At 39.9% G+C, this 144,179-nt stretch overlaps 2 protein-coding genes and 1 long non-coding RNA gene across 17 annotated transcripts in view; 1 reads left to right on the plus strand and 2 right to left on the minus strand.

Moving 5' to 3' along the window:
• Positions 1-2,293: 2,293 nt before the first annotated feature.
• Positions 2,294-78,783, minus strand: TRMT9B (tRNA methyltransferase 9B (putative)). 14 transcript variants are annotated; one of them, XR_005216032.1, is made up of 9 exons: positions 77,788-78,480; positions 72,951-73,094; positions 53,840-53,921; positions 43,665-43,799; positions 37,256-37,435; positions 19,895-20,146; positions 14,551-14,724; positions 9,132-10,215; positions 2,294-4,503 (listed from the first exon to the last, which is right to left on the minus strand). XR_005216032.1 is itself a non-coding variant. In XM_037831271.1 (9 exons), exons 6-9 carry the CDS (start codon positions 20,046-20,048, stop codon positions 4,469-4,471), a joined length of 1,116 nt encoding a protein of 371 aa, XP_037687199.1. In that variant the 5' UTR covers positions 20,049-20,146; positions 37,256-37,435; positions 43,665-43,799; positions 53,840-53,921; positions 72,951-73,094; positions 77,788-78,485; the 3' UTR covers positions 2,294-4,468. The 14 variants fall into 14 exon arrangements, 13 of the variants coding, with proteins under 13 accessions (XP_037687199.1, XP_037687189.1, XP_037687191.1 ...); XM_037831271.1 differs by having other exon boundaries at positions 9,463-10,215; positions 77,788-78,485; XM_037831261.1 differs by adding an exon at positions 44,079-44,186 and having other exon boundaries at positions 2,294-10,215; positions 77,788-78,479.
• Positions 74,204-81,433, plus strand: LOC119530634 (translation initiation factor IF-2-like). Its single transcript, XM_037831529.1, has 4 exons — positions 74,204-74,368; positions 77,771-77,965; positions 78,113-78,796; positions 80,815-81,433. Exons 1-3 carry the CDS (start codon positions 74,204-74,206, stop codon positions 78,713-78,715), a joined length of 963 nt encoding a protein of 320 aa, XP_037687457.1. The 3' UTR covers positions 78,716-78,796; positions 80,815-81,433.
• A 31,245-nt stretch (positions 81,434-112,678) lies between these two features.
• LOC119528969 overlaps positions 112,679-144,179 on the minus strand; it is a 61,915-nt gene continuing 30,414 nt past the window's right edge. Inside the window, exons 1-3 of one of the 2 annotated variants that reach the window (XR_005215792.1) lie at positions 133,691-133,808; positions 114,351-114,413; positions 112,679-112,712 (exon numbers count right to left, since the gene is read on the minus strand). This is a non-coding gene — a long non-coding RNA (uncharacterized LOC119528969). Of the gene's footprint in view, positions 112,713-114,350; positions 114,414-133,690; positions 133,809-144,179 lie in introns of those variants that run through there. The other variant, XR_005215793.1, reaches the window with a different exon arrangement.

Consider the following 144,179-nt stretch of genomic DNA (forward strand, 5'->3'; position numbering starts at 1 on the left):
GAGACTCCCCCAGAGTCCCTTCCCACTGACTCAGTTCTAATCCAGTCCAGTTTTTTTCCTCCTCCTGTTATCTTTGCCAAACTGCACATCTGATATTTAAAAATTGTTAGAACCCCCCAAATCTCAACAATTGAGAGCCGGAAGTGTTCCCGTATGACATTCACAGCTGAAGATCATTATATAGATCATTGGTCATCTCTGAACCTATTAATAATCCCAAAAGATTTGCCGCCTTCATTTTCCTTCCACAGATTATATTTCTTATATGCCTTCACTCTAGTATAATTCTATTTTGTTACCACTAAACTACTTCTAAATCTGAACTAGTATGGATCAGGAGAAGTAACCACTTGCTTTGATGGACTCCTCTTCTCTCTGCAACCCGATTTGTCTGAATCGCCACCTAGTTGTCATCTTGTTAGCTACCAGGTGTTTGAAAAGCCAGTTAATAGCAGGTGGGTTCAGCTGCATTGAGCATGACTTCAAGAGCTCGGCGACGGATTTTTTTTTGTCCAGGAGAGGGCAACCTAGCTCCACATTTCCTTTGTGGACCGCGACCCACCAGCTTTTGGGGGCTCATTGTGGGGCATCCCATCCTCCAGGCAGCCAGGAGTGAACTTGGGGGCCTCTTTTCCTCTTTCTCCACTCCTTGGCTCTCCAGTCGAATTAGTTCATTCTACCCTAGCTCTGGCTGTATCTTAGCTTTCATTTCTGAACCTATTGTCCCTGTTCCTCATCTCCTAGACCCCTGCTGTAGTCTCCCTCTACCCCTTTACCACCCCGTCCTTACTCTGCTCCAGAATAATCTTTCTAAAGAATCTGCCCCCCACCACCCACCCCCAAACTTCAAAGGCTCTCTAGCGCTATATGGTAAAGTCCAAATTCCTCAGTGTGGCTTTCAAGGCCCTTGAGAGTTCAGCTGCAACCCACTGCTCCACATTTCTCTGCCTTTTACAGCTCTTGACAAAACCCACCTTCTCGTGAAGAATTCATGCGTATAAGCCCGAGTGCAAAACTGACCGCCTTTGCTTTCCAGGGAGTGACATGACCTTGGCAAGTAGTCCACCCTCTTTAAGCCCCACTTTCCACATCCATAGAGCTCAGTAATACCTACCCGAGGGTTGGCACAGGTATCGCATGGAACCATGAATGTGCGAGTGCCTGGCACATGGTGCCACATGATAAACTGTGCAGTCATCATTGTCACAGATTGTTGTCGTCATCGATTTACTCCCATCTTCTCTGCCTCTCTGCCATTGTTCAAATTCCCTGCAGCCTCATGTCCCCTCCTCTGTGATAACCCTCCTCTCCCGCTGTGTTCCTGTGGTTCTCTGTACCTTCCTCTGGGCACCCCTCATACATAAGCTCTTGGTTCACCCACATTATCCACCCACTCCCGATGGGCCCTTCCGCTAAGCTGAGGTGCTGAGAGACCCCCCAAAGTGAAAGAGGCAGATAGGGTCCCCACCCCCATGACACGTATACTCTGGTAGAGAAAGGATTTGCTAATAAAATAAATGTGTGCTGAATTGCAAAAGAGCAATTACATGGGCCCTGGAGTCATAGACAGGGAGCATAACCTCGGTCTGGTCTGGGATAGGGGTGAAGCACCAAAGGGCTGCCTGAGACAGGCACGTGTCTGCTGAGATGCAAATATGAGTGAGGAGCAGAGGAATGTTCCAGGAAGAGACACCTGGGTGTATCTCATCCATTCTGCTCGTTTTCAATTCTCCAGGACCAGGGATTGTATCATAGTCCCAAAAAATCTCCAACAGGGCCTAGAAAGTACCTCGCAGGTGGGAATTATTCAGAAATTGTTCAACACAAAATACAATTCACCCCTGGGGGTCTTAGAGAAGGATGACAGGGGACTTAGACCCCTGTATGCAAGAGGGGAGTTTTTCCTGAGGAGGAGCTCCAAATGCAGGAAATCAATGGCCTGGGGACCTGGCCCTCTACAACCAGCTGATCCCAGGAACTGAATTCCATCAACCTAGAGCTGGGACTCTCCTTAAAATGCTGGAGGCAGACTGGGAGTTGGTGGTGGGTGGGAGAGCTCCTCCATCACTCGTTTAGAGTTGGCCCCACAAAATGGCTTGTTCCTGGAGGCAAGGGCATTGTGTGTGTGTGTGTGTGTGTGTGTGTGAACACTCAATAGAGACTGGAGCAGAAAGAATCAACCTCCCCCTTTGTTTTTATAAATTGGGGCGAAACAAGGGAACAAATCTTGGAATGGTGCCAGGAAGTTTTTAATTACCAACGGTGAATACAGTAATGCTGAAAAGTACTCATATCACAAAGGGCTGTAAATGGGGAAGAAGATCAGGATAGAGGAGTGGGATTGGAGTGACTGCTCCGGAGATGGGACCCGAGCTGGGGGTCGCAGGGTGGCCAAGATCTGGATGGATGCAAAGGGCAGTCACAGCCTCGGGGGTACAAGCAACGGGCTGCCGGGGGAAGCAGCGCAGGGGCAGTGAGATCTGAGCAAGTCGCTCTTTTGAGTCCTCACGTGCGAATGGCAGCCTCAGAGTCCATGACTGCTGAAGTCTCCAGCAGCTCGAGCATTTGGTGGTTTTCTGCAGGCCAAAACCGTGCACCTGTGCACCTTTCTGGAAATTACCTAGGATTGGGGTGAGGAGTGCAGTGTTTGGTAAAAGTTTGAATTTGATGGTTTCCCTCTGATTTCAACCACTGAGAAAACTGTAAACTAAAAACCTGTTATGCATACAGTTTTTAAGTGGAATTTATGTTTACAGACTTCAAAAAGTGAAGATAGTAGAGGAGTGAAGAAGCGAGCGCCGCCGAAGACAATAACTAGCAGTGTTTTTATACTGAGAGAGATTTCTGCCAAACATCAAACTACTTCTGATTCTTGTGAAAAAATTCATAGAGAAGATGTTTCATTTCTACTTTTATCATTAGTACTTTTCATTTATGTCTCTCAAGCAACCACCGTCAGGGGCAAACAGCACTCCGGGAGATGTAGTGGCTCCCGCTTCCAGGGAATGGGGTGTGGGTCAAAGTTCCACGAGGCCAGGGGCTCCATTTGCTGCTAGAAGGTGTCCCCTTGAGGCTGTGTTAGAGTCACAGCTGTGCTGGGTGCAAACCCTGCCCCCTTCTTCCAACTCCCCCCACTGATAATGATCTGACAACCTGCAGACGAGTAAGTCAGTAACCGGAACATGCACTTACATATTCCAAGTGACACAAAAAATGATGTTCCTTCAAGACTAGTGCCAGATTTTCACAACACACCCATTTTTGGATTGTCTAATACATCTTTATTAATCTTAAAATATGTCTTTTCTAGTTAATAACATTTTTTATTAACCCATTAAAGAATCCATCATTAAATACTTAACTTGGTTTCTGTTAGACAAAGATAATAGAATTCAAATACAAACTTACTCAGTAGTTTGGAATGAATTAAACAGAATGCAATGCATTTCATGAGCATACAAATTATGCTGTTTTTAATAATACTTATTACAAAAAGTTCCTGAATGTTGTTGTTAATGCAAATAGAATATCTTCAAATTAGTACAACAGTCCAGATAGTTTACATCAATTTGTGCTTTTGAAACTATTGCTAGCTTCCTCTGAGAGGAGCTATAGTAAGTTTATATTGTATAAATAAAGAGATTTTGCACTTTGATATATGGAACACACATGTCAACAACACCAGAAGAGTCACAGCAACATTTAACAATTATCTTTAAATTTCCCTGAAACAAAAAATCTGTACAACAAAATACATTTCTACAGCAATTGCTAATTTAATGTTTTCACAGGTGCACAAGAGAGCTGGTTTCCCTTGGTCACTAATGAGAGCCAACACTAGCTCTCATTACATATATATATTACATATATATATATATTTACATTCATACACATTTAAGAAGGTACCTAAAGAAAATGGGACAACTTTCACCTACATATTTAAAAGTGTCCCCAAATTTCATTTGGGTCTGCATTAGTGAGTCTTAAGCACTGTCTCTGTTCTGTGTTAATAAAGAGAGTGGAAAGCAAACCTTGACTGATGGATCCTTGCACATAAGTTAATAGAAAATCTAATGTGAGTGATATGATGAGCTCATCAGAGAAATGCCTGTTATTCAACCAAATTCCTGACTGAGTGAACACAAATGCAATTGTAACTCTTTCCAGGAATTCAGTATTCAGTTATACTGGCTACAATTTACCTGTCGTGACCCACAGTCTTTTTCTATGTGGGGGTAATATTCAGAGAAAAATAAATCCTCCATCTGGAGAAAACATACCATTCCATGTGGATTAATTAATCATGAATTGGGTTGGGGTAAATTTTTTCCAGCCCCTATTGAAGGAACAACAAAGTATGTATTTATTTGCTATGGAGGATCCAATGTGACAATCACCTCTCCCAAGTGGTCCAGCAGATTGGTGGGATAGAGTAAATGCTAGCACTCATTCCTCCCAGATCATGTGATTACTCGTGCGCAGTCAGTTGGGAAGGATCTGCTCCTAGAGGGGACAGAACACGTGGTATAACTGAAATGATTCATGTCCTCATTAACAGGTGGCAAACTGTGGGACCCCTGGTGCTTCAAAAATAGGACAATTCACAGTGTCTTCTTTTCCATCAGTTCTCTTAGATTCCTGTGCTTCTGCTCTATTTGCATATAATTTCAATACTTGGTTGGTGAGACTTCTTTTTAAATGTTCCCCCTCCATGTGGGTAGGTAACTGAGACTGCAAATATAGGGTTTATAATTTCAGAACAACAGTTATTTTGATTTAAGATTTGGATGAGAGTTGAGGATTTGGGGTTCCTCCTTAATATCCTTAGGCTCCTGTGGTTTTTCCATCTGTTGGATGGGTGTGTGATAACACTTATCTCATATGCCCCTTGATGGAACAAAACCTGTTTATGCATTTTTCTTTGGAGAGGGATAACAATGAGGGCATTTAAAAATTACCAAGTATATATCTAGGCTATGTGACAATTACTTGCCATTATGTAGTTTCTAATGAAAGTGTTATTTAAAATAGCAGATTGCAGAACACACACACACAGGTGACTTTATTTGCAAGAAATGGGGCTGAAAAATAATTTAAACTCAAATTATTGAAGGGCCTGAATGTCATGCTAAGGAGTTTGCATTTTATTCTACAGGACAATATTTTCCGAAATATGTTCCACAGAATACTTGTGCTAGAATTAATATTTCTAGGGCAAGTTCAGTTAAAGTAAATCCAGGTTTACTTCAGGGTAGACATATGCTAATATGTATTGTGATTCTCCAAAAGGGGGTTTTGCATATTAAGTTTTTCAAACTAAACAACATAACTTGGCAATAGGTACACCCCAAATATGAAAAATGTTTCTCCAGCTTGGCCCTTTAAAGTCAGTTAATTCTAATATTTTGTATACAATTAACACACCCAATATTCATTGCCTTATACTGTATTTCATACCTAGTCAGGCTCAGTAAATGAAGGGAACAAATGAAATATCTGAATAGTCCTCAATTTTCTTACCAATAAAATGGGAAAATAGTAACACAATTTTTAAAGAATTGAGGAGTTGGAGAAAAAGGAACACAGCATTTTGTGACCCAGAATTATATTTTTATTCAAACCAAATTGAAATGAACTTATAAATGAAAATATAAATTAAAAAGATGGGGGGTGGGATATGTAAAGGATAACTAGCCAATTATCATCTACCAGTGTAATCATTGGTTAGCCTCGCTAATGCTCCACTGTAAAGGAGAGAAGCACATTTATTCTGAAAGATTGTTACAACCTGCCTACGTGCGACCGCGGCCTGGTGGGAGGGAGTGTGGTGCTTGGTTAAGTAGACAGGGTTGGAGCCATACTGCTTAGGTTTGCATATCAGCTCTGTCCCTTACTCGATATGTTGTCTTGGGCAATTTGATGTCTTTCTGCCTCAATTTTCCTCATCTGCAAAATGGGGACAATAATCAGTCTTACCTCAGAGGGCTGTGGTGAGGATTACAAATAATAATATTAGCTATTAAGAAAAGTTAGTTACTATTATTAATATATTTACATATTAAGAGACAGCAGCTCAAGCCTGCCCTAATTTATTCTTTCTAGCCTGCAGCCGTTCAGATGGTGTTAGTTCCCACTTCTCCCTCTCTCCCTAACTGCGCCCTCACAGAGCATTTTTAAGAAGTTTCCTCCCCTATCAATTTCAACAAATATGGGTCAACGCTCTGTTTGCTTCCAAAAAGATTTATATATTTTAAAAATTCCATCAGTGCTTATTCTTTTCTGTGGCATTAATATGCAAGTGCATTAGTGTTTCTAGCTGATTTATATTTAGATGATTTTCTCTCTGGAATATTCCTAATTTTTGCCTATTCAGTTGCTGGTCAGTTGAAATAAGAAGAATCCTTGATATCTAGAATTTGGAAGGAAATGAAAGGGCCAACTTAGAAACAAGAATTACATATTGTCCTGAACAGGGATGTGTGATAGGAACTGAGGACCAAGCCAGTATGATAGCCCAAGATATTTGTGCAGATGGTTTGCTATTAACTATGACATGCTAGTGTCATTTCATCACTATATCAACAATTTTAAAAATAGTAATTTAAATGGGTCACTTGCCTGTACTCCAGGGTCATTTTGATTGCATCCTTTGTAACTTTAACGGTTAACGCACTTTCCCCCAAATCATCTCACTGCTTGCATGGAATTCCTCAAATCCCATGACTGTGAGGCATCAGTAAATCAGGGAAGGATTTTAAGGACCCTCAAATAATCCCCCAAGCCCTCCTCTCTATTTCAGACAGCGGGACCCTGAACTGATGCTAGAAGGAACTAAAAAAGACCCTGTTTGATCCAGTAATCACAGTGGAGTTTAAGTTCTAAAATTACTTAAGAAAGATCAGTACAATCTATAATCAAGCAAACTGAGGTTGACTGAACACTCACAAATAACCTGGGTGAGTTTATATTCACTATTGAACACCATCCTAAAGAAGGATGAGATTTTTAAATATCAAGATATTTGCACTCATTTTGCATGTCAATGGCTTTTTAAAAAAAAATCTAAAGGCAGAAGTTAATTTTAAGGGTGTTTTCACATTAATGTATCTTAAGAGAGGCTGTCAACCACAGAGTTAAATATTTGCATACAGAATGACGCCTGGATGTATAGAATTCTTGCATTCAGCAGATAAAGAACAAAAGTCCACTATTATCAGTGGTGTTTTATTTACAGTCCTGAAAAATTATAAAGTATTTTTCTCCCAAGAACCATCCTAGATAACCTTTGTATACGAAGTGGGGTATGTGTGTGTATAAGAGGTTGTTCATACAATCCAGCTGAAAAACTATTCTGGCACAGTCTAAGAAACTGAATTTCACGTAAGGACCCTTAAATGGTAGGCCACCACCAGAAGGAGATGACTTCAAATGCAGATTTCTAGTATTAAGGCTGAGTTGAAAGATACATGTGACAACAAGCTGCAGGGGAAGGAAAAATCCAGCCATAGTAAAAAGGCCATCAAGCCTTAATTGTAAGAACATTTTCTACTCTGACAATCTTTCCTTTCCACCAAGAAAATCACTTGTACTCAAAGTTTAATGTCCCAATTTAAGAAATGGAAAGCACACTAAATTAATTTTTAATTTATATTCCACTTCCATGTCATTTCTCATTATTCCTCTAATGACGATGCAATTTATTTTGAAACCAAGAGAATTCTCAACAGTAATAATTTTCAGATACACATTTAAAATAATCTCGTATGTTGCTTTCAAAGTAGCATCGTTATTTTAAGTTTGAGCACAATCACTGAAGGAGAACAAGACAAAACAAATTAAATTTGTACTATTTCAGTTAAATTCTGTAGAAAAATAATACAAGAATTAGGTTGACTTTAAAAGGAATGTAGTGGTTCATAAACTGAAAAGGCTCTTGTAAACTATCAATTTTCTCCTTATTAAAGCTATCTGAGACCATATTCATGGTTTGGCTTATTTCTGTGTCCAGTTCTCTGGTCCTGTCTTAATTTTTTCTGAGTCTCAGGACCCATGACACAGATTTAAACAGACCCATGGCTAAATCTAAATAGATGCAGTGACTGCACAATGCGCCCAATTTATCCATTCGTCAATAAAGGAGCAGAAATTCAACCTCTAATTAATAGGAGTTGATTCTGCCTAAATCCCTAATAAAATATGGCTGCTTTGTATAAAATAAATGCTTGGGTACTATTTTTTTTTTAATACAACAACAAATCCCATTCACACTTTCATCAAGGCCAAATCCTGGACCTTAACAATCTATCAATCCTCAGAGTCTAGAGCAAACAGTGTCTCAACCAGGTCCTCATTTTATAAATATCCCTTTAATTCATAAGAGAAACATCATTGCAGATGAACACTCCTCATTAGTTGATCTTGGTCATGGCTTCACCAGATGTTCATGCTTCTAATAAGGCTGGAAAACACACCACTTGGATACTAGCGACAACTCCAAAAGCCCAAATACCCCACTCTCTACGTGCTCACAGTGACTTTAAAAGCCTCCAAGCAACACTGAAAACCTTATTATTTACTTATCTTGAAGCATGGTTGTTTGGTGTACAGAAAAGGCCTTGTGACCCTTCTTGGATTATTGTCTCCCTCCAGGCTCTCACTTTTCTAAAGACTTTAAGTAGAAGCAAAGTCTTGGCAGCAAAATAATTGATCACATGGTCCAATTAGCATCTGTGCAATGAAACAGGTTTACCTGTTATCTTGCACAGAGATCTAAATGATAACCTGAGAAGCAGAAATTACTCCTTTACTTTATAAAAAGGCTGTATTTTAAAGGTATATTTAAGAACAGGATCTTTTAAAACCAATGTACAATACTGGAAAACAATATATTCTTATAAGAACTTCATCTTTTGACACGGAATAAATCCAAACCATACTAAAGAATTTTATATTGCTTCTTCAGATCTCTTGAAAGTGTCTAACACAAATACCCTTTACCTAACACTTTTGGTGTCAGGCATTGTGCTTACACAAAGAATAAAAAGGTAATCAGTTTGTAGTCTCTACAGACCAAAACATAAATGGATTAGAAAATAATAAAACTGGGTGCAAGTTTGGGTAATCAGACAAACCTAGAGAAGAAGACATAGTTCATCTTCTGGAGGAGTTGTCTGAATGCATCCAATCAATCCTAATTTTCCTTTTTCTCTGCAATTATACACCAGTTACCATGATCATTCCCAGAACTCAGAATATGGAGCTCTGACACATTCTCCTGCAGCAGGCCAGTGAGCTCTCCTTCCCGAAATACATGGTAGTAGCGCATAAAAGCTCTGGAATCCAAATTGTCCATAGGTTGTTCTTCAACAGGAATTGTGTCATCTGGGATGGAATCTATGGATTCCACTGCAGAGAGCCTTCTCAATATTTTACTACCCGAAGATTTACCTTCTTCCAAATTACCTGCATCCACATAATTCTCATTGTTCTTGGTGTCATCCAGAAAACTGCCATCCCCATTTCTTCTAATTTCTTCATGATGATCTCCATTTAAATGCTCCAGCGTGCCTGGTGCTCTCAGCCACTCCAAGTTTTTCCGGGAAGAAATTTCCACAAACACTTCCTCATCTAAATTTTGCTCTTTTGTTGAAAATGGCTCTTGGTGACCTAAATCTAAACTAGAGTGTCTGGAAGGCTGGACTGATATGGGGCTGTTGGCCCAACCTTCTGTGTCTTTCAAGGGTCTCACCCTTTCGATTTGCTTCCTCAAAGTTGATTCATCCAAAGATCTGGAGGAAAACCAGGAACGAAACGATTTTCCCAGTGTGTTATAGAATCCATCTTCTTCCTCACCTTCCTTAGAAACGTTCACACAACAGGTCCTAGCCATATAGTGGTCCATGCTGTGCAATCGTTTGGAGTCACATCTCTCCTTAAAACAGACAGAACAGCTACAGCCAGAGCAAGGGGGATGGCAGGGGTGGCTTGTTTCTGTCTGTGCACCCTGCCTCTTTCCCGCGGATGGCCTGGATTCTAAGAAGAGCTGGGAACATAAGGCCCTGTTCCATGGAACAAGCACATCTTGCTTCTCAAAATGGCGGTTCTTTTGTTCCATAGCCCAAACATAAATCATCAGCTGGCCTCCAGGAGCTAAGACCCTGGCCATTTCTTTTATTGCTCGGATTCTCCTTTGTTTTGTAGAAAAATGATGTATGACTGAAAAAGAAGAAACCAGATCTCAATGTACATACAGACAAGTAAATGTGCACTTTCATGCACTGGTATTTTCTGTGTAATAGTGATGAAACTTTGACATATAGTAAAAATCTCCTTATTTCCTACATGGCAGGGCAGACGGTAGAAAGAACACAGGCCTGGCTTCAGGGAAGATATAATTTTCATCTTTGGCCCCTCTAGTATTAGACAGGTAACGGGCAAATTATATAATTTCTGTAGATTTTAAGTTTCTTCATCTATAAATAAAATCCTAGAATAAATAATCCATAAGACCTCTTCCAGTTCCAAAATCCTATGACTCTTGTTAACCAGGAGGATAACAAGCATGAATTAATAAAATTTTAAAGTGGTCACTAAATTAGAGACATGTTCCCTGGTAGAATTCTAGGCAATAATTCATTGTTTTATTTAAAAAAATTGGAAATTCTAAAGTACCAAGGGATTAACACCACTAATCAGTGTTAATAAAATTAATAATGCAATAGAAATAGAGAAAAGTACTAGTTTCTTTCTGCTTAGATGATGCAAAGATAAGCCAGCCCAACACGAGTTCAAAAGATTGCTTGCAATTTTTTTAAAAATTTAATATCATACAAAATGGTTGCATATATTTTTAAAATCATCATTTTAACTTCCAATCCTTGTAAACTCAAAGTGAGAATCAAGCAGAACTGCTTTTATCTAGTCTCAAGGATGTTATTTGGCATATATTTTTTATCCAACAATATAGAAAGGGCTAGTCTGTAAGCTTTTAGGAGAGTTTGATCAAAGAATGGTGTCGAGAAAACACATCAAATTATTTTTCCACACACAGACCTACTAGGAATCTTGAGTAGGACATTAGTTCCAAGCAAGACCTGAACACTCCCACTTGGACATGAGCAGTGAGGGTAGAGAGAGAGGGTGAAAGTTCCTCTAACCCTCCTCATGATCAGAGGTTAGTAGTGGTTTTAAGGCAAATTACTTTCTATGGTTTTCCTGTCACCGAGAGATATTAAACATCTAAAATGAGATTATTATACAGACAAATCTGTCCAAGGAAGTTCATTCAATAGGCATACGTTGTGTTGCTACCAATCAGTTTTCATTCCTGTCAGTAGCAGACAAACCTTGGTATTTTTTACTCTACCATGCACCAGTGAAAGAAAGCTAGTGGTATAAGGTTAAAATACGTCCACTGATATATTTCACCTTAGATCTAGTTTTAACAGGCCTTGTGATTTCTGGCCAATCACCTAGGCTTCAGACTATTTCTTTTTTTTAATTTTTTTTCCTGCTCCCAAAGAAAGAACCCTTTATGATGGTTAATTTGAAAGCATTCCTTTCAAGATGCAGGGTCACTGAGCTAAAAGGAGGCAAAAGGCAACAGAACTGAGAAAGGCTTAACACATACTAATGTTCAGGCCTGTGTGTGTCTCCTCAGGGCCACTCATATCTCCATAATTTGAACATGATTCTCTTTAGACCTTCATATGGATGTGTTTTCCAAGTATTCACTTTTAGGGATCATAAAAGAAAAGTAAACCCCACCATTAAAACAGCATTATTTTAACACAACAGTCTCTTTTCAGTACACTCTTAGGTCTTCAAAATTTTAGGATTCTATTGGGCTTCCCAAGTTTGTTTGCTTTTTTTAAGGAAGAAAGTTTTTATATTCATTTATTTATTAAACATGTGTTACATGTGAATCTGTCTCCAGTAAATTAAAATGCCATAATTCTACCCAGAAAATATCTGAATTTCTTTTTATATTATTATAGTTATATTTAACAGTTACTAAGTGACAACTTTGAAACCAAATAACCAAATGTTTTTGGAAAAAAAAAAGTAAGAATTTACAAATATTTCTTTATTACAAATGAAATGTATTATGCTTGCATATACATACATGTTTTTATTAAGAAATATGTAAATGTAACTGTTAACAGGACTTGATATATTTCTTTGTATTGTCAGTATCAGGAAACTGTTGAATTTTTAAAGGATAAAAAAATTCCTCATTTGTTTAGAAATTATAGTCACAAATTAAAGGCAAAATATAACTTGATGTATGGCACCTATAGCAATGTTTTCCTGCTGACAGCCCAGAAAAATGAGTAGGTTGAATTCAAATTATTGGATTCCAAAACCAGATGGGAAGTTACACAAAATCATCTTTAAAGTCCTGTTATATCTTGATATTTTATGATACGTTATTTAACTTTTCAAGTGTGTATGTCTTGCCTCTCCATCTATAAACATGCCTCAGTCAGAATCTATGAGTTTAGCATAAAGCAGGGTTTCTCTTTGCCAGCACCATTGAAATTTCGGGCAGAGAATAAACATAATTCTTTCTTGGGGAGCGCCCACCTACTAGCTGACCGTAGCACCTTCTTATCCAGTTGTGACAACCAAAAATGTCTCCAGACACTGCCGAATGTTCCCTAGAGGGTAACATTATCTAAGGCTGAGAACCACTGGCATAAAGCATGCAGTTGATAGACACTATTTTAATATGCTGCCAAATAGTCGTCAAATTTTTGTCAGACTATTCTAAAAGTAGAAGCAGTGCTTCTTTTTCATACCTATCAGTAAAACATGAGGAATATATGATTAGGTATGATGCTTACCCCTCACATTATTATTAAGGGATGTAGAAAAGCCAAAAATATGTTTCTTTACGTTAAGATAAACAGGAAGTGCTGACACACAGAATTCTAAATAGGGAAGTATATACAGGTGGACTCAAGAGAGACAGGCTACTGAAATCTCTTGTAATATAGAAAATTAACTGATAATTACCACGTTACACTAATTTACAGTTACAGTTCATAAAAGCATATGCTATTTTCCCATTTAAGGAAGCATTTTTAGATGGTCACCAAGTCTGCTCCCTTTCCTGCAGGCAAAGGCATGAGACTTCAACTGAATGTGGGGAAGGACGTAAGGGAGGGCAGTTGTGTACTTCCTAGAAGGACGAGGGTGGGTCCTTATCCACGTGCCCCTCACGGTGGCCTGGAGGTAGACAGACTCATGGACCCTGGAACCAATGGGCGCAAAAGGGCAGTAGAGAATACGCTTCTTCAACCTCTCTCTGATTTCTCGTTCCTTAGGGAGAATGACCAAACCAAAACCGTTCTTTCCATTAAGGGCTCAAAGTATGGTGTAGTGTTGCAAAGTTCAAAGAGATCCTTCTCTCAGTGCTTTCAACAAACATGGACCTAACACTCTCAACTGCAAAGAAGCAGGGCTGCCATAAGCAGGTTTCCATGGCTACCACCACCTGCCAGTCCTGACCGGGTGGTTCCAAGTTTATGGGATCCAGGCCTGCATCCACTCACGATGCAAAGGTACAGACCTCATTTAATGCTGAATAAATCGACCTCTCATCTCTTCTCTTCCAGGAGAAGAGGATGCAGTCCTCTTCAGTATTTTTGTCATGAATAGCATCCAGTTTGAGAAAGGGTCACCTTACTTTAATAAAGCTTGTTACATTCAAATAGATTGCTTTTTTAAAAAGTGTGATAGAGCAGATAATTTGCTTTGTAAAAGATTTTTCACATTGCCCTAGGATTCTCTTAAAAAGCAGTTTCCCTGGCATATTTAAATGGGATTCACATACTAGGTTTCAGGAATACATGGATTGGGCAAAATGAGCTTTACCTGTGTATATTTCTGGCATGAATTTGTGCTGTTTCCTTTCATTTTTGGCCTGTGTGCTTTATTTAGCACACTTGGGAGAACATGAGGAACACATTCCCTAGATTCATGAACAAACTCTGGCAGTAAGAGAGCAGAGTGGCACGATCAAAGCAACACAAAACAGGGCCAGGTGTGGCCCATCTTCTCTGGTGACTTGAGAACCAGCGAGTGGCAGATCAGATGACACAGTCTTCTAGGGCACACACAGTGTGTTAATACTTCATGTCTCTGTTAATACAGGGCACTCTGTGGCCTGACAAAGATAACAGGGCTCCTGAAAATCGACTGCACTTTGGAAGAATCTGGCTTTGTTTCAATGTAACAAAGTACCATGTTCAATGAGAAAAACACCTCTAATACTTTCTTACTCATAAGTACAAGAAATTGGAATGAATCATCCACAAGGATGATAATAACACTGGGAAGGTTTAACTAGTTAAAACAATCACATATTATCACCAGTGCATTTGTGATTAGTCAAATATTTCAACCCACTGAAAGATTTTGAATAATTAGGGAAAATGAATGACATAGATGTTTCTACAGAGAATGGATGCTGAGTCGTGAGAGTGGCCTCAACCATGTAACATTATGCTCATGGCGAAGAGGGAATGTGTGTCCGGGCTGCCTTACCTCCTATGGAGATGATGGCATCGAAGCCCTGATCCCTAAAGGGGAGATTAAGGTTGTCACATACCATGACCTCACATCCTCTATTCCGGGCGATCTCTACCAATGACCCACAGTAGTCACAGCCCAGGGTCTGTACCTGGCTGTTCACCTTAAGATACTTTCCAGTCCCACAACCTGAAAGAGAAATACCTGTGTTACACGCCAGTCTTAATGGGAAGTGGGAAAATGTCAGCAAGTCTGTCTTATAAAAGGAATGTGAATAACTTTATATTAACCAACCAAGACAGAATATGACAAGACATGAAGACATTCACAGAAGAAAAAGAAAAGCCTTCAGGGAACACTTACATGTTTTCATATAGAAGAGAAGAGGGAAAAGGATTGGAAAAAAGAAATATTTATTGAACATTTAATGAGGCAAGGGCTGCAGGGCTTAATACACTGCATGAAGCATGGTCAACACTGGCCCACGGCAAGAGATAATAGTTCCTTAGTGTCCCAGGGACAGCGCAGTCTCCTTATGTAAGTAATTTTCATGTATGTACTTCATTATGTATGTATATATGTCACAGCATTTATTCTAGAGTCCTCTCTCCAGACATTCTTGCCACTTGCTGGCAAGTAAACCAAATGATTGTCAACAACTTTTCAATGATACAAACAAAATCATTTGCACAATTAAATATGCATTTTAGTTTTTAATTTTAATTTGAATGAAAAATAATTTTTAACAACTTTTTATCCAATCTCTTTGTCAGTGCTAGGTTTTAAGTGATTTATATTGGCTCAATATGCAACTCTGACATTCACTTTTCAGTGGCAGAGACCTAAATAACTCAAGATTTACACAGCCCAAAGATTTAGATCAATCAGATCTTACTGATATTAATCATGAAGAAGGTAATAACACGAATGAATAACCATCGTTAATCAGTATTCTATGACCAAGCAGGTAATGTTATATACTAGCACAGACATTTCATCTAATTCCTTTCTAGAAATATTTAAATATATCAATTACAACTCATATTTATGCTTATAGGTTTTAGCTAATGTGTTTTTCTGCCTGAAAAAATATCTACAGCTATTCAAAGATGATTAGCTTACACTTCTGAAATATATCATGATACTCTTTAATAATTCCTTCTTAATAGATACTTTTCAAAATTATTCAAGACAATAAAAACATAGTTATGATTCATTGGTGCCAGCTGAGGCAGTGGAGAATATATGAGCAAAAAATATTTCCATCCATCCATTGTTATGGAAATCTTATTTCCACTGTTAATGTAAATGATTGGACCCTAGAAACATTTTATATCTTATGGCCAATATTCCTAATGATGTGTATGAGAAAAAGTATCCACTATTTGAAGGCAATTATGGGGAAAATATAATTCACAAAATATTTTCAAGTTGGAATCCTGTATATTTCAAAGATGATGGTCTTTGATTATTAAGGAAAATAATCCTGCAAATTTGTTTGCTTTTTTATTGTCTGTGGGGACACATTTAGAGAAATGAAAGGGAAAATTACCTTGAAGACACCAACAAAAACAGGTTCATAGATCATTAGAGCTAGAAGGAACTGTGCAGGGAGCATCTGGTAATAATGAGGAAACTGAGGTCTTTTTAAATGCAAACAGCTCTTGGAATGTTTCAAGTGACTCTGGTATCCTTGATTTATCCCATTTCATTTCTAATGGCATTCATTTTTAAGGATAATAGTGGAACTCCCAAATATGAGGTAATTATCCATTTTCTAAGTGCATATACTGTGATGCTAAAAAGGGGAAGATTTTATCTTAATGAGGAAATCAAGAGTATTGCCAAGCCTGGTTGCCCCATTATCTTAAATGTGCAAAAGGTAAATCTGAACATTTATGACACTGCAGCAAGCTCCAATACACAACAACATGCTCCTTTATAGAATCTCATTAAGTGATAACCTTGCATTGTACTAAAGCAAGATAAAAAATGTGCCTACATGCTTATAGTTTCCTCAGTTTTGTATTCTGCACCACACTATGACTTAGGAAGAAAACAGGTAACTTCCGGGATTCAATGAAATGCTTTGGCCCATGGTGAACAGCTCTTTGTTGAAAAGACCTTAATTAATCTGAATGTTCCCTCTGGTGTGTGCAGAAACAAGTGCATTTTTTTAAAAAACTGGGAGTTCCTTAGTAAGACAAACTGAAAAAGAATTCTCTTTTCCTATGGGAAATAGAAGACTATAACCTATTTGTTTCCTACTTATATACATTTCTTGGGGTCAGTGGTGAGGAAACATATTTTATTCTGCAGGCACAGTACCTGCTGTAAATTTTTATTGCCTCAAGGAGAGAATGACAATTAGAATTATTTACTGAATTAAATCTGATTGCAGAGACTGAGAATAAATATATTAAGAGTTAAGAGGCAAACTGAATCTTAATTATTGAAAAGTTCATTTTTATCATATATACCAATAAAATCATCAGTACTATTAGGACAACTGCTTCTGATTTTCAGTAAAAAGTAAATAAGTTTTGCTTAAAAAAAGTATCTAGCTCTGGACCTTCTCCTACTTTCTAAACTGATCCAAGCAAAGATCTCAAACCACAGAACACCATCCATGCACCATCTAATCAACTCCATGTTTACTGGCCTATTCCAAATAAAATACTGGCATCATTTCCCTGGATACAGTATTTCCTGATAGTACTTTGGCATTTCGGCTGTCTTTGAGTTCTTTTCATTTGGGCTGTAGTTCCTGCTTCTTTAATCCCTGATACTTGCCCTCAAGATTTAATTCCTTCCATGGGCCATTGTCTCACACCACAGCAAATCAGCTTGATTGGGGACAGGAGTAATAAAGTTAATAAACTTTTAGTTAGCTAAAAGTTATACCACAAAAATGGTAAAGCTGCCAGGGGATTTCCCGGTGGGCAATTGAAACGTGATTAATTCTGGATGGCTTTTACCCTATACAAAGTTTATTCATAATTAATTATAACTAATTATAAATTACTAACCTAATAACCAAATTAACCACCACAACAAACAGTTGATGATTTTACTGAAGCATAAAATCTAGAAAGAAAAATAAAACATTTTATTTGGAAAAAGTTATAATAACATACTTTCTTTCCTTCTACTAATCCTTTTGGGCTTCTCTCTTCTGTTTCCACCAATTTCTTCCTTAACTTCAATTTATTTTAAAAATAAATCTTAAGAAATCTATTCATTTATTGAATAGTAAAGACTGTAAATAGTACAAAATTCAAAGGACAAATGGGTAACAAAATATTTAGTACAGCTGTAATTGCAGATTTGCACAGAAGTACTTGAAAGATATCTGTACCATAATTTGTAGGAGCAAAATATAGCAAACAATATATATATCCATTAGTAAGTCACTATTAGCATAGAATATTACGCAGCTTTTAACAGTAGGCAGCTCAATAAAGAGAATAAAGAATAATCTTCACAATATATTAAAAGTAACAAAAGTTAGGTGTATAACTTTGAATGGCATACCACCATTTTGTGTGTAATTGTAAAAGGGAAGTACACCCATACATACATAGATGCAAATATGATTATATTTACATAAAATAGCTCTAGCAGATTACATAGGAAGCTAAGAGCATCAGCTGCCCCTGGTGTGGATTAGTTGGCACTGGGGGACTGAGATGGGAGGACATTTTTCACTATACACCCTTTTGCACCTTTGTTACAGAAATACGTAAGTTGATTACCTATCCAAACATTTTAAGCAATCTGTATCCCCGCTTTTTTTCAACTATTTGTTAATATCCTTTCACCATTTTTCCATTGGGCTATTGGTCTTTTCAAGACTGAAAAATGCCTTGTAGATTAAGAAAATTATCCATTTTTCTATCAGATATGGTGCAGATATTTCAACTTTGTTTTTGGTCCTTTCACCTTGTTTATACATTTGTCTGGATTTTTGCCTTGCAGATTTTTAAAATTTTGTATGGTCAAAGTCACTGATATTTTCTTTAATGATTTCTGAGACTATTAAAAAATAATTTGGTTGTCTTCTAGTCCTTTAATGATTTCATTTTCTTATACATAAATCTTTGCTTCCTTTGAAATTATTTTGGTGTAAGATGTGAGAATGCAGCTATCTTATTTTATCTTTCTTTTACATATAGCTATGTTATAGTCCCCAAACCATTTGTTGAATAATCCATCTATCCCCCACTGATTTGAAGATTCTGGCACTTTGCTTAGACAATTGGTGGTAAAGGTTCCAAATTCATTGCTTCTTCTGAAAACAGATTTATTTCTTTAAAGTTGACATAATAGAGATATTTTTCAAAGACCCTTGACTTCTAGGTGCTATGTACCCTTCCTTACATTCCACATCGCTTACATTAACTTTTTTTTTTTCTATTTTTAAAAATTAAAGTAGTTGTAGACTCACAGAAAAATCATGCACAAAATACAGAGTTCCCAGGAAGCACCCAATTATTAACACCTTGTTGCATTAGTGTGGTACATTTGTTACAATTCATGAAGAAACATTTTTATCATTGCCACACTAACTTTAACAAGCCAGAAGCCCTGGGCACCTGTCTGCTTCTCTTAACAATATTTAGTGACTGTCAAACTAGGTGGAATTTGTAACTACAGATTATACACTCTCATAGGTGCATTGGCATGCAATTGCTAGAAAGCGGTTTAAATGGGCGTGACTCAAGTGGGAATGCTAGCACCTCTTAAACCTTAGTCCTGGGTCTGCTGGGCTGTGGTTTACCATTTCTCAATTCAGAAAGATACTGAGCCCAAGTCCTCCAGCCAAATCAGTGGTTACAACGAAGATATGATCAATCATGAAGTTACGACCTAATTTCAAAAAAGGCCTACAGAATGGGTAGGGGAAAGGACCTATGAAGTTAGTTTTAGTTACAGGACTTCTTCTCTCCTATATTCCCACAATTCTGGCTCTTCTGTAGAAAGCATGAGATCCACTCAAGGTGAACCACCAGCACAAAACACTGCATTTACAAGTGTGAATTTCTCTGAGTTTAAAATGGTCTATGTCACCAGCAATCATTTCCATCCTGACCTGATCTACTCCATCAAGGTCAGGTCAGTTGTGGTGGAGGGTGTGTGCATAGTCTCTGAAAAGATTGCCACTCTCTAAATGTCGCTTTGAGGATGTTTGCTACTTGCCAACTCAACCATATGAATTTCTGCTAGAAAGTGAATATTCTACACCCTGATGCTCCAAGGACACAATTTCAGGCTTCTTGGGAGAGCTGAAATGAAAAATGAATCTGAAAGGAGAGGCACAGGCAATACACCCCACACCACATGCACCCCTCTGGGTTACCTATGTCGGCGATAAGGCTGCCAGGCTTCTGCTCCTGGAGGAACTGGCGCACGCGGCGCCAGGCTTTGCTCTGCAGGTCGCTGAAGTAGGGCGCGGTGCTCTCATAAACGGCATGCACATGCTGCTTCTCCAGTTGCGCGGCTTCATGGTCCATCCTGGGGAAAACAGGGCCAACCCAAGGAATTCAGGTCACCATCTGCACTGGAGGCGGCCGAAGGAGGATGCAGAATTTCTCACACTGGGAACCTACAACTGCAAAAGGTGTGCTGTTCTTAACACTTTTTCTGAGTTGCAAAGAATATGACCTTCACTGTAACCTCACCATAGTTACCAAAGACTAGCAGAGGCATGGTTTGTAATCTACCAAATAATTTTCAGACAATAATGGTTTTGGAATCAACCAATCACTGCAAGTTCTTGGTCAAGGTCAATTCTTAATTTTGGAAGCATATCGAAAATTCTAACCAAATAGTTTGCTCTAGATCAGAAGGTTCTATCTGATGCTAAATAGATTTGAAAATTTCATAACAGGTAGCTCACCACTCCATTCCAATCACCAAGCTCCATCAAGTCTACGTTTTCAAAGCCTTTAATTCCAACCATTTCTCCACCTCCCTCCTGCCTCTGTTTTTAATAAAGACGCTCATTTCTTACCTGAATTACTTCAACAGCCTGACAATAGGTTTTCTGGCCCTTGAGTTCCTTTCCCTCAATCATGTGTTAACTATTTTCTAAAACATAAATCTAATTGTGTTGTTTATCTTGGACTTCAAAGGCATTTTGCAGCTTGTCTGATCAAGTTCAGCTAGCTTAGGGATAGCACGCCAGGTCCTTTATCATCTGGCCTCTTGGCTTTAACCTCTTAAGGGCTATTTGTCTTTGTCCTTCACCACTTTGGATAAGCCTGTAATACTCAGTGACCCAGTTTCTCAGTGGAGTCACCCTCTCTTTTTTTTTTTTTTTTTCTGTCACCCAGACAATTCAGAAAGAAGTGGGAAAAGTACCAGAGAGGCTCCTTGCTGTTTCCTGCTGAGTCCTTTAATTGCTCTCTTGTGGTAGATGGGTGGGGGGCATCCCAGGGGAGTGGTCAGGGGCTCAGGGTGTGGCTTTTCACCAATGAATCGGAAAGTATTTTTAATCATTTGGCCCTGCAGCCATTTCAGTGCTGCCCCCCCCCCCATGTGCTCCATACTGCAAGCCAAGCACACCTCTATGTGCTCAGGTCTTGTAATCGTCTATTTAGACATTTGTCTCTCGCACTGGCTGGAAGCTCCTTGAGAGAAGAGACTTGACTTATTTAATGCTGAATTCCCAGCGCTCATCACATAGCAGACCCACAATAAATAAACACACAAACACAGCCAGAATGGAATCGAATTCCAAGTACAGAGGGTAGCATTTGCTTCAGTAGGGAGGGCGTAATTCTTTCAATCCTGGAGAGTGTGGGAAGGGGGACTGAAATGGAGGGGACCCTAACTGCACAAACATGCAGACGGGAGTGTGTGAGAGAAGAGATTACCCCTGGAAAGCCTGTGTGTACCAACCCTGGGATGCAGGAAGCACTTGGTTGAGACATGCCTGCCAAGTTATTCCACATAAAGTAACCATTTTTTTTCCCTTGATATTTTCAGTAAGTATCCTCTGGAGACATTCTCACATGTATCCACTAGTTTTAGCCTCCATTGATGATTCTTGCCTGAAACAATCATTATTACAACTATCATCAAATGATGATTTTTCTAATTTCATCAATCCATCTACATGTATTACTTGGAATTCTACTTCAAGGAAGAGCTTTTCAGGATTTATTCTTAGGAAAGCAAATGAGGAATATGTTGTTCTTAATCATTATGGACCTGTGCCCACAGCCCCGGCAAAAAATACCAGCAAACTCTAACAGAGTGCAACTGTAATTTGTGAGATCTGACAAAATTGCCACCCAAATTGAAACAGCTTATATTGCACCCTCAACCAGAATTTACAAAGTAAACATATGGCTGGCTATAACTGCCCACACACTAGAAAAACCCAACACTGAGTGCCTTTCTTTTTCATCAAAATCTCAGTAGACTTAAGTCTATTTATATTTTTTTTCACTCCAGGAATCAATTGGGCAATGTAATTCAGAGCACCCTAGAAAAAAGAAATTCTATTTTATGGCACTTGCAAATGTGAAAGTTACTGGCAATTGACAAAAACTCTATTCCTTCCAATCTGCATTAAAGAAATGGCTCCAGTTTCAAACTCAGAATTTGTAGCATTCAAACAAGTGAGAGATACGAATTCATTTTATTTTTATTGTATCTTACAGTTAAGTTTATATGCTGTAGAATACACAGCAGACCATGAAAAATGATTTGTAGAGCTGCCGCTCTGCAATATCACATTTTTTGAAATGGTGAATTTAAATTCCATGAAATACATTTCATGTGAATTTTATGTATATAATCCAATTCCTCGTGAATTTGATAGTATGATTAAGCTGATAAGATTAACACTAAAATAAGAGCTCAAGTTTTTAGGTGAAGCAAGGAAGACAGGTTTTGGTTTAGCTGGGCTTCCTAAACTACATGCTGTCAAATTCTAGACCCGCAAAATGATAAAGAGGTCAGTCGTCAAAATCTCATATTGTATCCCTCCTTTGAGATATAGATCATCTCAAAATGGACATCAGCATGCTATAGGTTTTGAGAAATCCTGTAGAAAAGAATCTGGCTTGATTTTTTTATCTGTTTTTTTTTTTTTTTCTCAGAATTACTGGGCCTATAATACTCTTTCCTTTCTTTAAACGCATCTCAGGGAAACAATATTCTGCAAAAGACACTTTGGGAAATGTTAATTTAATGATTTCCAATTCAAGAATGTTCCCCAAACAAAGGAAGTGTTTTCTCTGAGTATCCTTCCTTATTAGTGTAATTTTAATGAAGAATATTATCGAAGAAGCATAATTCATGTACTTCAACTTCTAATATGGCCTATCAAATTCATCATTTTTACTAGAAAGTCAGCAGGAAGTATCATCACTGCCTATCATGGCCAATCAGAGAGAATATGCTTCTCTGAGTGCTCTCCCACCTACAGCTGACTGGACCGGAGCTGAAAACTAGCCCATGAGGGGGGCTGACCCAACTGTGAGACAAGAATAGACAGATGATGGCAGACGATTGATTGACTGTGGTCATTTGGAGTCCATGTTAAGGAGTCCATTTTTAGTCATGCATTCATGCATGAATTAAGAGAAAGTTCTTCTGCAAAATGAAGGCAGCTGCAGTGAATCAGGGTGAGATGTGTTCTTTCATAAGAGACAATGGAGAGAGGTGGAGAGTGGGGGGTGCCTTGGTGAATGACCTTCTCATTCTAGTCCCTATGAACTCACTCAGCTCTAGGAAGCCTGTTCATTTTATAGGACTAGCCTTGGGTCATTTCCTAATCTTGAATCTCAATGACATTCTCTGTTCTAGCTCCCAAAACATACTTCACCTGTACTCACTTCTGTTCCTTGTACCTACATCTTTCCTAAGACAGGCAAAACTGCTCTTTTTTTTCTTAAAGAACATTTTGAAATGATTGTTTGATACTTCCGTGCTGGTTTGGATTTATTATGTCCCTTCCAAAGCCAGGTTTTCACCCAATCTTGTGGTATATTTGGAGGGTTGTTTCCATGGAGATGTGACTCACCCAACTGTAGGTGATACTTTTGATTAGATTATTTCCATGGAGGTGTGACCCCACCCATCAGCCTGGGTCTTGATTGGTATACTGGAGTCTTTTAAAAGAGCCAGCCCAGACCCAGACACTTGCTGATGCTTTGAGATGTTGGCTCCGAGTTTGCTCCAGAGACGCTAAGAGAAGGCAATACACTCCAGAGCAGCTGAGAGAGACTTTTGGAAAGATCCTTGGGAGCAGATGCTTAGAGATGCTTGGAAATGTTTGGAGATGCTAGCCCACAGACATTTTGGAGCAAGTCATTTTGAAACCAGAATCCCAGAGCAAAGGATCAGCGGATGTAGCCACATGCCTTCCCAGCTGACAGAGGTGTTCCAGATGCCATTGGCTCTTCTTCAGTGAAGGTATCCTCTTGTCGATGCCTTAATTTGGACATTTTCATGGTCTTTGAACTGTACATTTGTAGCCAAATAAATCCCTTTTATAAAAGCTAATCCATTTCTGGTATTTTGCACAAAGGCAGCATTAGCAAACCAGAACAACCAAATAACTAGGGTTCAAGGATGCTGACATATAACATGGCTGCTATATCTTTTATTGCTACTATTTGAATAGTCTGTAAAATTTACAGTGTAATCTTGAAACAAAAATTAAAATCTAAGGCTAACAATCAAAAAAATGGTAAATATGATTGCAAAAATATAAATAAAACTGTTTGAGAAGGAACAACTATCTTTACCTAAAGAAAAGTCAAAGAAGGCACAGAAGAGGTGACCCCTGGACATGAAATCCTCTCCTCTCTCATCTCTTCTCTTGTCCCACAAACTCTGCCTGCCCTCCTCATCTCAGCAGTTGACACCACTTTACCCTAGGTCTCAGAGACTAATATTCAGAACCGCCGTGCTGTTTCCTCCTTTTTATATTGCCCTATCTGACCTATCATTTGCAAATCCTTCCTGTTTTTACTCCAAAAATGGCTCTTCTGTGGTTCCATCCCTGTTCACTCCCACAGTCACCACACTGCTCATTCTTCAGGGGTCAATTATAATGGGACCTTTTCTTTCCTTTTTTCCTCTCCAAATAACATTTTGTTTAAATTAAAATTTTTTTATGACTACAAAAGTTAAACATGGCAAAAATAAAGGGACCAAATTCTGAACCATGCTTGGCAGGGCTTGTGGTGCAGGGAGAGAAGTGACTAAAAAGGAGAATGAGGAAACTTCTCAGGGTGGTGGAAATATTCGACATGTTGATTGCGGCTGTGGTTTCACAACTTTGTCAAAACACTTCAAAAGTAAGCCTAAAAAGGGTGAAAGTTTACTAAAAATAAATAATGTCTCCGTCAAGATCTCTAAGGGTCTAGTCTGAGATTTTATCCTGCTCACAAAATAATGGGTTAACCTGCCACAGTTTCATGAATGCTGGAAGAAGACACAAGACTCCTGGCTCAGAGACAAGGAACTTTATTACTCATGGGGTAGCAGACAGCATGAATTTCAGGTTTGCGTTTCTTCCTTTTGCCTCCAAGTCTGTGGACATGATACATGGTGGGTTTGCATCATAGCTGGGGAACCCCAAGTAGGAGACCTCCAATCTGTCTCACGTTTGCCCTGGGGTTGAGAAATTGTCTTTATTATCCTGGACAAAAAAACAAAAAAACAAAAAAACCTGTCCTCTGCCCCAAGGGAGACATGGTCTCTATTTTTCAAGGCTGTTTGTCATACAAATATCCTTGGAAAGACAGTCCAGGACAAAAGCTGATACAAGACACTAAGAAATGTGAGCACACATGGAGAATTCTCTCTCCACAAACTCAGTAAACCTGACAAGAGGGAGAGAGGGAGGGAGGGGGAAAAGAGGGAGAGGGAAAAGAGAGAGAGAGAGAGAGAGAGAAAGCTGATAATGAATGACAAGAAAATAGAGCATTGATCAGAGGAAGTAACTAGTTTAAATGCCATAAGCCCAAAACATGATTGGTGAATGAAGGTCCAGGTGGCTGATGCTCCTTCTTGCTACATGATGAGGGAAGGGGAAATAATTTGTAAAGATAAGCAGAAGTCCTATAAAATAACATACTGAAAATTAAAAGAATTAATTTGGATTTCATTTTAAGTGCAATGGAAAGTGGTTTTCAATTGGGGAGGGGGCAACGTGATTGGATTTACAATTGTAAAGCAACCATTTTAGGTATAGCTAACTCTAAGTACACTACAGTAGCTATTGCTTTTATTCATCAAACCAAGGTCACCATTTCCCTTCTGATAAATTGTTTCTTGCCCTCTCTAGGTGGACATGTGACCCGGGCCTGGCCAATCATAGGATCTCATCTCCCTGGATATAGTGATTGGTTCAGTGGTGGACCAATCAGAGTCCTCTGAGATTCCTCAGTGCCAGTGACAGAAGAAGTGGCCTTTCCTCTGGCAACACAGAGCTGGAAAGACATAAAGGTCAGACTACCAGCAGCCATCCTTTCTGCCTCCTGGAAAACATCTGTCTTCAGGCAGAAGAAAATGAAGACAGGCAAAGCAAGCAGACGAGGGACCAGTAGAAAAGGTTCCTAGCAGTGTAGAGCCCTGATACCAGTCCCTGTGGCTTTGGCTTCTGCAATCCTTTGAGCCGCTACTCATCCTTCTCGACTCAGTAAGTTAATAAATTCCCCCTTTTTACTTAAGCTTGTTGGGTTTATGACCTTCCATCATGAGTCCTCTCTAACTCAGCGGTACTTCTTACACCAAGCATTTTTGCTTTGTTTTGTTTCTAGCCTTTTTTTACTTGCAGAATGGTAGAGAGGAGAGAAAGTGATAGAAACCACCGGGAGAGTCGAGTGGGCTCATCAGCACAAAAGCTTTGCATGTGCTTCCCGTGGACAGAGGAACAAGGGAAGGACATCAGCCATTCCTGCTACAAGCTGATTAGGTATCACAAATGCTTGGCTTTCCTATTTTGGGGCAAGTGATTAGGATAGCACTTCTCCACTCACTTGAATTCAGGCAGAGCAATGTGACTTGCTTTGGCCATTAAATGTGATCAGAGAACACATGATATACTCCTGGGTGGAAGCTTTATAAACCAAGTGTGCTGGTTTGGACATATTATGTCCCCCACAAAACACCATGATCTTTAATCCAATCTTGTGGGATATTGGGATTTGGTTGTTTCCATGGAGATGTGACCCATCCAACTGTGGGTGATGCCTTTGATTAGATTATTTCCATGGAGCTGTGGCCCCGCCCATTCAGGGTGGGTCTTGATTAGTTTACTGGAGCCCTGTACGAGCTCAGACAGAAGGAGTTCAGTGCTGCAGCTTAGAGAGACATTTTAGAGACGGCTGTTGAAAGCAGACTTTTGCTGACACTTTGGAGATACTAGCCCAGAGTTTGCTCTGGAGAAGTGAAGAGAGGACAAAACTCTCCAAGAGCAACAATTTGAAGAATGCACATGAGCTGAGAGGAGCTGGAACACCATCCAGGATCAGCAGACAGCAGCCACATGCCTGTGCCTTCCCAGATGACAGAGGTTTTCCAGAGGCCAATAGCCTTTCTCCAGTGAAGGTATACTCATGTTTATGCCTTGACTGTAGAACTGTAGATTTGAAACCTAATAAACCCCCTTCATAAAAGCCAATCCATTTCTGGTATTTTGCATAATGGCAGCATTAGCAAACCGGAACAGCAGGGCATGGCCTTCCCAGTTCTCTTTTCCTTGTTCCTGCCTAGGTTAAGGTAGAGTCTCCAACAGCCCAGCTTGCTGAGTGACTACTCTCGGTGGACAGATAGCATAGCTGAGAAATAAACATTGCTGCTTTAAATTTAGAAAGAGGTAATAGATAGCTCATTATAAAAAATCTTGATAGTGAAAAAGTAAAAACTCTCAATCATCTCTCTCTACAAAGAAACCTTATTACTATGTGAGTTTCTCCTATTTTTTCTTCATAAATATTTATAATTTTCTCTCTCTTATATAGTATGGCAATATTCAGATAAAACTGGAAATACTTTTGTAAATCCCCCTCCTCTGTAAACTTAATTTAATATTGTGAGCCGAGGAGCAACTTTTGCTTGATGCTTTCTCTAAACTACTCAAGTAAATATAATCTCCTTAATCCCCTGAATTTTGCAAAGTACTATATTGGTTTAAGTACTGCTAGATTCTTAATTTCTTAAGAAAAAATAACATTTCATATACATTTTGTTTAGCCTATAGTTTCTATCTAGACAGGTCACAGAAGAGGCTATCAAGATGGGTAGGAAACATGTGAAAAGGAGCTTGTTTTAGTTTTCCTGGATGCAGAAGCAAATAGCATGCAATGGGTTGGTTGAAACAGTGGGAAATTCTTAGCTCATGGTTTTGAAGCTAAGAGAAAGTCCAAATCAAAGTGTCATCGAGACGATGCTTTCTTCCTGAAGACCGGCATTCTGGGGCTGGCTGCCAGTAATCCTTGAACCCGGGCTCTGGCACACGGCAATGCACGTGGCAGCCTCTCCTGGCCTCTCCCTTCTCTTCTGGGTTCTGATGAATTCCAGCTTCTTCCTTCCCATGGCATTCTCTCTGCGTGTCTGAATTTCATTCTCTTACAAAAGACTCCAGTAACGTGATTAGGACCCATCCTGATTGGGCTGAACCACACCTTAACTGAAATAACCGCATCCAAAAGTCCTACTTACACTGGGTTCACACCCGCAGGAATGGATTAAGTTTAAGAACATATTTTTCTGGGGTACATACAGCTCCAAAACATCACAGTGCTCCATTTCATTAGTACCAGAGAACTGCAAACTAAAACCACAGTGAGATCTCACCACCTACCAAAAAAAAAAAAAAAAAAAAAAAAAAGAAAAGAAAATGGCTAAAATGGAAAAGACAGAAAATACTAAGTGGTGGTGAGGAAGGACACGGAGCAACCAGAATTCTAATGCACTGCTGGCAGAAGTGTAAATTGTTTCAACCAGTTTGCAAAACTGTTTGGCACTAATGACTAAAGCTAAATACGTACTTATCCAATGCAGCAATTTCACGCTATGGTATATATGCAATGGAAATGCACATATATGTTCACCAAAAGACATATTCTAGAATGTCCATAGCAGCATTCTTCAAAATTGCACAAACCAAGAAACCTTTCATATTCCTATCATTAGCTGAATGGTCAAATAAATTTATATAATGGAATACTATAGAGTAATGAGAATGAAGAATTTGCAACTACATGCAACAATGGATCAATAGCATAAATAAAATGTTAATCAAAAGGAGACACAAAAGAACACACTGTATTATTCCATTTATATAAAACACAAAAAAAGAGGTAAAATTAATTTGGTAGAAGTGGGATAGTAGGTACCTTTGGGAACAGGAAGTAACTGGAAAGGAGCAAGGACTGGGTCTGGGGTGTTTCTTGATCTAGTTTCTGATTACGTGTGATCTTTTTTGTGGAAATTCATCTAGCTATACACTTACGACATACGCATTTTTCTTTATATATATTTCAGTAAAAAGTTAAATAAAAGTCTTTGCTTTCTGACTATTGTCTTGCTATGTATTTTTAAACAATTTAAAACTTAAAGTTGCACCCCTTTCTCAGCTGCATTCTGACATTTCCATGGAGTAATGAATGGGTCCAGTGGATGTCTTCTGGTGGACACCCAGAAACTACAGAGCATTAGGTTCAAAGATTAGTTGGGTTATTATTTCAAGGTTGTATCCTCCTTAAATAAAATTCATGATATATATAAACATTGTTGAGGGAGTGTTTTTGTTTCGTTTTTTGCCAACAGGAGATGCCATTTATTTACACCAGCAGCCATGGGGGCAGGAGGGAAAACACATGTTCTGGTTTGCTAACGTTGCTGTTTTGCAAAATACCAGAAATGATTGGCTTTTATAAAGGCAGTTTATTTGGTTACAAACTTATAGTCTTAAGGCCATAATAGTGTCCAAGCTAAGGCATCAGCAATAGTGTACCTTCACTGAAGAATGGCCAGTGGCATCCGGAAAACCTCTGTTAGGTGGGAAGGCATGTGGCTGGTGTCTGCTTGCTCCCAGGTTGTGTTTCAAAATGGCATTCTCCAAAATGTCAGTGTCAGCTTTCAATGGCCGTCTTCAAAATGTCTGTCTCAGCCACAGCAGCAAGCTCCTTCTGTCTGAGCTTATATAGTGCTCCAGTGAACTAAACAAGGCCCATGCTGAATGGGTGGGGCCACACCTCCATGGAAATTATCTGAACAGAGTTATCACCCACAGTTGGGTGGATCACATCTCCATGGAAGCAACCTAATCCAAAGGTTCTAACTTAATCAACACTAATATGTCTACCCCAACAAGACTGCATCAAAGAACATGGCTTTTTCTGGGGGACATAATGTATACAAACCAGTACAACACAGCATTTACAAAGTTAGCTACCTGCAAAGGATGGATTACATATAGAAAAATAAAAATCTCAAGACCACTGGACAGTGTGAGCCCCACCCACCTACCCAGTGCAGCCCCGAAGGAACAAAAAGCCATCGGCCATGAAATTAGTACAGAACCACCCCCACCCCCCAAACACACACACTTGCTCAGACACATGGTAGGACACAGTCTGGACAACACCTAGCTGGGGTGGGAAGGATGGGAATTGAAACCCACACAGCCTGTAGTTAGAGGGAGTGGAGTGGAGAGCTCCTAGCCGCCGTTTAACTACATCCTGTTCAACTATATGGTAGCAGGGAGGGGTTGGTGGTGGGGGTACTCTCTCTCCAAAAGGAAAAGGCTTTGTTCCCTCAGGATCCCTGCAGGGCCAAGCCCACCACTTACCCAGCCTGGGCAGGGCGCTTTGCCCTAAGGGTGGACCAAGGAACAATGGGGAAGTGCATGTGGGCAAACCAGTTCCCAACCTACTTCCCACCACTTCTCTGCCAACCAGAAAGGGGAAAGGGAGAGACCAGAGGGAAAGGGGTGAATTAGGGCCTGAGTTGAAGCTGCTTCAGAAGGGAGAGTCGCCAGTGGCCTTTCATTTAGGGGGGTGTTTAACTCAGAAGAAATCTAACTGAGGAAATGTATACGTTAGATGAGCTAATGTCTAATTTCAGATTACCCAGAAACCAATGAAGAACTGAATCCATTTACTCTCAGTAAAGATGTTATCTCAGTTAGGCCACAGTTAAGTGACTCCTTGGTCTGCTGAGAGAAAGGAAACTCATCTTATCTAATTTGGATCTGTGTGCTTATTGGACAATGAATATCTTTACCTAATAATTCAAAGTGAAATAAAGGGTGAATTACATCAGCTGTAGCCTGCAAGTGGCAGAATTATAGTGATTACTAATCTCAATAAACAAATGGAAACAGAAACTGTCAAAGGACCCGGGATGTACGTTACATTATCCTCAGCCTGGAACAGCATCTACTTCCTGCTCTTACTTCACCTTCATTCTTTAACTACTTTACTGGTTTATTGTCATCATTATTCACAACAGCAATTCTCAGTCCTCTGGTACCTTATTAGACCTTATTGATGTTTCCTGATTTTTTACTCCTGTGTTGATCAATTGTAATTCTTATCCATTTGTTTATGTGGCAACCTACGGGTGTCTTTAGTGGAAAAACATGCTGAGGTTATCACTGAATAAAACCTTCTCGATCAATTTTACAATATTTAGAAACCTTAGAACCTAAGGCGACAGCAGTTTGGGGCCTAATTGATCTCTGGACAGTTAATCTTCTGAAACACACATACACTTAATGTAAGACAAAGTATTTTCAATAAAGAAAAAAAAGGGGGGGAAAGAAAGGAGCCCAAAATAATGAGTAGCTTTGTGCCTCTAATTAATAAAAGCTTTTATTTATTTATTTATATTTTTTTAAGGAGAAAGATGGAATGACAAGGAGAGGGAGAAAGGAACTAGGGGAAAAGAAAAGGAGGAGAAGAAAAGAGAAAATGAATATATATTGCATGATTATCATGTGCTCCATATAGGTAATGCAAAAGCAGCCAGACCAGGGAGTGGAAAAAAGAGACAAAGATTTAAGAGCTATGATTTAATAAGGCTGAAGAATAGAGAGAAGGAAAGAAGAGGCAAAAATATATAATTTTGTATCTGTTATTAATTATATATATATATATATTCCAATTAGGGCTCCAAACTAGAATTATGCATTCCAATATCAATTTTTAAATAATTTATTATCTATTATTCAATCACTAACAGAAATTAGATTTTGGCAACTTCTAATCATAGCTGAAATTTCCTTTAATCTTTGTCTTAAGAAAATAAAATCCAAATTAAGAGTTGATTTCTAATGCCAAAGACAATTAAAAACTCTTGCTCTAGAGGTCTAGAATTATAATATGTTGGAGTTTAATATATTACATTAAAGCTACTGATGTTCATTTCCAGTGTAATAAAAAGGTTTTAGAAAAGGAAATTGTTGGACAGCCCTGCCTGTGTGTAAAATCACAAATCTTAACATCTTGAAATGACTGCATGAAAATGTGTAATAAAATAATGACAGAAATACATAAATAATAGAGGGGGTAAGGGGTATGCAATGGTTTGGGTATTCTTTTTAATTTTAATTTTAATTTTTTTCTTTATTTTGGAGTAATGGAAATGTTCTAAAATTGATTGTGGCAATGAGTGCAAGACTATATGATGATACTGTGAGACACTGATTCTATACTTTGGATGGATTATATAGTATGTGAATATATTGAAATAAAATTGCATTTAAAAAATGACTGCATGAGAGATTGGGAACTTTACTGTAGAACTCAGCTTAGAAACATAGACAGGAAAGGAAGGATTTCTATGAAAATTGCATTGCCATGTAACTTTTAATTTTTTAAATTTCTTTGCTCATAGTTTAAACTGCACTTGTAAGAAGTAGCAGTTCAAGGATTGCTCAAAGGTGGGCAAGCCATTGCATTTACTAAAGTCCCATTATCCTGCTTTTCAAGGAAAGCAGCAAACTTTAAAATTCTAACACAGTTAAGACATAAATCAAGTGACTTCAGTTCACTGAATGTGTTTGATGAGTTGACGACTACAAGAGGAAGGAGGGGAGAAAGGGAGAGAAAGGACACACTGTTTCTGTGAGAGTAGACATAGGGACAATGCGAAGTGATAAACGTGTTGCTGGAAGTAATTTCTGGTGAATGTCAGTATTTTTTTTTTTAAACAATAAGACATCAGTTTGAAAGGAATAGAGGGACTACCAAAGAGTAGTGCAAAATGCCTTTGGAGACTGTGATGTTTTGAAGCCAAATGTACCCCAGAAAAGATCATGCTCTTTTAGTCCATTCCTGTGCATGTAGACCTATTGTGAGTGGGACCTTTTGATTAGGTTATTGCACTTGATGCATGTCCCAGGGTGGGTCTTAATCCTCTTACTGGAGTCCTTTATAAGAGGATAAAAAGACAGAGAGGAGACACAGAAAAAAAGCCCCAGAGAATCTGAGAGAGACACACACAGAAAACAGAGAGGGAGCCCCTGAAGCCAGAAGCTAAAAGCAATGAAACCTGGGAAAGAAGGAGCAGCAGAAGCTGGCCATGTGCCTTCCCATGTGCAGAGACATCCTAGATGCCAGCAGCCTGTCTTCAGAGACCATGTACCATCTTGTTCATGCCTTGAGTTACACATTTTCACAGCCTAAGAACTGCAAAATTGTAAGTTAATAAATCCCCATTGTAAAAGCCAATCAATTTCCGGTATATTGCATTTTGTCAGCTTTAACAAACTGAAAAAAGAGACCTAAGGTTTTGGCACATATCTGATCTCTCCCCAGGCCTGATCCCCTGCATTTATGACCATTATTAGCAACCCCAGATATTTTAGAAACAAAATGCTTTTTAAAAACTTTTGCTTTTCCTCTCTTGCTTCAGAGAACTATGCCTTTCTTGGACACCAACGGATGGTGCTGAGGCCTGCCAGTCATGATTGACAGGGGTGGCACATGATCCAATCCAGGACAAGCTCTCTCTCCCCTGGAAGTTGATTCTTGAGTGGAGATAAACAAGGAAAAGAGGTGGGTGGAGCCAACCACCAACAGCACAACCCTAAAAAGAAGGTGTCCATTCTCACCTTTACTGAGGTTTGGTTTGTCAGCTCTTCCTTCTATCCAACTACATAGTATACTCCCAACAGATCCCTACCTTTTTTGCTTAAGAGTTCATTTTAATGTTTGCAGCCAAATTCATTTACTTATTCAGACCCAACTAGCTCTTCATGAACACAGCGTGCACCTTGGGTGTGCTGTGGTAGAAGAGATGCACTGTGGCAACAGAGAATCCAACAGGGCTCACTACGAATGGATGAAAGGACTCTCATTGGAGTCCTCTGGCAACAGAATATAATTAGATGGTGTTCTGGTTTGCTAATGCTGCTGGGATGCAAAATACCAGAGATGGATTGGCTTTTATAAATGAAAGGACTCTCATTGGAGTCCTCCAGCAATAGAATATAATTAGATGGTGTTCTGGTTTGCTAATGCTGCTGGGATGCAAAATACCAGAGATGGATTGGCTTTTATAAAGGGGGTTTCACTGGTTACACAGTTACAGTCTTAAGGCTATAAAGAGTCCCAAGTAAGGCATCAACAATTGGGTACCTTCACTGGAGAAAGGCCAATGGTGTCCGAAAAACCTCTGTTAGCTGGGAAGGCATGTGGCTGGTGTCTTCTTGCTCCCAGGTCGATTTCAAAATGGTGTTCTCCAAAATGTCAGTGTCAGCTTCCAATGGCAGTCTTCAAAATGTGTCTCTCAGCTGCAGTTAGCAGTGAGCTCCTTCTGTCTGAGCTTTTATAGGGCTCTAGTGAATTATTCAAGGCTCACACTGAATGGCAGGGCCACACCTCCATGGAAATTATCTAATCAGTCACCACCTACAGTTGGGTGGGTCACAGCTCCATGAAAACAACCTAATCAGAAGGTTCCAATCTAATCAACACTAATATGTGTGCCTTCACAAGACTGCATTAAAGAATATGGCTTTTTCTGGGAGACATAATATATGCAAACCAGCACAGATGGTGTCTTAGTTTCCCAGATGCTAAAACAAATACTATACAATGAGTTGGCTTAAACAACAGGACTATTGGCTCATGGTTTTGAGGCTGGGAGAAGAGCAAAACTGAGGTGGCAGCAGGGTGATGCTTTCTCCCCAAAGGCTATGGCATTCTGGGACTGGCTGCTGGTCATCGCTGGGTCCTTGGCTTTTCCATCACATGGCAATTCACATGGTGGCATCTTCTCCTTTCTCTTTCAGGTTCACTTACAGCTTCTGCTCCTCCATGTGGTTTTCTCTCTCTCCGAATTTCATTCTGCTTACATAGGACTGCAGTAATCCAGATTAAAGCCCAACCTTGGAGTTGGCCACACCTTAAATAAAATTAACATCTTCAAAAGGTCCTATTTCCAATGGGTTCACACCCACTGGAATGGATTCGGATTATGTTTTTTTCCTAGGTACATAATTCAGCCTACCATAGATGACAATGTCATATTGGAACCTCCTATTAGCAATGCTAGCTTAAGAGATCAGAATTGTAACAGCACCACCATATTGGCCAACCTAACATCTGAGATATTCTTAAAACATTTTAGGTAATGTCTCTGTTTCCTCCCCATCCTCCACCTCTGCCATCTCTACCCATAACGCTGGGAGTTTGCAACACTCTGTTTTCCATTAATATTCACTTGCTGGATATTCACTTGCTACATACACACTCCTCTAATAAAAGGCAACTGCACAGATCACACATTATATGTAATATTCCCGGATTGCTGGCTGTAGCTCATCATTTTTCCCTCCATGAATCCGAGAAAAGCAGATTAGAACCTCTATGCCATGCCAATGCCATATTAATCTTCCCATGTCCCTTTGATTATACCCTTTCCCTGTTGAAAACCCTCAACAGACTTCTACTACCTGCGAGATAAAGCTTGCGCTCCTCAGTGTGCCATTCAAAACCCCCACAAGCTGGGCCCTGCCTATCCTTCCAGTCTTATTTTCTGCAACTACTGTTACTTGAACTCTCAACTCCACCCCAAGTAATCTACTCCCCTTTCCCTGAGAGGGCTGTGTATGGGTCCTCATTTTAGGACTTTGCTGAAGCCAGTAGGTTGTTCTCTCCCAGCTGAAATGCTCCTCTACCACCTGCCCTGTCCAAAGTCTCACCTAGCATTCAAAGTCTAGCAAAGTTTCTTCCTCCTCCAAAAAGTCTCCATGGATAACTACATGGTACTTCTGTACATCGTGAACTTTTTGTCTTCAACACTTGTAGGCCGTTTCTCCTGACACCACCTCTGTATTAGTCAAGGTTCTCTATGGAAACAGAACCAGCAGGAAATATCCATAAATATGAGATTTTATAAAAGTGTCTCATGCAACTGTGGGGATGCACGGGTCCAAATTCCGCAGGGCAGGCAGCAAGCTGGCAACTCCAATGAAGGTCTTCAATGAATTCTCCAGGAGAGGCTGGCTGGCTGAAGAAGTGAAAGTTCTCTCTTCGCCCTTAAAAGTCTTCAACTGATTGAATTAAATCCAACTGATTGCATTCTCTCATTGTGGAAGACACGCCCTTAGTTGACTGTAGATGTAGTTAGCTACAAATGCAATCAAATGACTGGTGATTTAATAAACCAGCCATGAAATGTCCTTGCAGTAACAGTTAGGCCAGTGCTTGCCTGACTAGACACCTGGGCACCATCACCTGGCCAAGGTGACACATAAACCCAACCATCACAACCCCAAATGCTCAACTCAGTATATGTTCCCAAGCAGATTATAAACTCCTGGAGGGCAGGAACCAAAATTTTATCTTTCTTAACATATCTCATAGCATCTAGAATACTGTGGAACAAAGAACAGTCACTCAATATTTAACTGTAGAACCAGAGAATCCATGAGCCCTTTCCTTGGCTCCCATTGGAAGACAATAATATTTTACTCCAGACAAAGTTGTCCTGAAGGCCTTGGACATCATCAATCTGCAGCCATGTGGCTGGCTGGTAGGGACCGAGAGGAAAGCAGGGCTCAGTCTGAGCTCTCCTAGATTAATTATGTATTTAAGGGATTCATTACTTAGCAAAAATCTATAAAATTTCCTCTTTTATAGATATACCCTAGGCATGCAATAATCCCATTTTTAAACTAAAAACAAAACATTGTAAATAGCTCTCCTATTGTAAATGCTACAGAAAACAGTGTTAATGAAGGCAGCATAAAACTCTGCTTTAAATATCAGAAACACACTCAAAACTGAAACTCTAAAGTGAAAATACAAGTTGGTCAGACAGTTAACAATTTTTCCCTCTATTTTTAAAAGACAATTATAAAATACATAGCTTTTTACTTTTACCTTTTTAATACATAATATTTCAAACTTAACTTCTACTTAGTATTTTCAAGTGGAGATCTTATACTATAAACTTTTATATGATAAAAATGATAATTGAACATATTAAATTCTAGAAATGCATTTTGCTCTCTAAAAATTAGTGATTGCATTCTTGTAATTTTTACTTCCCCTGCACAACCATTTTCAAATCCTTTTTCCACCTAGTGTGACAGTAAACTCCAACTTACTTTATGTCACATTGCCATAAATTTCAAATTATAGGAATTGGGGCTAATTAGGTTTACTCAATATACACATTGCCTCCCCAAAACCTTGTAAGATTTGAATTGCAGTAATAGCTGAAAGCCACCAACCTGAGTCATCTTGTGATTACAGGAAAATTACTTCTTGTCTTTATGAATCATAGCAATTTCCACCTCAGAGAGTGACAGTCGTTCCTCATGACTTTCTCAATGTGTAATGTAAATGAAAAATAGTAGGAGTGCAATCAAATAGTGAAGTCCTTCACATGAGGAATCACTTTGTGTAAGCGTCTGGAGGAAGAATAGGACCCATCAGGAAAAAAAAACACAACAAATATTTAATGAATATTATTTTTACATAAAAATATTGAACCTGCTACAAGGCAGGATGACCTCTTGACTGATGCATAAATTATCCGGCGAAGTAGGGATTAGAAACAACGGTTAATATGCGGAGTGGGTGCCAGAATTATTAGAACAGTTTATAAATCAATTCCCAAGATTTCTGTAAAACATACAGTACTGTCTTCCAAAATTAAATTGAACAATTTCATCTTGGTCCTGGAAAAATTACAAGCATCGAGAGTCCACTCTGAATCCAGCAGCTTAATTAAATGTATACTAACTATTTAAAACAATATTATCCAATGTTATTAAATTATTCCAGTACAATTTGACTGCTCTTGTATTAATACATGTTGTCAGCTACTTTCATGTCACTTTGACAAGAACTTCTGGTTGTTCTTCATTGTTCACGTGTTAATTTTTCTTTTTCATGAGAAAGTGGGTCTGTCATAAAACCCATCAAGAAGTTCTTAGCAAAATAACGCACCTTGTACGCCAACCAGCACCTTGCTGGTAAATGAGGTCCTGGGAGAATCCTGGGGTGGAGCAGAATCTCATCCCATAATATCTCTAGGCCTGAGTCCTCATTTGCAAATGAGGCAACTGGGCCTGAATCTAGGTCACAGTTCTCAAACATTCCCTGCATGTCCATATCCTTTATGTGCACACCTCACTGACAAAAATTGTGCCTCTTGTCACCTACAATGATTCTCAGGAAGGGGAGGTGGGGGAGGGGTATGATGGCCTCCCCTACGTTCTCCCTGCTCCCCACCCCACCCTAATCTTGGTCCCTGTTTCAGAATCACTGATTTGGGTGTGCAAGTTTCCCTCGGTCTTCTGAATTTGCATACACATGTTAACCTCAGTCATTTCTCAGGCCTGTGCAGGGATATGATCTGTGTCACTGAGAGCCACAGAAGTTTCCTCTTACAGGAAAACAGTTTCAGAAGGAAGATTGAAAGTGCTGCTGATCAGAGGATCTCATCTTTCTTCATGAGGATGAAGTTTGTTTGCTGAGCTCCCAGGATGGTCCTGAAACTCAAGCTCTCCACTTGGATTTACCCCTCCGGGCCCTGGCCCAGGTACACCCACCATCAACGGCAAAATTGGCTGCTTATTCACCTTTCTCTCAGGTAGTAGTGGCTTAGTGCATCAGCCCCTCTGAGAAACTATTTACTTGCTAACAGAAGTCTTCAATGCCTTAGTCAGTAAGAGTAACTAATGAGGAAGAATTTTAAATAGCATAGAAGGCGTATGTGAACTACTTGGGGTGGGGGTGGGGGCAGGGAGGATTTTTTTATATGTCCAAATCACACCCCCAAAACATCTATACATATAACTGACTTTCCTTAATTTTACCGAATCATGATCCAAATTTGCCTCTGCCTAAAATGTAGGAATCCTAGGATCTTCTCTAAGTTGCTGGGCAAATAGAAAATAGGGGAGTATCTATCTGAAAAAAAAAAATTGAATTCAGATGAATCCTTTTAATATATCAGCCATATGTATATCTCTTGAGTACTTAGTATTGAAAGAAATGCATTTTTTCTCCCCTTCTTGAATAACTGGAAAGCCATCTTCTAGGGTAAAGGTTACTAATTCAAACCTTATGAAAGTTTGGGGTCAGCCAGGTTAGCCATTGTGTGTGTTTTCCTGGGAAAGGGTCAGCACCTTAAACCAGGACTCAGGGGCAAAGACAAGCTTCTGGGAGAAAAAATAATTTCCATATTAAATTAGAAATCTACATTTATCCATTCAACAAATTTTAACTGAATCCATAGTATGTGTCAGGCACTAGGGATAGATATAAAACAGCCCCGCCCCCTACCCTCCCAACCAGAGACTTAGAATTTAACAAGGGAAACTTACAAAGAACGAAGAAATTAAAATATGGTAGAGCCTTTACCTTGGAAGGGATATATCCTGAGAGCTTCTGAATCCCCAAATTCACGTCTAGCCTTATTTAATTCTAGTAAGTACATAAAATATATATTATTAACACCATTACAGATGACCTTTAGGTCACTCCCAAATATTGAAAACCACTAACGCCAAGGTTCCATATGGGCTGTGCTGAGTGACGTCATCAACGTGTGCGCATGCGCTAGAGGAGCGCACAGGGACGGCCAACAGCCTGCGGTAGGGAGGGGCAGCAAAGGCTCCCGCAAGGGCTGGCATCTAAGCTTAAGTTTAAAAGGTGAACGATCGGACAAGTAAAGGGGGAATGAGTGATTCCAGGCATAGAAAGCAGCATATGCAAAAGCAAAAAGAAGACCGATTACAATATCTTTGATGAACTTCAAGTAAATTAGTAACAACAATAGCAAGATACATATGTGCATGCACACACACACACGCACACATACACACAGACATTATTTACTATCTACCAGGCCCTGTGGTATGCATTTAACATATATTAACCCATTTAATCCTCTCAATAACTACATGAAATAGAAATTACTATTTCCTCCATTTTATGGATAAGAAAACAGAGGCACAGGGAACATAAGAGACTTTCTGAAGGTTACAGAGCTAGTAGGTGGCAGAGCCAGCAATCAAGCCCAGGAAGTTTGACTTCAGCATCCACAGTCTTAGCCAGACACCTGGTGGGAAGGAAGGAGGGACAAGAGGGGCCGAAGGACAGGAGGTGATATAAGAGGCTGGAAGAGTAGGTAGGAGTCAGATCACATAGGGTTTAGCTTAGCATTCTAAGGAACTGGGCTTATCAAAAAGATAATGGGGAACCATTGAGTTATTTCAAAAACTGAAGTGACAAAATTAGAACTAAGTTTTAAAAATCTCTGGCCGCTGTGTAGGCTAGCACTGACTGCGCCGGGTCCACCATGAACACAGAGAAGGAGCCTAGTTCAACACTTTGGGAAAAGGGTGAAATTAAGGATGGTTAGGAGAGGACATTATACAAGATATATCAAAGAGAAAGAATCAAATCAATAGGACTTGGTGATTGATGAAGTTAGGGTAAAGAGCATCCTGATAATGAAGCAGTGATAATAATAAGGCTGATACAGTAAGATGGACCACTACCATCCTAAAATAAAGTGGAAGGGAAAATGAAATGTAAACAAAAGTAAACTTTGAAGTTCTGAGAAATACTTCCTTTGGAATGCATGTGAATACACCCAAAAGTTACTTCAGATCCATGAACCTGCAGGAAATGGGATATAAGAAGGAAGAGATGTTGGCATCCAATTTTGAAATGCCATAGTGATCAGTGACACATTATATTTTGTATTATGGTTATTTTGTATTATGTACACATTGTATTTTGTATTATAGTATCAATTAGTTATGTCATTTTCATTACTTATGTTCTGTAATTGATTGTAGATAATTTCCAGATAGGGGCAATGTATCTTAATGTATATCTTATCTTTGCTTGGCACAGCAATTTACACAATGCTCAATAAATGTCTTCTGTATAAATATTTGAAGAAAGGAATAGACAAATAAGAAAGATGGCATGATGGTTAAGTTCATGTGTCAATTTGGCCAGGTTATGGTGTCCAGTTGTTTGGTCAACCAAGCACTGGTCTGATTGTTACTGAGGATATTTCGTGGACTTAAATCATCAGCAAGTTGATTGCATCTATGGCTGATTGCATCTACAGTTAACTGAGAAGACTGCCTTCAACAATGAGAGACGTTTCATCTGATCAGTTGAAGGTTTTAAAAGGAGAAGTTATGACTTCAGCAGTCAGAAGAGAGAATTTCCATCTCTACTTCAGCCAACCAGTTCTCCTGGGGAGTTCAGCAAGGACCTTCACCAGAGTTCCCAGTTTATAGCCGGCTCCACAGAATATGGACTCACCCATCCCCACAGTCATATGAGGCAATTCTTATAAAATCTCCTAATATTTATAGTTATCTCCTGTTGACTCGGTTTCATAGTGAACCCTGACTAATACAGATTTTGGTACCAGGAGAGTGGGGTGCTGCTGTTGCAAATATGAAAAATGTGGAAATGACTTTGGAATTGGGTAATGGCTAGAGGCTGCAAGAATTGTGAGCAGCTTGACAGAAAATGCCTAGATTGCTTTGAAGAGATTGTTGGTAGAAATATGGATGCTGAAGTACTTCCATTGAGGCCTCAGAAGAAAATGATGAACTGTGCAACTGGAAACTGGAGGAAAGGCAATCCTTGTTTTAAAGCGGCAGAAAACTTGGCAAAATTGAGTTCTGATGTCAGATGGAAGGCAGAATTTGAGAGAGATGAACTTGGATATTTGGCTGAGGAGATTTCCAAGATAAATGTGGAGAATGTAGCCTGATTTCTCCTTGCAGCTTAGAGTAAAATGTGAGAGGAAAGCGATAAGCTGAGAACTGAACTCCTGAGCACAAAGAAACCAGAAACTGATGGTTTGGAAAATTCTGAGCTTATGGAAAATGAGTTCCCAGAGAATAGTGCTCCATGCAGGGTTTAACTGAACATGGAGCCAGTCACCAGTCAAGATTGGAGGTGCAGTTATCCAGGAAGGATCTGTGGAAAGTTCTTTTGTCTGACGGTTGGGACCTCTGTGTACTACATGCAAAACTGGCAAATTTTTTGTGAGATCTCATGAATGGAACCCAGAAGGGAAGGAAGAGACCAGGAGATGCTGCCATGTGTCTTGTCATGTGGCAGAGAAGCCAATGATCACCGGCAGCCGGTCTTTGGGAAGAAAGCGTCCCCTTGATGAGGCTGTGATTTGAATATCTTCCTGGCCTCAAAACTATATGCGAATAACTTCCTATTGTTTAAGCCAACCCATTTCATGGTATTTGCTAGAGCAGCCTAAGAAACTAAAACAGATGGCGAGTGGGTAGAAGGTACTGCCTTTCACCATGAGAAGGAATACAGAGGAGGTATAGGGTTCAGGCTCAGACATAATGTTTTTGTGCTATATGAAGGACAACAAAGTAAGATGGATAAAAAGCTCAGGAGATTAGGCTGGATAAGAGATCATTTGAAAATCATCATTCTCCAAAGACACAGTAGTTAGGTCATGTGAGCGGATTAAATCAAAAGAGATTGTACAGAGTAAGGAAGGCAATGAAGTTGAACGCCAAGGATCACCAACATTTAACTCCAATAAATATTAGTATTAGAGGAAAGGCTAACCATGTGCTATTACAGTACTGTCATAATTAAATTTAATTCAAGATACACTGAGCACCTGCTATGCAACAAATCCTAAACAGCTGCTTTGGTAACTATGAGACGAGTAAAGGATGGGTGGAAGCTAGTCTAAAGAAGCTACAGGCTAATACAAAAGTAAGGCAGACAGCAGCTGAAATTAGGGAGCAAGCATATGATCTATTGATAAAAATGAAAAGCATAGATAGAAAACAATATTAGCTTTTGCAATTTGGAGTGACACTTGACTCTGAGTGTAACTCCCTGTAAATAATTAGGCAAGTGAAAGAGGGTTCCAATATTCCCCACTTGCCACAGAACTCACCAAAGAGATTACAGAGTAAACGGCAGAAAAAGCAACAAATGGCATTTCTAATTGAAATCCTATGAGCTGAGCAGACTCAGGGATTCAAAACAGTGAAATATGCAGCACTGGGAGAAGATCTTCATAATCCCAACAGGGCTATAAGGTTACTCCTGAGTAAACATAGGATGAAAGAAAGTGGACAAAATGAGGGGAAAATATTTTAAGGGAAAGAGATCAAATATTCCCAAGAATACTTTGTTTTTCTTGAAAATTGTCAAGGATCACTGTATCTAAACTTCATTTAGGAGTAGAATATTATCGGGTAAGGGGTTTGTATGTGTGTGGGCAGGGGGGGTGGTGGTTACAGGAGGAAAATACAGAAAGTGGGAAAAACGAAGAGGAAGCATAATATTGGTTATGACATCTGTTATCAATGCTTGTTCCTGACATGACTAGACCATATTCACTGTGACTATATTACAATTCATTTTTATTTTGAGACTAGAGAATGCCAGAAAAGAACAAGAAAATCAAATATATGATTTTTTAAAAAAAAGAAAGAAAATATAACACCCAGCTACCCCCAGGCTTTTGCTATTGGGGTCAATTTAACAAATTGACTGGGTTAAGATAAAAGTACTAGGATTCTCGGAATAGCAGCTTGGAAGAAAATTGTTCTGATATCAGGAAAGTCATTACCAGGGGAGAAGCAGAATATATCAACCTCTTACCTCTCAGGAAAGAAGGTTTGACAGGATGGGTCTTGATGAATTCCAAAGTTATTTTACTGGCAGAAGACTGACCAAGAAAGAGCTTTTATATGAAGACAGTGGTAGTCAACTATAAAACAGTCATGTGATGATTTTCTAAGGATTGAATTAAAGGGGGAAATATGAGGATGAATTATGTACGTGTACTTTATAAAATACATTTATAACATGATTGACCCACAATAGGTATCCATGGGGTTATTATACACATAAATAAGTAAAATCTGATTATGTATTTGAGGTTCAGGAAGGTGCATACAAAGTTCAGTGAGATCTGGACTGTTGAGTATTGTATGCTGCAGTTCCCACCTCCATCTCATTCTTCTCTGTGTCTCCTCAACATCCCCCTTGCCTCAGCATTGATTAGGCTCTTACCTGGCCCAGGAGCTCCCAGTCTTGTGAATTTCACAGAACATCAAAATTTCAAAGGGACATTAGGAGAACCAGCAGGACCAGCTGATTTTTTTTATTTGAAGGATAGGACTCAAAAAAAAAAAAAAAACAAAAAAAAAAACCTATTATTTAGCACCATCAAACTGCAGAAATGAATAGACAACTTAACCCCCACAAAAGATGGAAGGCCATAATTTCCAACTAAAGGAAAGTCCTTTCAAATTGAATAAAATTTAGCTTCATGGAAAACTTTCTCAACCATCTTTAATATTCTCATTTCACTAGAATTTGGTGAAAACACTGCCACAAACTTACACTGGAATAAGGAATCGAGCTTAGGGGACTAGATTAATATAATGGTCTCCAAACCAACCATAGTTCCCACCTTCACAATTCTGTGCCCTGGAATTCATCCTCCACCTTTCCTTCATACTGGTGTCGTGCTTCCACTGTGTTGCACTTACAAAGTCCAATCGCCTTCGCATATCACGTAAAGCCCTCCCTCCCCAGCCCAGCCTCCAGCCTCTTCCTTTGGGATGTTCCACCCCCATTCCATGCCTTAGGCTCCACCAGTGCTGCTCAAAGGAGGCAGTCGGCAAACTGTGTGTTATTAATTCTCAGCAACATAAGAACTCTGCACCAGAATGTAAATCCATGCACTGCTTCTTTTATCCAGAAACTTTTACTGGGATCAAAGATGAGAGCTTCAGCTTAGTGACTCAGTTGATTCACATTCTGACACAAGCTCCTCATCTAGTACCACGTTCTACCTTCAAGATGTGCGATTCTCTGAAAGCTTGAGACATTCGATGTCTACATGCTTTTCACTCATCTGTTCCCTTTGCCTGGAATTTTCTTTCTCCTTTAGACCACCTGACAAACATGGTTACCTTTGAAGGCTCAGCTTTTGTCTAATTATCTATGAAGCCTTTTCTGCCCCCCAAGCAGAGTTCACCATTGCTCCCTTGTACCTCCACAGTATCATCAGATACACTTCAGTACTAAGGGGAGCCAATGTTTGGTTCATTTTGGCTGCCTAAACATCCAACCATATCTTCTATTAGGGACACCCTACAGAGGCAGGGCCTTCCCTGTCACAACAGACACTGGAGCAGGGAGATGGGTCTGCTCCCTGTCCCCTGGTGGGGAGGGCCTGGTCATATGACCTGGACTCAGTCAATCAGAAACTCTCACCCCAGAACCCAAGTCAAGTCATTCAGAGGCAAAGAGACTGTGATGGTTGGTGTCCAGCAGTGACCACAACCCAAGACAATGGCAGCCAAGTCCCAGGCATACCATTCCTACTGAAGGGCAGTCCTTCCCCTTTCTGCTCTCCTCCTTCTCAGGCTGTCTTGGCTTTTGCCCATTTTCTAGCTGAGGCTTTCTTGTTTCTGTGGAACCCCCAAAGTATTGCAGAAAATATTTTTCTCTGCTTAAGATGGTCAGAGTTCACACCTGTTACTTGCAATTAAGAACTCTGACTAATTAAAAAAAAAAGTACTGGTAGTTGTTGAAGTCCACAGTCATTCAGAGAACCATGAAGATTCTGAGATTGAATATTGTGATGGTTAGGTTCACATGTCAGTTTGACCAGGTGATGGTGCCCAGGTGTCTGGTCAAGCAAGCACTGGCCTAACCGTTACTGCAAGGACATTTGTAGCTGGTTAATAAACCAGAAGGCTGGTTTATTAAATCTTCAGTCAATTGACTGCACCTGTGACTGATTATATCAATGAAGGGCGTGTCTTCCGCAATGAGAGAATTCAATCAGCTGGATTTAATCCAATTGTAACAGTGACTTTTTAAATATGATCTTAAAACTATAAGCAAGCAAGAAATTGTAAAGTAGCCTTAAAATACAACCTTCAAAGCTGGAAACAGGCTATAATGGGAGCTCTTATTCCCACAAAGGAGCAATTTATAAATGTAAGGTCTGCAAACAGATGTAAATGCAAAGTTTGCACCTTTCACAGGTGTCACCAAACTCCTGAAGAAAACAGGAAAACAGGAGATAACAAATTACTGAAGTTCTCCAAACCTGCTACATGTAAACTAAAATAATTGACTCCTTTTGTCTCTCATGGGTTTAGCCAATTAAAGAATCACTGGGAGATTGCCCCAAACCACCCAGATAGAAGGGCCTTTTGTCTATCACTCCTGTTGCATGTTGATTGAATGATTCTCTCTCTTTGTCTCTGAACCTGGGTTTAAAACCCAATTGAAGAAATACTTTGGGGATGCAGATTTGGGAAAGCTTCCCGTCTTCCCTCCAGCGAAAATTAAACCATCTTTTCCTCTTCAGCTGGATTTGGTATGACTTCTATTGGCCGGGCCAAGCAACAAACCCAGATTTGGGAAGTGCTCCTTCTTCATGATCAGTTGAAGACTTTTAAGGGAGAAGAGAAAGAACCTTCACTTCTTTTTTGGCTAGCCAGCATCTCCTGAGGAGTTCACTGAACATCTTCATCATAGCTGCCAGTTCGCTGCCGGCCCTACGGCATTTGGACTTGTGCATCCCCACAGTTGCGTGAGACACTTCTATAAAATATCATATTTACAAATATTCCCTGTTGGTTCTGTTTCCCTAGAGAACACTGACTAATACAATTATCATGCCTGCCTGGGAGAGAAGGTCACCAAAGCATCATCAGTATTCCAGAATGGGAAGCTAGCAGCCAAAGGCAGACAGTGTCAAAAAGCTAATTACATTATTTATCTGTGGCCAAATAGGAAAAGGCTTTGGGGGCAACCCTGCTCTTGCCAGAGGACAGTGTGACAAGCATTAGGAATCTGAGAAGGGAGATAAGGCATTTGAATAGCTTAAAAAAGGAAGACAGACTCAAATCATTCAAGTCTGAACTCAAGACACAAACTTGATTCTCTTATCTCTTGAAGCTGCAGGGCGAAGGCAGCTGAAAAATAAACTCATGGGTTGCTGAATTACTTGAATTCATAGCCTCACCAAGTATTTTATGTGAAAGCCAGAGCATTGCCCAGGGGAAAAAAACTGGACTCTGAGAACAGGAATAAGGATTTATGGCTGCAGCACCTTCTCCCTTGCCTGATAAGGACACTCCTTATTTGCTTGTAGGCCCTACAATCCCCCACCATGGGGAGTTTCTTTTAAGAGGGAGCCCTGTCCATTCCACACCACCATTCCTCCACCTCTCACAGTCTCCAGGTCTGTAACTAGTCACCTTCCTGCATGCCCCAGGGAGACAATTAGACAGATAAACCCAGAAGGTTCACACACCATAAGAAATCCAGACTGTTTAATTCAGATTCTGAAGGAGACTGGCCAAAGAGAGGAACTATAATTTTAGATTGAACCCTGAGTTTATCAATATGGTATGATTTCCAGAGATTCTGAATTTGATGTGCCAACCTGAGCAAATGAAGGTGGTTCTAGGAGCTTGCTCATCTGGTACATCAAAAGGTGGACTCAGTGGTAAGCCAAGCAAAAAGCTGAGATGCCGTAAGTTTCTTGGGCAAAGATCAGACAACATCGGGAAAGATGGTCTATTCATTCCATGTGGTAGCTATTGGATTGTCTGGATATTCAGTGACATGGAAACATGTTTGGGGAAGAGTTCCACTGAGGAACTTCTTTGAATTGCTCACAGTGGGAGACTATTTTCAGTGAGAGAAAAAAAGATGGTCAAGATGACTTCCTTCCCCAAAACTCCCGTGTTTGCTCCTTTTGGGTCATGAACCAAGTGACCACGTTGGCAACACATGGGCTCACTAACATGGTTTTCCTCTCCCCAGGCTGATCTTGCTACCACCAGAGCTGAGTCTACCAGCAGAAGTAATCAATCTTGGTCCATGGTATTACGTTATACTTCAGGGGACCCAGCCATTTCTGAAGCTGATTGTATGGGGATACTTACAATATCTGAGATACTTACAATATCTGAGATGGGGATACTTTCTGTCTCAGAGGGGGCAGCAACTGAAGGAGGATTCAATGAAGCAGACATTGGATCTGGATTTGGATTTTCTTTCTTTGCTTAACATGCTTCTGCAAGCAACACCCTTGGCTATCAATGCCCCCAGGAGGCTCTGTTGCCTCCAGGCTTCCATTGGGATTTGGCCAATGAGAGGCATAAACAAAATTAAGGAGGAGGAAAGGGGAGATAGAGGTTAAGCTATTATCCTAACTTCCTCCCTGCTAGGCAGGGGTTTAACAATGGCTTTCTCTCCAGAAGGCCACAGCAACTACTGGGCAACCCTCTTTGGGGGTTAAAGTCATTGCCAAGTCCTTTGCCCCTGCTGCTAACCGCAGGGTGCTTCAACATCCCTTGTTAGCTTCTCTTCATCTTGGCAATGCCCTATAAATAGTGTGAAACTCTCTTCAATGGCACCTTTTGAGGAACTGTTTCCTACAGGAACCTGTATTCATGTGACTTTGGGGTGAGACTTTGTATGTACTATTTTGAAGTGATAGGATACTCTTTTTTTCCCCATAACCAGAATACTTAAGTCTGGGAAACATAGGGTGGGAGTGAGGCAGAAATTTAGAGCAGTGCCTCTAATAATTATACCTAGTTATCCACTTTAAAAATATTTGCTCCCTGCCATTATGCCTCAGGGCTCGCAGGGTTAGAGGTTTTCATACCCCAGGCAGGAATATGCCCCAGCAGCAGTGGGTTCTGCTCAGACTGACTGTTATATTTCAGGTCTTGGCATTTTGAGCTGCCCTTGGGTACACTAATTTTCCAAGTTGGTTTCTCTGGCCTTCCATGCCCTCCAGAGCCTTTCAATAAATTCCTAGTCAGTCTACAGATTGCCAGAGTCAGTTTCCACTGCTTATTATCAGGAACCATGACTCATATAGAACTGAAGAAACATTATTGTGTTTATTTGTTTATGTCTGTTTATTTCCCCCAACGTGACCTTCAGTTCTTTATAGACAATGAACATTTCTGATTCATCTCTTTATCCATAGTGCTGATAACCGTCTCTGGCAAATATTAGGTGGTGGATAACTGTCAAATTAATGAATGAGAACTCCTATATAGCCAGAAGCATCTATTTAAAAGGACACTTAGGAGAAAGAGAAAAATGATAATTTCCAAAATTTACCCTGGGACTTAAATAGGTTCAATAAAAATATGTGATATCGACTCAGAGAGGTGAAACACACTGAGTCCCACAGGCTCACACCAGTAAATCTACTTACATCTGTGCATGTGTTTTCTTGTTTAAACTCTTCTCTGAAGCAAACGTTGCCAGTTGTACATCAGTCTTATGCTCTTTTGACACAGCTACCCTCCTGTAATTCTCCCTCCTCTCTTCTCAATCATCAATTTCCCTCTCTATTGGATGTTTCCCATTGGTATAAAAATATGCTTCAATATCTCTTAACTTAAAAACAAAGAAACAAAAACCCTCTCTCATGACTACAGATTATCATTTAAGTTCAACTGAATTTCCCTACTTTCTTTTATGGCAAAGTTCTTCAAAAAACGTCTCTACTTGTTGACTCTCCTCTGATCTGAAAACTTTCCCACATCCTGCTGCTGGTCTAGAACCTGAGAAACTTGGGAGGTAGCAAGGGGAACTGCTTTGAAAAAGCAAATCTTTACCTGCTGCTGTTCTGCTCAGTGCCCCGCTTTATGCAAGAGATAGATAAACTGCTTTTGTTTTGCTAATAATGCAGTGGTGTCCAAGACTTCACTTTCCACCAACCTCAGATCTTTACTCTTAACTGCAGTGCAATCCACAACACTTTGCTGCATTTGGCCTTGCAGGCTTCACTTCCCCTCTCCTCCACAACATTTAACTGCAAAACTGTCCTGTTGAACAAACAGCATTTGCAGGATCAATCATCAGGCAGCTTTATGGCTTTGGAAACCTGTTCTGTGGGGCTAGTTCTGCAGTGTCCCTGAATTAAGCTTGGGCAGGGCCACAGCTTTATTGTTAACTTTCAGATAATCAAGTGTTCTCCAACCACTTTATTCACAGAACACTCCCATTTCTGAAATTGATATTTCCTCATCCAGTATAAAATAAAAACTCCAGATTTCATTCTTATTGGAAGCTTCCCACCCTTAGCTTGGGCCTGTGGCCAACACAAAGTTTGCAATAGGAAAGGAGGAGATTGGGGGTACCATCTCTTGGGCTTCCCTCCCTTACCCCCAACTCTAGCTTGCTTCTAATGCTTCCAGAGCAGGAGTGGCTGGAACAGGACTGGTGAGGAGAGGTAAAGGAACACAAAGAACTTTTTGATTTGCTTACTGGTTTGAACTGATGTGAGTGATCTCTGGGGCATGGTGGGAACTGAAAGCAGTTTGGGGCTATTATGTGGTGCTTTCATGGCCCTTCTGTAACACTGTCATTCGTTGTCTGCAGACCCTCACTGCTGCAGTTTCTTGCCGCAGGTGATGCTGGCTGCTTAGGCAGTTCTCTCGGTTCCTAGTCATCCAGCTCTACACCTCCAGCGTTTTTCACCTGGATCTCCTCCCTCAGCAGGAGAGGAGCTCATATGCAGCATCTAAGACAATTCCACACCAGCCGTCTGTCTTGTGTGGCTCACATCTGGTTCAAGGGAAGCATACATCTTTGACCCTTCTTTGGTGAGAGTGCTTGTCTTAGTTTCCCAGGCCGCTATGACAAGCACCACACAATGAATTGGCTTAAACAATAAGCACTTATTGTTTCATGGTTTCTGAGGCTACCAGTCCAAAATCAAGGCATGGGCAAGACCGTGCTTTCTCTTAGAAAGTCTGTAGTGGTCTGGTGATGGCTCGCTGCAATCCTTGGGGTTCCTTGGCTTGCATCTCTGCCTCTCGTCCCACGGCCATCTCTCTATCCTTGTGTCTTTTCTTCCAGTTTCCGCTGACTTCCAGCTTCTCCCTGTGTGGCCTTCCCTGACTAACCGCGTCCACATTTCTACTGTTTATAATGGATTCTGGTAATACAGATTAAGGCCCACCCTGATTCAGTTGGGCCACACCTTAGATAAAAATTACATCTTCAAAAGGTCCTGTTTCCAATGGGTTCACACCCATAAGAATGTGATTTAAGATTAGGAACATGCCTTTGTTGGGGTACATAATTCTATCTATCATAGTGCCAGGACTTCCCAAAGAGTACCTTTCATCCTGCTGCCACTGGCTGCTTCTACCAGCCTTTATATCACTCAGGCATGGGTTTGACCCCAGTCCACATGTCTTCTAAACTGCAGGCAGCACCTATCAAGCTTTCTGTGGGATGCCCTTGCAGCCCCTGCCACTCTGCTTGAGGCTGGGGAGAGGATGCTGTTTGTGTTGGCAAGAGAAGGGGACATCCACAGCATGCTGAAACTCTCCCTAAGTAAATGCTCTCCCCAGTATCCAAGTCCTCCACCATGGGTGTTGGGCTGAGAGTTTACAAACCCAGATTGTAGCCACTTCCTCTGCAAATCCTGCTTGGGTAGTTGAGCAAGTAGTTGTGGAACATGGGAGTTAACTGCCACCCTGTGTATTTGGGACTGTGATTAATTATTAAGTTACCGTCTCTCCACTCCAAAATCACCTTCCTACCCTCTACTTTGTGTTGTGGGGGTGGGGACTCTACAAACAACATTTCTTCTCTGTTGAGTGGCTCTGTTGATAGGGGACACCCAGAAGAGCCTGGAAAGCAGGAGGAGGAGGAGGAGGGGACCAGCTCCTTTCTGTTTGCTTCCTGTTCCTGCCAGAGTTGCCCAGCAACAGCCCTTCACCCTGGCAGCAGTATTTGTTTCCAGCAGCAGTTTGTTAGTCCCCAGGATTTTCCACTCTCCCAGAAACAGCCCTTCTACACCACACCTCTAGGAGACAGGGGCCCCAGCCAAGCAGCACCCACTCAACAGGTCTGTCTCCCATCCCTTGGGGTCTCTCCTCTGACTCTTGAGGTGCCAGCACCAGTTGACCAGGATCCCTCCTCACAGGTCTGGGTCTCCAATTCAGCAGGGTCCCTCTGAGTTCCCACGGTCTGGGCCCAGCTCTGGGGCCTTCCTCCAAGCCTCCAGGTTCTGAGAGGCCCCTCCTCTCCTCTTTGTTGCCCCCAACAAAGGGTGGCTGCTGCTTTCTGCAGTTGCTCTCATTGCACCACCTCGATGTGCCCTCTTTGTGTTTTTTGTCCTCTACCACTTGTTTAATCAGTTCCTTATATTACATTCTCTCTATTAACTTAACCAGGACATAACTAGTGTAGTTTCTGTTTTCCTGACTGGACATGACTAATAATATAGTACTTCAGCAAAAAAGAAGACAAGAAAGAATTCCATCTCAACATCCTGCTGGTTATTTGTTGACTGTCTCTCTAACTAACTTGTATGCTCTGTGAAGTCAGGGTATCTTTTGATTCACTTAGGTATACCCAGCACTTTGAACACAGCCTAGCACAGGGCCAGCACTCAATCATATTTGTTGAATAAATTAATAGGAAACATTTTACTCAAATATAAAAAACAAAAAATAATTTGGCTATGCAAATATGCATATTAGATATAAAAATTATAACACATGCAGATATATCCAGGGAAAAAAATAAGGGGTTCAACTTTGAAAACCTCTCTTTTTCTGAAATTTTTAGCAGTATCCATTTCTTGTCTTCTTTCCTTCTTATTGCTTACTAGTTTTTCTCAGTGGGGGGTTTCTCCATATTTTTCCTGTATGTAGGCCATATTATCCATGAGATTGTCACTCAGTCAATAAAATAGTTTTTAATGTTAACTATGCACTGGATACTATACTAGATGTTTTAATAGTAAGTCCATTTTAAATCTGGCTAATACACAATTTGAAAATTAAAACACCAATGTTAGACCCCACAAATAAAACTTTGAAAGGGGAACTCAGAGCACCTTGGTGTGATGAAAAACCACCATCCTGAGAAAAGGAAATGTGGCTCACAAGCTCTGGTGATGTGACCCGGAGAAAGCCATTAGCTTCTCTGGGCATCTCTGTCCTCTTCTCTTAGAGACAGAGAAGTACAGATCATTTCTAAAGTGCCTTTCCTTGTTTAAAATGCTCTGAGTTTCCTAAAGAAATGCACTTTAATACTCCAAAAACACGGCATAACTTTCAAGTGTCGATCACTAATATGCAGAATTGAATTTTTTTTTATCCCAATCCCAAGCACATTCCTCCCTGCAGACTGAGAGGCTGGAGAAGCATGAAGTGGCTGAGAGGAAGCAGTCTAATAAAAAGTTGTGGTGACAATTCCTGTTTCCAGTTCCAAAGGAAATTATAATTTCCCATCACCAATACTTTTTAAGCTTGTCTGGATATATTCAAGACCCTAGTCTGGGGAACTGGATTAATACTGACAGCCACGTGGAACGTCTGACAACTTGGAATACATTACAAAGCTCAAAGAAGACCAGATCGGGGTAGCCAACCCTTCCCTTCCACCGACACCGAGATGTGTAAGACGGAACGGGAGGTGGCAGGGCATGGCCAGAACAACGGCATAAGCTCACCCAAGGCTGGGACCGGGAAGGGAACGGGCACACAGGCACGATAGAGCGTGGAATACCTTGGTATGTGACACACAAGAGTTCTTTACTGCCCTGTGTGATAAAGAATATAGTAAAACATAGAAGGCAAAAGAAGGAGTGAGCAGAGGAAGAACAGGCTTACATAAAAAACAGATCCCAGAACCCAAAGTTCAAGGACAGTGTGAGAACAGATTGGTCTGCTTAGTAATAACATCGGAGGAAGCCTGTATTTTTCACATAATGTCATTCCCAGAAGTAAACTATAGTTTGCACATACCTGGAAGAAAAGTCAAGTAGGATTGGAGTTATCACCATTTAAGGGCTGAAGGGATGCTTGGCACCATGAGGTAGCCCAGGACCTGAAATAACCACGTACACATTTATTTATATGCATAAATATGTAATTTATATTTGTGTATACACGTGTTATGTATTTATTTATGTCAAAATCACACAGAAACACAGGAAGGTGGATGTACACAGCTATGTGAACACAAAAGTAGGCAGCACAGTCCCAGTGCCCGGGATAGAAACCTGGGTGCAATCAAGAGAGAGGGGCTTTCACTCGGCAGGTGAACCCACCGCCCTCCTCACTACATGGGACATGACTCCCAGGGGTGGAAATCTCCCTGGCAACTTGGGACATGACCCCAGGATGAGCCTGACCCTGGCACTGTGGGATTGAGAAAACCTTCTTGACCAAACTGGGGAAAAGAAATGAAACAAAATAAAGTTTCAGTGGCTGAGAGATTTCAAATGGAGTGGAGAGGTCATTCTGGAGGGCATTCTTATGTGCTATATAGATATCCCTTTTTAGTTTTTAGTGTATTGGAATAGCTAGAAGGAAATACCTGAAACTGTTGAACTGTAATCCAGTAGCCTTGATTCTTGAAGATGATTGTATAACTATGTAGCTTATACAGTATGACTGTGTGATTGTGAAAACTTTATGGATCACACTCCCTTTGTCCAGTGTATGGACAGACGAGTAGAAAAATGGGGACAAAAGTTAAATGAAAAATACGGTGGGATGGGAGAACGGGATGTTTTAGGTGTTCTTTTTTACTTTGATTTTTATTCTTTTTTCTTTTTTTTGGAGTAAGGAAAATGTTCAAAAATTGATTGTGGTGATGAATGCACAACTTTACGGTGGTACTGTGAACAACTGATTGTACATTGTGGATGATTGTATGGTATGTGAATATATCTCAATAAAACTGAATTTAAAAAAAGAGGGAGGGGTTAGGTTTTATATAAATATGTAAGCACAAGCATGCTCAGGTGAGGACTTCTGGATTCTTCAGACCCATTGCTTCTCTCTGTGGCACTCGGCAGGCCAGTGTTAATAAATGGCATGGCTGCATATCTACCATGACCCCCTCAATGTAACTGACTGACACCGCTACACAGGAAAACACCTGCTGGGAGAGGGGGAGACGCACTTCCCGGTGCCCGGTGAGTGAGTGTGGAGGTCGAGTCCTCGCCATCTCGAGGATTGGTTCTTCCCAGAGGGGAGCTGAACACACAGTCCACGTGGGCACCAGCTCACACCTCAAAACGTCACTGTCTTAAGATTTCTCTTAATTTGGTTGCATTCCATATAAAATTCAGACCTCAGATTAGAAAGCATGAAGAGATTTCAGTAATCGATTTATCTTTATGACCAATAAATCAGAAATTACTAACCTGTCTGTCACTGGATGTTTGTTGATGAAAGAAAAATCCTTTTCCAGCAATTCCAAAGAGCAAGCCCACGACTTTCTATGTTAAAGGAGCAGAAATCAGGAACCCCTGCTCACTTCTCTCTCTCCTTGCCGGCCCCATCCTCATCAAACAGACCACATCCCAGGAAAGTCATATATTTCTGCAGACCTTTAGAGTCCCTTAGTAGATTTGTGTTTTGTGATTTGGATAGTACCTTATTTAAAATATTAATTAGTATATAATTGTTCTCCTTTTTAGAAGCTGATTATCAGGTCCTTCGGCCTGAGCAATGAAAACGACAAAATTAAATTTGTAACAATGCTACAAAATCCATTTATTAATGGTTTAGTCCCGGTTCCTACTTTCATTTTGACTATTACTATATGGTATTAGGACAACGTTCTGAAATGTATTTAATACCCTTCTGGCACTCGAAGTGGATGCACAACTGTAATTCTACTGTGGATGTGAATACTCACTTTAAAAATTTTGAAAAATCAGGCAGCTTTGCCTTACCTAGAAATTACTAATGTTAAAGAGCTGCTTTAATAATAAAGCACATGTTTAGTTACAGCACATAAGTGGAGAACAGTTAAAAACAAGTCTAGATAGAGAGGACCTGAGTTAGTCCAACACTAATAGGAAAAACTCATCTTTAAATGTCAACTTTATCACAAGAAAAATCTCTGGGGTGAGCAAGTCACCATAGTCCTCAGCCCTATGATTTCACTGCAGCCTAATAGAGTTCAGTCTTCCCATAGAGGAGGCAGAAGTTAAGGCCCTTAAGCTGTACGCCCTACACCCTACGGTCAAGATTTAGCTCTGCCTCTTTTTTGTCCCATTATAGAACATATTTTGTTCCTAAAACCTTGGATGACTTTTTTTAAAAAAAATTTATTGTGGTAATATATATACAACATAAAATTTCCCATGTTAACTATTTTCAAATATATAATTCAGTGCTGTTAATTACATTCACAATGTTGTGCTACCATCACCACCATCCATTATCAAAACTTCTCCATCGCCCAAAACAGAAAACTCTGTACCAATTAAGCATTAACTCTCCATTCACTACCCCCACCTTCACCCCTGGTAACCTATATTCCAGTTTCTGAGTCTATGAATTTGCTTGTTCTAATTGCTTCATATGACTGAGATCATACAATATTTGTCCTTTGGTCTCTGGCTTATTTCACTCAACTTGATGTCTTTAAGGTTCATACATGTTGTTACATATATTGTAACTTCATCCCTTTTTAATGCTAAATAGTATTCCATTGTATGTATATACCACATCTGTTTATCCATTCGTTGCTTGATGGACACTTGGTTGCTTCCATCTTTTGGCAGTTGTGAATAATGCTGCTAGGAATGTTGGTGTGCAAATATGGCCAAGTCCCTGCTTTCAATTCTTTTGGGTATATACCTAGATGTGGGGTCGGTGGGTCATATGGTGATTCTATACTTAACTTGCTGAGGAACTACCACGCTGTTTTCCACAGTAGCTACACCATTTATTTTACATTTCCACCAACACTGCACAAGTGTTCCTATTCCTCCACATCCTGTTATTTTCCATTTTTTTAAATAACAGCCAGTCTAGTGGGTGTGACGTGGTACCTCACTGTAGTGTTGAGTTGCATTTCCCTAATGGCTAATGATGTTGAGAATCTTTTCATGTGCTTATTGGTCATCTGTATATCTTCTGTGGCGAAACATCTATTCAAGTCCTTTGCCCATTTTTAAATTGACCTGTCTTTTTTTTTGTTGAGTTGTAGGAGTTCTTTATTAAGCCCTTATCATATATATGATTTTCAAATATATCTTCCCAATCTGTGGGCTATCTTTTCAATTTCTTGATATACTCCTTTGAAGTCCAATTTGCCTATTTTTTTCTTTTGTTATTCATGCTTTGGGTGTAAAATCTAAGAATCCATTGCCTAAAATGAGGTCCTGAAAATGTTCACCTACGTTTTCTTCTAGGAGTTTTATAGTTTTAGTTCTTATATTTAAGTCTTTGATCCATTTTGAGTTGATTTTTGTATATGGTGTGTGGCAGGGTCCCCTTTCACTCATCTGCATGTAAATACCCAGTTTTACCCCATCGAGTGCTCTTTGTTCCTTGTCAAAAATCATTTGGCCATAGACATGAGGGTTTATTTCTGAATTCTCAAGTCTCTTCCACTGGTCTGTATGTCTGTCCTTGTGCCAGTACCATGCTGTTTGATTACTGTAGCTTTGTAATAAGTTTTAAAATCAGGGTGAGTTCTCCAACTTTTGTTTTCCTTTTTCAAGATGGTTTTGGCTCTTCAGGACACCCTACTCTTTCATTTGAATTTGATGTTTGATTTTTCCATTTTTGTAAAGAAGGCTGTTGGAATTCTGATTGGAACTTTCTTGAATCTGTAAATCCCATTGGGTAGCACTGGCATCTGAACAATATTTAGTCTTCCAGTTCATGATCATAGAATGTCCTTCCATTTATTTAGGTCCTCTTTAATTTTTTTTTTTTCAGCAACATTATGAAGTTTACTGTGTACAAGTCCTTTACATCCTTGGTTAACTTTATTCCTAGATGTTTTATTCTTTTAACTGCTATTGTAAATGGAATTGTTTCCTTGATTTCCTTTACAGATTGTTCATTACTAGTGTATGGAAAAACTACTAATTTTTTGTGTGTTGATCCTGTACCTTGTCACTTGGATTTTCTATATATAGGGTCGTGTCATCTGCAAATAGGAAAATTTTTTTCTTCTTTCTTCCCAATTCCTTTTATTTCTTTTTCTTGCCTAACTGCTCTGGCTGTGTCAAATAGCAGCCCAAATGACTTTTTACTTGTGCTTTTAACCAATGCACTAAGTATTCAACTAAACTGATCTAAGATTTCAGGGCCCTGTACATAATCATTGGATGATTATCTCAGAAAGAAAACAAATACAGGAAATGATTTGCCCAGAATCCTAGAGTTAAGCATTATTTGAACATAAAATCTACCAAACATTTCTGCCTCACAATATAGTGCAATATAACAAAAATCATTTTCACACTAACTAGAATTTTATTAACTATATTTTCCACAGTTCTGGAATATTAACAATTGAGAGCTATAATGACAGTTAACACTATCGGATCCTAAAATGCCTTCTGACTATAATATCCTAATCTAAAAATTGAAAGGGAGAATGTAAAATGTAAGCAAAATAATAAAAACATTACTAACTATTTGATGGACTATGGGGGAAATGAGGTCTGTCTTTGTTTTCCAGGGCTGCAGTCACAAAGTACCACACACTAATTGGCTTAAACAACAGGAATTTATTGTCTCCCAGTTTGGGAGACTAGAAGTTCAAAGGCATCAGCAGGGCTATGCGTCCTGTTAAATCTGTGGGGTTCTGGTGGTTGCTTGTCGGCAATCTGTGGCATAATTAAATCTCTGCCTCTTCTACCTGGCCATCTTCTCTCTGTCTGTCTCCTCATGGCTGTGTCCTTAAGGACTCCAGTCATATTGGATTCAGGGGCCACAATAATCCAGTGTACGGCCTCACCTTAACTATTCACATCTTCAAATATCCTATTTCTAAATGGGGTTTCATTCACAAGACTGACAGTTAGGACTTGAATGTATCTTTTTTTTTTAAATAATTCAATTTTATTGAGATATATTCACATACCATACAGTCATACAAAGTGTATAATCAATTGTTCACCGTACCACCATATAGTTGTGCGTTCATCACCAAAATTAATTTTTGAACATTTTCATTACCACACACACAAAACGTAGTAAGAATAAAAATTAAAGTGAAAAAGTGAATGTATCTTTTTGGGAACACAATTAAAGCTGTAACAAGGTCTTAGACCTCCACCAGGCCCCTCCCACTGTGTCCAATTCCTCAACAAACCTGCAGGAAGCACTCAGGTTCTGGCTCTGATGGATGATTTCCCTGATTCCATGCCCATAAGTGAGAATCCTCACCAAACCCCACCCCACCCCCACCCCAATATTTTGTTCCCACACTCATGGATGATGTGTCACTTCTACACTGGATATCTTTGTGGATGCCAGCTCCTTTATTAGCTTGAGAAGTTCTCTGCTCAATAAGTACTGAACTAATTTAGACCAATTTAAATAAAAGCTGGGACACATCATTTAATTTTAGAATAACTGGTTTAATCTTTTCAGTACCACGGCAATATTTATTTTAATTACTTTTATGGAAATCTTTCAAAAATATATCACATACTTTTATGTCTTTCTAAATAGCTTATAAATATCAACTTTTATTTAATAACATAGAGTATAATTATGGCAAGCATCATAGAGAAGCAATGCTCCACAAGGCTTAACAACGTGTTTGCAGCTAAACTAAGTGGCACCAGGCTGTTACTTGTTTTGAGCACTTGTTTCTGCTTCTTAATCATTTCTCCGTCTGTGCCAGTTTGGATATATTATGTCCCCCATAAAAGCCATGTTCTTTAATGCAATCTTGTGGGGGCAATCTTCTTGATCAAGTTGGAATCTTTTGATTGACTGTTTCCATGGAGATGTGATTCAATCAACTGTGGGCAGAACTTTTGATTCAATTACTTCCATGGATATATGGGCCCCACCCATTCAGGGTGGGTCTTGATTAAATCACTGGTGTCCTGTAAAAGAGCTCACAAACAGAAGGTGCTCAGAGAAGCAGAGAAGGACATTTTGGAGACAAGCTAAGAGCTGATGCAGACACTTAGAGATACTTGGAGATGCAGACAGAAGGCCGTTTAGCTACAAGAGTTTCCCCAGGATACATTAAGACAGAACCCCCAGGCACTTAGAGAGAAATGTCCTGGGAGAAAGAAGCAAGAAAGCACAGGAGCTGAGAGAGGAGCTGGGACACAACCTGGGATCAACAGACGCCAACCACATGCCTTCCCAGCTAACAGAGGTTTTCCAGATGCCATCGGCCTTCCTTCAGTGGAGGTATCATCTGTTGATGCCTTGGTTTGGACACTTTTATGACCTTAGAACTGTAAATTTGTAACTTAATAAATCCCCTCTATAAAAGCCAATCCATATCTTGTATTTTGCATAACGGCAGCATTAGCAAACTGGAACACTGCCTTTCCTTGCTGTTGGTTGTCCCTTCTCACTATCAGTTTGCCTGCCTCTAGAAAGCGCCTCCACTTTCTCATTTGCTGCTTTTAGTCTGTTTGGGACTTAAACAAAATCAGATAAACAAGTGTTTTAGCTTTCCAGCTGCTAAAGCAAATACCATGCAATGGCTTGATTTAAACAATATGAATTTATTGGCTCACAATTTTGAGGTCAGGAGAAGTCCAAAACTAAGATGTCATCAGGTGATGCTTTCTACCAGAAGATGGTGGCATTCTAGGGGCTGGCAGCCAGTGATCCTTGGTCCTTGGCTTTTCTGTCACATGGCTATGCATGTGGCAGACTTTCCTGGCCTCTCCCTTCTCTTTTGGATTCCACTGACCTTCAGCCTCTGCCTGCTCCCTCTGGCTTTCTCTCTCTGTGTGACCTTCTCTATAACCTATAGGGGCTTCAGTGATAGGATGAAGACCCATGCTGACTGAGGTAGGCCGCTCCTTTGCTGAATCTTGTCAAAAGGTCCTATTTACAATGGGATCACACTCACACAAATGGATTAAGATTCAGCACATGTTTTTCTGGGGTACATAGCTCCAAACTACCACACTAAGTTTGTTGGGACCCTCTCTCAAACATGAAGAAAAAGACTGTTGGAGTTATCAGAGGGGTTAGCTTTGTATAAACAAATTTCATGATATCTGTACTGATATCACGGACCTTCTTGGTTCTGAACTGTGGTCTGGACAGCGGGAAGGGCTTGCTGCCCCAGTGACCTCCAGCTAAGAGAAATGTCCTTGGGCATTGATCCTCTGATTGTCAGCCTTTTGTTTTTTAACCAGTGCTCTCGGACACCATTTCTTGGCTGCGTGTTCATTTCAGTGCTAGTTCCGTTTTATTTGTACTGAGCTCCTTAATAGCAAGGAGCTTGTAGTTCCTTTGGTTGTCTGCAGCAGCTCACACCTGCTTAATGCCTATGAAGACAAGGTGGTGGCATGGTTTGCATTTTTGCATCACGCATCAGGGCTTCCATATCTGAGTAAGTGCTCCAATTATATAAGCTGCACAGAAGGAGGAAGTACACCAGATAAAAGAATGGTCTCATTTGCAGGCAGCCTGCATTGTATTTTATAAGAATGTGTTTGACATTTTAAGTTTTCCCGTGGCTGTAAATTGTACTTCTAACAGCAGGAGTTATTATGTCTGTGCACAGAATAAAACAGACTGTTTTGCAAAGTTTAATTTTTTCAGTTTTCATACTCCATTTTATCACTGTGTTTGTTTCTTCAGAGACAAGCCTATAAGGACACGTAGCACATAATTTCTCATTTAAAACCACAATTACCATTTTTTTTAACCCTCAAAGGTTTTCATCATAATCTACTTTGAAAAAAGATCAAATGAAATATGAATACAGAGCTCTGGTTCTAAATTACAAATTAAAAAAATAAATGACAAAACACTCAACCTGAAGTTCATTTGGCAAGATGGAAATATATCTTGTAAATGGCTATACAATATTTCATTGAATCAAGGATGCCATCTATATTGTAATATGCACAACTATTTAATGTGTAGTCGATTAAAAGGTGCACCCCAATTGCAAAGATGTTGAAATGTGAAATAATGTAAAAAGAGAAATCGATGAAATACAATGTTTTGAAATATATTTCTAAATAACAGAATAATAAATATGATGATAATAATTTTTTAAAGTCCTTTTTTCCTTAGCAAGGCCAATATTCTACTTTGATTATCATATCTTTATTTTACACCCTCCTAAATTGTTAGAAAATGCTAAGTCATACAGCTTATGCTGTATAATCAAAACTTAAACTCTTATGATTTATATGGGGAATTTCATTCAATTCTCCCTGCCATATCCAAGACATTGACAAAATATTGCCTCATCAGGCAAACTCTGCTCCTACTTCATTAAGAAAATGTAAATTTCTTCAACTTCCCTCCTTCTATCTCAAAATCTTGTATGTCCCTTCTGATCAGAATTATCAGACCCCGTGTGGTAATCTGAAGTTGTATGCACCCCAGAAAGAGTCATGTTCTTTTAATACATTTCTTTGGCTATAGAACTATTGTGGGACCTTTTGATTAGGTTATTTCACCCTCATTTAAGGTGGGTCTTAATCCTCCTACTGGATTCCTTTATAAGAGGATAAAACACATAAAGAAGCTAAGAGATGAAATTAAGAGATGCTCACAAAAAAAGACCCGGAGAAGCTGAGAGGAAGCCACTGAAGCCAGAAGCTGGAAGCAACAAAACCCAGGAGAGAACAAGCAGATGTCACCTGCTATCTGATAAGAGGAGCCCAAGCTCGCTGATAACTGGTCTTCAGAGAAGGTATCGCTCCTTTGATGCCTTAATTTGGACATTTGCATGGCCTCAGAACTGTAAACTTGTAATCTAATAAATCCCCATTGTTAAAGGCCAGTCCATTTCTGGTATATTGCAAGTCGTCAGCTTTAGCAAACCGGAACACCCCTGTCAACTCACCTATCTAGGGCATTAGTTAATCCTCTCTCCCCAGCTTTAGTCTCTCCTCTCCAATAGCTTCCTCTTCTCAGCCAGCACAGACACAGAATGCCCTCCCCTTAGATACACACAGACAACCACATACAGCCACAACCTATCCCCACACCCTGCTTCTGCCCTCAGGCTTTAGCCTCCTCTTTCTCCTTTCCTTTGCAAGATGGGTCTGTGCGCCTCACCTATTTCCTCATCTCTCATTGTCTTCTCAACCCACTGCCCCCTGGCTCTGTGGAATTCATTCCACCTCACTGGTCTCTCAGCTTTACCTGCCACATTCTTCTATCACTAGGTTATAAAACCTAGATCACACCTGAGAAAAACAGCGGGTGAATGCCATGGGATGGGACCTCAGTTTCTGACCATTAGCACGTGGACCAGGATGCACTCTTTCTGATGCCCTTGATCACCCGGGAGTCAGCTCCCCAGCCAGCAAGCAAGCTAATGTTCTATCAGTGGAAGTGTTGGTGGTTCTGAGGAAGACACGAGAGGAGGAGGCAGTGCAACGAATAGGGCAGGGACAGGAAACAGTGGCACACTGAGGTAGTGGGGCCAAAGGAAGCAGTGTGGTAGGTGACATTTAGGCTCTCTGTCAGAGTGGGTTGAAAGTCATGCCACTGATGGCATTTATAAATACTTGAGAACCAAGCAGTACAAAAGAGAAAACTATATGACTAGTTTCTGAAGGACCGAGGCTTAGAACGAACATGTACTGACTCCCAGCCCAGAGCAACATGCCACACTTCAGGCTAATTTAAACAAACAGATCTAACAAGTCCATGAAAATGAGTTACTCAGTCAGAGCCTTAACTAAAGACGTTATTGCACAAACTATTCAATAACCTGCATAAAGTCTTTAGTGATGACTATTAATTTGTAATAAAAATGTTGATGTCAAAATAAAACATATAGTTTTTTCCCCCATTTCTAAAATCATTCAATTATTCTTCAATTTCCTGTTATAATGGACAAATCAAACTACACAGGGGACTGGATATAATTTCAAACACCAAACTATGTAGCCCAAAGTTTGTAACCTGACAACTAAGCTGTGCCAGTTTGAATGTATTATGTCCCCCACATGCCATTATCTTTGATGTAATCTTGTGTGGGCAGACATATCAGTGTTAATTAGATTGTAATTCTTTGAGTGTTTCCATGGAGATGTGCCCCACCCAACTGAGGGTGATGACTCTGATTGGATAATTTCCATGGAGGTGTTGGCCCGCCCATTGGGTGGGTCTGAATTAAATTACTGGAACACTATATAACCTCAGACAGAAGGAGCAAGCTTGCTACAGCCAAGAGGGACACTTTGAAGAAAGCACAGGAGCTGCAGATGAGAGACATTTTGAAGACGGCCGTTGAAAGCCGACTCTTGCTCTGGAGAAGCTAGGAGAGGACAAATACCCCAAGAGCAACTGAGAGTGACATTTTTGAGGAACTGCAGTCTAGAGAGGAACGTCCTGGGAGAAAGCCATTTTGAAACCAGAACTTTGGAGCAAGCACCAGCCATGTGCCTTCCCAGCTAACAGAGGTTTTCCAGACACCATTGGCCATCCTCCAGTGAAGGTACTTATACCCTTGGACACTTTGTGGCCTTAAGACTGTAACTGTGTAACCAAATAAACCTCCTTTTATAAAAGCCAATCCATCTCTGGTGTTTTGCATTCCAGCAGCATTAGCAAACTAGAACATAAACCAACAAACTATACCTTGCCTATGACATGGGCATAGAGCCAAGGTGTTGAGTTGACCTGTTTTTAGCTGCACATGGGGTGGGGTTTCTAAGGGCTTCTGCTTTTCAAATATTCACTCTCATTCTAAAATGGTATGCTGTATACAAAATCTTTAATTTTATGCCAGTATACATCATCTTAATGAGAATGCACTTCAAAAGATGTAATTTTAAAAAACAGTAGAATAGACAAATTCATCAGACAAGAGATCATCAATTACTTTGGCTGAAAAAAGTCTTTTACAAATATCTGGCTCAACATTCTGCTTGCAGATTTCTATATGTATGGTATGCATATGGTTGTGGATGTGTTTATATAGGTTTTGTAAGGAACAGTGTATAGTCTAGCCCACTCTTCCATTGTTATGTAGAAACTGCAGTATTCCTGGCTAGCAAAACAAGAAGAGCTAGGTCTGCATCGCCACTAACTTGATGCAAAGTCCCAAGAGCTTCTTGCAGAGTAAAGCCAGCATGCATCTTTGTCTGTCAATGTTTGCAGACATGCCAGTCAACGCCTGCACAGGAAAAATTAATGGTGGAAGACTGGAGGGACTTGATGATGCAGGGCTGGCAGGTGGTTCAAATTTAAGAAATGGCCTCGTGGCTTCAAGACCAACATTTTTTTCTGGGTTCAGTCCTCTCTGTTAATAGACTCTGTGTACCTTAACCCAAGTCTTTAACCAATATGAAACTGAATGGCAAGGAATGAGTTTGCTCAGAAGTCCAATCCAGCTTACCTGTTAAAAATGAGGGTGAAATTTCTACACCTAAGTTACAGTATAACTAATTAGATGTTCATCTGAGGTTAAAGTGGCAGAACTTCTCTCATTTATTGATTCCCCTGAATTGGAGTTATGTTCCCTAACATACCATCACCTGGACCTCTGAGGTTAGTATTTTCTACATATACTACTCCATCAGCTGGTGAAGTGCCTGTTAATTTTTCAGTCTTCGTGGACACAGGCCTGATGAGCACAGCCTTCTACTCACTGGTCATTCTAAGCAACTTTAAGATGTTCATTTTGGATCCATTTTTCAGAAAGCTCTTTTATATCTGTTTGGCTGTCAGCTACAGACAGTATCTTCAGATGTATTTTCTGAAGTGGTTTACTACTGATGACCAAAAGTTCATGAAGTTCCTTCAAGGCTGCTGTTATAAAAGTGAACACTCTTCCTACGTTGGCTACACAGAGGCTGGCAATGGACATAGATCAGCTCCCATCCAGTAAATGCGGCAATTCTTTATTTGTTCCAGACATGTTAACATTATTTTCTGGGAGCTATAAATCCTTAGTAGAAATGGAATTACTTACAATTTCAGATGAAGAGATATATTTTGATGCTTCTACTTACATAAAGGGATTATCTAAATTGAGATCAGATTCCCCAGTGTTTTTGCCGTGGGCATTGTGATATCTACTTCCAATGTTTCTGACTGTGAGCAGCCAAGGCAACCTGAAGGTAAAATAATTTTCTCTGTTTCTGGAAAGTCCACATTCCACTGTGTCCTGTGTCCTTTCATCTCAGCTTCCAAAACAACAGATTTTTTTTTTAAATTAAATTCAGTCTTATTGAAACATATTCACATACCATACAATCGTCCGTGGTGTACAATCAACTGTTCACAGTGCCATCATATATTTGTGCATTCATCACCCCAATCTATTTTTGAACATTTTCCTTACACCAGAAATAATCAGAATAAGTATAAAAAATAAAGTAAAAAGAACATCCAAATCATCCCCCCATCCCACCCTGTTTTTCATTCAGTTTTTGCCCCCATTTTTCTACTCATCTATCCAGACTCTAGATAAAGAGAGTGTGATCCACAAGGTTTTCACAATGACACTGTCACCTCTTGTAAGCTACACTGTTATACAATCATCTTCAAGAATCCAGACTACTGGGTTGCAGTTTGATAATTTCAGGTATTTACTTCTAGCTATTCCAATACATTAAAACCTAAGAGATGTTATCTATATAGTGCGTAAGAATGCCCACCAGAGTGACCTCTCAACTCCATTTGGAATCTCTCAGCCACTGAAACTTTATTTCATTTCATTTCATATCCCCCTTTTGGTCAAGAGGATATTCTCAATCCCATGATGCCAGGTCCAGATTCATCCCTGGGAGTCATATCCCGCGTTGCCAGGGAGATTTACACCCCTGGGAGTCAGGTCCCACGTAGCGGGGAGGACAGTGAGTTTCAAGGTGGCTTAGCTAGAGAGAATCTGAGCAACAAAGAGGTACTCAGGGGGAGACTCTAAGGCACAATTATATGCAACTCTAGCCTCTCCCTTGCAGCAACGAGCTTCATAAGGGCAAGTCCCATGATAGAGGGCTCATCCCATCAAAACTGCCAGTCCTCAATGTCTGTGACAACATCAGCATCAGTCCAGCTGAGGAAGTCCAACTCTTCTGCATGTTCCTCCAGTTCCTCAAGGGGGTCCTGCAAATATATTTTTATTCTCTGCCCAAATTACTTTGGGATGTGTCACTGCCAAAACAACAGATTTTTGTTGGTTCTGTTGCCTTTCTCCAGGAAGTTGAAGGCCCCCTGTGTTAGAGATATTCTTGGTCATGCAGAGCTGGCTGTTTTCAACCTAAAGCTATTGATTTCCTGGTTCTTTGTGCCACTGAAGGCCATTCACTTGACTCAGTGTCTGGTATTCCGGATGCCAACCCTTTTCACCAAGAGACGTCCGTGGCTCATGCACTGTTGTAGTTGTGACAGATTAACTAATTCCCTTTCTTGTGTGGGGATGAAATTTGAGGCCCTGGATACTTTCTCTAGGAGCAAGTTTTGTTAGATTACCTGCAACAACTGTGTTTTCTGGTGCATTCTGCAGGGGTATGGCTGGACTCAGCTCTGCCAGAGGACTGTGCTGAAGGATGATCAAAAAGAGCCTTCTCTTTTCCCTCCATCTTAAATTTCTATATTTAAAAAGTAATACTGCAATTGCTGCAATCATGTTCACAACTAACACCTTAATCTTGGTGACCACAAATCCTGGCTTGCTGGGGCAGTCCCTGAATATGCCTTTCTTCCCAGGATAATCATTAATAGTGTCCTTTCACTCTCAAAAGTGCCCCACTCTGGGCAAAAAGTTACACAGTCACTCTAGATCTCATTTCATAACTGCATAAATTATTACTTTCCATCTCCATCTGTAAATGTCTTCCCATTCAGAATGTGCTGCATTTTATGAAATTACTATAATTACTTAATGCCCTGTAGAATGTTATGAGCTGTGATAATTTTTGGAAGATTACTCTCATAGATTGAATTATGTACCCCCCAGGAAAAATCATGTTTGTCATCCCATTCCTCTGGGTGTGAATCTGTGGTAAATTAGACCTTTAAATGATGCTAATTTTATTTAGGGTGTGGCTAACTAAATCAGGTTGGATCTTAATCCTAATAATGGTGGCCTCATAAAGAGAAAGTCACAGGGGAGGACCCAAAGCCGGAAGTCAGCAGGAGAAAAGAAAGCATATTGCCATGTGACGGAAAAGCCAGGGAAACCAAGGGCAGCCAGACAGACAGAACGCTGCCGATCCCAGGGGGAAGCAGCCTTCCAGGCTCTGAAACCATGAGCCAATAAATTACTGTTGTTTAAACTACCCCCGGGGTGTGGTATTTGTCCCAACAGCCTGAGTGTTAAGACAATCACTAATTACTAGAGTCCCAAAAAAAGATCCTCTTTTCCTATAAACTCAATATTTTGTTAACCACTAAAACCTTCTTTTGATGAGCTCACTTACATCAATTTTTGTGGCTTAAAGGGAACAGATAAAAGAAAGACGTGGTCCCAGACAGTTGCTGTTTTTTGCCTCTCTTGGCTGTCTTCTTGTTGTTTTGTTGTTGCTAAAAATATCAGCAAATATTCTTTGAAGTCAGAATATTTGAAACTTTTGAGAAGGTAGACCTCTTTCTCTCTGAGGAAGCCCTTGTTCTCCATGCTCATAATAAGAGGAACACGTTGCTCTAACTCTATTATGACTCCCCACTAGACTATCAGTGTAGTAGACTATCTGTAACATCTAGCACAAATCCTGGTTCAAAAATAGGTTCTCAGTACCCACTTCTGAGTCAATGAATAAACAAATCATTCATTGGTGTTCAAATAGTAGTCCTGCTTGGTTGTCCTCAAATTTTGCTTGCAAATATAAAACCACCACAACAAAAATCCTTGCTCTTTCTTCCCTGCCCCCCTTCCATTTGGAACATAAATGATCTATCCAGAGAGAGATTTCAGATTTGGATGTTCTTCTACTTTGTGAAACACTGGCAAATCAAAGGATCATTTTGATTTTCAGTCCATAAAAGGAGTTGTGTCCCATGACTAAATCTTGAACTAAGCTCCATATATCTGGATAAGGCAAGAACTCATCACCCTTATAATTGAGAGGGAGGAAAATCTGGATTTTTCTCAAATATGAATAAAAGAGAAAAATTGGGAAGGGGGCTAGAATTACAGAGGTTATTGATGTGTGTGTTTAACATAGAAAGATTAATACTATTTAGTCTCCTTATAATTAATCAAATACTATAATAATATTATTATATTATTTTCATATATAATATAATCAAATAATAATATAATCTTAGATCCAGACAGTTCTACCTGAGAATACTATAAGTGCGGCATAAGGACAACAGTCTCACAGGGGCCAAGGATGGGTCTGAGGCTCCAGCTATTCTTCTCTCATTTTTTAACTACAAATATCAGGGGCAAATATAAGATGATTTCAGTCAATAATCAAGACTAACTGCTAGATGTACTAATGTAACTTGAGTAAAAAATAAACTGGTAATTTGTTACTTAGCAATAGTAGACATCCAATCACATCCACTTCAATAGTTTGCAAAAAAGAAATCTGACAAGCACCAGGGTATGAAATAAGTGATTAGAGTGAATTTAAGCATACTCTTATTTTATTCTCCAATAAACAAGTCATCTCTATCTTGGAATCATTAAAAAGAGCACCCTGAAGCTCATAGAAGCAAGAAAAGATTGAGTAGAAACACAGATACACAGATAATTCATCTAATGAAAGAACTGGCCAGCCAGGGATTATTATTTCAATGATAGAATGCTACATTTCGCCTTTGTATTGAAGTTCATTAAACTGGTAGGCTACTTGGGACTTTGGTTGGGAAGCTTTTTTCCCAATAATTTTCCTGAAATTTTACTTTGATTAACCAAACCAAACTAAAAGATTATTGTTTCATATTCAAATAGTACCACATGCAGAGGCAGGCGTGTGGTAATTTTTTGATATTTATTTGCTTGCCGCCTTTTCCAGTAATTTCACATGTAATAACTATAGTATCCATGTGTTCGCAGTGGAAATTGGTTATAACCCAGATCCTTCTATGATTCTTTTTTTGGGGGGAAGGTGGGCAGCACCTTGGTCTCACAGACGGTCATGTCCTTTGTCACCCTCAGCCTTGGGCTGCTTCAGAACAGGATCATACCATAGCGACTCTCTTTGACCTCAGCTATGAGATGGGGATAACGTTACCACCTCACTACAGTGAGGAAAGATGGATATGGAAGTGAAATCACCACACAAATGTAATTTGTGTTTGCTGTTATGGTTATAGCACTTCCTTGACAACTTCGGAGGTTATGTTCCCGAAAACAACCATACAAGACAAGGTCTTGGAATATATGGAATTAGGGGGAAAACAAAAATGCAATTAAAATGGCACCATAATTAAAACTGCCAGAAGGCATTTGCTATTAAAAATTAATAAATGTTATAGTGGGGTAATATTTTTTAAATGCCAACTTTAAAAAAATCACCCTTTTCCAGAATAATTTTCTTTGACTCTTCAAGAAATATTGCTTATGGTTTAGAATAGGGTTGCCAGATAAAATATAGGATGCCCAGTTAAATTTTTTTTAATTCAATTTTATTGAGATATATTCACATACCATGCAGTCATACAAAGCATACATTCACTTGTTCACAGTACCATTATATAGTTAAGTGTTCATCACCAAAATTAATTTTTGAACATTTTCATTACCACACACATGAAAATAATAAGAATAAAAATTAAAGTGAAAAAGAACAATTAAAGTAAAAAAGAACACTGGGTGCCTTTTTTTTTTTTTTTTGACCCCATTTTTCTACTCATCCATCCATACACTGGACAAAGGGGAGTGTGGTCCTTAGGGCTTTCCCAATCACATTGTCACCCCTCATAAGCTACATTTTTATGCAATTGTCTTCAAGATTCAAGGGTTCTGGGTTGTAGTTTGATAGTTTCAGGTATTTACTGCTAGCTACTCCAATTCACTAGAACCTAAAAAGGGTTGTCTAAATTGTGTGTAAGAGTGCCCACCAGAGTGACCTCTCGGCTCATTTTGGAATCTCTCTGCCTCTGAAGCTTATTTCATTTCCTTTCACATCCCCCTTTTGGTCAAGAAGATGTTCTCCATCCCATGATGCCGGGTCTACATTCCTCCCCAGGACCTTCTTTGATTCTTACATATCAACTTCCAAAGTCAATCCCTACAAGCTTTGAAGAGATATTCTAACCAAGTCTCTGATAAAATATGTTTTAGCTAAATGTGAGACATCATGAACTGTCCCTTGGCAGCCTTTCCCATCTCCTCCAAGTGTGTTTTCTTCTCCCTCAGAGGCTGGAAAGCTACAAACTACATTTCCCAGAGTCCCTTGCAGCTAGGGTCCTGGTACACATTAGATTCTGCCAGTGAGATGAGCTGGATGGGAAGGGAGGCAGAAGGCACCTAAGGAAGCTATTGCGATATTTTTGTTGTGGGTGGCCATGTTCAACCACTAGCTTGGCGGGGGCGGGGGGGCGGGCAGTGAAGAGGTACTTGCAGAATATTCTCTGATCCCTAGAACACAGCCAAAGCAGTCTGTTTGCCACCAGTAGCCCAGGGGGCAGCTCTAACTCCAAGACTTCAGACTGTGGCAATGATGGTAGTCACCCTGGTGGGGTAGTTCATTGGTGCTATCTGGGAGTTACTCCTCCAGGCTCAGAGCCTCATCCCTTCCAACTTTCTTCTGAGCACCCACATTAACTCCTTTCCACCTAAAATAGCTGGAGTAGTGTCTGTAATCTACTGATTGCTCAGGAAAGAGAAATGAGAAATGACAAAGTTCAACACATCAAGGCAGTAGGTTATGCTGGGGGAGAATCATGAAAAAGAAAAAAACATAGCCTATTTGTTATGTAAGGAAAAGACTAAAGATAAAGGACTATTATGGTAGATAGGATTACATTTCATCAGGAGTGATTTATTTATTCTTTTATATTATGAATAGCCACATATGATCTGAGTGATGTGATTGAAATGTTTGTCAAAGAAATATGTTTAAGCCCTAGAGCTTAAACCCTTGTGTGGAAGGCCAGAGAGACAGTATATTTATACTTGGTTTAACAGACAGACTCGGAGAATAGGAATAAGCAGTTCTGATTCAAATTTCACAGTTATTAGAATATTAAGCAAAAAGCCCTTTTTGCTTGTTTCTGGCTGTGTTGTTACATCCCTATCAGTCAACTTCTGCCATAGCGATTACGTAAGTCATAAATGCACAGAATGTGAGGGCCCTAGAAAGCACATTAGAAATTGCTAGTTTGGGAATTTTCTAACTCTGCCTCCCTTCAAGTTTGACAGGGTGTTTTAGGGGATGGTGACAGGCAGCAGGGCACAGCCCCCAGTCCTTCCCTTTTCCACCAGTAGTTCTAGCTTTTCCCTTCTGTATAGCAAGCCTCTACCAGACTTTCAGTCTGAAAAAAGGGGTTCCATAGTTTAAAGAAGTTGAAAGCCACTAAGTCAGTCTCATATCCTGTTTTCTCGATCATTATCTGAAAATAATGATCATAAATCTTTGAGGCAGCCAGGGAAATTATTGCTTTCCAGGTAAAGGATTCAAGGCCTAAGAATGGATCAGTGAGTTGCTCAGGATCTGATAGGTGGGTAGTGGTGCCAGTTCTGGAATCTAGTTGTTCTGACTCCAGGTCCTGTGCTCTTTCCACCATATCACTATTTAAAAATAATGACCATGGCTGGCATCTATGTATGTATTGTACTCTATGTGACAGCACTCTGTACAATCTCATTTAAGCCTCGCTACAGCCCTATGGTGTGGGAACTATTGCTAGTCCCATTTTACAGAATGAAACCTGAGGTGTGGCCAGAGGCTTGGGTAACTGGTCGTGATTCACACCCAGGGAGCTAGCTCAGACTACAGGAGAATCATGAACTTTGCAGAAGTGCTAGGTTAACCTTAGCTAGAGAGGCTTCTCCCCTACAGCAGCCTACCTGTGTAGCTGAGAAGTTCAAGAGTCTGCAATGCCAGCGGCAGCCAAAGGCAAAGGGAGAAGGGAGTTCCTGGAAACAAGTGGCTCCCTTTAGAAAACAGCCAGACTCCAAGGTAACCAAGATCCCAAATCACCTTCAGGCAAGCTGCGGGAAAACATAAGGCATGGTGTTTTGGATTTCTGTGGAAGAGGCGTACAGTTGATTATCCAGAGCCTCTCTCAGTGAGCAGATGCCCCAGGCCTGGGTTATAAACCACCCTCAGCTCCTTGTTATCCTGTATTGCAAAAGGAGAGAGAATTTGAAGTAAACCCACCCATTAAATTACTCCCTGAGCTTATAAAACACTTTGTTTATGTACCTAACTTGGTACAAACAAGAATAGATAAATAAGCAAATATAGCACAAGTAAGAAAAGAAAAAACCGGGACTAAACATAATCACAAGGGGCTGTGTCAAAAACATGTGAAATAAAAAAGGAAAATAACCCTTTTTCTATTGGAATGCCTAGGTGGAGCAATTAAAGAGCTAAGAATAGGCAGTAATAAGTTGGCTGTTTAAAAGGAGGTACTAAATAAGGAAGACATAGTCAAGGGATGAGAAAAAATGCTATTTCTTTGAAAATAATATGCCCCAGAGGGTTGGAGGGTGAGAGGAAGTGAAGGGAGAACACAGACTGAATGAGAGGGGAGAAAAATATGAAATTTAATATGTTAAGTTTTAAAACTTCAATATTATGTTAGGACTATATTAGAAGATGTTTTTACTGATCTTTCTCTGCTAGGTTTCATTAATAGAACCAACCACATCTTACATTTTTTCAACAGGAAATCTTTTTTGATCACCTACCAGGCAGTGTTCTACCCCCTGGGAATTGCAGAGGTGAAGAAAATAGACCAGGGCCCAGTTCTCAGGAAGCTTTGATGGTGTGGGAAGCCAGTTTCCTACCCCATAAGCCCTAGAGCAAGGCTTCAGGCTGGACTTTAATATTTACCTATACATTTATTAAAACTTATTCAATTTTCCAGACTGGCAAATCAAGAACTTTGGCTTTAAACTTGCAAATATCCATAAAAACAACTTTAAAAATGTATTCAAAACACTAAAATCTAAAGCTGTAAATTTATTGGGGGGGGGGGAAACAACAGGTGAGGACAGGGTTATTGATCTGGGTATGTTTCTTTTTGTTCAAACTCGCTCTCATTCACAATGAAGCAGGAGATAGTGTCAAAAACAGGAGAAAGTAGGAAGTTAGAATGAAAAGGACCTGGAGAGAGAAGGAAACTGGGCAACATGAAGAGACTAAAGAGGCAAAGAGGACCTGCACTTTAGGGTCTCAGCCCCAGCAGATCCACATCCAGCTGTTCTTAGGATTTCTCAAAACAAAGACGCCAGAAGCCTTGTCTACGCGAGAAATACAAGTGAGTCAGGCCCAACGTGGCTTTAAGAGCTGAGTAGATTCAAAGTGGCTATATGTAGGAGAGCCGAACACACACAAAACTAGGTATTTTAAACAAAAATCTGTTAGATTCCAAATGGTTTTGAAGATGGACAATTAATACAAAAAGCTGACTCAAGTCAATTATGGTAAATATTTTCTTAGTTTCTGACAAACTAAAAAAAAAATGATTGTACATACCCTTTATATAATCCAACAGGGTAGTCTGAAAAAAAGCCTAAGGTAAGAGCTTTACACAAAACAAAGAAGAGTTCTACTGAGACCGTGATCCTTACATAAAAGAAAAATAGTACACCTCACGGCTTAGGCGTACAGCTCCAGCCTCATTCACACGGCCTTCCCCCTTCTGCCAAGATACCCGTTCTCTCCACCATCTCCCCGACCCTCCCAACACACACTCAGGGTCTTCACAGGTTCTGTTCACTCTTTGTTAAATGCTCTTCCTTCCCCTCCCACCCTCCTTCCCAAACCCAGTGTCACTTCCTAAAGGATGCATTGCTCCCCTCCCTTCCTCCATAGCTCAGATTCCTGTTTCTGCACTTTTGATATTTTTCCTGCATAGCAACGAGCACAGGGTTATAATCATAGGTTTACCAGTTTATTACAACTAGATAGACATATGCTCCAAGAGATCAGTGGTCAGGTCTGTATTTGTCGGCATTGTAACCCCAAGCTTAGCAGGCTGCCTTCTGAGGCACATGGCAAAAATTGGGGGATGCTGAATGATTGAGAAATTGAATGAATATTATCCTTACTTTATCCCTCCAAAGTCCAAATATTCCATTTCTAAATCCCAACAGATGTACTCAATAAGCCATAGCTGCATTTTCTAACTGTCCATGGGAGAACTGGGAATAACTGTTATTTTATAAGGAGCATACTTCTAATTAACAGAAACTTGTTCAATTAAATGTTTAAATTCTATTTTAGAATTTCAATTGGTCATCTCCTCCCTCTTTTCACTATCTCATTTTCTCAAAAGCAATCGTCAGCACTTCTTTAACCCAGGTAAGTCTGAGGACTGCCAGGGAGAGAAGCAGGTGTGAGTGTGCGAGCCTCTGACTTCCAAAGGACACTGGCAGCTAAGAAGGACTACGTAAACCAGGGCTGGGGAACAACCCATGTACCGGAAAATTCAATTCTAGTCAATCATGCAGCAACCCCTCCACTGTCCCCAGGAGATGATACTTAAGTTAACAGATTTCTTCTTCTTGTCATAACCACTCTTTAGGATGGCTCACAATGTGCTGACAGTGTACTTTATACATTTTACACTTATTCCATTTGCTGCCCACTCCCACCTCAGGAGGTGTCATTATTCGCATTTCACAGACCAGGAAATGGCTCAGAGCTGGGATTCCCTCCAGGTGATTTCATTCAAATTCTCAAATCCCTTCTAAGTGATTAAAAGTCTCTCTGAAAGTGAAGTAAGTACCCAAAGTGAATTGTGTTTACTCCTTTTGAATACCTCTTAGCTAGGAGTCCTATGCAAAGTAGTTTCTTTTGCAATCGAGAGCAGAGAACCACAAAAGCTGAAGGACAGTCAACTGGACATTTAGCATCGCTATACTTTCAGGTTTAGCAGGGAACAAATTATACCAGAATCAGGCTTGATATTTAATTCCTTCAGTCTGCCCTTAAATAAATTCCCCAGTATCTTAATACTTTCATGCCAGTCTTCTCAGAACACGTCCTCATTTATCCACGAATAAAGATGTAAGATTGCACGGACAAGTGCTGACAGTCTAATTTTAACGATGCATTATACTAAGGGCAAAATTGCAATGAGTGCTTTGAATCAACTGCTGTTTGAAAGTATTAATTGGAACACCAACATGCAGTGAAACAAAGACTTTGTTGCATTTTTTTCTCAACATTAAGATCTGGCAAGCTTATATGGTCCTTTGTGTCTTCTTCAAGGCAGTGAGAGAGCCTGCATTGTGAGGTTTTTCAAAATTTGAAGACTAGTTCTCTATAGGTATATCTGAATTCTATACAAGTGAAATGCATATAATTATTCATATATCCACCCATCAGAAATAACATAAGTATTAATACTTCTTTTTTACAGTCCTCTTAATCCCCAGTATTATTTGGCATTAGAATATACTTATAAACATAGATTTAGTATTTATTGGGGAAGTCCCCTCCCCCTCCATCTTAATATACTTTAAGGCAGAGTTAACTTTACAGACACAGCATTTGCAATTTCACAACCCTCTGGTAAGTAAAATTTTCTTTGACCGTTTGAATTACCTTGGTGCTTTCGCTATATTAAGACATATACTTACAGGATAAATTATTTCCCAAGAACATCATCTCAGTAATTCAACCTTTCTAGAAATAGGATTTCTTTGGAATTAGAAGGAGTCTACAGAGTTCCCTTTTCAAATGTGACCAAATGCATTAAGAAAGCAGCAGTTCTCTGGAGCAGTTTCCTTAGTGACAAGACACTTTCCAACTTGTCAAGGTCTCCTTTAAAATAAGTTACATGCAATCAATGCCCATCAGTGAGCCACTTCCATTCTTCTCAAATGGTCCTCTGGCTCTCAGCAACTGTAAGGCTCCACTCACCAATACTGGAGAGTTCTTTACACTGCATTTTCAGCCAAGCTTCAAGAAGAGAAAACCTAAAATTCTCCCTTCTCTACAGTTCAAAACAAATTAACCATTCAATAGCCAGGAAGGTCAAGGATTCTGTATGCTAAGGGACCACATGGATAATAATTATGTTTAGCTGCTGAAACAGAGTTAAATGCCAGTCGTTATCAGTGATATTGTTAACAACCATAACCTCAAAATGACATAGATATATTTTAGCTCTTTACTCACATGAAATGTTCAATGAACATTTAAATTCATGCATACCAACCAATATAATGCTTTGCACATAAATGATTATGGTCTTAACCTCTTTCTACAACAAGCATTGCATGTTTATACCATTTACCACAAAGAACATGCATACATGAAATAATGTTATACAAATCCTACCATCCCATTTTGACATTCCTTCTTAAACTGCATTTTTTATTGTCAGCTTTGACTTTCAGTAAGTTCTTTCAGATCAATCACTAAAATATTTTGTCAAACTCGATGGCTTAAAGTTTTCTTATATGTGTCCTATCCTGCTTGTTAAAAATCAGTGCCCAAAAGATGTCTGCGAAAGGAAAGATACACGTACACTCCAATAGAATACAAATTCACGTTGACCTTTAAGACACTCAGTTCTGAGTTCCTAATGATACGGTCTGACATCTGAAGCACAGACTGCAATCCCTTACTGCATAGCAGGCTCGTCTGTTTTGATCATGGCCAAGTTTTCAAAGCAAATAGATCACCCTCAGCCACTGGAATAACACAGGAAGATCACGAACTCACCCAGGTGGACAGACTCCCGGCGACCGAGCGCGCGGGAAGAGACCTGTCGCGCCCCCTCCTCCCTGCCCGCGGAGGGAAGGGAGACCCAGGACCGTCAGAACTGGGGTTGAAAGAGGCTTCTCGCCGCTCCCCTCTGGAGACCACCGTCCGCGTCACCGTCGCCAGTGCTTTCTGCACGGTATGGAGCCGGGAAGGTCTACCGAACCGAATAGTTAAAAATGCAATCCCGGAGCCCAAGAAAAACAGCTGCTTTTGCATCAGAGCCGGGGGCTGTACCAGGTGTAACTTCCACCCCTTGACCGATTTTAGAGTGTGAGAATGAAAGGAAGAAGAAAAAATAGACGGAGGACGCGCGAGCGCGCAAGGGAGCGAGGCACAGGGTGCGCGCGTGCCGTGCGTGAGCGCGCCCGCGCGCCCGGGAACGAGCCCCGGGCTCCCAAAGAGCAGAAGTTACAGCGAGGCCCCGGGTGGCCTCTTGGGCCGATACTCGGCAGGCAGAGCTTGGGGACAGCCTTTCTGCCGGCTCCTCCTGCCGCGGCCGGAGTCCATGCCTCGCCAGCGCCCCGGGCGCGCTCCGCGCGGGAAGCGCCACTCCCGGGACCTGGGGGCTTCGGGCGGCCGCCGCGACAGCAGTCGGGTGACCGCCCGCGGCCCCGAGAGCGCAGCTCCCCGCCCCCGTCTCCGCCTCCCTGACCCGCCCTCACCTCTCCGCAGGCGGCGCTCCGGCTCCCGCAGCCGGCGGAGCGAGAGCAGTGTAGATTCCCAGCAGAGAGGGCGGCAGCCTCGGAGGGGCGCGGATGCAGAGCGAGGCAGGGGGGAGTGTCGGCCTCCCAGCCCCTTCCTCAGGGAACGCTCGCCTGAACGTACAGGGGGGTGGAGGGGGAGGCTTGGCCTCTCCCGCACCCGACCGGCCCCGGAATGGGGGTGACCTTCCCGCCTCCACCCTGCGCTCTTCTCGTCTGTCTCTCCCGGCGTGGCCCGACCTACGTGGGAGAGAACGCCAAGGCGGGTGGGTACACCTGGGGCGGCCCGGAGCGTAGCAACGCGGTCCCTGGGGTGATCACAAGGTCCAGCAATTGCGTGACGCTTTAGCTTGTCTTTTCTCAGTTGAACCTTGCATCCACCTATTTCAGTGGCTCGGTCCCCATTGGGTACCTGGGAGTACACGGGATAGCTAAAGATCAGAGGGGTTAAACTCAAGGTACCACCGCCTAGACTCTCTAGATCTTTTCACAACAGCATGCTTAATCCATTAGGAGTTTTGCAAAGCTAGCCCCATCAAGGTAGCATCTCCACGAAGGAGGGATGGAATTTAGGTTGGAAGTTTCTGCCCAGACTGGATTCAGATCCCCCCTTCCCCTGTTGCTTCTGTAACAATAGCGTTAACTACTGCTGCCAGATCCTTAGCATAGTAATCCTCCACCCCTATTATTAAACACCCCAGTTACCATTAGGGACCTATGTATGCTAAAAAAAGCACGTGCCCAATATCGAACAATTAGCATGTTTAGTAAGCGCTCTGCTGACCTTTTGGTATTAGATCCATGCTCCAGACCCTATGGGGGGAACTTCATGCTGATCTGTTTTTCTGGGGTTGGTTATTTGTGGAGACACGTCTGCGTCTCTCACATAGACAGAGATGTATCTTGAGGGGTTACCATGAGGACTGGTGGACGTCCGCATGTAGTTGGCAATTCTGAAAGAGTTTTCTGGTGCCACAGTATATTGGGGTGGGAAGGGAGAACTTTGCACCTTTCCGTCACCATGTCCAGAATAATCAAATTGACGTTTCGTTTTTCTGTAAACGTCTTTTCCCCTTTAAAAGAAAAAAAATCCTGAGCCTGGTTTTACATGTTCTTCTTGAGCTGAATGCCAGCCTACAGAAATGCCACTGCTCATTTATGTTTCCATTCGACAGAGCAGAGCTACAGCTACAATATGTCTTTGAATGAAGGATGCATAATGGTTCCTGTAATGTTTCTTGCCCTCTGCTAACAGTGCAATAAGAGACATAGCGCACCTTAAATAAGTACAGCATAATGCCTGGCACGTGCTAGGAACCTAATCAATACTCGTTGAATGAATAGGATTTAAACAGAATTGTGATAAATATGAAAGTGGCTTGAAGTTCTGTATGAAACTATGAGGGAAGTCAGTTACAGGTGAGATGGTCAGACAGGCATCCTGCAGGTGGTGAGAGGCTCAGGATTTTGATGTGGAGGACTGGTTAAGGGATGGCAGTGAGAAAGCATGCCGTGCTTTCAGGATATGGCAGGGGCAAAGGTTCTTAACCTTTTGTAGGTATTAGACTCTTGTAAGAATCTGATAGAAATTTTGGAACCCCGCTCTATATAATAAACAAATGTAGTACTATTTGCATCTATTTTCTGGGGGTTCACAGATCTGGCTGAAGGAGATCTGTGGAATCGCCAGAGGTCTATGAACTTAAGTTAGCAATTCCTTGTTTGGAGGCAGGGAGAAAAACAGAGATTATTCTGGTTGAGGCCATGATAAGAGACATTGCCAAGCCCACCACTAGAATTTCAGTGCCAGTTGTGGGAATGGAAAGAAAAGCATCTGCAGAGAAAACTGGACTCCGGAGAAGCTTAACAATCCCTCACTGACAGCTGAACTTTGAAACAATTTATTTTTTTAACATGGAAATTTCATTTTCATATCCCAGGAAAAAAAAGGCAAAGGAATAGATAAAATATGACTGCCAAATTTTTGACAGTTGTTGATGCTGGGTGGGTACATGGGGGTTTATTATATTATTCTCTCAAATTATTTGTGATGTTTGAAATTTTTCATGAAAAAAACATTAATGAGATTTCACTCTCAGCACCAGTCCTATGACATTTCTTAACTTGGCTTTTTAGGATGGGAATTTGATATTTAAAAAAAGAAAAGAAAAAGAAAGCAATATAAATATGCCAGGGATGCCACACATAACAATAGATTTTTCTATAACAAGTGTCTTACTGATTGTTTCTAAACTTACACTTAACTTCCTTTTATGTTGTTTAGTTTATTTGTGAACTCTCTAGATCTCACCTGTACCTCTGGAGGCAGTAGATGGCAGGCCATGCTTCTCTGAGTACCCACCTGCTCAGTGCCTCCTTCTGAGTAAAGAAGCAGGGACTGGATCTTTATCTACAGGTTGCCATGCGTCCGTTCAATCTGTGACTGATTCCTCAAGGACTGATGCCCACCAAAGGAGCCGTCCGGTTTGCCCTGAAGCCTGCTGGGAGAACTCTGCCAAATAGGAACGTGCTGTAATGGATAGAGATAAGATTTCATCAGATCTTTTGCCTCTTGTCTCACAGAGGCGGGACCTGGATTTGAACTCAGGCTGTGTGTGCTCTAGACTTCATGTTCTTAACTACTCTGTTTAAGATCAGTGGCTTAACATAGGCTTTCTTCTGCCTCAGGAGAAGCAAAGACAATTAAACTGAGCCACGTGTATGATCAATTCACATGGCAGGAAGGAATGGATACCTCGATGACTCAGGAGCTAACCCTATTGTACCACCAGGAGCTGCTGGGTTTCTTCATTGACCTTCTAGGACCTTCTGAGTTTCTTGTGGCTCTGGAGACCACTGCTTGTTCTCCCTTTCTTCCTTGCGTAGTTTTATAATAAAGTAATATCAGTGGATGTCTCCTGTTTCTCTTTTTTGTAACCTGAATTAACACAACTCTATGATCATGTTCATTGCCTATAATACCAACCGGACAGGAAGTAGGGCTATAATTGTTTTTTCCACTGTACATCCTGTTTAGTGGACTTCTTTTCTCCTAATAAGAACAGAAGAGATACCTTCTGAGAGATGTTTCTAAAAACAAATTGCTGCAAATCAAGTCACACTTTCCAACTGGCATTTTGTAATTCATAAAATAGATATTTCCTCACAAAAAATAGCATTTTTCTCTAAATCTTTATGAAAATTATTTCCTGGATTTAGGAGCTATTATTTTCAATCATTTGCTAAATGGAAATTTGGAAGAAAAAAAATTATAATGAAATGTCTTAGTTTTCCTTGGCTGCTAATGACATACCACACAATGGATTGGCTAAAAACAATGGAAACATATTGGCTCATGGATTTGAGTCTAAGAGACGTCTAAAATCAAGGTGTCAGCAAGGCAATGGTTTCAGCCCAAAGTCTGTAACATTCTGGTGTTGGCAGCCTGTAATCCTTGGGATTCCTTGGCTTGTAGCCCCACCTCACATAACACAGCAATGTCTTCTCCTTTCTCTTCAGTTTTGTTGACTTCCAGCTTCTGGCTCTTCCCTGTGGCTTTCTCTCACTCTGGTGTCTGGTTCTTCTCTTTATAAAGCCTCCAGTGATAGGATTAAGACCCCTCCTGATTCAGTTGGCCACACCTTAACCAAAAATAACACCTTCAAAAGGTCCTATTTACAGTGGGTTCACACCCAGAAATGGAATTAAGATTAAAGACAAGTTGGCCTGGGGTACATAACTCAACTACCACATAAACCAATACTGAAAAATTATTTCATGTTCCTCTGCTTAAGGTTCATTACCAGGTCTCCATTGCTTTTTCGATTCCATGTACTCCCTAGAGTAGGAATGGCATCCCTCACAGCCCGGCCCTGGCCTATCTCTTTGGGCCCAAGGAAAATCGTAAGGTTTCTCCAGCTTTTGCAGCCCTAAACTACATAACTCTTTGTCTCTTAAAGTGTGGCATTCATGTAAGAAATTTATGTAAGTTGCTTTCCTAGAGCTTTTGATCATTTTCTTATTTATTTTGTCCTCATTGCCTATCACAGCTCCGGGCACTTAGTAACAGTTTAATGCATGTATCTGAATAAATGAATCTGCACATATTGCTGTAAGATGCAAGATGTGCTGCATTATGTTTATGGACTATTTCATTTATTTTGACTTTGAGCATATGCTATATACAAGACCCTGGTCAAAATACTGGCTATATGTGTTTTTACTGTATTTCTCCTTCTTTCAAAGCCATCCTATATTTTTGAATTATTTTAACTAGTTTAGCATAGCAATATCTTGGTGCATAAGAAAGTGGGGCCTCTCATTATGTGGAATGGTGAACTGGTGTGAGGTTAGCTACAGACCACAGGAAGAAATTGTGAGTGCTCCAGGCTCCCTCGGATCACATTAGGAGGCTGGAGACAAACCATGCTGACAATATGAATAGGCAAAGCACAAGCTTCATCGGCTTCCTTGGTTTCTATGCATTACCCACAACAAACCAATCAGACTGGGCTGAGGATCAAAGAGCTCACAGCTCTTTATAATGTAAGTTAGCAGGTCTTAGAAATGGGAGTGCTACCCAAGAGCTGCCCTTGGCATTGTTTAGATGTGTTTGGGCTGCAGTCCCAATATGCCTTCCATCTATGTCCTAAACCCTTCAGTTCTCTGGCCATTTTGGTACCAGAGTGTCTGGAGCTTCTGCTTTTATCCAAGGCACTGGTATTCTCCAGGCACCTGAAACCTGGACAGCCTCCTTTCCCAGCATCAACGATAGGATGTTTTCTTAACTGATCGAGTTTTATGGGCAGAGAAGAGAAATAACCCGTCTGCACTCTGTTTTCCTGAACTACATAGAAAAGAGCCCAGCCAAACCTTAGCATTTCTCAAACCTTTGTTTGGCCCTCTGCTTTTCTGTCTCCATAATCTTTCCATGGTAAAACCCAGACAACTTTATAATTTCAAGCAGTGTTGATGTCTCAAAAATAGGTATCTCTGGATTGGTCAACTTTTGGAACTTCCAGTTCCACATTGCTAGTGACCTGCTCGATGTCTCCACCAGGATGATCTCAACACCTCTGAATCTGAAGTCTATCCCCTTCGTAGACCTGATCTAGCTGCTCTTTGCTTCTTCCTTTCAAACCCTGTCCCCCAAGTCGCCCGACATTTCAAGCCTTGGCTTCTCCTTGCTCTTCACATCTCATTGGCATCCACTGTCTAACAATTTTATCTTTGTAATACTTCTTACATTTATCCTTCTCTCCCTTCTTAATGTTTCTACCCTAGTTCTTTAGGGCTCATGATTTTAATAATTGCTTAATCTGGTCTCCAGCCTGTCAATGCCATCTCTTCCATAAAACCTTTTAGCATTTTATCTGGAATTAGTCTCTTTATCCTGCCAAATTAGCAGTTCTTTATCTATATCCTTCTTATGACACCACTAACTTTTACAAAAATTCTTCATTCATTCATTTATTCAACAAATATTCACTGAAATTCACTAGGAAAGCAGTGGTGAGCAAAACAGATACAATATCTACCCTCATAGAATTTATAGTCTGATGGGGTGATGGACATTGAGCAAATGAAATGTGTGATTTTAAGCTGAAAAAAAGTGTCTTGAAGGAAAGCTACAGAAAGCCAAGAGAGTTCATGTGTCCCATTTCCCTCTTAGAAGGGAGGATGGGTATAGGATTCACCTTTGTATCCTCAATGTACCAGTCTTGTGCTGGTTTGAATCTGTTATGTATCCCATAAAAGACTGTGTTCTCTTAATCCACTCTTGTGGGGGCACACCTATTGCTGGTGGGACCTTTTGATTAGATTATTTCCATGGAGATGTGAGCCTGCCCATTCAAGGTGGGTCTTAATTAGTTTACTGGAGTCCTTAAGAGAGTTCAGGGAGAAAAAGAGAAAGCTCAGAGCCAATGCAGACCCAGACTCTAGGAGATGCAGACAGAAAGATGTTTGGAGATGCTAAGCTAAGAGATGAAGCCTAGAGTTTGCCCCCACGAGAAGTAAGGAGGACCCACAGGAGCTGAGAGAACTCAGAGAAGCTTAGACAGAAACGCCCTGGGAAGAACAAGCAGAGAAACTAAGATAAGTAATCTAGAGTTTGCCCCGCCGGGGACAGCTAAGAGAGAAGCTAAGAGAGACATTTTGGAGAAAGCTGTTTTGAAACCAGAAGCCATTTTGAAACCACATGCCTTTCCATGTGACAGAGGAACCCCAGATGCCAGCAGCCTTTCCTCAGAGAAGGTATCTACCTCTTGATGCCTTAAGCTGGACATTTTGATGGTCTTAGAACTGTAAGTTTGTGAACTAATTAACCCCCATTGTAAAAGCCAATCCATTTCTGGTTATTTTGCACTCTGGCAACTTTAGCAAACTGAAACAAGCCCAGAGCCATGCATATGGAGGATATTCAATAAGCTTTTGTTGAAATGACATATGCATCTACTTGTGATATATAAGTGCTTGACTTTTTCTATACTGCACATTACTGAATAAAATGCTTAGCAGGTACTCACTCAAATGCTGAGCTCAACACATTGCCACTAAAGCTGTTTACTTTTGTCTCCATTGCCATGAATCCGTGGATCATCCATCTCCAAATGCATCCTGTTTTCTTTGCCGCCATGTCAACATGTAAATTCTTGTAATTCTAGTAGCATTAACAAGATTATGCTTTATTACGTGGCAAAAGTTCTTATATATACTTCAATAATCTGCTGTTATCTCCAACCCAAGCCTGTGATCCTTCCTCCTTGTAGTTCATAATGTTTGTTGAAGATGTAAGACAACATTGTTTCTTCTGCGCCACAGGAAACTTGGCTGTCCTCCAGCTATCTTGTGTGTCATCTACTTCCTCTTCATCTCTGAAGCCATTTGATGTTACATCTGCATCTGTTTCTTCCAACTTTTTGCCATGTGGCTCTTTTATCAACTACTATTTGTGATCCTTTGATTTTTGGAGTCAGTCTTTTGCTGGAGCAGTGAGTGACACGTCTCCTAGTTTGCTTTATCTTTATTTTTCAACAGTGCTATTGCATACTTATTTTTCAAGAAGCACTCTCAGACTCAGAAACTCGGGCCTGATGTGTGTTTGTGTGTGTGCTTGCTCTCATTGTCATGTTGTTCAACTGTTACCTTTTACGTTAGAAATTATTGTTGAAGATGTAAAATTATTTCTATATTTATTTATTCAATATCTGGTGCATTTTAGATAAAGAAGGCGAAAAACAAGGAATTGAAAAGATATTTATATCTATTCTATTGACCAAGAAGAAAAAATCTATACAAATATAGAGGGAAAAATCTATTTGCTTCTCAGCAGATTAATTTTTAATACTGCTGACCAATTATTCTAACACAAAAGCAAAATAAATAATTTCCTTGGGGAGATGTGCTTGTCTTTATGAGAAAACAACATAAAAGAATCATATCTTGTTAATAAAGCAATTGTGTATGCATGCAAAGTTTAAGAGATGAAAGGGATTTTAGAGATAACTGAGTGCATATAAAGGAAACAAATGTTTGTTCTAGAAACATCTGAAGTTCAGAACTGTGTATAAAAGAAAATTAAAACATCCATAATTGTACCATCTATAGACAATCTGTTTAACATTTTGGTACATTTCCTGCCTGTCTGTCTATCTGTCTGTTTACCATTTTTAATATCAAAATTGGGATTACATTGCAGCCATTTTTACTTTAAAGTGTATCTTTATGTAACATATCGTGTTGTTACATAATCCCCCCAAAACATTGATAACATTATCATAATATTTCATTTTTTAAATGCTTATCATGTGCCAGGTGGTTGGCAAACTACAATGCATGTATTAGTTCATGCAATCCTTAGGCAAGCCCAGGGAACTTTATTATTATCATTGTGCCTATCTTTTTTTTTTTAAACAAATGAGGTAACTGAGGCTAAGGGTAAGTAACTTGCCCAAAGCTAAGAAATGATGGAGTTATAACTTGAAACTTGATGTGTCTTACTCTAACACAAATATGATTATGATATCCCACTTTTACTTTAGAAATGTAAATGATCCAAATAAAAAGTCAAAAACAGTTTTTTTTTTTAAAAAACTCATCAGGAGATCAAGCAACTTCCTTCAGAAGATTTAACTGAATAAGTCACCACAACAGCTGTGTGAATTGCATCTTCCCTGACAGCAGATTATACTCTAGTCATCAAGATTTCCAGTTTTTTCTTTTTTTTCACAGCTCTGAGTATCAAAAGGGGAATGCTTTGTGTTCTTGGCAAATACTCTAAACCTCCTTAAAACTATATGAGGAAATTCAGATAATAGTATATCTGCTTCCTTTTCATAATAATGTTATTTGAATCATAAGCTAAATCCATATAAAATGTTGCTTTGTATTTTGGTGCTTACCATATGCTACATTATGTCCTACATTGCTCATTACCTGTGACTCCTGATTCCTGACTAAATGGTAAATATCTTGTGTCCATTATATCATTTCTTGTGTTCGCAGAGTCTAGCACCTCATCTCGCAAAAATATTCAATATTTGTTTATTATGTTTAGTGTAGCACTACTAAATACTAAGTACTTAAATACTAAACAATAGTGATTATGTATAGTGTATCACTACTAAATACTAAGTACTTAAATAATAAGCAGCAGTCCTCTTAACTGAATTAGTCTTTATAGATAATCATATTGTTTCTGCAAGAGAGATGATACTATGTGGTCACCCAACCAAGTTTACTTTCCTCCTGGGCACGCAAGGAGACTACACGGCCAAGTCTCTCTTGCAATTAAGTGGGATCAAGAGAATGGATAGAAGTGATGAGAGTGCCCATCCATTCTGGTCCCATCATGTCTTGAAAGCTCTTGATATACTCAAACATATAGATTTGCCTCATTCTCTTTCACTTCCATGTATTGAACCATTTTCCTATTGATAGGGATTTAGACTTTTTCTGAATTTTTATTATTTCAAACTAACATAGTGAAAATCACTGTAATTATCTGTTTATGCCCATGTATGACTATTCCTTTAGGTTGGAAAGTGGAATAGCAGTATCAAAGGATATTGGTAATGCATTCAAAAATTCCCCCAATGGCCTTCCACAAAAGCTCCACCAATTTATTGTCCCAACTACAGTGTATGAAAGTGCCCCAGTTTAAACTTTGGACAGTAAAAGGCTTTTTAATTTTTTGGCAATTTTCTAGATTCTTGTTCTTTTAATTTTCATTTTCCTAATTTTTAGAGAAGTTGAACAACATTTCACCACTTATAGTTCTTATAGTTCTTCTGGCCTTTTGCACAGGGGTTTGTGTTTTGCTATGAAAACTTTCTCCTTGCATGATTATAAAAATATTATGCTATATTTTCTGATAATGCCTTCATAATTTTTTTTATTGCTATGGTGTGAGGTAAGGGACTTGGTCAACACTGTGGAAAGCTTCACTCAGTAACCTTTCCATCCTCTTCCCAGGTTCCCATATAGCTAGGGTGTTTGGAGATGAATCTTGTTCTACCAATCAGAGGTATTTACAAGAGACTTACTTGAACTGAGCTACTCTGGGAGAAAGGAAAAGCATGGAAAATCCATTTTGCAACATCTGTCTTCTTTTGTCAGAGCTGCTGTGATAGGCTTGATCACATATACTGATTGGCTTAATAACAAAAATTTGTTGCTTCACAGTTTGGGAAGCTAGAAGTCAAAATCTAGGGGTCAGGAAGTCCATGCTTTCTCCCCAAAGTCTGTGGCATTCTGGTACTGACTTTCTGCAATCCTTGGGGTTCCTTGGCTTGCATCTCTGCCTCTTATCACATGGCCATCTCTCTTCTCTCCTTGTGTCTGCTCTTCTTGTTTCTGCTGATTTATGGCTTCTTCCCATGGCTTTTTCTGACTGACTGTGTTTGAATTTTCTCTTTTTATAAGACCTCCATTGATACAGATTAAGACTCATTCTGATTCAGTGTGGCCACACCTTAATTAATAATATCTTCAAAAGATCCTATTTACAAATGGGTTCACACCCACAGGACTGTGGATTAAGACTTGAGCATGTCTTTTGTGGGGTACATTATTTAATCCCCGAGTGGAATTACTTTATTTTCTTTTTTTTCCAAATATCTTTAATGTTTGGCTTACTAGAAGAGAGTAGGATTCTCATATCTGCATCTGCATCCAATTTGTTGTGATATGTCATTTTGATTGAAGTATATGAAAAATTTGGCCTCACATGTCATGTAGTTGCAAAAGGAAAGTATTTTTATAGCCTTTTCAGACCACTGTGGCTATTCTTCATTGATACCATGCCACAATTTGATAAGCGGTAGTTTCTTAGAGGTTAGTTACAATGTGGAATCTGAAACCTTATCAATGAGACTTCTATACTCTGATCCATTAAAATCCATTGATCTAGTTTGCATTCTGAATAGATACTTTATCCAGGCATGACTTTGTAATATGATGCATGCATTGGTCATTTGGAAAATATTTGTTTACTGTGATATGTTGATCTTCCAAATGTTGACAGATTCTGTTATACAAAGTGAAAAAAGCTTGCCAGCTTCCCAGTGCTTAAAGACTTTTCTGATGACATCAGTGATGATACTAATGGATGTAATGTTTTAAAGGATCACTCTGGTGAAGTGGGTGTAGGCAAGTGTAATGGGTACTGGAGTTGGTGCTCAATATCCACTCCAACCTCTTTTAATCTGCCTCCCAGATTCCTATTTAGCTACCACCAATCAGAAACATGTACATGAGATTTAGTAAGATACAGGCCATGAATTTGCTGTTTCTTCTATTTTCTGCAGGGAAGTATTGTTGCCAGAAGTGACTTTTGATCCTGGTGGAATTTGAGGCAGAAGGGAGAGGAGGAGAGGGGAGGGAAGGGAAATAATGAAATGTAGTGTTGCACTCTGTTTGCTGTACCAAACTGTGGACACACTGCTCATTGTCTGAATCTGTCAGTCAGAAAGAGAGACACCTGTTACCATATCCAGGGGAGGGGTCTCACTGCATGGAGGGTAGCAAAGTGGATAACAGTGCCTGCCACCAGGGGCAGCAGTCCTAGGGTCTCAACCCACTCCAGGGTTTGCAGGTATTGGGGTCAGCAGCAAAAGTACAACCTACATGGGCACTGGATGGAGCAGCACTTTATTCACATGGAGAAGAGAGGAGCAAGGTCAGCTTCTCTAGTAGGTGTCATTCTCCATGGCCAGCAGTCTCAATCCACTGACTGACAGAGGGACATGTTACGTGTGCAACCCTTCTGTGCCACAAAATGAAGGCTGTTGCTCTCCCCACTGCCGGGAACAGACACAGCACTAGGGGTGGGCCACGTGCCATAAAACCCACACACTTGGTCTGGGAATGTTTACACATGCCCATGGCAAAAGTGGAAGGAATGCACAGACCATTGTCTGCAGGGGGATGAGTTTCAGCATCTGACCAGGTGCCAGACCACATCTTGGGTCTAAGCATGGGGCTTATTTGTGGGTCCCACAGAAAGGCAGTGGGCCACACTCAGCTTCCACAGGTAGCAAAGCTAAGCTGTAGACATCTGGAAGAGAAAGATGTTTCAGCTAGAGACTGAGAAAAGGAGCAGCAGTGAGACAGATATTGCCAATGCCCTCAAGCCAGAGGCCGCCAGGAATACAACTGTGTGCTGGCTTGAAACTGATGTGTACCCCAGAAAGTGCCACGTTCTTTTAATCCATTCCTGTGGGTGCAGACCTATTGTGGGTGGGGACTTTTGATTAGGTGGTCCCAGTTGAGATGTGATCCAGCCCATTCAAGGGGGGTCTTAATCCTTTACTAGAGTCCTTTATGAGGATAAAAGAGAGAAACACCCAGAGAGAGCTAAAGGAGAATAGTCATGGAGATGCTGAGAGAGAACCCACAGACGCTCAGAGAGAAAGCCGTTGGGATCAGAAGCTGAAAGCAACAGAACCTGGGAGTGAAGGACAAGCAGACGCCAGCCATGTGCCTTGCTACCTGACAGAGGAACCCTGGATGCCAGCAGCCTTCCCTCAGAGAAGGTTATCTTCCTCTTGATGCCTTAATTTGGACATTTTCATGGCCTTAGAATTGTAATTTATAATTTTATATATCCCCATTGTTAAAAGCCAACCTGTTTCTGGTAATTGCATTCTGGCAGCAAACCGAAACAACCTGTAATAGAACAAGTTGGGTTTATTACCCTTTGCATGGAAAGAAAATGCACATCATGGCAGAACCCTGGAGGTAGAGTTGGGGCTTCTCAATAAGAGCATGTTAGAAAGAAAGGACTTTTTATAGGATTTAGGCTTCTGTTAAGTGAATATGGGGGAGGATTCAGGGAAGCAGAGCTTTGCCCTGAATGGGATATTGTCAGGAAGAGGGGATAATGCTTAATAAACCTTATCTAGAAGAAGAGCAGACTAGAGTGTGACTAAATCTGTAATTGATAAAGAAACGTCAATCTCTCATATTAACCAGGACAGGAGGATGTTTGGTATTTTGTGGGTCTGACAATGTTCATATGTATGACCATATCCAGACAAGATTGCGAAGCTGTCTTGCTTGGATCCATAAAGGTCACAGAATGTCCTTATCTGATGCTGAAGTCCTGTGAAATGGCTTTTGGTTCACGAGGAGAGAACACCATGGCTCAGCTGTACATGCCGGGGCAGCTCCTAGCAGCCCTTGTTACTATCAAGTCAGCTCCAGGAGGTCCAGGGCTGCTCTTCTCTTTTTCAGAGGAAAGCCAAGAGATCAAAATGATTCAAGAAGGGAAGGGTGTCATTTGTTTAAAATGCTGCTAAGTGGTCTTGTTCGATGGGCTTCAGAAGTTCCAGACTGATTTGGTGCGGTAGTATGAAGCTGTTATGTACCCCAGAAAACACCATATTCTTCCAATCCATTCCTGTGGGTACAGACCTTTTGATTAGGTTGTTTCCATGGAGATGTGACCCCACCCATCACCGATGTCATCAGAAAAGTCTTTAAGCACTGGGAAGCTGGCAAGCTTTTTTCACTTTGTATAACAAAATGTGTCAACATTTGGAAGATCAGCATATCATGGTGAACCAATATTTTCCAAATGACCAATGCATGCATTATATTACAAAGTCATGCCTGGAAAAAGGATCTATTCAGAATGCAAACTAGTTCAATGGATTTTAATGGTCTTAATCCTCGTGTTGGAGTCCTTTATGAAAGGATAAAGGGCAGAAACATTTTGTAGAGAGCTCAGAGAAAATAAGAGAGAAAACGTCCCTGGGAGAAAGCCATTTTGAAACCAGAGCTGGGGGGAGAAGGGCCATCGGACGACTCCATATGCCTTCCCATGTGAATCCTGTATGCCAGCAGCCTGTCTTTAGAAAAGGTATCCTCTTGTTGATGCCTTCATTTGAACATTTTCACAGCCTTAGAATTGTGGCTTGTAATTTAATAAATTTCCACTGTTAAAAGCCAATGCATTTCTGGTTTATTGCGTTCCGGCAGCCTTGGCAAATCAGAACACTCGGTGACACTGAGTTTTTTGGAGATCTTCCACAAGAATGTGGAAAGTTAACTGGAATAAAACTTAAACGAGTCTGAGTTTCCATTTCAGTCATTTTATTTATTTATTTATTTTACAACCAGCTGTACAACCTTGGAAAAGTTAGTGCACTTTTCTGAATTTTAGCTTTTCTATTTGTAAAGTGAAGGGGCTGAACTTGGTAATTCCTAAGTCCCTCCAGGAGACAGCATGGTCCAGAGTCTATACTATAGAACAGTGGTTCTCACACTTGAGTGAGAATCAGAATCCCCTGGAGTGCTTCTTAAAATATGGGTTGCTGGCACCAGGGTTTTTGATTCAGTAGGTTTGGGGAGAGGGGTGTGTGTGCGGAGAATTTGTATTTCTAGCAAGTTCCCAGGTGCTGCTGCTGGTGCTGGCCCAGGGGCTATCTTTGTAAACTGTTGGTGTTGACAAAAGAAAAATGGACTCTGGGATCAATATAGATCTGGTTTCAAATCCTGCTCCCCTTCCTGGCTATGAGATCTTGAGGAATTCACTAAAACTCTTGGAGTCTCAGTTACTCCAACTCTGTGAAGCTCAAAAGCAGCTCCTCCCTGGCGCTCTAGCCTTGGAAGCCTCTTGTCCTATTCCCTGCCCTCTTACAAGCAAGACTTAACATTTGTTCACAAAGCAAATCCACTGTAGATATCATTGAAACAGTTTTTTGTGTATTGGGTGGGTGGGCGGGGGGAATAAAGGAATTGGTGCCTATTCTAAACATTTAGCAAATAAATTGCATGTTCTGATTCTATAGATGTTTCTTTCCCTCCTGGTGTCTTTCCTCAATGGCCAGCCTCTTGCCTACCTTCCTTTGGGTTGCTCCTCACATAGGCAAGTCTTCTTTCACCCCAGTTTCAGTTCTCCACCTCTGTTATCCTTTCAAAAATTTCCCCCTGACTCTCTAGCATTTCCAAACTCATCGCTACAATACTTCTACCCCCATAATGCCCAGCATACTTCCATGCACATGTAAAGATCAGCCCACCAGACTCTTAGGTGATCAGAATCCATGTACTTTAGATGATGCTTAAGGGGCGATAAAGGACAAAAACATCTTGCTTGGATCACAAAACAAGTTAGTAATACTGTCTAGTTTTGGGAGTGTTTGGAGGATTAAATAAGATACCAAATGTGATGTGCCAGGCATGGTATATGACACGCAGTATGTGAACAATAAAAACCAGTTCCTCTTCTTTTCTGTGTGAGAGAACAGTCCTAGAGTAGCCTTCTGCCTTTCCATGGGACCCACAAATACATCCTGTGCTCAGTGTGCTTCAACCATATATGTCCCCTGGTGAGATAAAACACAGTCTCCTAGTAGATAAAAGGACTGCTGGTACATTCTTTCCCCTATTGTCCTGAGCATATGTAAATACTCACTGGACATAGTCTGACTAAGGTGAGCTTGTTTTATGGTATCTCGCTTGGTGGGAGCTGGGTTCCTCCACAACAGCGGGTGCGCGCACACACACACACACACACACACACACACACACACACACACAGAAGTACATCTCCCTGCATTGGCCATGGATTGAGATCCACTGGCTATGGGGAACTGATGGTCACTAGTGAAGCTGACTTTATTCTGTCTCTTCTCTATGTGAGTTGTGATGGTTAGGTTCATGTGTCAACTTGGCCATGTGATGGTGCCCAGGGGTCTGGTTAAGCAAGCACTGGCCTAACCATTACTGCAAGGACATTTGTGGCTGGTTAATAAACTGGAGGGCTGGTTTATTACATCGTCAGTCAATTGGCTGCAGCTGTAACTGGTTATATTCAACTAAGGTTGTGTCTTCCACAAGGAGAGAATTCAATCAGCTGGATTTAATCCAATCAGTTGAAGACTTTTAAGCTAGACAGAGAGGACCTCCACTTCTTCTTTAGCTAACCAGCGAAGCATTTCCTGAGGAGTTCATTGAAGTTGCCAGTTCGTTTCCTGAGGAGTTCATCAAACACGTTCATCAAAGTGGCCAGTTCACTGCCTGAGGAGTTTGTTGAACATCTTCATTAGAGTTGCCAGTCTGCTACCTGCCCTACGGAATTTGGACTTGTGCATCCCCATAGTTGCATGAGACACTTTTATAAATCTTGTATTTATAGATATCTCTTGTTGATTCTGTTTCCCTAGAGAACCCTAATACATGAGTAAAATGTTGTTCCATCCAGTGCCGTGTGAGTCATGCTTCTGTTGACAACCCATGTTGGAGTGGGTTGACATCTTTGGTGTCCCCTTCTTTCTGATTGCCATCTTCCTTACTTTCAGATTTCAACTGCTGTCATCTACGATTTTATCTTTTTATGTTTTAGGAACAATCTCAGAAAACTGGCAGTAGCTCACAACTGGAAACCATTTCCAAATGTCCAGTCTTGGTGTCTACTCATCCTGGTATTCTTTGCCCTCCATGCACACCAACAGGCCATATCTGGGTTCCATATACGTTGGTTGTTAAGGACTCACAACTGGGTTCTGATTATTTATGCTGGTTGCTTTGGGAGCCAGGCATAAGGGAAAATGCTGCTGGATCAAAGCCCAATAAAGAAGATCTAAAAAGCATATTTTCATTTCCATTTCACAGTCCTTATCAGTCAGTTCCCACCTGATAGTTAAAAGATTGAAAAGCTTAAACTTAATGTTTTAGCTTAAACTCAATGTTCCAAGAGCCTTCCAACCTGATAGCAGTAAAATATTTAAGTCTCTTGGTGTTTTGGTTCCAGGAATTTCACAGAGATGTTTTTGTCAAATGATTTCTAGCCAACACATATTAAAATGCATTTATCTCATCTGTCTATGAAGATCTTTGAAACGGAAACAGTTCATTGGAGGAATTTAGCCGTAGGGTCAGAATCTTCCTTGAAGCCTTCATCACCCAGCCCTTAGTTAATGACATTTGAGGCAACTGCCAACTGAGATGGAAGTTAACTATTGATTAGAGATTGGCACTACTTGGGCAGGATTTGGTACATGTAATCCAGACACTGGAATGGATTTAAAATTAACCTCTCTATTCAACCTTCTCTTCAGCCCCAAGATCTGGAAAAACACTCCATTAACAATCAAATGCTGACATAATATTTAAAAGCTGCACTTAGCTCTTAGAGTTCCAATCTGGAACTTTCAACTTGCTAAGTGATATTCAGCCATCACTCAGTATCTCTCTGCCCAAGTGTTGTTCCCTTCCTTGTACTTCAGTTCTGTTTCCCACCCTCCCTTTGGACATGAGGGTCTCTTCCTTATTCATTTTTCTAGCCTCCATAATGCCCAGCATACGTCATGCACACAGTAGAAAGAGCTCAACAAATATTAAAGAATGAAAAAATTGAATACTTAAAAGATACAGAATTTGGATCATTTACTACTTTAGTATAAGATCTTGCATTTAGGTCTTAACATCCCAGAGACAAGCAGAAGCTCTTTAAGTAAGAATACTCAGACCACTCCCTCCACCCCCCTCCCCTATCTTTTTTGTCTTATCCCAGGAAAATAAGAGGTCCTCAGAAACTGCTTCAGGAGATTCTAAACATGGCTAGCCCCACCTCAGGGCTACATACCCAGCTCCTAAACGTTACCTTTCCAATTTAAAATGCTCCTTCCTGAGCCCAGGGCCTGAAGGTTTCAGACCAACAGACGCTGTCTAACGGCAGTGTTCTCAATAAGGAAACTCTCAGCCCAGACAACATGCGTTTCAGGCCATCAACCAAACTCCTCATGTATAAACAGGCCCCCCAGCCACAGAGTCAGAATAATCAAGGGACATAAAACTTCTAGGATATTATATTACAGTCCACTTTCACTAAAGGGCTGAATTAAGCATGATTTTAACTATATAAATCAATAGCTCCTGGTTAAGTAATCCTCTTAATTGAGCTGAGTTTTTCTTTGTTTCCTTTCCTTTCCTTCCTTTCCTCCCTCCCTCCCTCCTTGCTTCCTTTCTTCTGCAGGAAGGAACAGAACAGAAGACTGTACTGGGAGCTGTGTGTATTCGGCTGGGTCATAGCCGTGCTGTTTTGATACAATTTTTTTCATTAGTGCATGACATAGTTGCTTCCTCTGACCCAGGTTTCTATTAAGTTAATAGAGGAGATTAAATCAAGGCAACTGAAAATATCTCTAATCCCTTTAATCCAATTATTCACTTCTAAATCTAATTATGGTGGCAGACATAGGGCCTGAGTCACCCTCCTTCCCTGATAGGTTTTTGTACTAGGCCCGACCCACCTCTGGGGAAAGAGGAAATGCCAGTAGTGTTTTCAGGCTTTGATTTCAGTAAACTGGCCTCAGTGAAAGCAGGTAAGCTGCCTATAGCTGTGTATTAGCAGTGACAACTACAGAGACAATGGTGGAAATTTTGGGAGAGTCTTTTCTCGCCCTTCCCCATACTCTCTGTAAGTGGATAAACAGACTTGATTTTTCTCACCCTTCGATTGGTGGAAGATTAATTTGCATGAACACATTTTAAAGGCAGACAGTTCTGGGAGTCTATAGTCCCTCATACATCAATGAGACTTAATCCCAATCACCTTGATTTCTCAATATAATCAGGCATTGGAGGCAGGAAGAGGTTGTGGGAGGAAGTACAAGTGAATTATATTTCTCATCTTTCCTGGTAGGGATTAAAGTAGACACTAACTGTTTTAGTCCAAGAAGTCAATAAATGGATATATCATTTTAAATTATGAAATTAACTACCAGAAGCACACTATCATATAGAAACTGGTAAAAAGGTTACTTCAGGGGAAAGGAACTAGATGAGAAGACTTTAGATCTCCATTGTAGAAGCTCATAAATGGCTTGATTTTTTTCCCTTTACCATGTGCAGGTATTATTTTAATGAATACCAAAGAATTTGTTTGAATGATTTTAATAGGTTATTCTCATCAATAACAGATTGTTTAAATAAATGGCAGTGCATCTACACCATGAAATATTAGGCAGCCATCAGAAAGGGCGTTGGAAGGAAGATCTGTTCTAAGAAGGAAGGATGTCCAAGAGGCAAAGCTGACAAGGAAAAATGGTCAATAAGAATAGTGTGATCTCATTTATGTAGGAGAAACACAAGAATGTATAGATGCAGAATGCCTGCTGTCCAGGTGTAATTATTACTAGTGTCCCCTTTCACTTTTTAAAGTGTCCCAGTTTGGAAGATAAAGTCTATGAAGACCCTGTAGTATGTGTCTATGTCTGCATATGTATAGAAAGTAGTCTATGGGACTCCACTACAAGCTGCATTGGAAGAAGGCTGAGGGGAAGACTTTCCTTTCTATATTTCTGGATTGAATTTTACAGCAAGCATTCATTCCTTTGTTTTCACTTGGGAACTTTTTGGAAGGGAATTCACAGATAATTCAGGAATATATTCTCCTGACAGAAAAATTCAAATGACACATGTAACAAAGTACCTCTTGATCACCCCTCCCATCCCAGCTTCCACTCCAGAAATCACCTCTGCAATCACATAAACAAACATTAAGTTTTTAGGGTAAGTGGGATCAATTTGCATTTTTAACGTCACTTTACATCTTTAGAGAACTTTCCATGTCTGTACATATAGCCTCTTTCTTTTTATCTGTTACATAACATTCCATAGGAGAGATGTACCTTAATTTATCCAAACCATTGTCCTATCAATGGACATTTAGGTTGTTTTGTTTTTGTTTTCTTTTTCTTTGCAATTACAAATAATGCTGCAATGAGCCTTCTTGTGCAGCATTCTTTATGCACATGTGTAAGAATTTCTCCTGGATGGATATCAAGAAGTGGGTTTGCTGGGTTAAAACAGTGTGTTTCTTCCAGGCCGCCTTTCTGTGCAGGGAGTCATGGTGGTTTCCTGCTTCAACAGTGCTTGAAGGGAACCCGGTGCTCCTGCCCCTCTCCGCTGGCTGCTCAGAGCCAATCCCCTGCCCCCCACCTCCACTCCCACCCTCTCACCATGCCCGCCAGACCCCACCCCTGCCGCAGCACCTTGCGGCCTCAGGCAACCTCTCTCCTCAGCCACTCTCATGATGACCTTGTCCCCTTGCAGCTACCCCAGAACTACAATCGGGACTCCAAGGCCACCATCAGGTGCCAAAACCAACTGGACCCTATGCCTCTTACCTCTATCTGTCCATATCTTACTACTTTGACTGTGATGATGTGGCTTTGAAGAACTCTGCCAGATACATTCTTTACAGTCTTATGGAGAGAGGGAACATGCTGAGAAACTTAGGAAGTTGCAGAACCAACAAGGTGGCTGAATCTTCTTTTCAGGATTTCAAGAAACCAGAGAGATGGTTTCTCTGAGTAATGACTCAGAGAGCGGGCTGAATGCAACGGAGTATGTGTTACGACTTGGAAAAAAGAATGAAGCAGTCACTACTGGAACGGCACAAACTGGTCACTGTCAAAAACGACTCCTACTTGTGTGACTTCATTGAGACTCTTTACCAGAATGAACAGGTAAAAATCCATCAAAGAATAGGGTGACTATGAAACAAGACTACAAAACAAGGCTAAGAAACTTGCACAAGACTGGAATCTGGCTTGGCAGGGTATCTCTTTAACAAGCACTCCTTGGGAAATGGTGATGAGGAGAGCTACAGGAGTGACTTCCACATCACCAAGGCAGCCCACGCATGTTGGTGAACCTTTACCTCTTCTATACATTGCGTCAACACCCATCAAGTTCTTTCATTCGTACCATTCCTTTAAATAAAGTAATTTGATCCCCCCCCAAAGAGTATGTGCCATTTACATTAAAAAAATCCTGCTAAATGGTCCATAAAAATGTCTGTATTGATTTTACTCCCACCAGTACTGTAAGAAAATACTTATTTCTCCACATTTTCATCAATATACATTATCAATTTAAAAAATTGCGAAATATTTGGGTAAAAAAATGTTGTTTGTTTCTCTTTCATTGTATAAGCTTGTCCTAAATGTTTGACAATTATTGATTTTGTTTTTTTTTTTTTGCCTAGTCAGTGAGTTTATTATTTTTTATAATCATAGCCTGCCTGTAAAGGTTGTCAGGGAGAGATACCACGTACTGCTTGGACCTGACTGCCAGTGGCTGGACTTCTGGACATGAGGACAGATGATTCTGCAGGCCTCTGCTTGGCATGAGTGGAAGAGGAGAAGGGATTTATTGACCTGGATGCTATTTTTGCTGTACTCAGCCATTATCAGCTGTTTACCCCAGGGTTCCCTCCAGCTTTCCAATATGCAACCAGGAGCTCAGGGCACATAAAAGCCCAATTTACACTGCAGCACTCTCTTACGTTTTGGGCTTCAATCAAGTCATCCCATCTCAATTTTTTTTCCTTAAACTTTTCATTTTGAAATAATTTCAAACTTACAGGAGATTGTGAAAATATTACAAAATCCATACAGAGAACTCCAAAATACCTCTATCCCCCAGATACACAGATCCACCAATTTTGACATTTTGCCACATTTTCTGTATTATTCTATTCATCCACCCATCTATCTGTCAGTTTTTAAACATTTAAGAGTAGGTTTATACGTCATGCTCCTTGAACACATAATACTTCTATGTACATTTCATAATAATAAAGATATTCACTTATGTTACCACCTTAAGTACAGTTATAAAGTTGAAGAACTTTAACATTGGTATAAAGCTTTCAGTATATACTTCAATCTTTTTCATATGTCCCAATAATACCCTTTTGGGCCTTTTTCCCTCCATTATTAGATCCAGTCCAGGATCATGTATTGCATTTAATTGTCATTGGCTCTTTAGTTGTGGAAACATATGCAACATAAACTTTCCCATCTCAACCACTCCCAAGTATTCCATTTAGGGGAATTGATCACATGTACAATGTTGTGCTACCTTCATCACTATCCCTTACCAGAACTTCCCCATCCCCCCAAACAGGAAACCTATACCTATGCTTTAGTTTCCTAGGCTGCTCAAGCAAATATCATGAAATGGGTTGGGCTGAAAAATGGGAATTTATTTGCTCAAGGTTTGAGGCAGGGAAAAAGTCCAAATCAAGGTACCATCAAGACGATATTTTCTTTCCAAAGACTGTGGCATTCTGTTGCTAGCTGCTGGTGATCTTTGGTCCTTAGCTTGTCACATGGCAGCGTGTCCTGGTCTCTCTCTTCTCTTCTGGGTTCTGTTGATGTTCAGCTTCTTGCTTCCTGTGGCTTTTTTTTTTTTTCTGTCTGTTTGAATTTAATTCTGCTTATAAAAGACTCCAGTAATAGGATTAAGACCCACACTGTTTGGACTGGGCCACACCTTAACTGAAGTAGCTTCATCAAAAGGTCCTACTTACAAAGGGTTCACACCCACAGTAATGGATTAGATTTAGGAACATGTTTTTCTAGGGTACATACAGCTTCAAACCACCACAATCCATTATGTATTAACTCACCATTCCACCCCACCCCCAACCTCCGCCTTTGGTAATCTGTACTCTACTTTCTGTCTCTATGTGTTTGCATACTCCAGCTATTTCATATAAGTGGAATCATACAGTGTCTGTCCTTTAGAGTACAGCTGGTTTCAGTCAACATGGTTCAAGGTTCAGCCACATAGTGGCATGTATCAGTACTTTGTCCCTTTTTAAGGCTGAGTAATATCCCATTGCATATATGTACTACATTTTGTTTATCCATTTATCTGCCAATGGACATTTTGGGTTGCTTCCCCCTTTTGGCTATTGTGAATTACAGTGCTATGAACATCGCTGCACCAATTGCCCCATCTCTAGTCTCTTCATAATTTCTGTTCAATTGAGAGCATACTGTCTTGTTTTCTGGTACGGTTTAAAATATGTACTTAATATCATTTTTAGGGATTTAGACAGAGGGGTAGGTTGCTCAATCTGCCATCTTTCTTTAATCTCCTACCTGTACAGTGCAATCCCTTTAGGAGTACATTTTAGAGAAAAAGACACACACAGAAAGAGATTTCAAGCTGTTCCAGTTATGTCTTACTCAGTGACTATCTGTTTAAGAGCTAGTAAGATGTGGGAATTGGAAACCAAGTTGCACATAGAATGAGCCTCTGGCTGTGCTCAGTGTGAGACTTGTGTTTTAAGAGATGCATTTTTTGGTACAATATGGCCCCTGCACGCAAGCCAAGCATGTCATCTGGTGCCTAACTGAAGAAACAACAATCTGTTCCAACAATGGAGGAATAACTGTGCTGGACTTGCAAAGAGACCGTATGTTGGTTTTCAATGTGGTATCTTCTTACAGGATTTTCAATGGCAGTTTTGACTATAGAGGCTTTTTCCTTGACATGTCAACTTTAGACCCCCAATGTGAAGATGTAACTCTACTGTATTAGCATGGTAATTAATTTTTTTTTAAATAATGAAGTGCTTTAAAACAGTGTCCAGTTGAGAGCATCTATAGAAGAAAATTTTGGTTTGAGAGGCAGGATGTGTAAAGAAACAGAATAGTAAGTGATTTGAGAACATGGAACAAAACAGGGTGGAGAGCAGCAGGTAGAGAAGGCTGTGTTCCCACTCAGCACTGAATGCTTGCCCCATTGGACATGAGTTGGGGTAACGCACAGCTCAGGACTGACCACATAGGACTTTGAGCTTCTTCTGGACACCATATTACAATCTTTGATAGTGTCTTTATTGAAAAAATATATTCTAAGTTTCAACAGCAATCTTCATTTAGCCAAGGTATTGGCTCTTTATTTGTGTTTTCATTTCCAGATTCCTACCAACAATTTAATATTAATTTTTGCCATCTGTCACTTAGCTTTGTCTCTCACATTTGTTTCAACTACATAACTGATAAATAGATACTCAACCAAGTCATAGATAAAAGTGTTAGAGCAGAACAGAGATTAGAACTACGTGGTGCTTTGTAAGAGGGCACCCCATTCACCTGCATTTTTTTTTAATTGTGAACTTTAACATACATACATAACAGTGATAACTTTCAAAGTACGCTTTCAGAAGGTGTTAGAGAGCAAATTTCAAAGAATGTCATGGGTCACAGTTGCACAACTTCAGCCATTTCCATTACTGTAAAATATAACATACATACAGGAAGGTGTCAACTCTCGGTGTACAGCATCAACAAGCAGTTATATAGGTAATTTCAAAAATTGTTATGGATTACAGTTCCAGAGTCTCAGTCCCTTCCATTTTATGCAATATAAGGTATATACAGAAAGGTGAAGACCTTCAAGGCACAATTTAAAACTTAATGAGTGAATCTTTTATAGACTCTCAGGTAGGGACCTAGGCATTTGGGAACTACTTTTGGTAAGGGCATGGCATACTGTGGCCTTCTAGGATGTCTTCCACCAGCAGATTTTAATCATAGAATTTTAGAGATGAAAGTCAACATTCATATTGATGTGAAATGGAGAACTTCAAAAGTAGGTTGACTGGCTCCAGGTCATACAACTAGTTATTCACATATTCAACAAATGTATGTGTGTATGAGTGTGTGTGTGTGTCTTTTAATCTAGCACATAACCTCATTTTTATTAGAAGTCCCCAGAATCAACACTGACTGAAGGGACAGTGCTCTTTTCCACTGACTCCTTTGATATCAAGTTATTAATCATCACTCTTTGAAATACAAATAGTTATGCAACTCTCAATGCCCCTGTGATACTTTCATCCATCTGTGAGGATATTATGGGATATTTTGCTTTGTTAATATTCAGATGAATTTAACTGTAGAATTCTCCTACCAAATAAAGATTTTATGTATTTAACTTGAGATTATTTGTATTTCAACTTGTGTTGTTCACTCCATCCCCAGTGCTATTCCATTCTTGTCTCTTCAGCCATGTTAGCAAATCTTATCCACTGAGATGACTTCCAAAAGGATATCATTGGTCCTGATATTTTTACAGAGTACATTCTTCATAGTTTCAAACTTTTCTCTATCCATCTATATTCCCAAATCTCAATCTCAACATATTGAAAACCAAAGTCATTATCTCTTCCTTGTCAAATCCACTTCCTGTCCCAGTGTTTGATACCATCACTCAATATTTTGGGCTAAAAACTTAAAGGTTTCTATTTCCTATTTTATCTATTTGCTCAAGTTATGCTAATTCTATTTCCAAATATATTTAGTATAAATGCTCATTGTCTCTTGTTTTGATGACCACAACAAGCCTTTTACCTGATTTCTATACTTCCATTCCTCTCACTTCCAGTCCTCTTTCCAGAGTGTTCTTTCTGTAACAGCAACCCAGCTTTTCCCAAACTTGGCTGCCATGGAACATTCTTTTTCTTTTCATGGAAAAAAAAGTTGCTTACTGTGGTAGGCAGAATTCTAAGACAGATTCCAAGATTTCTGGCCCCTGCTTATTCAACTGCTAAACTACTTACTGCTATGAAGAGATTTTCCAAATCAGTTGACCTTAAGATGGGGAGATCATCTCCTTATGGTGGGACTGATTTAATCAGTAGAGAGTTTGATAGTAGAGTGTTTTATCCGGCTGGTCAAAGAAGAGGAGTCAGGGAGATTTGTTCTGAATGGCCTAGAAGAAAAGCAAACGTCCCTATTGTGAATTGTTTGTGGGCTTCACATGGAATGGACCGGAATGCAGTCTCTAGAGACGGAAAGCATTCCCTGGCTGATAGCCAACAAGGAAACAAGGACTTCAATTCTGCAACTACAAAGAACTGAATTCTGCCAAAAATGAGAATGCACTTGGAAGTAGAGTATTTCCCCAGAGCTTTCACCTGAGAACTCAGTCTCACTAACTAATGCCTTGCTTTTCGCCTGAACAAAAAACGCAGTCATGTTGTACCAGACGGCTGAACTGCAGAACTATAAGCTAACAAATAAGTTCTTTTTTTAAGCCCCTAAGCTTATAGTAATTTGCTATGCAGCAATAGAAAACTAATAGAGTCACTTAACTATAATTGAAAATATGAGTTAAACAAAAACAACATGTCTCTTTATTTCAGGTAATCTCAAAGTGTATATTCCGCTCTCATTAGTGTTCTTATAAGTATCCAAGAAGGATATACAATATGAGGTGTTTCTTAAACCATGCTGACCACAGATATTGGTCAAGGACTCTTCTACAAACACCAGCCTGGGAAACTTCTGATCCATTTAATTCTACTTCCTTAATATAAAACCTGTGATGTCTTCCACCATTTTCTGATAATGTTCAAATATCTTAATTTAGGGCTTGAAAAGTCTGGTCCAAGCCTTCATCTCCACCACTGTCTTCTGTCATTTTCCCACATCCAATTTGGCGCACCCTTCTAGACAAAGTCATGTTACTCCAGTTCCCTCTGACTTTATACATGTGTCTCAGTTTTCAAGACACACTCAAATGTCACCTCCATGACTGCTCCCACCCAAACTTCTGAATCTCTAAGCAGATATACTCGCCTGTGCTCTGAGCTCCTGGGTATACAGAGTCTTTATGCCTCATGTCATACTATAGGATAGTTACAGTCTACCTCCTCCCACCAGACTGTAAGCTATTTGAGGAAAGGGACCCTATTTTATTCAGTATGGATGGACCTCAGGATTAATTTTCTGCAGTCTTTGATGTATTACCTTTTCCTTTATAAAAAAAAAAAATACGGGGCAATATTGGCCTGTCTAATTTTCTGCCTCTACTTTCTTAGATTAAATTTTCAAGAACTTTTTATTTTGAACAATTAGGAGAAGTAGGGAAAGCAGAGAAATGGAAAAGGAAATATCAATCCTAAGAAATAAGAATAAGAAAAAGATCAATGTGGAAAGGAACATTTCTGAACTGGAAATCTAGCCACTTTTGGCCCTTCTAGAAATAACTCCTGCCTGAATATTCTCTCTTTCATACTCCAGCCCTGCTGCTTATTTCCCTTTGGTGTCTCCCTTCAGAGGGGTCACACATAATTTTCACTTCATTATAAACTGAATCCATCTTTCCTGCCTGCTCTACACCTAGTTACTCAATTATGAGTATTCTATGTGCTCTAAGTAAGAATCAGTACTTTCAGTATACTTAGTGGATTCTGATATATGTATTAAAGCAATATTGAACAAACTGAAAAGGTACACTACTAAAATAGTAATTTTCCTCTCTTGTGCTTCTACCATGAGGATTTATTTTAAACACTCTTAATGTAATGTAGAAACTTGTTCTTAACACATATCTATCTACTCTTCTATATCCCCCAACTTCCCTTGTAGTTAGGTTGGACTGTAGGTCTTCGCAGTAGAGTCTGGGGAAAAGTAAAGTAAGTCACCTCAGTCGTTTTCCATAAAAGATCCCACACACACCATCTACTCTCTCGTCCCATTCCACAGTGACCTTAGAGGCCCCTTGCTCCACATAGAACAGCCTCAAAATGGAAGAGAGCCAACTGGTCTACCTGACTTTGTGTGAAACTGTCATTGTATTATGACACTGAAATTACAGGGTTTAATTGTTCATGCAACTGAGCCAAGGCATTGCCTAGTTTAGTCTGTTTTATACATTTAACTACTTGGAAACAGTTCATAAAAATTCACTGGTTGCATATATGTACCTAAATATAAAAGATTATTTTGAAAGAAGTCATTCAAGAATCTCAGCATTTTTTTTTTCCCAGTGAAGCTTTTGTTGTGAAAGCTTAAATGCCAAACAAATGTTATAGACGCACAAGATTATAATTAAAGGAATCAGAAGGAAATACATTTCCCACGTACAGATATAATTTTATCCAAGAACTTGGTTGTACTCCTTCCAATATTCTTTCAGAAGTCTTAATTATACAGATTACTAGCTCAAGAAACAGGGTTAAACATCTGCTTCCTAATTTGAAGCCAAAGGAGGGAAACAAATAGGCTGAATCACACTAAAAGAATCAGAGGCTGAAAATAAATAGTGTCCCACATTGTCTAGGCCAAGATTAACTCCATCAGCATCTCATACTTGTTCTAACAAGACAGACTTGTATTAGGGACTAAGTGGAAAGCACAGGATTAGGTAGTGGGGAACCTTTGAGAAAGGCCTTCATGATTCTTCTTTCATCATTCCCATTTTTTAAATCCTCCATTCTGTCCCTACATATCCAATCTAATTGTTTCTACTTCTGTGGTGTATAGCTTGTAATAGTTTCAAACATGTGCCCTTGCCTGGCTCTAGTTCTTTGAGAATCACACCAAAGGCAGCTTTTTCTATAGTTAATGGGGTGATTGAAGGTGTGGGGGATGGGCATTGCCCCAGCTCCATTTCTCACTGGTTTCTCTCTGATGACTGAAATATCATTATTTATTATTTTGGCAATAAAGGTAATAAAAGTAAAAGATCTTTTGATTTTTGACAGCCATTATTAAAATGTGTATATCTCTATATATGAGTTACAACTCCAGGAAATTTCTACCCACCTTGACTATTAGCTAAAATAAAAGACTAAACAGGAATGGAAGATGCAAAGGATGGAGGGCAAGTAGGGGAGAGAAAGGCTAGAGAAGAAGCGGGTGATAAAGTCAAGCGCATGCTTCTCACAGCCCTATTTGGAATTTGGAATGAGATGGTAATGTACTGCCTGCCCCAAGGGGTGTCCAATAAGCTGTTCCATCAATTTTACTTTCCCCTTGACAGATGAAGGAATTTGATTTTCATTGTGGAATTTCAGACATACCTCGAATGTAAAGGCTGGTGGTAAGTCAGAAGCAGGGTGATCTCTCCCAATCTGTGCAGAGGATATAAATTGACCAAATAAAGCCTCATTTTCAGCTCAAGTGTTATTCATTTAATTTTTTCTTCATTCTCTACAATTTAGGATAACATATAAAGAAGGTAACTTTTACATTTTTTCATCCACAAGTATTACCAGGATTCAACTTGGCTTCTGTTTATAAATCTGTCTTTCTTTATGAGACAACATGGTGGGTTGGCGAACGGTTTTTAAAATGGCCATTCTTTCTATGATTGCACTTAATCAGAAAATTGGAAACTCCAATTAATTCTAAAGCATTAAATTTGGTTTCTTAGTCTATTTCTTAGCAATAGGAGGAACAACCCGACCCCTCCTTCTAATAATAAATGAATATTAGAAAACGGCTCTAGATAACATTGGAAGAAGATACTCTATCAGGATGGGTCTTAATCTTAATACTGGAGTCCTTTATAAGCAGAATGAAATTCAGACACAGGGAGCAGCCAGAAGCTGAAATCAATGGAACCCGGAAGAGAAGGGAGAGACCAAGAGATGCCGCCATGTGCATTGCCATGTGACAAACTAAAGTCCAAGGATCGTCAGCAGCCATCCCCAGAACACCACAGTCTTCAGGAAGAAAACATCACCTTGATGACACCTTGATTTGGACTTTCTTTTAGCCTCAACACTGGGAGCAAATAAATCCCCATTGTTTAAGTCAACCCATTGCATGGTACTTGCTTGAGCAGCCCAGGAAACTAAAACACTGCCTGTGCCAGTTTGTATATTTATGTCCCCCAGAAAAAGCCATATTCTTTAATGCATTCTTGTGGGGGCAGATGTATTAGTGTGGATTGGGTTGGAATCTATTGGTTCAGTGTCCATGGAGATGTGACCCACCCAACTGTAGGTGATGACTCATTGGATAATTTCCATGGAGGTGTGGCCCCACCCATTCAGCATGGGCCTTGTTTAGTTTACTGGAGCACTATATAAGCTCAGACAGAAGGAGCTCATAGCAAGCTTGAGCTGAGACAGACATTTTGAAGATGGCGGTTGGAAGCTGATACAGACATTTTGGAGAATGCCATTTTGACCTTGGAGCAAGCAGATGCCAGCCATGTGCCTTCCCAGCTAATAGAGGTTTTCCGGATGTGAATGGTCTTTCTCCAGTGAAGGTACCCTTTGTTAATGGACACTTTATGGCCTTAAGACTGTAACTGTGTAACCAAATATACCCCCTTTCTAAAAAAACCAGTCCATTTCTGGTGCTTTGCATTCCGGCAGCATTAGCAAACCAGAACACTGCCTTAGACTAAAAGGAGGAAATGCTGGACTTTGCTGACAGCTGTTGAAGAGTCATCAAGTCAACCAAAAGGTGACAGCAGGGACTTTGTGGATAGGAATTCCAGGGATGTGAGTCCAAGAAACCTCCAGGAGGGATGAGTGAGGAATAGGCCTAGAGTTCTAGAGCTACAAAGATGGAGATTGTCTGACTCAACCCCCATTTCACACTTGAGAGGACTGAGCCCCAGAGGGATAAACTGGCTGATCAGAACTGTACATTCTGAGCTAGTGATTTTTTCACCATTCCCAGCAGAATACAGTTTAGTTTAATTCAGGGAACTGGAAAGCGGATAGGATGGCACTACCCCCACCATCCTAGCATGGAGAAACTAGAGGGATGGGAATCAGTCTGGCCTTAGGTGGTACTCATCAGTTTAGTCCTTTGTCATAACAATATGATTCAGGAATCAATTCTTCAGGTGGAACTAAGACCTTTCGTGCCTTTTAAATTTGGCTATTAAATTATGTATTTGATTTTTATTCTTTCTTTTATTTTTAAATTTTGTATTAGATTTTAAAAAATGACAGACAATATTACATGATTGCATAAAAAGTCAGACAATCTCTCCCATATTGCCCCCCCTTTGCAATTCCAGCTCCTCTGAACTTGTTGGCACCTTCATGTGGATTTGTCTACACCTTTCTCTAGGCTTACACAAACACATGCAAATAAACATATTATCCTCAAATTTAGGATTTTCTTTTAATAAAAATGGAATCACACTCTGTATATTGCTATGCTATTTATTTTCACTTGACGGTACATCATGGAGAATCTTCCATATTAATACATATAAATAAAACTCATTACTTTTAACAGAAGCTTATATTTTATAAGGTATATATCATAACTTACTCAACTAATCTCTCTTTATAGACACATAGGTCATTTTCAGTTTCTGTGTGTGTGTGTATGTTTAATAACTATGTGTAGGCTTCACTAAACAGCCTTGTACACATATCTTCATGGTTCCATTCTTTTATTTCCTAGTGACATTTCTAGGTCAATGAGCACATTTTAAATATTAATAAATATTGCCAGATTTATTTTCCAAAATGTCTTGGCAATTCAAACTCATGTCAACAGCCTGTCAAAGCACCAGTTTTACCACATCCTGATCGGCACTGGATGTTATAAACATTATAATTTATAACGTGATGGGTGAAAAATGGTTTCTCATTATTTTTCTAATTGATATTTCTCTGACTACTAATAACAAAGAGCATCTCAGACAAAATCTCTTTTATTATCCTTTCTTGAACTTTATAAGAACTGTATTTCTCTCTTGGTCCTTTATGAGGTTTTATTCCCCTAATGAAGCTAAGCGAGTCCCCACACACCATACAGAAGTGGAGGTGTTTGCTCTTTCTTCCACGTGTCTGCCTGTCCTTCTGTCTTCCTGGAGTAAGACAAAATAAAGCTCTAGCCATTTCCACATTTATTTGAGTCAGGCTGTGTATAATAATCCTGGGAGATTATCTCATCTTGGGAGATAATGAAAGGAGAGTGGTTGCCAGATACTTCCTCCTGAATATTATTGTAATTTATTTTGTCTGAGGAATCAGTGTTACCGTGAATACTTTTAGCTATTAAATATGATGTGGCTTAAAATGTATTATCATTCCTTGCTGTTACTGAGACCTGATCACACCAATGTTCTGTGGTGTTTCATTGTTGGTGGTGGTATAATTAAACTTTGTCTCACTAAGGAGGTTGAATAAGGGGGCTATGATAATTAAGCCCTGGTTTCTCTGAGTGAACTTAGGAGTAGATAAACTTGTGGGGGCTAAGTATTTACTTCTGATATAATAGCCTCCGGGGAGAGATTCATAAGGGGGCACTGGCCTTCTTTTAATAGCCAGGGCAGTGTAAGAGGGGTGGTACTGAAATGATGTATATTTTGTTTGCTTCAGATGAGTTCAAATGACTCGATCATTATGAGTTCCTCTTTGGAATAAACAACCAAAAGTGAGGCCTGGCTGTAGTCAAGCTATGAACCAAAAGGGGTCCCTAATGTTCCACTCATTTCTAACACATCTACCTCCACAAGGAATAAATGCCTAAAATATGAATGTATCCTGATTTAGTACAGGGGTAGGAAAATAAGTGGAGGTGGAATAATTTTCCTCTTCTCCAATCACCCTTTTTTTACCTCCTTTCTCCACTTAACCCAGAAAATCGACCTCTTTTCCTTTTTTAAGTATCTGGTGTTAAGTGGTCAATTGGAATGGAATAAGGCATTTCCCCTAGGCACAATTCTCCTAGCTAACTGACGAAGACTTTCTGGAACATATGTACAAATTGTAAGTAAAATTTGTACTCGAATTAATGGAATTAACATCTCCATTGATCAAATACATTGGAGAGTTTCTAAATTTCCACTTCTGCTTCACTGGGTTGTATAATATTAATATTGTAATTTCATCCCTGGTCCTAGAGGCATGGCAGAGTTTCCCATCTGGTGTGGCACAGCCAGATCACAGGAGTGTCAAACTACTGTCACCCTTAGCCCTTGGGGTGACTGGGGAAGGCTTTGGATGACCAGAGTCCCTGGGTTGGTCATCTTGGGCCGTGTGCACATTTGTCCAAATTCTCCAGTACGCCACATGATTTTATCATTTTCTATGTGTATGTGGATGGTGATGGGAATGTTGGTTTATAAGGGTGTAGAAAGCCATAGCCCTCTGGATCTATTTTAGTTACTGAAGCAACAAACTGATTACTCAGTTGTTTTACAGTGCTGGAATTTCTGTAATTTTTTCCAGAAATCATAATGCATAACTTTCTCTAATACCTCCAAGTATGTCACAGCTGCAGCTACTTACATTCCTGGGCTATGTTCCTAAAGAAGGGCCTTATATTAATGCAATTGGAAAAGTCCAATAATCTATTTCAATAATCACACTAAGTCATTTAACTTTGGAAAAATTTTAATCTTCAACATGTCATACAATATATGAGTACCCCAAATCAGGAAAAGTACTATGCACATGTTTTATGTTATGACTTACATGAGATATGTATTTTGGATAAAATCCCAACTCTAGGCAGTGTCAGTATCAGCCATTTAAGGTTTTTTTTTTTTTAATTATTTATCAAATAATAAAACATTTCCAAACAAGATAAAGCAAAGCAATGGGAAAAACAAATATCCTGAAATAACTTCATTCCTTCCAATATATTCCTACCATATCAAAAGAAAATTAGCAAACTGTAGTCACACCTGAGCATCCTCATATCATTAAGATCACCCTCAATATCTTACCTGTTCTTATTAGATTATCGTTCCCCCTTCCCTAGCTGCTGTCTATCTCTAGGTCCCACATATTCTACAATATAAGGCACTTATTTTACATTTTTCACAGAGTTCACATTAGTGGTCACATACAATAGTTCTCCTTTTGTGTCTGGCTTATTTCACTCAGCATTATGTCTTCAGTATGCATCCATGTTGTCATATGTTTCACAACCTCATTCCTTTTTACTGCTGCGTAGTATTCCATCGTGTGTACATACCATATTTTGTATATCCACTCATCTGATGGAGGACATTTAGGTTGTTTCCATCTCTTGGCAATTGTGAGCAAAGTACTAGGCTCAGGAGATAACCCTTCACATACCGTGGCCAAGAAACTGCATGCCAGGGACTGGTGGCTGGAGCAAGCACACGATCACGGAGAGGGGTAGCTTTCCATGCCCCATGCAGCCATCTTTGCAGTTGCCTGGGAGACAACTTTTCACAGCCCTGAGGCCGGGAGCCTCCTTGGGGAGATTTGGGATTCGGCGGGCTTGTGACAGTGTGCACTCTTCCTCTGCGGAGGCCCGTGGTGTGTACAGCCTAGAGGCAGGGGTGCCACACGGAGGTGCTGGGAACCCTCCTCCAATCCCAGGGACTCATGAGTGCACAGTAGAGAGGGACAATGGGGCATCTGAGCTGGAGGGTGAGACGCGCAGCTCTGTAGCCCTGGAGTGCTCCACCCACAGCCATTTAAGGTTAGTATTAGGCATGGTTAATGCCAATATTTCAAAAGACAGGTAGTTTAAAGAGATGTTTCATATAATGGATCCTTAATTAATGATGTAGATGAGACCACTTATGATTGGGATCCAGAGATAAAGACATCCACAAGTGTGGATTTGTTGATCTGGCAATATCTGATAACCAGGAAATCCAAGGAAGTTCCAGAAGATGGGCAACTGCTATCAGGGAGGACCAGCAGAAAATAGAAGTACCAGTTCTTGGAAAAGACTCAGAAGGTGAGAAAGAAACTCTAAGTAAAAAACTTGGGACATCAGCCAACGAACCCACTGAAAGACCAATTAGAGGGAAAGCATTGCTAGAATTTGGGTAAAATGTGGAAACCTTGGTGAAAGTAAGCAAGTATAGTGACCCCATATTTTAGTTTCCTAGGCTGCTGAAAGCAATATACCATGAAAATGGTTCGGCCTGAATAATGGAAGTTTATTTACTTATGGTTAGAGTCTGGGAAAATGTTCAAATCAAGGCATCATCAAAGCAATGCTTTCTTCCTGAAGACTGGCAGCTGGTGACCTTCGGTTCTTCTGCTACATGGGAAGGCACATGGCGGCATTTGCTGATCTCTCCCTTCTCTTCTGGGTTTCATTGATTTCAACTTCTTGCTTTCATGGCTTTCTTTCTCTCTCTCTGTCTGTCTCTCTCTCTGCATTCAGCCTGTTTATAAAGGAATCCAGTAAGAGGATTAAGACTCACCCTGGATCATGCCTTAACGGAAGTAACATCATTAAAAGGTCCTACTTACAATAGGTTTACATCCACAGGAATGGATTTGCTTTAAGAACGTGCTTTTCAGGGGTACCTACGGTTTCAAACCACCACACCCCCTCACACTGATTATAAGGTGACCACACAATAAGCTGAAAAATTGGGTTGATGATGAGGAATTAGGTACTGGCTTTTAATTTAATGGAAGTTATAACTTGAATGAGTCCACAGCATACATATCCCACTTAGAGTTATGTAGAATAGCATTTAGTTGCATTTTGAAGTCCTTCTCAAGCTTCCTCAGACAGGGACTGGGTAGTTATCACACCTGGCCTCTGGAGAGAGATATGTGATGTTGGATGTGCTTAGTGAGAGAGAAACCATGAGAAAGGCTGATGCAAGTCAGGGTTTCCAGCTTAACCCACTCCTAGAGGGCAAAGGGAATGGGCCAAGTGTTAGATTTTGCAGATCAACAGAAACATTACCTGAAGCACAATTCAGACCCTCAGAGTCCAGTGTAATGTTGACAAAGTCAACCCATCATGCCCAGTTTTCTGATTCTTAATCCAAGTTTTTTTTCCCTAACCGGGTCAGTTTTATGTTCCTTCTCAAATCTAGCCATTTTACACTGGTGAAATATCAGCTTAAAATGAACATCAAGAATGATCTATGGTTAATGCATTCTAGAACATAAAGACCAGCAAAGAAGAAAGCAAGGAAGTGCCTCAGCCAAGCAATAAACAGCCTGATAAAATGACCAAGCCGAGTGATTTGTTTAAGCTGGTATAAACTGAATTTCATATGCAGACAGCCAACCTTTACTAGCAGCCATCTCTCCACCATGGCATGGAGCCCCTCAAAATTCAGAATCCAGGGAAATGCAAATTTCCTAGATCTGGAACCACTTCCCCTGTAACAGTATGAGCCCTCAGTAAATACTTATCTCTTGGGAAAAGAGTCAATGACAATCACAACTAGGAAGAGAAATCTACTGGATAAAATACACTTAATTTAAGATAAGTATTTTCTTATCTCCAGGGTGATTAGCATTATGCTAGTGTTTGCAGTATTATGAGAAACTCAATCTAAGAAGTAAACGTTTTCAGGTAGTTAGAAACTATAACCACGCTACGTTTGACTTCACTGCTCTTTCCTATGATAGATTGTAACCCCAAAACCTCCTGCAGAAGTGGAAGATGTCATCATGCCATACTGAACACAGATTCCTTGCATTTCCTAATGATAATGTTTTACAGAAGAAATGAAGTTATATGGTTTTATTTCTTAGCTAAATGACATTTCTTAGCTAAGTGACAGTATTTGTGAATATGACATAAAATTTGGCTTCTGGAATACATATGCAAATGATCTATAAAACCTCATGTGAAACCAATCCCAGAATGTTATCACATAGCCTAAAGGCCCTTAGTCCTAAAATTAAATTCTCACAGGAACCAATAACTAGAAGGAAACTTATCTGAGAAAAAGGGAATAAAACTAAAACAACAGCATGGACAATAAAAACCTTATTTATAGCACGATTTTGTGTTATTATGAATATATTTATTTAAAAAATAAATATCTTACCCAGAAAGACAGAAACAATTTTGCAGGTCATAAAGAACATCTTCTCATAAACATCTGTCCTCACTGTAGAATTAAAGAAATTAAAGAAAAGTGAAAGCAATTCAAAGGTTGGATTACAAATGTGATGTCTGTAAAATCCACATACTTGCATTATGAAAACATCAACACTTGCTCACCTTGAGTTCAGAAATAACCAATGATGGATTGTCTTAGTTTCCCAGTTGCTAAAACAAACACTACACAAGGGGTTGGCTTAAACAAGGGGAATTTATTGACTTGTGGTTTTGAGGCTAGGAGAAGCCAAAATCAAGGCATCAGTAAAGCAATGCTTTCTCCCCGAAGGCTGTGGCATTCCGGGGCTGGCTGACTGTGATCCTTGGTCCCTGGCTTTTCTGTCACACAGTGATGTCTTCTCCTTTCTCCTCTGGTTCTGTTTACTTCCCACTTCATCATGTGACTTTCTCCAGCTATGTCTAGCTTTATCTCTGCTTATAAAGGACTCCGGTAATCTGGATTAAAGTCCAACCTGGTTCAATTGGCCCACCCCTTAAGGGAAGTGAGATCTTCAAGAAACCCAATTTAAAATGCGTCCACATCCACCAGAACGCTGATGAAGATGAGCAACATGTCCAAATTGGGTTACAAAATTCAATCCATGACATGGGTTTACAAATGAGGACAGCAGAATAAATATTTGCAATAAAAAAGATTTTCCCATTTTGATAAAAAAAAAAAAAACTATAGCAGAACACAAGATGTTGTGTATATCTCTTTACTATAATTTTAAAAAATGAAATGGCACGTTAATAACAGAATTCATTCATTCATCAAATTATTTTTAGTACCCACAATGATGGAGGCACTTTTAGAAACTTGGGATACATAGTAGACAAAACAAATAATCTCTGTCCTCATGGAGATGACACTCTAGTCCAGGGACAAAGACAGTAAACAGTAAGTTATGTCGTGTGTTACAGAGTGATAAGGGCTATGGAAAAAGCAGGGGAAAAAGCAGATGAGACGGTCTTGGGAGTGGAAGGACATGGGCAGGAAGGGGGAAATTTCGGTTGTGTTTTAAGCACAGAGGTCAGGGGAGGTACCATGGAAATCACACTGGAGCCAAGACTTGAAGGTGAGCCAGAGTTAACCATGTAGATACCAGAAGAAATGTTCCAACAAAGGGAGCAGGAAGGATGGAGGGCAGAAGGACAAAAGATCCGACAGAGAAGGGAATGCAGTACATACCCTGGAGTATCTTGTGGGCCATTTTAAGAGCTTTGGGTCCAAGGTAACTTGGGAACCATTGGAAGGTTTTGAGCAGAGGAGGATCACTCTGGTGATGTGTAGTATGTAGAGGGCAAGGATGGAATCAAGGTTACCAACTGAGAAGCTATTAAGATAATGCATGGAGAGATGAGGCAACTCAGACTAAGGAAGAAGCAAGATGGTTGGAGAGAAGTGCTCAAACTTCATAAGGTACATTTCCCCAGGCCTTGGTCTGACACTCCTCTGCTGCTTCTAACACTAATAACCAAGACCAGACAGTGGAATCACTTCAGCATGACTATTTAAAGAAACTCATCTTCAAAGCTAAGTACAACAGGAAATAAGTTATGAAACGTTTTTAGCAAGAATTTGTTCTTCTGCAAAATTAGACACTAGTCTGTTAACGTAGCTTTCCTAATGCAAGCCAGTTTTATTTCAAAATTTAATAGAAGTATTTTTCTTTTTGTATTCTTGCCTCTGAATCAGTTATTATGTATCTTGTAATGTGAAAACATGGTCTTTATGTAAAAACTTCTTTGGGAGAATCTAGGCTTCAAAATTCATTTTTTATCAGTTTGATCAAATTAACCGTTTGTTCTAATTTGCTAATCCTGCGGAATGCAAAACACCAGAGATGGATTGGCTTTTATAAAAAGGGGGTTTATTTGGCTACACAGTTACAGTCTTAAGGCCATAAAGTGTCCAAGGTAACACATCAGTAATTGGGTACCTTCACTGGAGGATGGCCAATAGCGTCCGGAAAACCTCTGTTAGCTGGGAAGGCATGTGGCTGGCGTCTGCTCCAAAGTTCTGGTTTCAAAAATGGCTTTCTCCCAGGACGTTCCTCTCTAGCAAGCTTGCTCCTCTTCAAAACGTCACTCACAGCTGCACTGAATTCCTTCTCTTTAAGTCAGCTCATTTATATGGCTCCACTGATCAAGGTCCATCCTGAATGGGTGGGGCCATGCCTCCATGGGAATATCTCATCAGAGTCATCACCCACAGCTGGGTGGGGCACATTCCAAGCAAATCTAATCAGCACCAAAATGTCTGCCCTACAAGACTACATCAAAGATAATGGCATTTGGGGGACACAATACATTCAAACTGGCACACCATTTATGTTCTAAATTTGCTTCTAACTATCTTCGTTAGAAGCAATAGTTAGAAGAGGAGAAACCCTTTTTATTATTCCTTTAAAGGCAAATTACTGTTGTAGAAATGTTCGACCTGAAAATATTAACTCACCAACAACTCTAGAGCCACAAGATCACAAGCTTACAATGAAAAATTACAGTTACCTTCTAGTCCTTCAATCATTCTTTCTATAATTTATGTACTTCTGGTCTACCCAATCTAGTTTTAAAGGCTTAAGAAGATGGTAATAGGAAGATCCTTATTTATTGTGCGAGTTCGATGTATTTATGTCCCTGAAAACACCATTATCTTTGATGCAATCTTATGTGGGCAGACATATTAGTGTTGATTAGATTTTGGAGTCCTTTGGGTGTTTCCATGGAGATGTGATTCAATCAACTGTGGACAAAACCTTTGGTTGGATAATTTCCATGGAGGTGTTGCCCCACCCATTCAGCATGGGCCTTGATTAGTTTATTGGAGCATTATATAAGTTCAGACAGAAGGAGTGAGCTTGCTACAGCCAAGAGGGACACTTTGAAGAATGCACCGGAACTGAGAGAGGAGCTTCAGCTTACAGAGACATTTTGGAGATGGCCCTTGAAAGCAGTTTTACTCTGGAGAAGCTAAGAGAGGACAAACTCCCCAAGAGCAACTAAGAGTGACATTTTTGATGAGCTGAAGCCTAGAGAGGAACATCCTGGGAGAAAGCCATTTTGAAAGCAGAACTCCAGAGCAAATGCCAGCCACATGCCTTCCCAGCTAACAGAGGTTTTCTGGATGCCATTGGCCATTCTCCAGTGAATGTACCTGATTGTTGATGCATTACTTTGGACACTTTATGCCCTTAAGACTGTTAACTGTGTATCCAAATAACCCCCATTTGATAAAAGCCAATCCATTTCTGGTATTTTGCATTCTGACAGCATTAGCAAACTAGAACATTTATTTTTGCTGACTCCAATGTCTCTTCTCTCACTCTCTAAACTAAAACAGGATATACTACATTGCTAAGCAGCTAAACTATTTAACTCATTAAAGAGAAAGCAAGCAGCTTTCACAATTGAGAAAATTAATAGAAGATGTTGGATATTAAAATCAAGGATCATGACAATCTCAGTACTAAATACTGACTGTCACTAATTCAAAGTTTCACTGTACAGTAGTAGTTCTAAAATTCAAACGATTCTATTCAGCTAAGATTCAGTTTTTATAAAGCCTGTTTACTAATTATGCCAACATATGTATACACATACAATTCTTGATTGGGATGAATGGATACTCGACATTGTTCCAATGATTAAATATAATAGTGTATGTTTTACCAGTTAAAGAAAGGTAAGTTAACTGCTAAAAGAAGCAAACTCCAAAATCATGGTTGCCCAGTAGAAGAGAAGTATATTTTTCATTAAAGTCCAGTTGGATTTGGGCATTAGTGAGCTTTTGTTGCTCAAAATCTTTCTCAGTTTAATGCTTTTATTGTTTGAGGTCTAGAAGCAGACAGCTTTTCCAACCCTGCAAGGTCCTAAATTTCTAGACTATTCTCTTTCATCCCTGCTTGCAAACTGGCCACTCTTGCCTGAGCTTACCTCTCTCTTCTCAAGCTACTAATCATAGCCTGCAAAACGAACACTGACTACTAACATTGTGTTTTCCAGCTCTTTGCTTAGAGCTACGGTTTCAGTTGGTTAGTTGACTTCTTTCCAGGTTATTGCAGGCAACCGTTGAAATGTTTGGCTCTTGAACAACATGGACCTTCAGTTTCCCAGCCTCTCTTAGTGTCCTTGCCTCTCACTGTCTGAACTCTAAGTCAAGCTTTTAGATTTTTGTTAAAGGAGTACTCCATTTCAAGGTGCCAATTTCTGTATGAATTATGGAAGGATAACTGCCACAATACACGATCCCCCAAATCTCAGTTGCTTAAAGAAGTCTATTTCTTGCTCACATGAAATCCATGAGGGTAAGAAGAGGCAAGATAGGGTTCACATTGAGTTCACATTGAGAGTTAGGGTTTGCTTGACAAGGAAGTAAAGGAGATTTTGAATCCTATTATCTTTGTTGGATTTCCAAAAAGAGCCCGTTTTATCCAGAGTTCATGATTTCTTTCTTGTGAATTCATCTTTTATCCAGAAGCCTCAAGGCTCTTAGAATTTGAATCAATGCCAAATCTCCTAGAAGTAATTTCTATATAGAAACTTTTGGCACAACAGCTTCCTCTCATTCTTTTAACTCACAAGGATAACGAGGTCACCCACAAATATTCAGAAAAATCTCTGGTTATAAAGCAAATAATGAACACAGTATAGAACATTAATTCATCCATACTGATTTGAAGGAAGAGAGAGGCTGCTGTCTTCAAAGATTACCATGGCTTAGTTGGGCAAAGTTAGGAGGCTGGGCTTTGGAGTCAGATAGGGCTGCACTCAAATCTCAGCTCAGCTGTTTATTGGCTCTTTGACCTGTTTGCATTTGTCAGCCTCTAGATTTTAATTTATTAGTTTCGTACCCGTGGAACAATGGGGAAAGGGTCATAAATTTCAGGTCCCTATCCTGGTGCTTCAGGAAAGAAGGGTAGTCTGTACTACACCTGCCAGACTGGAGCTTTGTGATTCATTCAGAGGCAAGTAGAAAAAGGTAAGATGAGACAGGCAAGGTCAATAGGAGAGAGTGAGATGGGTAACCTATAAACAATTTACATTGGGAAGTAAGCTGGGCTGCCAGAATGTAAAGCATAAGCATTCCTGGGTGGTGGTTAAGAATCCTGCTCTAGAATAAGGATTTATACTTGCGTGCTGCTTTCACTTTTGTTTTTGCTGGCTTGTGGCTTGAGACAACCTCCTTAACCTTATTAACTCAGTTTCCTTGTTAGCAAAATGGGTATAATTCTTACTTCAGAGGGTTGCTGAGAGGATTCAACTAAAACAATATGCAGGCGGCCTTGTATAATATATCCAAATTCAATCGATTCCTGAAAACACGTATACCTGAGGCATATATGCCACTATTTTAAATGGGAAAAATAAAAATGCATTGCCAGCACATCCAAAAATCCCCAATATTTTCTCCACTATTACTAAAACATTGTTATACACCTATATAGCAATCACCTAGTGTTTTTATATAACATCAAACCTTTTAAATAATGGCAAAGAATAACTCAAGACATAAACCAATAACAGGTCTACTTCATCTAACAAAGGGAAGAAGAGGATTTGCTTCAGAGAAGAGAGAGGTGAGAAGGAAAAACTACAGATAGTTTGAAGTCAATGAACTTTGTTTTCCTTCCTTGGGTGAGTTGCTGATTAGTGGGTGGCTAGCAAAGAAACCGGTCAGAGTATTCTGCTCTTGGGGTCATCAAGGAAGAGTTTTGGCTGTGATGGGCTGTCTCTGTGTACTGTCTGCCAATGTCCTTTTTAGCACTCCCTCTTAGGTGTGCTGCTCAGCATCATTTCCCTTATCAGAATTTTTCCACACCAATTCTCCATTGTTTAAAACTCCACATATTCATTGGCTGCAGTACTCAATTATTCTTTTCATTATCAAATATAATTTACATCTCCTTTTATTTTGTTACCTCTCTCGATATACTTCCTAGTTACAACTTATTTTTGAATGTTGGGGTATGGATGTCTCTTATACTGACCTACTTTTTATTTTTTTTTTTACTTTCTTTGAAGATATTTCATTTAAAATCACGTTAAAAAGATGGTTGTGCATATTTAAGCAACATGAGGACAGGATGTTATCTTCTTGAGAGGCACTAGTATATCTTTACATCTTGACCTTGAGCATAATACATGACTGCATGTACATATGTATTTTTCTTTTAGCTTTTTAATTTTGACATAATTTCAGATTTATAGCATGGTACAAGAATAGTACGAACAATTTCTGTATATCCTTCATCCACATACCCCAGATTAAACATTTTGCCACATCTGCTATATCCTTTTCTTTCTTTGTGCGTGTGCGTGTATATATATATATATGTGTGTGTGTGTATATATATATGTGTGTGTGTGTGTTATTTTTTCCAAACCATTTAAGAGAAAGGTCAGTCATGATAACTTTTTTTTTTTTTTTATCCCTAATTACTCCAGTAACCTAAAAACAAGGGCATTTGCTTACATAGCCACAGTCCAATTATTAAAATCAGGACATTAACATTGATACAATTCCATTATCTAAACTATAGACCTTATTTAGATTTCTCCAATTGTCCCCCAAATATTCTTTGTAACAAAAGAAAACTTTGGATCACATGCTGGCATTTAGTTGTCATATTTCTTTAGTCTCTATTCACATGTAATAGTTCTATAATCTTTTTTGCCTTTCACATCTCTAATTTTTTAAAGAATATGGGCCAGTTATTTCGGAGAATTCCTTCAGTTTGGGTTTGTCTGATGTTTCCTCATGATGAGCTTCAGAGTGAGCATTTTTGCAGGAATCCACAGAACTGATGATGTGGTCTTTTTTGTGTTATCACATCAGGTGATGATGATGTAAATCTGTCCTATTGCTGATAATGTTAACACTGATTGCTTTGCTAGGTGGTGACTGCCACTATTTTTCCTTTGGGAATTAATAAGTATTTTCTTGGGAGATACTTAGAGACCATATCAATATCCTGTTATTCTCAAACTTTTACCCCCTAATTTTAATGTTTATTTATGATTCTTGCCTTAATTAATTATCATGATGGTTGCCCCAAATGGTGATTTTCTATACCCATCATATTTTTTGCATTTATTAATTGGTTTTCTACTGTTAAAGGAACAAAGAATGGTCTCTTCTTCCCTGTTAGTTTTTTATTTATTTAAATCACTAGGACTCATGGATGCTTATTTTATTCATTGGACCATAATCATTTACTGTCATTATTTATTCTGATTCTCAAATTGCCTCTGATTTTGGCCACCCCTTCAAGCTGGCTCCTATGTCCTTTTGACATGTTCCCACAATTACTTGAGCACTTCCTTACTTTCTGGCACCAGATGTTCTGGGCTCATTTTATACTTTCCCCATCCTGACCCTGGAATCAGCCACTTCACCAAGGAGCCCTGGCTTCGTGGATGATGCTCTTAAGAATCCATGATCTGGGTGTTGGGTGTGCTCATTGTTACTAATATTTTCTTTCCCAGGAGACAAAACTGGGAAGTAGATGTATGTATATGCACATGCACACCAATAAATGTTTGTGTGTGTGTATGTGTACACGTATCTTGCACATAATTTCAGAGTTTTCACAGGCATGCACACGTGGATTCTTTCTAGCAGGATTTCTACTTTGATTTGGTGGCTTTTTTGCATGTTATTATAACAAATATCCAGAAACTGAGAATTCAGTTAGCAAGGAATTAAGAGGTATCTGGCACATAATAAACTTTAAATACATGATATTGTTTCTTGTTATTTATTATAAACATGGGTGGTGCAGATTTTGGGACTACCAGGGGAAATGTGATCTTTGTCCTTTGCTCTTAGGCATGATATGTACAAATAATTGGAAGGATGTCATTAATGAAAAGAATACTTACTATTTACTGTCACAGAATGAAACTGTGGTGCCCTTCTGAATCCTGCAACAGAAGTTAGTATGTATGTGAAAATAAAGAGCTATAGATATATATTCAATATGCCTGACCTCAGATAATCATCTTTTTGTTTTAAAACACGTTGAGCTTTCTGGAGGTACAAATAACTTAAATAACTTCTGACACCAAGGACAATACAATATAATCACCCAGAGCATTGTCAGATTCCACAAGTTAAATTGCCCTTTAAACACCAGCTGAAAGTTCTGGAGTTCTGAGGCCTCCTGCATTTGTGACTAATTGGCTACAAATTTGGAGAATGACTCACAGAAGTCAGGAAAGCACTATACTTATGATTATGGCTTTATTATAGCAAAAAAGGAAACAAATCAGAAGCAGCCAGAGAAGGGCACCATAGGGCAAGGTCTCAGATGGTCTCAAATGTGACATTTCCTTGTCCTCTCCATGTGGAGGCAGAATGCATCACTGTCTTAGTTTTGCGAGGCTGTTATCACAAATACCACAGAGCGGGTTTGTTTAAACAACAGGAATTTATTGGCTCATAGTTCTAGAGACTAGAAGGCTTGCTTTCTCCTGGATCAGTAGCATTCTGACGACAGAAAATCTGAGGTTCCTTGGTTTTCCTGTCACATGGTGATGTCCTCTTATTCATTTTTCTGCTGGCTTCCATCAGCTTCTGGCTTCTGGCTTCTCTCCGTGGCTTTCTCTCTGTGTGTCTGAAGTTTTTCTGCTTATCAAGGACATCCAGATTAAGGCTCAACCTCATTTGGTTGGGTCATGCCTTAACTAAGATAACATCTTCAAGAGATCTTATTTACAACGGGTTTACACTTCCAGGAATGTGGATAAAGACCAAGGATACGTCTAAATTGGTGTTTGTAATTCGACACACCTCGTTTGCTCTCCTGGCTTATGGACACATGTTATCTATCAACTTTGGAAGCTCTCCAAGCTTCAGGTGTTCAGAGTTTCTATCAGAGTCTCAATGTGTAGGCATAACTGATTGAATCAGTGCCCATGTGGTTGAACTCAACCTCTAACCCCTTCTTCTCCTGGTAGGTTGGGAAAGTCAGGCTGGTATGACCTGGTTCAAAGCCCCAAACCTATAATCATGAGGTTTGTCTTTCTACCATGGCCAGCTCCCAAACCCGCCTCATCTTGTTGGCATAAACTTGGTCTTAGGTCAACAATGAATAACAAGACACTCCTGTCACAAGACATTCCAAGGATGTTGAGGATTCTTCAGGAGCCAGGGACAAAAACCAGTCCATTCTTTATTATACTACAGGAGGACAGCATGATGTATAACTTGCTGAAGTTGCTTGTCACTTCTGGAAGAACTATCAATGGGCAGATTTCCCCTAGGATTATTTCTAGATGGGGAATTATCATGCCTTTGCTAAATTTGCCTAAATAAGAACTTAGCCACTACAAAGCAAAATATTATTTTGATATATTATTTATTGAAGAAAATCAGGTAAAGAGATAATTACTTTCATCTTGTTAGAATAGAAGTAATTTCTCAAACCCATGATATTGATAAGCCTTGATAAGTAGCCAGCTCATAGATATTAATTTATTTTTCTAATCTATTCATAAATGAATTTGATGAATTTTTACTTTATAATGAGCAGAATTTCACCCCAGTAAAATTAATCATTAAGATAGTGTTCTGGTCTGCTAAAGCTGTTGGAATGCAAAATACTAGAAATGGGTTGGCTTTTACAGTGGGGGTTTCTTTTTTTTTTTTTAAGTAATTCAATTTTAGTGAGGTACAATGACATTGTCACCCCTCATAAGCTACATTTTTATACAATTGCCTTCAAGATTCAAGGGTGCTGGGTTGTAGTTTGATAGTTTCAGGTATTTACCGCTAGCTATTACAATTCATTAGAACCTGAAAAGGGTTGTCTATATTGTGCGTAAGAGTGCCCACCAGAGTGACCTCTTGGCTCCTTTTGGAATCTCTCAGTCCCTGAACCTTATTTCCTTTCACATCCCCCTTTTGGTCAAGAAGATGCTCTCCATCCCACAATGCCAGGTCCAGATTCCTCCCTGGAAGTCATATTCCATGTTGCCAGGGGTATTTACACCCCTGGGAGTCAGATACAATGGGGTTACTTTGTTCACAAATTTACAGTCCTAAGGCCATAATTGTGTCCAAACTAAGGCATCAACAAGAAGATGCCTTCGCTGAAGAAAGGCCAATGGAATCCAGGAAACTTCTGTTAGCTAGGAAGGCACGTGACTGGCGTCTGCTGGCCTTTTGCTCCTGTGTTGAGTTGCTTTCAGCTTTTGATTCCCCAAGCATCCATGGGTTCTCATTTCACTTCTCTGGGGCAAACTCTGGGCTTCATCTCCTAGCTTAGCATCTCCAAACATCTTTCTGTCTGCATCCCCAAGTGTCTGGGTCTGTGTCAGCTCTGAGATCTCTTAAGGACACCAGTAAACTAATCAAGACCCACTTGGAATGGGTGGCAGTCACATCTCCATGGAAACAACCTAATCAAAAGGTCCCACACACAATATGTCTGCCCCCAGAGGACCTCATTAAAGAACATGGCTTTTTATGGGGTACATAATAGATTCAAACCAGCACAAATTAATTTGGAGTGAGTTGACAGCTATCATGTAGGCCATTAATACTTTGTTAGAGACAAAACTTGCTGATATTTATATAATATTTGTAAATTGTTACCATATGACATTTTTTTAATGTTAATGAAAAGTATCATAAGCTTTTTTGCCAGGATTATTATCACTGCTTATAAATTAATAAGTTGTGTTTCTACATTTTAATGAAATAACTTTTATGAACAACTGTTGGTATTAGAGTCTTGTGTCCACAACTAATTGTATTTGGTAATTGAAACTTATCCTAAAGCTGTCTTGTGACCAGAAAGAATTAATGGAGTCCCTCTGGTGTCCAATTTAAGGAAAATTAGGTATTACCTCTGCATGACATGGAATTAAGTAATTTAGTGTGATGGTTACCTAGAGATGTTCATTTTACAAATGAAAGAACTTGAGATCAGAAAGGCAAAGTAACTTGTTCAAAATCACAAGTAATGGAAGAACTAGATTCAGAATCCAGGTGTCAGGCACTGGTTCCCAAGTGCTTCATGTAGAGCAAGCCCTCTGGAAATTTTCATGAACAAATGAATGCATGAATGAATGAATTGTAGGTTATCAGATTTGTGCATCAGGTATACTGATTAAAGTCTGTTCAGGACATCATCAACTGGAATAAGAATTCAGCATTTATAACACTGAGAGACTTCAGGAAGTAATTTTAAGGAGAATAAGAAAGTTATTGACTTTCAGTTGACAACCATGACTTTATTTTCTCTAAGATTAATTATATCTGTTACAGTTGCCACCAGAACCATGGTTTTAGAAACGTTTGTATAGGCAGGGATTTTATTTTTTGAATAGTTTCCTTTTGTATCTACGTTATTAAGCTACAGTACATTCATTCTAAAAAACTGACTAAAATTGCATTTTGATCCTTGTTTTGTATTTTGTTGGTTGGCTGGCCAGTTGTTAGGTTGTTTTGATTGTGATTTGTTTATTCATTTGTCGTATAATATCAGGGCTGCCTGGGATATGGGGAGTATGCTGATGGAGCTGATTAAATTTATATTCTTAGTTTTTCTGTCAAATCCTCCACCTTGAAGTCAAGCTGCTCATTATACCCTGGGGCCTAAAAATATGTTCCTTTTTGGACATCGAGTGTGTCCACATCACCATTCATAATTAGTGTGGGTTAGTTCCCTTTGGACATTTTATATTCAACTGTACAAAAGCACGACTAAAATAACCAGGATTCAGGAGGGATTTTTATAGAGCAGAAATAATGAGCCTGGTTCCCTGACTCATAGTTCATAGCTGAGGCCTGCTGTTGGGTTAGTTCAGGAGGAAGAAAGACAAAACATCTTTCTCTTGCCTCGTGGTTGGGGATGGGTAGACTTCCTCGTTCGTCCATTCCTAGCCCTACTGCCCACCCGAGAACTGAGCTTCTCCCCACACCCATTTGCTCCTCCTTCACAGCTTAACCACTGTACAGAGAGGCTTTGACATTGCAGCAAGGAAGGGCTACAAGATTTATGGGAGCCAGTGCCCTGGAGACCAGGCCAGGCCTCGCTTCATTCGTTCCTCCCCATCTTCAGAGAGGAGAGGCTCTCCTGAGCTCATGAGGAACACTGGCAGGGTCTTTGTGTTCAGACAAAAGAGCAAAGGAATTTTTGTTGGTTTTTATTGCCAGTTATTGTTAATTTCATTTAGGGCAGGGATTGAATTTTTAAATCACAATATGACTGTCAGACTGTCGGCACCCTGCTTGCTGAGCCAAACTCTCCTTCAGAAAAGAGAGGTCTAACTGCACGGAGGGTAGAAAGAGCATGGCCATGCCTGACACCAGGAAGAGGAGTCTTAGGGTCCCAACTCACCCCATGTTTTGCCAGCGTCAGGTTTGCCAGCAAAAGCACGACTCGCACAGCACTGAAGGGAAAAAGCTTACTCACCCCAAGAAGAGACAGAGCAAGGCCAGCTTCACTAGTGGGCATTGGTCCCTCACGGCCAGCAGTCTCAGGTCTCAAATCATGGCAAATGCAGGGAGAAGTTCTCTGTGCAGCTTGAGCTGTAGTGGAGGAACCCTACTTCCACCCCACTGGGGTAGGGGTGGGGTGGGGTGAGCCAGATGCCATAAAACAGACATGTTCTAACCAGACTGCCTCCAGTGAATATTTACATATGCTTGGGACAATAGGGGAAGGAGGTGTGGCAGTGCACCATCTGCTAGGGGATGTGTTTTACCTCAAGGCACTCCAGAGAAGGGAGTCAGCCCACATTTGCCATCTCTCCTAGAAGACAGGCTAATACGGTCGGAGCATAGGATTTATTTATGGGTCCAGGGAAAGGTGGCAGTCGATGCTTAGAAAATGAGTATGGTTGAAACTTGTCCAAAGGGACAAGGCCTTTACCAAGGTCTACAACCATCTAGTGGGAAGGTTTGCATTTAGTCCTCTTTCTACCATATTACATCCTATTTCTTTTGCTTTACAATATCTAGCACATACTAGTTGCTCAATAAATTACCAGTATAATTTGATTTGATCAAGTTAATCATCATATTAGTTGATCTAGTTATGTGGGCACACTTAGGTATACTTTTCTTTATGTCAGTTATTTGCAATAAACATTTCTGCACAGAAAACAATGAAATGTTCTGAAAAAAATTTTTTCTGGTAATTTCCTAAGTGCCCCAAATTTTTCTAGTCATAAACTTCAAAAGATACTTGCTTATAGGCAGGATAGAAAGTCAGGGATCTCAAGCATAGATATTGCTTATAGTTTTCCCATAGGCATCAGGACCAGTTTTTACACAGCTGAATGAAGTAAGGGTAGAGAGCACTACATGACAAATTCAAAAGTGTGATCATGTAACAAAACCATGTTCCAGCCTTAGAATATTGGAATGAGTAGGAAATGTCATGTGGGGTCAGTTACAGAATTTTGGAAAGCCTATTTATTTAAACACACACACACACACATTATTGAAAGGGGCTACGGAATCTCTTCTCATGACCTCAGTCATCCCACTTTAAATAACCTTGCATAAATAATGAATTTTGAATGTAATATGGAGCTTGGAAAAGAGGTGTGACTGGGAATCAGAGACCTGCCTTCTAGCACTGATCCTCAACAAACTGCTCTGCGACCTTGGGAGAAACACTCACCCTCCTGTGGTCTAGAGAATGAGGTGAGGTTTGGACAAGGTATTCACAGAGTTTCTGCTGTCACACTCTAGGATTTTCTACCCTAAGAACACACACCCTTCCCTGCAAAAACATAGAGAATATTAAGGGTAGGGTGATATCAGTGAAAATAGTAGACCTCATTTTAGAGGTAGACCTCTGAAAATTCTCTCCTCCTTAAAAACAATGAGAAAACTGGCAGAAATGATCAGAATCTACTTTTTCAGACTCTGGAAATTAACCAAAGGTCTGCAGCAATCCAGGGACTTTCTATGAATTTAGTCAAGAAAACTGAGTGGAATCTCAATAAGAACAGTGAGCTTTGTGGTGTTTCAACATGCCCTCATCCCAGCTCCTCCTCTCCAAATCTGCAGCGGGAGGGAAAAAAGATTGCAATCATAGTGAAAACAAGCAACTTGACAGACACTAGCGGGGGCAGACTGAGGTTGGAGTTACTTCAAATCCTCATTCCCTATTTGACCTGTCTGATGGTTCTCCAGAAGACCCCACTTGCCAGTTTGCCTTTACTTGACCTAAGAGATGGCCCGTTGTGAAAGCCTTTTCCGCAGGGTGTTTGTTGAAAAAAATTACAGTTAATTGTTTAAATTCATGGTTGTCTAAGGCAGTAGATAGTAGTTGGGACAAACAATAGGCTAACCAAACAGCTAAAAAATAAAAGCTGGAACTGAGATGTTCACAGGGACTTTGAAAACTCCAACATACTTCTGTGAATCTAGGTGGCCACGTGCATGTGTAAGGCAATGTACATGTACAGGAAACACCTGAGAAGGCCTGGAGCTCTCACTTCTGGCTGACTTTGAGGCTCTGCGCAGGGAGAAAGAGAAGGCTAAGGCAGAGTAGTCAACTATTTGGCTGAATATTGAAGGTATAGGATAAACTAAAACAGATATACACATGGCCATATTGTATTCAAGCTGTTGAAAGAAAAAGAAAAAGAATCCTGAAAGCAACAGGAGGGAAGCAACTCATCACATACAAAGGATCCTCAATAAGATTAACAGCTGATTTCTCATCAGACCCCATGAAGGCCAAATGGCAATGGGATGACATTCAAAATACTAAAAGAAAAAGATAATCAATCAAGTAATCTACATCCAGTAAAACTATTCTTCAGTAATGAAAGAGAAATTAAGTTATTCCCAGATAAACAAAAACTGAGAGAAATTGTCACTAGCAAACCTACCTTTCCAGAAATAATAAAGAGAATCCTTAGAGCTGAAATTAAATGACATTAAATGGTAATTTGAATCTACATGAGGAAATAAAGAGCACCAGTAAATGTAACTATATGGGTAAATAATGAAGACTATATACATGTATTTTTTGTTTGTGACTCATTTTTTCCTATTTAATTTCAAAGGCAACTGCATAAAGCAATAATTATAAATCTGTATTGATGGGCACACAATGTACAGAGATGCAACAGCACAAAGGAAAGGGAACAAACAGAGCCACATAATAGCAGCAAAGTTTTTGTATATTATTGAAATTAAGTTGGTACTAATCCAAATTAGATTGTTATAAATGAAGATGTAAATTGTAATTCCCAGAGTGACCAAGAAAAAAATACATTAAAAATATAATAAAATAAATGACCAGGGAATTAAGATGGTACACTGGAAAATATCTACTTAACACACACACACACATACACACACACACAAAATATAGAAAACAAACAGTAAAATGGCATATGGAAATCCCACCATGTCAGTAATTACATTAAATGTAAATAGATTAAGCACTTCAATAAAAAAGCAGATATGGGCAGAGTGGAAAAACAAGGCTAGAATGAATTGCTCACCTTTGTTTATTATAATAGAAATAAAAGGAATGAAGCTCAATGTCTGATCATGTCATCAGTTCTCAGTAAGAACTAAAGAATGTATTATCATTCAACTTGCATTAGCACAGATCACCACCATACAAAAGGAGCACAGAGGAGACGATCCAGGACGTACGATTAGGCCAATAGAGAGAAATGCCAAATTGCTAGTCTGTCTTAAAGTGTATTTTCCACAAGGATTTATATTTAGATTATTTATAGACCAATTTAATGGTAAATAACTTGAAGGGCTGTTGATAGACACTAACTCTCCGCTTTTTTTATTTAAACATTATTTGTTTTTTCTTCCGAGAACTATTTGTGACATTTGCAGTAGACTAACTTCCATGTTTAACTGGCCTCAATGTTTAATGTCATACATTTTTACTACAATCTCCCCATCCTTTTAACCTTTTCTTTTGACTTTTCTCTGTTCAGATATATCTTCGGGTACATTTTTTTTTAAGAATAGCATGTGAGTAGTAAATTTTCTTGTGTCAGAGAAAGCAGGGTCAGAACTAGGGTGAGGTAAACAAGACATGGAGGACACAAAATTTAAGGAGGTGCTCACTCTCAGGTGCCAACCCTGTACTTGCCTGACCCAGAGAGCGACTGCCTCCTTACATGTGAGGTGCCTAGGGTACAATACTTGCCCTCCCCTAGTCCTGGCCTTGTGATTCATATTACCTTCTGTTCTGGTTTGCTAATGCTGCTGTTGTACAAAATACCAGAAATGGATTGGCTTTTACAAAGGGGGTTTGTTTGGTTACAAATTTATAGTGTGAAGACCATGAAAATGTCCAGATTAAGGTATCAACACAAGTATACCTTCACTGAAGGAAGGCCAATGGCATCCAGAAAACCTCTGTTAGCTGGAAAGTCACGTGGCTGGTGTCTGCTAAAACTGGGTTGTGTTCCAGCTCCTCTCTCAGCTCCTGTGCACTCTTCAAAGTGTTGCTCTTGGGGCATTTTGTCCTCTCTTGGTTTCTCTGGAGCAAACACTGGGCTAGCATCCCCAAAGTGTCAGCAAAAGTCTGCTTTCAACGGTCATCTCCAAAATGTCTCTCTTAGCTCCTCTCCAAAATAGCTCTCTTGGCTGCTCTGAGGTCCTTCTGTTTGTGAGCTGTTTTATAGGACCCCAGTGATTAAATCAAGACCCACCCTGAACGGGCAGGGCCCATATCTCCATGGAAATTATCCAATCAAATGTTTCACTCACAGTTGATTGAGTCACGTCTTCATGGAAACACTCAAAGGATCCCAACTTAATCAACACTAATACATCTGCCCCCACAAGACTGCATTAAAGAACATGGTGTTTTGGGGGACATAATACATCCAAGCCAGCACACCTTCCCTTACAACATGGATTTGTGGGTCATTTTGGGGTTAAAATTTTTCCCCTCGGAACACCATTGCTATATTGTATTTACTACTATCCAGAAGACGTGTGAGGCCAATCTAACTTTTCACTTTATTTGTAATATCTTTTTCCTCTGCCTGGATGTTTGTAGTGTTTTAAATTTTATTCATGAACATAACCAAACCAGATGTGGCTCTGTCTGCATTGATTTTACTCAGTACTCAGCACTTGGTACCCTTTGAATATGTTAACATAGGTCTTAAGCTTAGGAAAGACTTCTCTTTCAGCTTTTCTGTGATCACTCCTGAGCTAATATTTTGTTATCTCTTTGGATTTCCTATTATTTATAGATTATATCTCCTGGATCCAATGAATCATTTTCATCACTTCATTCTGTCCCAATTCTTCTATACCAGCTTAAAGAAGAAAGAACAATTTTAATTTACTTAACAACTGAGATTTTAGGTTCAGATATCCTGCAACCTGGAGACAGATAAGAGGAAACACTGGAGGCACTCTCAGCCATAGCTTCTGCATGTTCTTTGTGTCCCACTTATGTCAGGATTTAACCCCAATTATTCTTACAGGGCTTTCTAGAGTGCCTCCCCTCATGCCTGGTGGGTCTGCTGGTGCCAGGGACAAGTCCCTTCCATGCCAGGTTTAGGCTACATTTGGGTCATCTCCACTGTTCACCTGGTGGTCCCCACTGATCAAATGTGTTGGCCCAAAAAAGGAGGAGTGCCTCCAAGTGGTTTGTATCCTAACATCCCCAAGCCTACTCTTGCCTCTTACTCTCACCCTCTGAGTAAGGGAGTATTAGTGGGTCTTTTGGTAACTCCTCAGTTTACTTTCTAGGCACACTGCTCTCTTCCAGAAGACAGGTCACAAACTATGCCTAATGATTCCCCTCAATACAATCCCACCTGTACTCTTTCTGGCTATATTCTTTCATGTTTTGGACATATAGATGACGCCCCTGCCTAGTTGCCTAACAGAAAAGGACAAAGGTCCTTTCCCATGTCCAGGTGAATCCCGGGCATCCAGTACAGTGCAGTCTTCCTCCACATATCAATGCTTGGTGGAATCTCTTCCAACAGATCAGATATGCATGATGGAATCTCTTGATTTCTCTTTGCCTGTAGGCTGAATGAATGAATGAATGATGAATAGGTGTTATTTTGTATGGGTAGGTTAAAAAGGGAGATGACATCTCGGGCAGAAGGAACAGCATTTATAAAGAATCTGATGACAGGCTTATCTTAAGAAAGTGAAAGAAAACCAGTGTGGCTGAAGCATGGTGGACGGCGTGGTGGGGGAGAGGGGAAAACAGGTAGTCCTGGTGGATCATTTCTGTGTTCAATTCTGAGAGAAAGGATAAGTGGCATGATATGCTTTACATTTTAAAAATATTGTATGGTTGCAATGTGGAGAATCAACTGGAAAAGGGTTCAGATGGAATCAGAGTCTGCTTAGCTGCAGAGACCAGGTGGGACATTGGTTAATGGTGAAAGCTGTGGAGATGAAGAAAAGTGAACAGATCAGATTCAAGATATATTTTGGCAATGAATTGGATGTGTAGATTGGGGGAGACTCCCAGGTTCTGGCTTGTGCAAGATAATACTATCATTTACAGCTATACGAAAGACTGGGGAGAAAAAGGTGGGGCATTGGTGATCATGAGTTCAGTTTGGAACATGTTAATTTTAAGATGCCAATGAGGATGTCAAGTAGGTAGCTGAATCTATCGGTCTGGAGCAAGAGGCAAAGTATGGGTATGAAATAAACATAAAATATATTAAGTACTTATCAGACTCAAAGTTTCATATGCTGCTCTGCATTTGAAGCTGGTGATAAAAAACTTGTGGAAAGTTCACAGAAGGTCTTCAAATATAAGTCAGGGATTCAGGAAGAAATTTATGGAAAATGTTTCAGTAGTTCTAAACTTTCAGTTATCATAGAGCAGTATAATTAAAACAAGACAAACAATTGGGAAATCAATGCCAGGTTGCAAATTTTTGTTAACTAAGGATGTTATGAAGAAAAATAATGCCATCTACTATCACCATAGTGTCATAAAAGAAACACTTCCCCCAAAAACAAAGAAAAGATTATGAAAGGCATATTCTTGTATAAAAGAATTCTTTTAAAAGGAATAAATTTAGCTTTATGAAAAAAATCACATTATCCCTATTTTAAAAATTATTTTTCTATAAATCTGTGAAAACTTCATTTCATACCAGTATTAAGGACAAAAACCTTGGCTAAACATTTGGCAAGACATGGGATAAAGGACTTGGATATTTCTGCTTCGTGGGAAAAGAAAGATAAGGGTTGATGTGCTTAAGTTCTTTGTAAAATCTACATGCAGTTTACGCAGCCCCATCCCCCACCTCCTTCTGTCCTGGTCCCTTTCCTACCATTTGGCTCCGTTCAGAGGTCAACATGCCCTGGGATCAGGTCCAGCTCAGGATGCAGAGATTTCTTCTTCACTTCCCTGCAGACCAGCTGGCACTGTGGGAAAGCTCAGGCTCCCATCCCTTCAATGTTGAGACCTAAGTGGTGTTAGAGCAAAGAAGAAACCCCTCATGCCCATCTAACCAAACTCTCTGGTTTTGCTTACCATCGCAGGGTGTGGGGCCGAAGACAAGTCAGTCAAGTCATTTGGTTGTCAAACATTTCCTGGGTGCCTCCTATGTGCTCAGACCTGGGATTCTAAAGACACAAAACAAGGCTCTCCATCCTTCACGAATCTCAAAGGATAGAGGGAGCTTTTTCCCATATACCTTCTGTTGTCAACTCTCTGTGCTAGTGTCATACCTTAGAAGTATATCATGCAAGCACCTATCCATATTTGTAGTGCTGACCTGTGGGACATATACCTCTAAAAAACTCTTTTCAATTCTATTAGGGTGGTCACTGCCTAAACATCCCTGAAGATCAGGAAAGTGATTAAACTAGGGGAAGGAGTAGCAACAGACAAGATGCAATTTAACAAAGAACTATGAATACTATATAATAATATAATTTATATTATATAATTTTCTATATAATTCTATATAATTTCTACATAGAAATTATTTATATAAATTATTTTCTATAGAAAATATTCTATAAATTATTTTCTATAAATTATTTCTATATAATTGTCTAAATAATTTCTATATAATTTTCTTCTTCTTGGTTGCTACAGAATAGCTAGAAGGAAAGAATTAAAATAGTGGAACTGTAACCCATAGCATCCTTTGATGTGTGTTTTATAGCTACTCAAATTGTAACTTGAAAGTTATTACCTTTTTGTATATATGTTACATTTCACAATAAGGAAATAACTGAAACTGTGGAACTGTAACCCATAACATTCTTTGAAATTTCCTCTCTAACTACTTGTTAAATTGTACTTGGAAAGTTAAAAAAAAACACACACACACAAAGGGTTAGAAGGATGTGACTGGCCAGAGCCAAGTCTTCTGTAGGCCTGATGAACAGAACCCAAAATAGCTATATATGGTAGTAGGTAAAGCCTGGAGGACCAGGCTGATGTGATGAAAGACAAGTTCATGATCCGCCCACCAAGCTCATGAATGGATGATTTGTTGTCTCTATTCAAGGCTCCTACTGGGGCACATCTGGGAGGATCAAGTGAGGCAGTGGGAGCTGAGGCCCCTCACTTGACTGTTTATAGCTATAGCCATCACACAACCTCTTTACTGGTTTGAAGGTAAACAAAAGTAAAAGATACTAAAGTCCTAATTGTCCTTCTTTTCCATCTTTGATCCTGGTCCAGCTGTTTATTGTTTGGTGCAGCTCACGTGAAGTCAATGGGGTTGGCAAGAATGACCTTGCACTCCAAAGGGGAAGCTGGAAGAAGTGAGATGGAGGTGAGCTCTCCCAACCACCACAGAGGCCTGCTTCTGGGACACAGCATTCCGTGGCAGCTGGGCTCTGTGCTCTAAATCCCATGGGCATTTGGCGAGAGTTTGAAATAGAAGGCCCACTGCCACGTCAGGTCCCTCTCTTAGGCTGGCACCAATTGGGCCAGCACCAAATGTGACCCAAATGCAGATGAATTTGGAGTGGATATGGGAAGGGAAGAACATAGTTTGAACTGCCCATTTGGGGTGGAGACCTGAGTCCAGGTGCTGATGGTGGCAGTTACCCTGGCCCCTTCTGGAGTGTGGGATGGGGCAGTTCTAGCATGGGCTGCACCTTTTCTTGGGCCCCACAAACACATCTTGTGCTCAGGACCAGGTGTGTCAGTTAGGTAGGATAAAACACAAACCCTGGCAGGTAAGGGGGCTGCCAGTACATTCCTTCCTCTATTGTCCTGAGTATATGTAAACATTCCCTGGCGACAGTCTGGCTCTGGTGGTCATGTTTTATGACATCCAGCTCACACTCCAGTGGTGTATCTGTCCCTGGTGGGGAGGGAACCAGGTTCCTCCACTGCTGCAACCGATGAACACAAGAGAAGGGTGCTATGTGTAGAATATCTCTCTGAGTCGACCACAGATTCAGATCTGCTGGCTATGGGGAACCATTGCCCACGGGTACAGGTGACCTTGCTCTGTCTCTTCTCTATGTGAGTAAAACATCTTCCATAAGAGCCTGTGTGAATTGTGCTTTTGTTGGCAACCCCAATACCTGTATTGGAGTTAGTTGACATCTCTTTAGGTGTCTGTCTTTCTGACCAACACTGAGCATTGTCCCAGCTGCTGTGCTGCCACCACCATTGGCTGAGATCCCAGGGGAACTTTCCCACTTCATTCTATGGAAGGATTCCCAAGGAGGGGGTCCCAGCAGTGGTGGCCCTCCCTCTCTCAGGACTATCCCCACACCTAGGCTTATACCAGGAAACTTAAGCAACTGGCTTGCACTGTTCATTAGTACAGTAAGCCAGGACATGTGAGTGGGCTGGGGACAAGCCCCCTGTTGCAGTGGCAGGTGCTACCCCAGTCTAACTGAGGAGCTGGTTGGTCAGGAAAAGATCCCTGCTTTGAGAAAGAGGCCCAAGTCCTTTGCTGGTGCAACAAGACAAAGAGTGGCGGTAGCAACGTAATCTAAGCTGCACAAAACTGAGGAACTAATAACTCTCCAAAGCTAAGGAGAGTGTGTCACACTTCCTTGGAGACATAGACAGGAAGCTCCCGTGCAAAAAGAGCCTATGCTAAGGAAAGATGCTCATGCAGTTATCCCCTGTAAGTGGGTGATCCCTCGAGCGCGGACACAGCTCCTCTCCCAGATTATCAGAGATTGAGCCCTTGGCTTTGAGCTCTCCTACCTGTAGGGTTCTTGCCCTGAGGGCTGCATTGTCCATGTCACTTCAGTGTACTTTGGTGATAGCTAGTGAAGCACCAGGGGGCAGCATCCACCTACTCATTTGTACCTTTATTCTGAGTATCTTTGGCACTTTTGCTGATTCTCAAACCTGGACCAGTGTTTTGAGGTCTGGCTTAGCACACAGGTAAACAGACTTATAAGCAGAAAACTATTCAGCAGGGTAAGAGCAGGGTTAGAGGGCCACAAAAGGTTTTATGGAAGCAGGTGAGAAGGGCACTCAATCCAGCCTGAGGTGAGGAATCAGCAATTCTCAACTCTTAGATCTAATCATAAAGAACAAAGAGAAGTTATTCAAGAGCAGATTGGAGAGGAAGGATGTGTAGGGTGAAGACATAAAGGCATTCCAGGCAAAAGGGAAGGAACAAGCAAGGGTGTGGAGATGAGATAACAGACAGCTGGGTTGTGCAATCTTAATTTTCAAAATTGGTAAATGCATCCCAAGACACTCAGGTCGAGTTTCTAGAGATAAACGATTATTGATACATTCAGCCGTTCATCAAACTTTTATTGAATGCTCATGAAAGAGCCCCTGCAACCAGGTCTCTCGGTTCCCAGCTTAGATGATAGGAACACTGTGTTAATCTTTGTAAAAGCCCCCTGTAATTAAGTTCCCTAATACCCAGTGGAGGTAGTAACTGTTATCTTTAACCTCTCCCAGCTGTGCAGACCTTTACTGGCAAAGGGAGGACGAGTGAATTTGAACGGACACCAGGCCTCCATCAAAGGTTCCTGATCAAATGTTTACCCCATGCATCTTAGTTACGTTTTAGTGAACCAGATAGGAAACTAGATTGTACGCCTAACTTTCCTCATTTCCCAAAGAATCTCCCTGATTTTCTTTGTTCTTCCCCAATTCTCTTTGATCCAAACAATGCATATAATCCAGGTTTCTTGGACCACAAGGTCCCTGCCTCCGCCATCTATTAAATCACTTTCCTTTGCCACCAAACTGGTGTGATGTGTCAATTCCCTTGCACTGGGCAAGGACCTCAAAGGCCTTCAGGGGCCCCTTCTCTCACAGTGGCAAGGCAAAAGGCATCAAAAGATAAATAAGTCTTGTTCTCTGTTCTCATAGAACTCACAGCTTAGCAATTATTATTTGTAAAGAGATAAGTGCTAAGATAGAGTCTAGAACAAAATGTTACAGGGACATGAAGAATGCATGATTAATTGTGTTTAGCAGGTCAGGGAGACTTCACAGAGGAAGAGATTCTGAAATTATTAACAGAATGGGAAAGGGCTCTTTGTTCCACTGGAGAAGTATTGCCCAGAAGGTTAAAAAAATGCCCGTAGTTATTTTGGTTTGCCCTATTTGAGAGAATGCTTCAACTGTTGAGGCACTTACAAATTAGATGTTAATTAATGAAGCGAAAATGACGCAGGGAAGAGATCCAGATTTATTTTAGAATGGCATGGTAGAATCAAGCTGCTTACTAACGTCAAGTTATGCATATTAAACCCAACTGCATTTATAATTGTGACAGAATTGGGATTGTTTTAAAATATGTTAAGTATATTCTAACACAGTGAATATTTATAATGTTAGCTAATTTTCTATTTATAATAATGTATATTTAATGTCATGCGCTTCTAGTTCCTTTACTGAAATAATTTTCTCCTCCATGTTAATATTTTACTTCTCTTGTGCATAAATAGACTATTTGCTGTAGCATAGTTTCTCAAACTTGATGGACCCTCCTCTCCTTTCATTTTCTGAGGTGGGTATTCAGTCTTTGCTTTAAAAAAGACATTTTTATTGAGTTATGACATTAACAGGCAAAAATATTAATGTTATGTTCAATTAAATTTTACATATATATATATACACACACACACATACATACTCATGTGGCTGCCATTCAGATCAAAATACAAAACTTTTACAGAACCTTAGAAGGCTTCCGCAAACCCCCTCCTAATTAAAACCCAACCTTGCAGAGGCAACTATTCTTCTGATTTTTTATCACTATAGATTAGTTTTGTCTATTCTTGAACTTTATATGAAGGGAATTATGCAGGGCATGCTCTTTTGTCTCTGGGTGCTTTGGCTTAACATTGTGCTGATGAAACTCAGCCATGCTGCAGGTAGTCTGTTCTTTTTTATTGTTGGGTTAATATATTCTATCTGTGAATACACCAAAACTTATTTATCTATTTCTGTTGATGGATATTTGGAGTATTTCCAGTTTTTTGCTATTATGAGTAAATCTTATATATGTCTTTTAGTGGACGTATGCACTCATTTCTCTTGGGTAAATAGGAGTGGAAATGCTGGGTTATAGGAAAGGCATATGTAGAGCCTTAGTAGATACTGTTAAATAGATTTCCAAAGTGCAACAATGTAAATTCATCCCAGCAGGGTATGAGAGACTTGGTTTGTTGGCATTTTTAATTTTCAGCATTCTGGAGAGTGTTCAACACATCTCATTGCAGATTTAATCTGCATTTTCCTGATGACTAATTATGCTGAGAACCTTCTCATATGCTTATCGGTCATTTGGATACCCTCTTGTGAAGTGCCTGTCTAAATCTTCTGCCCACTTAAAAAAAAAATTGGTTATCCTTCTCATTGAATTACAGGATTTCTATTTTACACATGAGTCTTTGATGGATGAATGCATTACGAACATCTTCTGGTCTTTGCATGTCTTGTCATGCTTTTAATGGTGTCTTTTTGTTAAAAAGAAGTGCTTATCTTTAATGAAGTTCAAATTTATCCATTTTTCTTTTGTTGTTAGTGCATTCTGTGTCCTTTTAAAGAAATCTTCACTTTCCCCAGGGAAAAAATTCTCATAAAATGGAAATATAATTGTTAACATTTCTCATAGAACTCTCAAACCTCCAAGAATACGTTTTTGGATTTCCACTTTGAGTCATTGCTCTAGCACATTGTTATAGAACACCCTGCAGATAAACAGCTAGATAAATCCCTCCCCCAAAAAACAACACCAGAATACCAACAAGGAAGGATTCAATTTTAAACTAAATGGGCAAAGAGTTTTAACTTCAGAGGAACAGTTGCTCAGAAATAATTATATACTAAATAAATATAACATATATAAGCATGTATTAAATAAAAAAACACTTATGCTCTACTTGCTTCAAAGACTCAATAATATTAAAAAGTTCTGAAGAAATAGTGTGAGATGAGAAAATTAATTCACTGGAAAGCATCAGCACAAAAGGCTTGCCCTTTCCCCCCCTTCCATGCCCAGTTTGGAACACCAGGTCTCCTCTTGCCCCTACTTTTCAGCACTATCTCAACAGAGAGAGAGAGAGAGAAAGAAATAGTCCTAAATTATGCTGGATTGAAACTGTCATGGACACTAGAAAAGCCATGATCTTTGAATCCAATTTTGTTGGGTGGAACCTTTTGATTGACTATTTCCATGGAGATGTGACTCACCCAATTGTGGGTGAGAACTTTGATTAAATTATTTCCATGGAGGTGTGGCTCCCACCCATTCAGGGTGGGTGATGGGTCTTGATTGGTTCACTGGAGTCCTTAAAAGAGCTCAGGAGCCAACACAGGTGCTGACACTTGGAGACACTTGGAGATGCAGACTGAAGGACGTTTGGAGATGCTAAGCTAAGAGATGAAGCCCAGAGTTTGCCCTGGAGAAGCTAAAAGAGGACTCCCAGATCCTTAGAAAGAAATGCCTTAGGAGAACCAAGCAGAGAGCTGAGAGAACCTCAGAGAGACAGAAGGCCAGAGACATTTTGGAGAAAGCCATTTTGAAATACAACTTGGGAGCAAAGGACCAGCAGACACCAGCCATATGCCTTCCCAATTGACAGAGGTGTTCTGGACACCATTTGCCTTCCTTCAGTGAAGGTATCCTCTTGTTGATGCCTTTGTTTGGACACTTTTATGCCCTTAGAACTGTACATTTGTAACCTAATAAATCCCCTTTAAAAAAACAATCTATTGCTGGTATTTTGCATAATAGCAGCATTAGCAAACTGGAACACATGGAAGAACATAAATGAGATATTTATGACCTTCAAAACTTGCTCTAACTCAACAGACCACAAACCTAATAGATAGTCTATAATGATTGAACTACTGTTGAATTTATCTTTTTACGTGCTTATTTTTTTAAAACTTAAATTTACACAGTCATTATTCCCAACAAAGGAATGTGCTAGTAACTCCATAATCTAATTGATTATCTAATTATACATACTGATCACAGATTTCAAGGAATTAGACATATCAAAATACAATTATAATCTACCATGCTGAACATAACTTTTCTTTTATGATTTTTAAAGTTTCTGTAAAGTTTTTAAAGCATCAGAATCTTGGGCAGTAGCATGAATTATCATGCAATAACACCCCCAAATTCAGATTACTCTTCTTATATGAATTCTATATATAAATGGGAGTCATTCTACTACACAATTTTATACAAATCATTTCAACCTCCAGCAAAATTCCAACTAGAAATAAAGAAAGAGACACACTAAGAGGTTATATGCTTTCCTAGAGTCAGAGAAAATCAGTGAAATTGTTGGAACTGTATTTGAAACTTGGCATAAGGACCTTCACTCAATGTTTAGACTCACAATACTAAAATTGTGTTTTTTGAGTGTGGTCCTTTCCCAATTTTCCATGATTATTCTGGAAGAAAATCCAAGGATATTGTCTTTTCCTCATTAGTTCATTCATTCATTTATTGCCTCGTTCATGAAAACTTTATATGAAATTTTCATATTGTGATGACTAAGTCATGTGTCATCTCTGGCCAGGTTATGGTGTACAATTGTTTGGTCAAGAAAGCACTGGCCTGATGGGTACTATATTTTATGGACTTAAATCATCAGTAAGTTGATTGCATTTACGACTGATTCCATCTACAACCAATGGAGGAGATTGCTTTCAACAATGAGAGAAGTCTCATGCAATCAGTTGAAGGCTTTAAAAAGAAAAATGATGATTTCAGCAATTAGAAGAGAGAATTTCCATCAGCCAGCCAGCTTCTCCTGGGGAATTCATCAAAAATCTTCATTGGCGTTCCCAGCTTGTGACCTGCCATATGGAATTTGGACTTGCCCATCTCCATGGTTATGTGAGACAATTCTTATAAAAATGTCATGTTTACATATATCTCCTGTCAGTTCTGTTTCCTAGAGAACCCTAATACACATGTGCTTTGATAGAAGGGAATATGTGTAACAGTGCCCCACAAATGAAGTAGGTCAGTTCCACTTGGGTCAGAGAGGGATTTAGGAAAGACTATATAGAGGAAGTGATTCATAAACTGACTTTTGAAAGATGATTAGGTCCTTCATTTCTCCCCCATGATGGTTCTTCCTCTATTTTCTGTTACTGTTCTCTTCACTATTGTTCTGTTTATCAAAAATGTTTTCCTTGATGTCTTTTCACTAGTGCAACCCAACCATCCTCTGTTAGTTTACAATCATGGCTGTGATGATGTGGAGTTGGAAGATAGAAATCTGGACGTTCCCCTTTGTCTCAGTCTTACAGAATCCATGTCTGCACTGGGCTCAATGTCCGCAGGTCACTGACCACTAACAAAGCACACAAAAGACTAGCTGCAGTGGATGCTTGTAAGATCTAAGGTCAGGGAGATACCTTATCATCATAGGAAAGCTTTGGAAGCCTGGCAAAGGTACAGACAATTCAGTTATCTACGGTTTAACATTGAAATTCTGATGATGGTTGGGTTTCCAGTTATCAGTTCTGTGTTGGACTGTCCTCCCCATTCTTAAGTACATTTATTCTCTTCTACTTGAAGCAGGACTGAGGTTCAAATAGCAAGGAGCATAGTAAAGCCATATTTCTAAAAATTACATATCCCCAAGGGTTTTAGTCCAATAATCAGGATAGACCTGAAACGTAGGCCAGGTGAGCCCCTCACGCTCAGTTACAGCTCACATGGAAACTCTTTGGTTTCCAGGAAGGACTAGATCTATGCTACATTTTTCTGCTGGAATTTTTCTGAAACTTTATAACTGATTGTTGAACAAAATCCTTACCAGAGCAATTCTGATAACCCATTTATGTTATCAGAAGAAATATGGAGAGAACAATCTGAGCTGAAGAAATTATGCATTATTCATTCAACAAACAACTCTTAATTATTTCAGCATAATGTGCTAGACTCATCAATCCTGCCAAGTTAATTTTAATTTTAATTTTCTCACAAAGAGTTATGCTTATTTCTTTTTTCACATTACAGCAGACACATTTCTTATATCCAGATTATTTTTTCAGTGTTTTTAATTTTGAAAAAAAAAAAAAAGTTTCTGAAAAAGGAAGGAATTTGAGACTTTTTACTTTTTAAAGGTATGAATCCCTCAATTAGTGGAAGGAAAGGAGGAAATGAGGAGGGAGGGAGAAAGAGTGTGTGTGTGTGCGTGCGCACACGTGCACATGTGTATTTGAGAGATGCAGTGGCATGGTACAAAGAAAGAAACATTTTCAAGGAAATGTTTTTGTGATAGACTTTTCTTCGGTGTGTATTGAAAAAGTGCAGACCTTCTTACAGCTTAGTTTTGCCTAGATCTGGGTTAATGTATTAGAAACAACATTACTGTCATGGGTTGAATCGTGTCCTTCACAAAGTTACGTTCAAGTAGTAACCCCCAGTCTTGTGGATGTAAATCTACTTGTATATAGGATCTTTGAAGATGTTATTAATTAAGGTGAGGCTAAACCAGATCAGGGTGAGCCTTAATCCAGTAAAACTGGAGTCCTTGCAAGCACAGGAAATTTGGATGCAGTGAGGAGGTGAGAGACGGGAGGTAGACGGCCATGTGACGGAGGCAGAGATGGCGTTACGGATGGCCAGCAAGTACCACGAGTGCACTGTAGACTTCAGAGAAAGCATCATCATTTACACACCTTGATTTTGGGCTTCTGGCCTCTAAAGCTATGAGACAATAGATTCTTATTATTTAAGCTAACCAGTCTGTGGTATTTGTTACAGCAAACTAAGACACGTACCAAGAATCCCTGGTCACTTCCTGTGTGAGGGCATATAGGTTAAAGAGGAAACGTTTTAGCCTTGGTACAGTTACTTTATTCAAAGCCTGCATGTTGTTTTTACCAACTATAATTCTATGGCTCTAACTGCTAATGCTGTTTGTTTAAAAGCTCCAAATTAAAATCCCAATATTGTAAACATTGTGTTCACAGATATCTTGATGAACTGTGCCTAAAGCAGATAATTAAGGATTCAGATGTCCAATACAGGCAGAAAAAGTAAGGCTCCCCTTTAACTGAGTTCATTCTTATTTTAATGTGTAACCCTTGATATTTGTTCTGATTCACTAAGTCTCCAAAGATATGTCAGAGAGGACATGAAGGAAAAACATCTTTACTTGTACACAAATAAACCAGAAAGCCACCTATCGATGAATTAGAAGTTCAAAAAGTCCCTGCTGGGGATTGACTCATGTCCCCCATAAAGGTGTGAATTTATAGGTGTGAACCCATTTTTAAATAGGACCTTTAACGGTCTTCTTATTAGTTCAGGTGTGAACTCATTTGTAAATAGGATCTTTCAAGATCCTATTTAGATGAGGCTAGATGGAATCAAG

The sequence above is a fragment of the Choloepus didactylus genome, chromosome 3 (genome assembly GCF_015220235.1).
Source record: "Choloepus didactylus isolate mChoDid1 chromosome 3, mChoDid1.pri, whole genome shotgun sequence".
Lineage (NCBI taxonomy): Eukaryota > Metazoa > Chordata > Mammalia > Pilosa > Megalonychidae > Choloepus > Choloepus didactylus.

Coding starts and splice junctions, on each gene's coding strand:
- LOC119530634 (XM_037831529.1), top strand. CDS start 74,204: ATGAAAAGGACCTGGAGAGAGAAGGAAACTGGGCAACATGAAGAGACT. Junction 74,369..77,770: donor TGTCTACGCGAGAAATACAA/GTGAGTCAGGCC, acceptor GGAATAACACAG/GAAGATCACGAACTCACCCA. Junction 77,966..78,112: donor TCGCCAGTGCTTTCTGCACG/GTATGGAGCCGG, acceptor TGAGAATGAAAG/GAAGAAGAAAAAATAGACGG.
- TRMT9B (XM_037831266.1), bottom strand. CDS start 20,048: ATGGACCATGAAGCCGCGCAACTGGAGAAGCAGCATGTGCATGCCGTT. Junction 14,725..19,894: donor CAGCCTTATCGCCGACATAG/GTAACCCAGAGG, acceptor TTTCTCTTTCAG/GTTGTGGGACTGGAAAGTAT. Junction 10,216..14,550: donor TGCCATCATCTCCATAGGAG/GTAAGGCAGCCC, acceptor CTTCTTTTTCAG/TCATACATCATTTTTCTACA.